The sequence below is a fragment of the Arvicola amphibius genome, chromosome 10 (genome assembly GCF_903992535.2).
Source record: "Arvicola amphibius chromosome 10, mArvAmp1.2, whole genome shotgun sequence".
In the NCBI taxonomy this organism is placed as follows: Eukaryota; Metazoa; Chordata; class Mammalia; order Rodentia; family Cricetidae; genus Arvicola; species Arvicola amphibius.
In genome coordinates this window covers 100,947,528-101,085,500 of record NC_052056.1, presented here as the reverse complement: position 1 = coordinate 101,085,500, position 137,973 = coordinate 100,947,528, and the positions used below count along the sequence as shown (strand labels likewise).

The window sequence follows — 137,973 nt, the reverse complement described above, 5'->3', positions numbered from 1 at the left end:
TGCCTCTAAGCGCCACAGCACACATGCGTGAGCACTCATAAATAAACGTGCACGTGCACACACCACACATTTGGACAGCTTACAGCCCACCATTGAAGAATGCCATGGCAGGAGCTCAAGGCAAGAACCCAAAGCAGAGACAGTACAGAGACAGTGCTTACTGGCTCACAGTCAGCTTCCCTACGCAGTCCATTCTTCCCTCGGCAAATGGACCGCCCACACTGATCCTCATCCATCAACTTGCATTAAGAAAATGCCTCAGAGACATGGCCACCATCCAATCTGATGGGAGCAGTCCATCATCCCCTCTTCCCAAGTGTTTCTAGCTTCTGTCAAGTGGACAAAAAGTAAGCCGAAAAGCTGGTAAAGTGCTCACCACGATAGCTTGAGGGACTGAGTTTAGTCTCTAGCGCCCGCATACAAATCTGGACATGGTGGTGTTTATAACTTGAGTTGGTGAGGTGGAGGCAGGCGGATCCCTGGAGTTCCCTGGCTAGCCATGCTAGCCTACTCAGGTGGACCCCAGTCAGTGGGAGGTCCTGGCTCAAGAAACAAGATGGACATCTCCTGAGAAGCAAGACTGAGGATTCACATCTGGCATACACACATGTGTCTGCACACTCAAGTGCACCCACACACCGTAACTTACACACACACACACACACACACACCATTCACTATTTTCTTTGTGAACAATTAGGTTTACCAATTATAAATCTAAATTTTAAAATATTTATTTATTTATTTGCTTATTTATTTAATTTTGAGACAAGGGTCTCATTATGTAGCTCTGACTGTTCTGGAACTTACCATGTAGACCAGGCTGGCCTCAAACTTAGGGAGATCCATTTGCCTCTGCCGCTGTGCTGAGAGCAAAGGTGCACACCACAGCCTGGTTAAGATTTATTTTTTTTTAAAATTATGTGTGTGTGTGTGTGTGTGTGTGTGTGTGTGTCCACGTGAATGCAACATCTGCAGAAGCTGGAAGGCTTTGAATTCCCTGGGGCTAGAGTTACAGGCAGTCATGAATCGTTCAATCTGGGTGTTGGGAATGGAACTTGGGACCTCTGGAAGAGCACTAAGTACTCCTAGCCACTGAGCCATCTCTCCATCCCCTTTTGTCACTGTTGAGATGGGGTCTTATACAGTAACCCATGCTTGCCTAGAACTCAACTACATATCCCGGGCTCTCCTTCACTCACAGCCATCCTCCTGCCTCTGTCTCCTGAGAGCTGGCACTTCAGACATGAGCCACCTCTGTACCTCATGTGTTCATGACATGAGCATTTGCTGAGTGTGCCCGGCACGGTTGTAATCTCAGCAATCTCAGAAGTAGAGGCGGGAAAGTAGTGTGTGTCATACCAGTCTGGGCTTATAGCAAGAACCAGAACCTGGGCCAACCAATCCAAACCAACACAGAACAAAACGATTGCTTGCCTGTGCCTGTGGCCGTCAGGCTCTGTCCTGGCTGCTGGGCTCCAGGGCCAAGACAATTTCCTGCCCTCCCACAGTTCGCATCAGCGTTTATGTTTGACTAACAGAGCTGAGAAGTGTGGTGGAGTGGGCGCAGGGAGGGGTGGGTGCGGCAGAGCATGGACTGTGGTGTCTTCATGGGCTACAGGGAGAGGTGAGGAAAGGTAGAAGTGGTATACAGTAGGTGCCGACTAGTGGCAGACCGGTTTAGAGGGCCACTGGCCATGCCAGTGGAGCTGTCATTTCAGCACTGGTCATAGTGGGCCTCACCTCCCTCCTTCCTGTCCTCTCTGTTTCCAGGGTAGGGTCTCGTTATGTAGCTCAAGCTGCCTTTCAGCTCACCACGTAGCCCAGGCCAACCTCAACTTCATGATCCTCCTGCTTCAGCTTCTGGAAGGCTGTGATGACCTACACCACTGTGCCTAGTCGTTCTCCCTTTTTTGTTGGTGTGTGTGTGTGTGTGTGTGTGTGTGTGTGTGTATGTGTGTGTGTATCTGTACACATATGTGGAGGCCAGAGGTGTGTGTGTGTGTGTGTGTATGGGTATGTACATGTATGTGGAGGCCAGAGGTGTGTGTGGGGGGGTATATACATGTATGTGGAGGCCAGAGGTGTGTGTGGGGGGGTATAGACATGTATGTGGAAGCCAGAGGTGAACTTGTGATGTCATTCCTCACCTTTATTTTGTAACAGACTCTCTCACTGGCTCAGAACATGCCACATAGACCAGACTGGCTGGCCAGCGAGCCCCAAGGGTCTGCCTGTTCTCGCCTCTTCGATGCTGAGAACACAGGTGTACACCACCACCCTTGGCTTTTCTTTACATAGGTCCAGAGAACTGAACTCAGGGCCCTGCGTTTGAAAGGCAAGCACTTCGCCAATCCATCTCCCAGCCCTCTTTTTAAAAGCATTTTTAAGTTATGCATGTGTTTGTGTATGTTCATGTGTGGGTAGTGTATGTGAGTGCTGGTGCTTATGAAGGCCAGGGGTATCAGAAGCTCTGGAGCTGGAGTTATGGATGGTTGTGAACCAGCTGATATGGGTACTGAGACACAAACGCAGTCTTAACCACTGAGCAAGCCAACCCCATTTTATCATCTATCTATCTATCTATCTATCTATCTATCTATCTATCTATCTATCTATCTATTTGGGGGGGGAGGGTTTCTCTGTGTAGCCCTGGCTGTTCTAGAACTTGATTTGTAGACCAGGCTGGCCTCGAACTCACAGAGATCTGCCTGCCTCTGCCTCCCGAGTGCTGGGGTTAAATGTGTGCCTCCACCACCCGGCCTCGTTTTTATCTTTTGACTGTAGCCCAGGTTGTCTTGAACTCACTTTTAAGCCAGGGTGGTCCTGACTTTTTTTCTGAGACAGGTCACTGGCCTCGTGTTTGGACAGGATGTCATGATGGTTGGAGCATGTGGAGGAGAGCTAGTCACAGGAAGTAGACAGAGACAGGAAGTGACCAGGAATAATATCCTCTGAAGGACCCACTCCCAGTGACCTACTTTTCCGCAGATATATCCCACCTCCAAAACTGTCCATCATCTCTCAGAATAGCAAGCCATCTGGAGACAACACATTCAACACATGAGCTTGTGGGGACAAATCATACTCAATTCATAACAGAGTTCGTATAATGCAATATTATCTTTAAATTGTCTCAGGCTGTTTGGGCAGCTATTCCAAAATGCCAAAGACTGAACAACTAATGAACATCTGTTTCTAGAATTTCTTCTCTGGGGAAATGGGAGTAGTGCCCACCCCTCCTCATAAGGTCCCAGTGACAAGCCAAAGTCTGAATCCATGAGTTCTCTCTGGAGAAATCTATGAGTTTATTGGGTTTGCTTACAGTACATGGCTAAGGTTGCTTACAGGAATGTGGGGTGGGTACCCCAAAGCACCGACATCAGACAATCTTTGCCAATACGGATGGTGGCTTTTTCTTGCCTGTACAAATGAGTTCCTTCAGCTAACCTCCCAGCAGGTGTACCCCAGCAACTCTAGGACACAGAAGCCACTTGTAATTAGGAAAGAATGGCATCCGAATGGCTATGAGGAGCAGCTGGAAGCTCAGGTGAGTGTCCAGTGATCCCTTGATGAGGGGATGCCAATCATGATGAACTGGTGCAGCGGGCACAGCTCATCCGATGAAGGTAGTGGCTGCTTGCTTGAGGACCAAGTTTTATAACAGAAATTGAGATCATAGATGGTGTCACACACTTGTAACATCAGCACTCGGGATACGACACAGGAGTTTGTATCCTGAGGTGGATCAGGAGTTCAAGGTCATTCTTGGCTATGTAGATTCAAAACCAATTTGGGCTATGTTGGACCCTGTCTCAAATACCAAAGTGAAAATCAGCCACAATCCGAATCAATCAGAAATTGCCTCAAAGTGCCAGAAACTTTGAATTTGAGATCAGACTTACAGCATGGTCTGTGTTTCCCAGATTTCCGATGTCCAAATAGTTCTTGTACCCTCACATAGTACCAAGGCTGGAGAGAACTGGTATCCTCTGAGGAGAGCATGAATTCCATTGATGAGGCTCACACTCCTGACTTCATTGTCTCAGAACCCTTTCTCCTGATGCAATCTTATCCAGCTTGTACGGTATGAATTTGGCAAGGGGGCTGGCTCACGATGCTGGGGCTCACCAGATTTTACAATTTGACTCAAAGGCCATCCTTCCAGCTGTCTCTTCCAGGAGGGTTGGTTGGACCCAGGGTCTTGTCTATGAGCAGGCATTGATAGCCCATTGGCCTCTGTTTGCTCAGAACTCTTCCTCAATGCCCCTCCCTGCAGGATATTTGGGGAGCATTCAGTTGCTTTGTAAGAGGTCTCCTCATTTGGAATTTTGGAATAATGGGGTTGTTTCTCTGGATTTCTGGATTCCAACAAGGCTGCTCGCTTGCTCTCTCTCTCTCTCTCTCTCTCTCTCTCTCTCTCTCTCTCTCTCTCTCTCTCTCTCTCTTTCTCTATTCATGTGTGCATGAGTGTGCACCAGCCTGAGGTCAGTGTTTTGTGTCTTCCTCAGTTGCTCTCTTACCTTATTTTTGAGGCAGCATCTCTCACTGAACTTGGAGCTCACTAATTTGACTGGACTGACTGTCTCTATGCCCTTTTCCCCCAACCGAGCTAGGGTTACAAATACACCCTGCCTCACTCAGTTTTTTCATGGGTGTTAGGAGATTTAAACTCAGATATTCATGCTTGTGTGACAAACACTTGCCATCTGAGCCATCTTTCTAGTCCATATTTTTCAGACAGAGATTCATGAGGCCCAGGTTGGTTTTGAAATCTCAATGTAGTTCAGGCTGATCTTGACTCTGTTTCTCCTGCTTTCATTCCTGGAGTGCTGGGATTATAGGTATGTGCTACTATATCCAGCTATTATCTATCTATCTATCTATCTATCTATCTATCTATCTATCTATCTATCTATCTATCATCTGCCTGCCTGGTCTTCTGATCTTCTGAAGTCTGGGTTTACCAGTTGAGGCTGGTCTTAACTTAGAGCTACCAGCATGCCTGGGTTTATTCTTTGCTATGTAGCCCAGGCTGGTCTCAAACACTATTTAGCTGATAATGGCTGCTGATACTTCTTGGTCTTCAGAGTGGTAAGATTATAGGCGGGCATCCTGACACCCAACTTCTTACTTTTAATGAATTCATATTTAATTAACTATGTGGCTGGTGGCTCCATAGCAGCGCAGATGTACCACCCGGGGCGTAATGATATTCACAATTGACATTTTTGAAAAGAAAAGTGGAGTGCATGATGCATTTCATGCACAGCTCAACAGGAGACAAGACACTGATGCTTCCAACTACATTACATTGATCGTTGGAGATAATGGTCAGCTCTTTTTGAGTATCCTGTTGCCTAGCAACCTCACATCCACTGGTCCCTCTGGCCATTAGTTATCAAGATCAGAATCAATTCTGTCAGTCATTAGGGTGCTGCAGTTTCCTGGTTACCTCTTCCAGTATTTTCTCTTAATAAAGAGAACCCTGCCTGCTTCCCCAGCTGTTACTTCCCTTACCTTTCATTGAGTATTTCAAAGTGGTTGGATCCAAGAAAAAGCCAAGACTGTGTTTCGAAGAAAGATCTCAGAGGACAACAAATCGATTCGAATGCATTTGGAGCATGGATATCCTTAGATGTAGGGATGCTACAGCTCTGTGAACCCCTGGGAGGGAGGGAGGGAGGGAGGGAGGGAGGGAGGGAGGGAGGGAGAGAGAGAGAGAGAGAGAGAGAGAGAGAGAGAGAGAGAGAGAGAGAGAACACAATTTGCTCCAGAATGTGTGAGTCTCCCAGGGAATCTATTTGTGGGTACCTTACTTGAGAGCCAATTCCTGGATTCTGTGTGTGTGTGTGGTGGGGGGAGGATGAAATTGGACTGAAAACAAGCTGTTCCATGTATCAGAAAAAATTGTATTATTTTGTGTGTGTGTGTGTGTGTGCATGTATGTAGAGGTGCAGCACATGTGTGTAGCGCCAAGGGATAACTGTCCAGAGTTGGCTCTTGCCTTCCACCATGTCGGTCCCAGGATTGAACTAAAGAAGTTAGATTTGGAGGGAAGTTCTGTTACCTACTGAGCCATGTTACTGACCTCTGTATTTTTGTTATTTGACACAGGGTCTCACTACGTAGTTTAGGCTGGCCTCAAACTAGTGATCTTCCTGCATCAGCCTCTTGAGTGCTGCAATCACAGGCATGTGTCATTGCATGTTAACTAACCTTCCTCCCTCCCTTCCTCTTTTCCTCCCTCCCTCCCTCTCTCCTTCTTTTCTTCTAGACAAGATCTCACGTATCCCAACCAGCCTCAAACTAGCTATGTAGCTGAGGATAACCTTGAACTCCCGATCCTCCTGCTGTTACCTTCCTAGTGCTAGAGTTACATGCGTGCTCCACCACGCCTGATTTTATGTAGTTGTGGTGGGCTCCAACCGTGACCCTCAAGCGTGTTTGGCAAGCACTACCCACTTAGCCTCGTCCCTGGCCTTTTGAGTATATGTCTTGTAAACCTCTCACGTGCATCTCAGGCTGACATGATAGCTTGGAGCTGTGGTTTGCGAATCTGTGCTGTGGCATGGTGTCAGGTTTTTCTTTGCTGGACTGAACTCTGCAGAGAGCTGGACTTGGGGTCTTCAGAGCAGAGCACAAAGGCCAACTGGTATGGACCCCCTCTTTGGAGCTGTGGGTGAGGCTGCTGGTGTGTATGGGCTAGGGAGCAGGACTAGCTCGGGACTTAAGCCTTCCCCTAAACGAAACTCCCCTGGGTGTACCATTAAATCAGCAGAGCTATGTTGGTGGTAGGGCACAATGCTTGCTGATTGCTAGTGTGTGGGGCGAGAGTGAACATACTGTCCTGTGTGCACCTCTATGTTTCTGTCTGTAGAATGATAGCGCCAGATTATCCTCCCAGTGGAGGAACTGCCTGTGACATGTTCCTGAAGAAGCTCAGCAGTGGGATTCCCACACTTAGTACTGGAGCTTGAACTCAGGGTCTCCTGCAGGCTAGACAAGTACCCACTGCTAATTCATGCCTCTAACCCCTCACTGGGGGATTCTAGGCAGGTGCTCTAACACTGAGCAACACCCCAGCCCCTCACTGGGGGACTCTAGGCAGGTGCTCAACCACTGAGCCACACCCCAGCCCCTCACTGGGGGATTTTAGGCAGGTGCTCTACCACTGAGCAACACCCCAGTCCCTCACTGGGGGATTCTAGGCAAGTGCTCAACCACTGAGCCACACCCCAGCCCCTCACTGGGGGATTCTAGGCAGGGGCTCTACCACTGAGCCACACCCCAGCCCCTCACTGGGGGATTTTAGGCAGGTGCTCTACCACTGAGTCATACCCCAGCCCCTCACTGGGGAATCTAGGCAGGTGCTCTACCACTGAGTCATACCCCAGCCCCTCACTGGGGGATTCTAGGCAGGGGCTCTACCACTGAGCAACACCCCAGTCCCTCATTGGGGGATTCTAGGCAGGTGCTCAACCACTGAGCCACACCCCAGCCCCTCACTGGGGGATTCTAGGCAGGTCCTTTCTCACTGAGCTGTACCCCCTGTCCTTTTTACTTTTTATTTTTAGACAGGGTCTCATTACGTTCTCCAAGCTGATCTTAAACTCCCTCTGCAGCTCAGGCAGGCCTGGAACTTGCTATCCTTCTGCCTCAGCCTCCCAAGTAGTTGGGGTGACAGGCCTGCAGCCCTAGGCTTGGCTTGCCTGGCAATTTTGATGCCATGAGGAGTCTCAGGTGGCACAAGCCCAAGGTCTGTTTCCCAGAGAGCTTGCCAGGTCACTGTGAGCCTTGTGGGAGGAGCCCTGAATATATATGAATGGACACAAAGAAACTGCCCGGGGCTCTAAAGAGCGGGAGCACCGCCTCCCAGGGCCCCACTTGTTCCTGGCTGTCCTTGGCCTCTGTGGGACCGACAGACAGAACTCCCTTTGTCCAGGAGTCTGGGCAAACCTCTTTAGTCTCTTGTCCAAGGGACTCAGGGTCGCCACTGGCAGGCACCAGCCCAGCGGGGGAGGGGCAATGACTGGAGCAACTTTCTCCTTCTCTCCAGGGACCTCCACACCCTAGTGACAGGCTGGGGAGAGAGAGAGAGATAGAGAGATGATGAGAGAGATGAGAGGAGAGAGAGGAGAGAGAGGAGAGAGAGAGAGAGAGAGAGAGAGAGAGAGAGAGAGAGAGAGAGGCCGAGGCAGCGTCTTCCAGTCCCCCTCAGCCTCCTCTTTCCATCAGTTCTGACCCCATTCGGCTTGGTTAGGTTCTCACTTTTGTCTGCGGACGCCAATTTTCTGCTGTTGACACCGGGATAGAAGGCAGGCCATTCCGTCTCGCACACTGCTCACCGTATTTCCATGTCCAGCCCTGATTCCTTCCAGATGTGGCCTGGCAGGTCCCTGTGTGGAGTTCCCATCTTTCACTCCCCTGCTCCCGTGGATGGGCATCCAGGGGGGTTCTGACAGTGATTTTAGCCAGTGCTAAGCCCACCCAGCAGAAAATAAAACAGACTGGGCCTTTGTTTTTAAAAGTTATTTATGTACCCCTTGTGAGTGTGTGTGTGTGTGTGTGTGTGTGTGTGTGTGTGTGTGTTTAAAACACTGCCACTGGAAGTGAGACATTTTCTTTCAGAGCAATGGAGCTCATACAGCTAACAAATGGAGGTCAAAGGACAACTTGTGGGGTCCAGTTCTCCCCTTCTATTATGTGGGTCCTGGGGAACTGAACTCAGGGTCCTTTATCTTTCTGACTTTTAGCCACCCCACCCCCTCCCAACATGTATATTTTTTTTCTATCTGGTCTTGAGCACTGATTTAAAACCTGTATTTTAGTAATTAAAATGTGTCTGGCTTATTAGATTTTTTCTTTTTCTCTTTTTTTTCTTGTTGTTTTGAGACAGGGTTTCTCTGTGTAACAGCTCTGGCTGTCCTGGAACTCACTATATAGACCTCGAACTCACAGAGATCCCCCTGCCTCTTCTTTCTGAGTGCTGGGGTTAGAAGCGTGCACCATCACTGCCCAGCTAGCGTCTATTTTTCAATCTCATTAAAGTGCCATACGTGTAGCTCTGAGGTAGTTAGCGTGATGGTCTACCCGAAGTACCACCATCAATCATTATCAATTAACCAAATGAATCAATCATTCAATAAGGTTGGGGTGTGGCTCTGTTGGTAGAGTGTTTGCCTAACATGTCAAAAACCCTGGAATCCATGTGCAGCGCTACGTTAACCAGGTGTGGGTGGCACATGCCCAGCATCCCAACTTGGGCAGCAGATGTAAGGATTGCTGTGATTTCAAGGCCAGCCTGGGCTATCCCTAAAAGCTAGTGTATCTCTGGTCCTCTTTGTATCTCGTCTTTTCCCAGTGTAGCTGGCAGTAAGGTCTGGCTGGCTTTCCCTCATAGTTCCTGCTTTTCCAGGTCAGCAAAAGACTTAAAGACTTTTCCACTTAAAGACTGTGTGACTAGCCAGGCGTGGTGGCGAACATCTGTCATCCTAGCACTGGGGAGGTGGAAGCGGGAGGCCTGAGCATCCATGGCTAGCCTGGGCTATGTAGTGATATCCTATTTAAAAACAAAACATCTAGATTGTGGTTCCACTTGTCCTTACCTTGATGAATTGATTTCTCAGATGTGTCTGTAAAGATGTCACCTCCACGGTTGGGACTGGGGAGTTTGTCATCTTGTAACGTGCTAGCCATGCAAGCACGAGGACCTGAGTTCCGGCACCTGAAGCCAGGTTCAGTAGTGTGTGTGTTAGAATTCCAGTGTTGGGCAGGTGGAGAATTCTGGGACTCCCTAGTCAGCCAGCCTAGACTACTGGAGGAGTTTCACGATAATGAGAGACCCTATCTCATAAACCAGGGGGGCCTGGGAGATGGCCAGAGGACAAAGGGGTTGTTGTGGTAGCACAAGAAGCTGAGGGCAGAGTACCTCAATCCAGGGAGAGCTGGACACACTTGTGTGTATCTGTAATCTTAGTGCTTCCGTGGCAACGAGGGAGGCCTAGAGAATCCCTGGAAGCTTCCAGACCAGCTACCATAGCTAACACTGTCTCAAACAATGAAGAGAACCTGTCTCAAGCAATGTGGAAGGCGAGAACCAGTGATGGAGGCTATCTACATACACCCACACACCCACACGCCCATCCACACGCGCACACACACATGCAAATGTAATGATTTTTTTAAAGAAGCAGTTGGGGCACACTGTTTGCTCGGTCACCTTCTGCGATCTGCTTGGTGATGGGGAGATGGAGTCCTGGATAGTTTGGAAGTCTCTGTGCATAGAGGAATTACAAATGGTCCAGAGTCAGTAGGGCCATTCCCATAGGTTTCTCAGATGCACTGTTTTGCAACAATCCTTGCCCTGCTCTAGTATATTGCTCTGACTTTGCCTACACCTCGACACTTCACCTTTAAATGTGCCAACCTACTTTCTCCCATATACCCAGAACACTCTTCTCACTCCCCAAACCAAACTTTTGTTCAATCCTGGGATTGGGATTCCAATCCCCCGGGTTACTCACCATGTCACTCCGCCTTTCAAATAAATCTTAAGATCAAGCTGTCATTGTGGATCTGGCTACTGTGATACAAATGTGTATTTGTGTATTCCATTTTCTTTTTTTTTCTTTTTTTCTTTTCTTTTCTTTCTTTCTTTTTTTTTTTTTTTTTTTTTTTTTTTTTTTTGGTTTTTCGAGACAGGGTTTCTCTGTAGCTTTGGAGCCTGTCCTGGAACTAGCTCTTGTAGACCAGGCTGGTCTCGAACTCACAGAGATCCGCCTGCCTCTGCCTCCCGAGTGCTGGGATTAAAGGCGTGCGCCACCACCGCCCGGCGTGTATTCCATTTTCTATGTGGCTTTTTGAGTTGGTTTCTTTCATTGAGCGTAGCTTTTTGGGGGGAGAGCTGGAGATTGAACTCAGGACCTTGTGAACTCAGGAGGTACTCAGTAGAGTGCGCCTGCTGTCCTAACATAGTGTTTTTAGGTTCCCTTGAGCTATAGACTATGACAGTCCATACTTCCCTTTCTTTTTATTTTATTTATTGCATTTGTTTGTATGTGGGGTACACACCTGCCATGGAACCTGTGTGGCAGTTAGAGGACCCCTTGTGGGTGTTGGTTCTCTGCATCTACTATGTGGGACCCAGGAATCAGCTCAAGTCATCAGGTTTGGTAGCAAATGTTTGTTTGCACCTCAGCAGCAGCCCGCCTCTGCTGCGGAAGCGGCTATATCATCCCCGCGGCAGCAGCCCGCCTCTGCTACGGAAGCAGTGATGTCATCACCGCGGCAGCTGCCCGCCTCCGCTGCAGAAGCAGTGACGTCATCACTGCGGCAGCTGCCCGCCTCCGCTGCAGAAGCAGCTATGTCATCCCCGTGGCAGCAGCCTGTCTCTGCGCCGAAGCAGTTACGTCATCACCTGTTGCCAGGTGTCTTTCCACATGAGCTGTGTAACATGTGCACCCCTTCCAGGCACAGCTCCCTCTCTCTCTCTGTTGCCTCTCGTCTTCCTCTTGTCTTTTCCTTGTTTTCTCTGTTTGTCTGTCTGTCTGTCTGTCTGTCTGCCTGCCTGCCTGCCTCTCTCGTGTCCCCACTCTAACACGGTCTTTAACTCTTTCGTTCTCCTCCTTCCCCTTCCCCAATAAACCTCTTTCACTAACTCTGTTGCTCGTGGTATGTTTGCTTAGTGGTATAATTGGGGCAGGGCCTTCCGAGAGGTACCCATCTTGCCTTTCTTTCTTTTTTTCTTTTTTCTTTTTCTTTTCTTGTTTTTTTGAGACAGGGTTTCTCTGTGACTTTGGAGCTTGTCCTGGAACTAGCTCTGTAGACCAGGCTGGTCTCGAACTCACAAAGATCCGCCTGCCTCTGCCTCCTGAGTGCTGGGATTAAAGGCGTGTGCCACCACTGCCTGTTTTTTTTTTACCCTTACAGTGAGTGTCTTTACTCGCTGAGCCACCTCCCCGGCCCCTCTCATGTACACACTCTCCTGTGTCCATGCAGTGGACTATACATGTGACCATAAGCTGACAGAGAGTGACTGCAGGTGTCTTCCTCAGGGGCCCTCCCTCTTCCTTTTCTGATTGTCTCACATTGAACCAGGAGCTCACCGAGTCCGCTAGACTGGCTGGCTAGGAAGGACCTTCAGCATTCTGTACTCAGCTGCTAGTGTCTGGCCTTGGATTCTGGCTCAGTTTGGGAGTCTGCCAAGGGGCTGCAGCCACATGGCCATCAGGGCTTCAAGGCTGGCCACAGAATGGGAAGTCTGTTCTTCAGAGATGGGAGAGAAGGGCTCAGCCTCCGCCTTTACTTTATCACAGGCCTGCTAAGAGTGCTGGAAATTTTAGCTATCTTTCTTGGTTTGTTAGTTTCAAACAAGGGCTTCGTTATGTAGCCCAGGTTGGCCTTGAATTCCTACATCTGCTGCCTCTGCCTGCTCAGTGCTTGGACTAGTGCACTCAGCTTCCTGACGTCTTGGGGTTGCTGCTTTGATGGTCAGTTTAGTTTGGAAGCAGCTATTTCTGATATAGTTTGTCTGTTAACATCAGAACTCTGGGGCTGGGGTGGAGAGTGACTTGGGAGGTCAAGTGTCTGCTGCACAAACACAAGGACCTGCATTCAGATCCCCAACACTGCTGGGCATGACAGTGTATGTTTGTAACCCCAGTCCTGGGGCGGCCAAGACTGGTGGATCCCTAGAGCTCACTGGTAACACCGAAGCCAAATCTGTGAGCTTCAGGTTCAGTGAGAGACCCTGAGATCTCAGAAGAGAAAGGTGAAGAGATTGAGGAAAACACCCAGTGTCAATCTCTGGCGTCCACGGGCACTCAGCACACATGGGTTCTCTCTCTCTCTCTCTCTCTCTCTCTCTCTCTCGCACACACACATGCACACACACACGCCCACACACATGCACGCATACACAAACACTCATGTGTGCGATGCCCTGATTATTTCACACACACACACACACACACACACACACACACACTGCCCTGATCTTCTCACACACACACACGCACGCACGCACACACACGCACGCACACACACACATGCACGCATACACACACACGCATACAGACATGCACGCATACACAAACACTCATGTGTGCAATGCCCTGATTATTTCACACACACACACTGCCCTGATCTTCTCACACACACACGCACGCACGCACACACACGCACACACACACACAAACACTCGTGTGTGCGATGCCCTGATTATTTCACACACACACACTGCCCTGATCTTCTCACATACACATACACGTGCATGCGCGCAAACACCACACCACACACACACACACACACACACACACACACACACCACTGCAAAGGAAGGGGGCTGGGGAGTGTCCTGTGCGGGAGCCCTTGCCTGGTGTCGTGGCTTCTTTTCCTGTTGTTGTGACTAAGCATCCCGACAAGGACAGCATAAGGGAGGAAGGATTTATTCCAGCTCAAATTCAAGGGTCCTGCCTGCCCATCATGACAGGCAGGTCAAGGCAGCAGGGCTTGAGGCAGCTGATCAGCCATACCCACGATCAGGACAATGGAGAGAGACCAATGTTTGCTGCTGCTTACTTAGCCCCGCCCCACTTTGAGACAGGTTCTCACTCTATCTGACTGAGCTGAAATTCTCTGCGTAGCCTAGGCTGGCCCCCAACTCCCAGAGAAGTGCTCCTCTGCCTGCAGGAGGGTTGGGAGTAAAGGCATAGCCTCTTTCTCCATTTATTCAGTCTAGGATCCCATCCAGGGATTGGGTACCACCCACATTGGGTGGGTCTTCCCCCCTCAGTTAATAAAGTCAAGATGATGCCCACAAGTATTGCTGGAGGTCCTACTCTCGGGTGATACTAGACTCTGTCAATTCGTCAGTTACCACTAATCATTGCGCCTAGCACACACAAGGCCTTGGGGTCCTGCTCCAGCACTGAAAAAAAAATAAAAGGAATTACACAGAAATAAAAAGGAACGGGGCCGAGGAGATGGCTCAGTTGGCAGGTCCAGTGACAACTGTGGACTGGCGTCCAGTTCTCAGCACCCACATCCAAACTGGGGGTGAGATCAACTTCTCCATACATGTGCGGACACGCACACAAAGCGAGTAAACAAAGCACCTCCTAACAAAGCAGCCACAGCATGCTGAGCCAATGGAACGACTTGGCAGTGAAAGGAGCTTATTGAGCATGGCTGCCTGAGTTTGAGCCCTGACACCTGCAAGATGTCAGGAAGGAGAGAACCAACTCTGTTGTTTGCTGACCTTCACACAGACACCTTGATTCCAAGTCTCTCTCTCTAAAAATAAGGAAAGAGTATATAACAACACAGGTGAAGCTCAATTGTGTTATAATAAATGTTAAAACCTGACTTAAAGGCTGTGCATTGGGGTAAAAGAGAAAAAACATTTGAGGAATGACTAAAATGATCTTTAACAAGGATTGTTTTTTCACTGTTGGGGATAGAAACCAGGGCCTTGTACATACTAGGCATGTGGTCTCCTGCTAAACCACACCTCCAGAACCTCATTGGGCGGGGGGCGGGGGGGGTTTCCAGGCGGGTGCTCTATTGCCGACCCCACCCGCACCGCTCACTGGGGGTTCCAGGCAAGTGCTTTATTGCTGACCCCACCTGCACCCCTTCACTGGGTAGGGGTGGGGGTTTCAGGCAGTGCTTTATTGTTGACCCCACCCGCACCCCCTCACTGGGGGTTCCAGGCAGGCTCTCTATTGCTGACCTCACCCTCACCCCTCACTGGGGGTTCCAGGCAAGTGCAGTACCACGGAGCTGCATCCTCAGCCCTAAGGTTTCCTTCCGCACGGTCCATTTCTCTTTCGCAGGCACAATTCCTCTCTGGCTCATTTGCATAGACTGTTTGCTATTCCAAGCACAACTCCCTTCCACCTAAGGACGCGCTTTGTACTGACTCACCCATTGTTTTTCTGAAACAGGGTCTCACATAGCTCAGGTTAGCCACAAATTCACTGTGTAGCTCAGGCTGCCCTTAACGTCCTGATCCTGACCTGGGGTTACGGGCATGCATTGTTATACCCAGCTGCATTATTTTCATGTGACGTGACTCCACAATCAAAACAATCTTTTCAAACTCCCAAAACCATGTTACAAAATAGGGAGACATTTTTATGTATACAAATGAGAACCCAAAAAATGAATTTGTTGTCCTTTAAAATGCCCGTCTAGGGCTTTTTGAAGAAAAACACCGGGTCACAAGGAGTTAAGAGAAAAGTCCATGAGGTCTGTGGGGTGGTGGGAATGGCTTCCTGGACTCTCGCCAAGGCGTGCTCCCCCCACCTTCAAGCCTTTCTTTTTTCCCTCTTCATCACCCTCCATTCAATAGCTGCAGCCTACAGGAGAGACAAGGGGAGTTTTGTAGAAGACAGAAATAAATAAATAACGGCCTGCCCCAGGTCGCCACGGCAACCATGACATCACCCTGGACCCACATGGCCGGCACCATGGGTGGCTTGCCTGGAGTTAAAGCCTGAGGAGAGGATAGGGTGGCTCCTGGTGACAGGTGCAGGACCTCTTCCCTGCAGAGGGTGATAAGCTTGCCCACCTGTGGGTCTCTTTATCAGCTGTCTACCCACCTTCAGACCAGCTGGTGGCAGCATCAATTGTCATTGCTTCTTGGGGGTTTTGATAGAGCTAATTAATGCACCATCTGCAGCAGGGGCCAGTGTCCTGTGTCTGCGGGAATGGAGTAGCTGACACTCAGGACTTGGGCACACAGTTATTCTTGCAGTTCTTGGAGGGCTGACTTCCAGGGATTGAGGTGTGGTCAGGCTTATTCTTTCTAGTTCTGAGGTCTCCTCTTCTAGGTTCTGGGACCTTTTGGTGACTTGGAGACATGTTATTCCCATCTCGGCCTCTGTGACATGAGGCCATTTCTTCCCTGCAGTTGTCTTATATGACATTCTTTTCTATATTGTTCTTGGCCTTCTGAAAAATTTTATTGGTGGTATTAGGGCTTGAACCTAGGGTCTTGCATATGCTGAGCCATGCTCCTACCCCTCTGTGGGGGATTCTAGGCAGGTGCTCTACCACTGAGCCACACCCCAGCCCCTCACTGAGGGATTCTAGGCTAAGGCTCTACCACTGAGCCACACCCCAGCCCCTCACTGGGGGATTCTAGGCTAAGGCTCTACCACTGACCCACACCCCAGCCCCTCACTGGGGGATTCTAGGCAGGGGCTCTACCACTGAGCCACACCCCAGCCCCTCACTGGGGGATTCTAGGCAGGGGCTCTACCACTGAGCCACATCCCAGCCCCTCACTGAGGGATTCTAGGCTAGGGCTCTACCACTGAGCCACACCCCAGCCCCTCACTGGGGGATTCTAGGCAGGGGCTCTACCACTGAGCCACACCCCAGCCCCTCACTGGGAGATTCTAGGCAGGGGCTCTACCACTGAGCCACATCCCAGCCCCTCACTGAGGGATTCTAGGCTAGGGCTCTACCACTGAGCAACACCCCAGCCCCTCACTGGGGGATTCTAGGCAGGGGCTCTACCACTGAGCCACACCCCAGCCCCTCACTGGGAGATTCTAGGCAGGGGCTCTACCACTGAGCCACATCCCAGCCCCTCACTGAGGGATTCTAGGCTAGGGCTCTACCGCTGAGCCACACCCCAGCCCCTCACTGGGGGATTCTAGGCAGGGGTTCTACTGCTGAGCCACACCCCAGCCCCTCACTGGGGGATTCTAGGCTAAGGCTCTACCACTGAGCCACATCCCAGCCCCTCACTGAGGGATTCTAGGCTAGGGCTCTACCACTGAGCCACACCCCAGCCCCTCACTGGGGGATTCTAGGCAGGTGCTCCACCACTGAGCCACACCTTAGTCCCTCACTGGGGGATTCTAGATAGCAGCTCTCCCACTGAACCACATTTCCAAGCCTGTTTGTGCTTTGAATTAAGACCCCACTAAGTTGCCCAGAGCTAGCTTCAGCCTCACTTTATGTCACCAGCAGCTCTCAAACTTGTGACCCTCCTATCTCTAAGTAGCTTGGATCATAATAGGCCTGCACCATCAACATCGGATGCATGTTTGGTTTTCTTTCCTTCTTTTTAATTTAATTTAATCTTTTACGTGTATGAGTATTTTGTCTGCATGTGTATGTCTCAGATCTGTTGGATCTGGAGTTATAGACAGCTGTGAGCTGTCACATGGGTGCCAGGAATTGAACTCGAGTCATTTGCAAGAACAGCCAGTGCTCTTAACCGCTGAGCTAACTCTCCAGCCCCCGCATGTCTGGCTTGCAATCTGCCCCTGCCAAGGCACCCAGATCCTGGCATGGGAAACACTGGGAGTTGGTTGTTATGGCCCAGAAGCCCTGGGACTTTCAGCCTGGCATCTTAGTTTTCTCACCTGTCTGATGAGCTCAGCGCTGCCCTGTCCATGCGACAGTGGGATTGCGTGTCCAGGCCTGTGCAGTCAGGGGTGGATGCTATGGAAGAGCGGTGACCAGAGCAGTGGGTCACGGGAGCCGACGTGGTGTCTGGAGTCATCGAGGTGTCCTCGTAAATCAGACGCGGGAGCACCAGAATGGGCAGCCTCCCTCAGCCTTTGTCCCTGTCTTGCCACACCAGCATTGCAGAAGCTAGCCTACAGAAGGCAGCCAATAAAAGCTCTGTGGACTATAGTAGCAGAGACCAGGCTCGCAGAAAGTCCCCTGTCGAAAGCTCCAGCGTGTTTACCAGCCTGAATCCAGTATACAAGAATCTTCAATAAATGGCCCCCGACATGGAGACAGCGTAGAGAGGGAGCTCCACAAATCTCCATCTACTGTATCAGGAGAGTGCTGGCATACAGAAGATACAAAATCAGTGTTCCGGGGACCGCACCTTGATCTAGCAGGTACTCCGGAAACCTCAAAGAATCCTGATGCACAAAGGTCTTTGTTCTGAGCTCTCCATTTTGGGGGAATGCACAGTTGTCATTGAGGTTGTGTGTATGTGTGAACATGCATGGAGACCCCAAAGGAGGATCCTGGGTAGTTTTCTCTATCGGTCTCTACTTTGTTACCTCGAGATAGAGTGAAACCGGAAGCTCCGATATGATGGCCAGCAAGATGTCAGGATCTGTCTGTCTGTCCTCCCTCCGCCCCAGTGCTGGCATTATAGGAGTTATAACCACACCCAGCCTTTTTACATGAGTGCTTGGGATTCAAACTCAGCAAACACATTTCTGCCCTGAGCATTTCCTCAGCCTGTGGAACTGGGATCTTGGGGGAAAATGATCTTGATGTCTTTGGGTGGCATCTGCCTCCCCCTGGTGGAGGATGCTGGGCAAAGCTCCAGGGGAAACTTGAGAACGCGCATGCAGAGAACACTGCATAGCTTGCTGCTTCTGTTTCTTGGGCGGAGAGCCAGGCGTGCACAGGTGTTTCTATCTGTAGATCGGGGACACCTCTTCCTGGCCCCACTGACTCTCGGGTGTCAACCAGGCTAACTGAAGTGCTCTTCACTCTCACATCACGGTGGAGCCAGGCTCAGCAGCCAGCTGGGCTGGGACCAGGTTTTTTTTGCCACCTGGTGATGTCGCTTCTCTGCTCCAAACTGTGCTGTGTGAGACTAAGGTGAGGCAAAGACATTTTGAAGATTTCACACACCAACACACAATAAATGTTTGTTATTTTAAAATGTTTATTTATTTATGAGACAGGGTCTCAATAGGTAGCCCTGGCTGTTCTGAGACACCCTGTGTAGACCAGGCTGGCCCTGAAGGCACAGAGATTTACCTACTTCTTACTCTTAAGAGCTGGGATTAGGGGGCTGGAGAGATGGCTCAGAGGTTAAGAGCACTGCCTGCTCTTCCAAAGGTCCTGAGTTCAATTCCCAGCAACCACATGGTGGCTCACAACCATCTGTAATGGGGTCTGGTGCTCTCTTCTGGCCTGCAAGTATACATGTAGACAGAATATTGTATCCATAATAAATAAATAAATAAATAAATATTTTTTAAAAAGAGCTGGGATTAAAGGCATGCAGCACAAATGTTTATTAGTGTGTGTGTGTGTGTGTGTGTGTGTAGTGTGTGTGTAGTGTGTGTGTGTGTGTGTGTGTGTGTAGTGTGTGTACCGCAGGTATCCAAAGAGGCCAAAGAGGCTAAGAGGACATCAGATCTCCTGGAACTGGCTCCAGGGTTTGTAGACTACATGATGTGGGGTGTTGGGATCTGAACTTGGGTCCTCTGTGAGAACAGTAAGAGCTCTTAACCCCTAACCCATCTCTAGCTCCAGGAGTTCTTGTTCTTAAGAGAAATTTAACTCTGAGAATATGGCTCAGTTGGTAGAGTGCTTTCACGGTTTGTGTGACACCCTGGGTTCCATCCCTAGTGCCGCAAGAGCCTGGCACCGTGGTGCACATCTGTAATCGCAGCACTGCAGGATCCTCCTGCCTCTACCCCACCCCCGATGCGGGACTTACACACGTGCACCGATTACACCAGCTTATGAGGTGCTGGGGGTGGTATTAAGAGCTTTGCACATGCTAGGAAAGCACTCAGCCAACTGAGTTGTATCCCCATCCCCAGTAAAAAAACATCACACTTAGGATCAGACATGAAACACTTGGCAGTAGATGTTTATTACGTAGGGCTGAGGAGATGGCTCACTAGGTAAAGCACCTGCTGCACAAGCATGAGGACCTGAGTTCAAATCCCAGAACTTATGTAAAAGGCAGGTTTATGCAATGACAGAACTTGCAGTGGGAAGTTGGCGTGTGGCTGAGATGGGCAGACGCCAAGGCTCACTGGCCAGCTAGCTCTGAAAAGGCGAGCTCTGGGTCCAGTGATTGACCCTGTCTGAGAAAAAGGAGAGGGGTACAACTGAGGCAGACATTTGATGTTGGTTACTGGCCTGTGTGTACGAATACAAAAGTAAGCACATATGTAAGCATCACACAAACACATACATGTAATCAAAAACCGTGAATACCCAGAAAAGGAGACAGAAGGAAGGATAGAGAAGGAGGGAAGTTGTGTGGGTGAGAATCTGGACTCTGGCTTCCTCATCTAGTCTTTCTGAAACTCTTTCTGCCTCTCATTGCAGGTTTATGAATGACCGAGTCCCAGCACACAAAAGGTACCAACCCACAGAGTATGAACACGCAGCCAACTGTGCCACCCACGCTGTGAGTTGCCTTATGGTGCACTGACATGGGGACCCTTCAGGGTAGGGTAAAGAAGGCACTCTTCTTCAGTCTATTGTGTGTATTATCTGTGTATAGGTAGGTGAGTGCAGGTGCCCACAGAGGCCAGCAGAGGGCATCAGATCCCCTAGAGCTGGAGTTGGGCAGGTATGAGCTGCTCAGCGTGGGTGCTGGGGCTGAACTCGGGTTCTCTAAAAGAGCATGGAAAGCTGGATGTAATCATTCAGCACTTTAGTCTCAGCGCTCCGGAGGCAGAGGCAGGAGGATCTCTGTGAGTTCAAGACCAGCCTCTACATAGCAAGCTCCAGGACAGCCGTGATGCAGGTGTGGAGAGCAGACGACAATTTCAGGTGCCAGTTCCCACCTCCCACTTTGTTTGAGATGCTCTCTGTTGGACAGGCGTAAATCAGGCTTGCTGGCCTGTGGGTCTCTGAGAATTCTTTTGTCTGACTGTAAAAATGCTGAGATTGTGTAGAAATGTCAGGAATACAGACGTGTCGTACCATGCGACCCAAACCACAGGAATCCAGGTTTAGAGCAGCGGGGTGTTGAAGAGGAGGACCAAGAATAAGAAGATAAAGAAGATAAAATGCTGAGATCCTCTCTCTCTCTCTCTCTCTCTCTCTCTCTCTCTCTCTCTCTCTCTCTCTCTCTCTCTCTCTCTTCCCCTGAGGCAGAGTTTCTCTGTGTAACAAATCTGGCTTAGATCAGGCTGTCCTCAAACTCAGAGATCCCCTGCCTCTGCCTCTTGAGGTCTGGGATTAAAGGTGTGCACTACCACCATATCTTACATAGTATTTGCAGAAGGAAATGGGACAGAGTCAACAGAGACTTATCACACAATGGGGCAAAGTCAGCAGGGAGCTGATCAAGCAATATTGCACAAAAGAGACACAAATTATCTCAAGTAGTCCCAGACTGAGCACACAGTGGCCTTGGGGATGATAAGAACAGCCCTTTCCGTGGGGGAAGAGTTAGATTCCCAGAATCTGAAACTGCAGCTCCCCCAAGACACGGCCCCCAGGCCATTACTGACTCTGCCAAGTATGTTCATGGTTTTAGACTGGGAGCTATGTTTCTTCTACACATATCAGTGCCTCAGGAAAGTCTGGCTTTGGCCTGGCTCCCGACAACCATGTCTGGCTTTATTTGGGTTCTCAGGATCAGAACTCCAGTCCTCACACTTGCATGGAAAGGGCCTTACCGTTGAGTCACTCACCCTGTCCATGATGCACAAGTTTTAATTTGTAATCTTAATTTTATGTCTATGGGTATTTTGCCTGGATGTATGTCTGTTCACAGTGTGCATGCGTGGTGTCCACAGAGGCCAGACGATGAGCTCAGATTCCCTAGAGCTGGAGTTACAGACAGCTGTGAACCACTATGTGGGTGCTGGGAATTGAACCTGGGTCCTCCGGAAAAACAGCCAGTGCTCTTAACTACTAAGTTGTCTCTTCAGCCTCCAATAGGTACAGTTTTTATGTCTTATGAATCAGTTAACATTTTTGAAAAATTAAAATGGACTCCGTTTCACTTCTTTAGTGGTGCTATTAGCCCACGGGTTGGTGGGCACCATCTTGGTATTGGGCAGCAGGATCTGGAGAAAAGGAGGGAGTCAGTGCAGAGATCTTGGGGCTCGGTACTCCCCTGGCATTGTTCAAAAGTCTGAGCCTGGCCAGCGAAGAGGGCTCAGTTAAATGCTTTCTACACAAGCATGGGGACCTGCGTTCAGTTCCCAAGGTCTACATGATAGACGAGAACTATCTATCTCTGATCTCCAATAGTGCACTCTTGCACACACACACACACACACACACACACACACACACACACACACACACATTAAAATGTTTCAAACAAACAAACAAACAGGGTAAACAGTGCCTCAGGAAGGATGCCTGAGGTTAACCTTTGACCTTCACACACATGTGCAGGAAAGTGTAACTCAGCGCCGTATTAAGTCATGTAAAAAGCCTGCTGTGCTCCACATCACACACTCCCCTCCTCCCCCCGTCCCACGCACAAAAGGGCTGGGCCTTGGGGGTGGGGAAATGGCTCAGCAGCTGAGAACATTCTCGCTGTTCTCGCAGAGGAGCTAAGTTTGTTTTGCAGCACCCATCCCAGCACCCGTGTCATGGGTGCCGTTTAAGACAGCCCGTGCCTTAAAATCATCTGGAGGGCCAGGCGGTGGTGGCGCACGCCTTTAATCCCAGCACTCGGGAGGCAGAGGCAGGCAGATCTCTGTGAGTTCGAGGCCAGCCTGGTCTACAAGAGCTAGTTCCAGGACAGGCTCTAAAAAAGCTGCAGAGAAACCCTGTCTTGAAAAACCAAAAAAAAAAAAATCATCTGGAGGTCTAGCTCAGCGGATTCAATGTCCTCTTCTGGCGTCTACTGACTCCTGCACTCGTGAATAACCCCCACCCCCACCACACACATATACCCAAACTTAAAATGCCTCTTTAGGAAATATATCTTTTTTTTTTTTTTTTTTTAAAGGCTGGCCCTGTTCTGTCTTCTCTCCCTCTAGTTCTGGATCATTCCCAGCATCCTCGGCAGCTCCAACCTCTACTTCCTGTCCGACGATGACTGGGAGACCATATCTGCTTGGATCTACGGCCTTGGCCTCTGTGGCCTCTTTGTGATATCTACCATTTTTCACACAGTCTCCTGGAAGAAGAGCCATCTCAGGTACCCTGTCCAACCTTTGGAAGGGCACATGGCCATACATTGTATATATACATGGACAGTCAGAGGCGAGCCAGTATTCACATTACTGGGTGTCAGGAGGTACCCCCACAAATCCCCAACAATGGCAGGCAGCCCGGACAACTGTTGCTCTGGTCCCTCACAGCTGGAGAGACTGAGGCTGGAGGGGGGTGTCTACAGGGTAGGGTGGGAATCTCAACTCTGCCTCTCAGTCTCTCCCACTGGGGAAGGCAAGGCTGTCCCCACATGTAACACCTGATTCTGTGTTAGTCTCGGTACAGTTCGCACGCCACTGTACCGTATGCAAGCCGGGCAAGGGCCTGGAGATCGAAAGAACACACAAGAGACCTGGGTCATTTGAAAGGAGATCAGCCAAAAGCCGTTTATTCAACCTTGGGGAAAATCCTTAAATACCTAGCTGCTGCACAAGGAATTTCCCCCCCCCACCTAGGAATTTGCCACACCCAAAATGGAGTAAACAGTGCCCTACAGCTAATCACCAGGTGGGGCAGAGGGAGCACAGGAACAAACGGGATGTTTTAGCTGGCTGACCAGAAAACTGTCCTCAAGATGAACCCCAGGAGCAGGGGTAGACCCGGGCCCTACACCCACGCAGTGAGGTGGGTGCTCCCATGCTCCCCTGCCACACAGGGGCTATGACCTGCCGCCTTCTCTATCTGCCCTAGGATGGTAGAACACTGCCTGCACATGGTCGACAGGATGGTCATTTACTTCTTCATTGCGGCCTCCTACGCTCCTTGGTGAGTGCTAGCACCCACCCACCCCCCACCCCGCCCTGCTGGCTTCCTTTTTTCCTGCTTGAATTTCTGCCCGCATTCCGGTGGGTAATCGGTGACCACACAGACAGCGGAGTAGGTGGAAAGACGTACTCGTCCTTTTTCTTGTGCCAAGAAATACCTACTTATTGCCAGCTTCTCGCGTATCCTTCAAGGGTTGCTGTAGGCAAAAAAGAGCAAGTGTGTACGTCTGTGTATGCAAATGCTTATGTATACATTAGCATGTATTAACATATATTTACAGATATAAATAGATGTCAATGGCTGTATAGATCTATTAACACACTTGCACATATATGCAGATATGCATGTGTTTTTTGTTTGGTTTTTATCATTTTTTTTTCGTGGTGGGGGAGAGAAAGAGAGGGAGAGAGAGATGGTCTCAGGTTACCTAGGCTAGCCTTGAATCCCCTATATAGCTGAAGGTGGCCTTGGATTCCTGATCCTTCTGCATCCACTTTTACAATGCTGAGGTCACAAGTGTGGAACACGGTGCCTTTTATGTGTGTATTGAAAGTATTACTTATTGCTGGGTGTGGTTGCACACACCTTTAGTCCCAGTACTTGGGAGGCAGAGACAGGTGGATCTCTGTGAGTTTGAGGTCAGCAGGGTTACATAGTGAGACCCTGTTTTTTAAAAAAAAATACTCATTTTAAGATATGTTTATCTTTTTTTTTCCCCTGTGATGCTGGGAATCAAATCAGTTCTCTGTCACAGAACCACACTGCCTCTCTCCGTTGCATACATGTATTGCACATTATAAAGTGTTTATTTAGACAAGTGTGTGGCATGTACTTGTTACCCCAGACTTTTGGAGGCCGAGGCAGAGTTTGAGGTCAGCCCTGGCTGTATAGTGAGGCCTTGTCTCGAAAACAAAATATAACCCAAAGCATCTATTTATAGTTTTACCTTCTGCCTGTTTTCCTTTCGTGTGCACACACGAGCGTGTGTGTGGTGTACATGTGTCTGTGAGTGTTTTATGTGTGTTGATTCAGGAATCATCCCCTCCTTCATTCTTCGCCTTGCTCATGAGGTGGGATCAGGAGTTTGGATGACCACGTTTCTTCCACACAGAAAGCAGAGAGCTACTGTGATGTGGGTGGAGCTTAGATTTTCTTTCACAAGTGCTAAGTAAACATTCTGTCTCCCACACCTCTGCTGAGATGGCGTCTTGCTATGTAGTGTTGGCAGGTCAGGAACATCTGTGAACAGATGCTCTGACTTCAGTCTCCTTGAGCTCGGACTTCAGGGCTAAGGGATCTGTTGCCCTCTTCTGGCCTCCACTGGCATCTGCACTCAGTGTACCCCCACCCCACCCCATATTAATTTAAACAATTTTTAAGAGTTTTCTCCTCTAAGGAATTCATCCCAGAGAAGAGTTGAAGGATCTGCACCACCAGTGTCTTACTGACTTTTCTAAATCTCTTGGGAAGGGGCTCAGGTCTCTCAGCATCTACATGGAATCCATCTTGGGTGCAGAGACTTTGATCTTGTTGCCTTGTCCCTGCCTCAGAATGTGATAAGGGAGAAAGCATTTAGTCCAGCTGGTGACTCAGGAATACAGCCCTGCGTGGCAGGAATTGAGGAAAACTGGTGGTATCCATACTGGAAGGGTCTCCCAACATCTGTGACCATAATTAAGGTCACCACGCACAACTATCCCCAGGGGCCCTTCTAGGTGATTCTGAGATCTCATCGAGTTGACAGTTAACATTAATCACCTCACTTGCTATTCTTTTTTAAAATGTATTTATTTTTATTTCATGTGCATTGGTGTTTTGCCTGCGTGACACACCTCACATGTCTGTTAGTGTGTCAGATCCTGGGAATTGGAGTCACAGACAGCTGTGAGCCACCATGTAGGTGCTGGGAACTGAACTCAGGTCCTCTAGAAGAGTAGACAGTGCTCATAACTGCTGAGCCATCTCTCCGGCCCTGCTATTCCTTTTGTGTTTATAAAGATTTATTATTTTTTATTTTAAATTTTATAGACTTTACTATGAAAACTTGCAAAAATAATCCCACATGCCAAAACTGGCCATATCCTAAGTCTGCACATCTTGATGACTTATACGGTTAGAGTAGCCATCTTGGAATGGAGGCTGTGGTGCTTCTCTTTGGAGTTTGCACTTTCATTATCAAATATATTTTTATGCATGTATCCGTCACCCAAAACAGAAAGTCCACGACTGGGTCAAAACCAGAAAAGCTATAGGCTCTCTCCTCTTTGCTAACCCGTCACCTGCACTCAGCTCCTTCTCTCCCCCATCTTCAGCCCTGTTCTCTTTTCAACACGCTATGCTGAACCCACATGTCCGTTTGTTTACAGACATACACATATACAGGTGTTTACTTATTTTAAATTATGTGTCTGTGTGAGATGTTGTGTGCATGTGTACCACATACGCATGGTTACTTGTGGAGGCCAGAAGAAAGTGTCGGGTCCCTTGGAACTGGAGTTACAGGTGGCTAATGTGGGTGCTGGGAACTGAGCCTGGGTTCTCTGCAAAAGCAACAAATCTCAGTGTCTCTGTCTCTCTTCCCCCCACCTCTGATGATGGGTCTCACTATGTAGCCCTGGATGGCTTGGAACTCACTATGCAGACCAGGCTGGATCCCATTCTTGTCTTCTTCCCCAGTGTTGGGACTAAAGGTGCATGCCGCCATGCCTGGCCCAGCAAATACTGGTAGCTCTCCAAACTCCAGATTGCTGTTCTTGACTAACCTCCCCCTTCCGATGTAGCTCCCGGGGATTCCCCATGTTGGTTCTGTCTATCCTCCCATTTTTAAAATGACCATGAATAGTGCCTTTAAGATGACTTAGCCAGGAGCAGGGGCGCATGTCTTTAATTTCAGCATCCGGGAGGCAGAGGAAAGTAGATTTCTGAGTTTGAGGCTAGCCTGGTCTACAGAGTGAGTTCCAGGGCAGCCAGGACTACATAGAAAGACCTTGTCTTAAACAAGCAAGCAAGCAAACAAACAAAAATTAAAACCCAAAATAGATGGCTTAGCAGATTGAAAAAGGTGCCTGCACACAGCCCTGACTTCTGTAGACAAACCTGAGTTCTCGCCTGGGAAGCCACATAGTAGAAGAGAACCAATCCTCAACCCTCTGACCTCCACACATACACTATGGCAAATGGGCACACACACACGCACGCACACGCACGCACACACATGCACAAAGTAAATGTTAAAAAATTAAAAACCTACAGATGTACTCAAAATATTATATAAAAGTACAAGAGTTGGGCGTGGTGGTATGTATTAGGGTTCTTTAGAGAAACAGAACCAGTAGAAGTTATGTATATTATAAAAGGGGCATACTTGTGTGTGTGTGGTGTGAACATGTGTACCTGCACTCATGTGAAGGACAGAGGTCATGTGAAGGTTAAGCATCTTCCTTGTTTGAACTCCACTTTACTTTTGGAGACTGAGCCACAGGGACCTTCCCGTCCCCGCCTCCCTGTCACTGGGGATTATGTGTCCTCATGCTTGAGTGACTAGCATTTTGCTGCCTCAGTCTTCCCAGCTGTGAGATTTGCTCTGGTCTGGGTCTTTTGTCACGTGTATAACTCAGACTGGCTTCCTGACTTCTGGGATGACAAGCATGTGCCACGGTTCCAATTTTGACAATTCAGTTTGCACAGCATTCTGTCCCTCCGAGTGAGAGGCAGCCACTGGGGACTGGGCTGCTCTGGGGTCAGCTTCCTGTGATAGGCTGGCCTTGGAGTGCTTGTCCTTGGTGGCCCCATCATGCTCTGCCCTTGGCTTTTTCTCTCCCAGGCTGAACCTCCGGGAGCTGGGCCCCTGGGCCTCCCACATGCGCTGGCTGGTCTGGATTATGGCCTCTGTTGGTACTATCTATGTCTTCTTCTTCCATGAACGGTAAGTCAGGGCTGGGGGATCTCATTTTGGGGAGGTGCCCCTTAATTTTTCAGTATCACCTGCTCAACAGCCTCAAGCAGGTGAAGCCCCAAGATGACACTCGAAATGTGAGGACACGGCTTTGCCTGCATCCTAACCTTTGAGTACCATGGTTGTATACCAGGCCCCATCCATCAGAGGGACAGATCTAAAGCAGTGTGTGTGTGTGTGTGTGTGTGTGTGTGTGTGTGTGTGTGTGCAAGTAGGGGTCAGAGTTTAATGCTGGCCACTGAGCCCTAGAGCCTCCTGTCTTTCACCCCCCCCCCCAGAAATGAGGTTACAGATATGTGTGAGCATGCCTGGCTTTTATGTGGGATGTGGGGCTTTGAACTCGGGTCCTCATGCTTGTGCAGAAAGCCCTTTACCAATGAAGCCATCTCCCCAGGCCTTGAGTGTCCCCCCCAAATATCATAGTAGGTGTTAGGAAGAGGGCTCTATTGGTGAAGTTCCTCTTGTTCAAGCATGAAGTATGGAATTCGATCCCCAGAACACACTTCAGTGGCTGGGCACAGTGATGTGCCCTTCATCCCACTGCTGAAGAGGCAGAGACAGGAGGATCCCTGCGACTTGCTGCTCAGCCAGTACTGGGTCCTGCCTGACATATTCGTCTGTGGGAATATGGGGGAAAGAGTGTGAATTAAGAAAGAGACAAGAGACAGCAGATGGAGTTGGGATAGCATCCAGTGGATACCGTGATTGGGCTCATGTTTATTTCTCATAGCCCTTATTTCTCCTGATCCATAAAGGAGGCAGAAGGCAAAAGACTTCTTCACCAAAATACAAAGAGTAAACAAAGTAATTACCTTTTGTTTTTGTTTTTTCAAGACAGGGTTTCCCTGTGAACAGCCCTAGATGTCCTGGAAACTAGCTCTTGTAGTCCAGGCTGGTCTTGAACTCACAGAGATTCTCCTACCTCCAGATACTCTGCCTCCAGAGTGCTGGGATTAAGGTGTGTACCACCACATCAAGTAACCACACCCTAGGTCAAAATCCTGTAGTAGCCACACCTTAGGTCAAACCTTCTGTCTCATATAACATTGAAGGAGCAAGAATGGGTCTGAACTCTCTGACATTAAGCCAGCCTACTCTACTTGGCAAGGTCCACATCAGTGAGAGACCCTTTCTTAAGGTGGACAGCACTTGAGGAATGACCCTTGGGGCTACTCTCTGACTTCCATACATATGTGCCCATGCTTCACAATATCTGCCCACATGTGAGCACACACATCAAAAAATTTCACTTCATTTGTGTGTGTCTGTGTGCATGTGTATGTATGCATGTGTGTAGTTGCCCAAGGAGGCCAGAAGAGGGCATCAGATCCCCTAGAGCTGGAGTTGTAGGTGGTTGTGAGCTGCCCATTGTGGGTGCTGAGATTTGAACTATATGGGCTCTTAACTGCTGAGCCATCCATCAGCACACTATCCTATCCAGATTCTTCCTTATGACATCATAGGTTACTTGACCCACTCAGTGAACTAGATCACCGGTCACCTGCCTTCCTAGACTGTATTATCAGATAATGGGGAAAAGCTTTAAGAGGTCATGTACCCTGAAACCTTTTCTTCTGTTATGGGACTGGACTGACAGTCATTAAGTGGGGAAGGAGAGAGAAACCAGGGAGGCAACAGAAAATAACAAATTCCTGCAAATGCAGAGCCCACAGGGCTCCAGGAGATAAACATTTCAGAATGGCATAGGGTTCGGTTCATCTAGCGATCAGCACAACTGAGAATGACTGTTTGGGTCCTGTGGGAGAAGATGCTGGGATTAATTAGTAATGTCTTCCGTAGGCCACATATTGACAGTACCCATGTGCATACTACGTTTAAATTTGCAACCCGTGTTCTACCTACAGTGAATACTGTAGAAGCTCAGAGTGGGCTCAGAGAAGAAAAGGGGCTTGTCATATGATTTGCCCAAGGTCACATGACTTCCATTACCTGCTGATTTTGCTGGGCAGAATATGAACCAAGGAGTTCCACACAGAGAAAGTTTCCTTTTCTCGCTGTGCTGGTCTTCAGCATCAGAAAGCGGGGTGCTCTGTCCCTCCTTGGAAGCTTGTCCTGAGATCACATGATCTGTCTCCCCAGGTACAAGCTTGTGGAGCTGCTCTGCTACGTGGTGATGGGCTTTTTCCCCGCCCTGGTCATCCTCTCCATGGTAAGTCCCACTTGCCCAGCAGGATTCCTCCGATCTGGAGGAATCACATGTGTGAGCTGGACCTGCCTCTTGAGACTGTCAATCAAGTCCCCTCCTCTGGAAGCAGGGGAAATGGGCTGAGTAGGTCTGTGTGCTTGCCTGACGGGACAGAGAACATGGAGAGCTCCCCTGGGAGCTGCAACATCCCTTCTGCCTAATTCTGAGGTCAGGTCTCCATATACCACGAAGGTGACTAGACAGTTAAGGCAAATCGCTGACCATAGTGCCCGGGACACGGTGCCTGCTAAGAAACATTGCATGTCTCGATGGCTGTGTGGTTAATATTCAGTGGCAATACTCTTGAGGACTGGGGAAAACGTTATTGTATGTCTGTGTGTGAGTGTGAGTGTGTGTGTGTGTGTGTGTGTGTGTGTGATGTCTTAGAGGTAGTCACAATACCACTCAAAATGCTTTAGATTAACTTTTTGTTGCTATGACCAAAAGCAACTTAGAGGGCCGGACTGGAGGGATGGTTTAGTGGTTAAGAGCACTTGTTGCTTTTGCAGAGGACCTGAGTTTGGTTCCTAGCACTTACATACGGTGGTTTACACTTTTAACTCCGGGTGATCTGACACCCTCTTCTGGCCTCTATGGACACCCACATACACATGATATATACACACAAATAAATAAACAACTTTTAAAAATAAAAAATAAATCTGAAGATAAAAAGCTGGGCATGATGCATGCACTTGTAATCCCGGCACTGGGAAGGATTTCTGAGCTTGTTGGCCAACCGGTGTAGCCTTACTGATGAGCTCCAGGCTAGTGAGAGACCCTGTCTCAGAAAAACAAGGTGGATGGTTGGGTGCTGGTGGTACATGTCTTTAATCCCAGAATTTGAGAGGCAGAGGCAGGTGGATCTCCGAGTTCGAGACTAACCTAGTCTACAGAGTGAGTTCCAGGACAGGTAGGGCTACACAGAGAAGCCCTGGCACCCCCCCCCCAAAAAAAAAACTAACCAAATCAAACCAAAACAAAGCAAACCAAAACCCAAGGTGAATAAATGGTGTCCTGAGGAGAAATGCCTGAGGTGGATTTCCATCCTTCATATGCGTGCACACATACCACACACACACACACACACACACACACACGCGCGCGCGCACACACACACACACACACACACACACACAGAGAGAGAGAGAGAGAGAGAGAGAGAGAGAGAGAGAGAGAGAGAGAGAGAGAGAGAGAACACATCCCCCCCCCACACACAGAGAGAACCCTCCTTGGGTTCACCAGAGTCTGCTCTAGCTTACCTGCAGGGCAGTGTGTGAGGGGTTATGGGCAGGGGCACGGATGACTTGGAAGCAGCCACACTGGAAGGTTTGCACTACCATGCATGATGACTCCTTGTAGCTATGGAGATGGAGTCCCCTCCCATAGCCCCTACCCATATCTTCCAGTCCTTCTCAAGAACCCCAAGGCCATGTGCAATTATGGATGAATTGGGAGGGATGGCTGATACTCAGGTGAGGCTTCCATGACCCTCCCTGCCCCCTCTTTCCAAGAGGGGTTGTCAGCATTCAACAAGCCCAGCTGTGACGATCTTGGCGAGCAGGCCCAGCTAAAACTCCTGGAGATGGCGGCAATTTGGCTTGGAGGACAGTTCTGTGCAACATCCTCCATCCAGGTCATGGCATCCCCTTCTGTTGTGTGTCTCCGTGGACTTGGCTACTTTGGGACAGTCACGTTTTGTGGTAGCTGTCCTTTTGTGCCTGGCTTATTTTACTTAGCATTGTGTCCTTGGAGCTCCTCCACACGGTGGCTTGTGTCACAATAGTCATCTTGTCTTTAAGGCAATGTAACAAGTAACATTCCATGGTATGGGTATACTAACCGACTCTGTGTGTGTGTGTGAGTGTGTGCATGTATGCCTGCATGTGCGCGTGCATGCGTGTGTGTATACTGACTGTGTGTATGCACGTGCATGTGCGCGTGTGTGTGCATGTGTGCTTGTGTGCGTGTGTGTGTGTGCGTGTGTGTGTGTGTGGGGGGTATGTGTGTGCAGCGATGGGAACTGAACCCAGGGCATTGCACATTCTAGGCCAGTACTCTACTATTCAGCCACACCTCCAGTTCTCTTCTCCCCCCCCCTCAGTATTTAGCTTATGTTCTCCTTGAACTTGCTATGCAGCCCTATAAACCAACCTTTTGGAGATTTTGGTTTTGCTTTGTAGAGGCAGAACCTTGGATTTCTAATCCTGCTATATTTGTCTTCTCCCAAGTGCTAGGCCTCTGAGGTTTGAGTTCGCTATCATTAACTGCAGATTTTGAAAGTTAATATGGAAAATTTGATGCCACAATATTGAAACTTCCTATGGGATTCAGGGCTTGTTCACCACGTGTATGTCTTTCCATGTGGGTGGCAGGGAATGATTAACTCTCCTTCTGACTTGTGTCTGATCATTTTCTTCCAACAGCCCAACACCGAGGGCATCTGGGAGCTGATGACAGGAGGGGTCTTCTACTGCTTGGGCATGGTCTTCTTCAAGAGTGACGGGAGGATTCCCTTTGCTCATGCCATCTGGCACCTCTTTGTGGCATTTGGTGCTGGTACCCACTACTATGCCATCTGGAGGTACCTCTACCTTCCCAGCACACTGCAGACCAAGGTGTCCAAATGAGGCAGCCCAGATTCCATGGGTCATTTAGACTTTGGAATCAAAGCATCATGGGAAGTGAACTGTGAACTCTAACCTAGAGCATAGTGCCAAGTTCTGCCTGCCTTTTCCTGGATGGAATTTTTTAAGGGTCTAAGGTCTCTTTCAGTGACAGCTGTACCACCTTTTGAGTCTCCAGCAAGGAAGAAAACATTTAGCCATCTCCATGGAGAAGAAATTAATTCAGTACTGTGTTTCTACTTTAGACAAATGATTTTTTAAAATATAACCAATATTAACATCTTCAGAAAAGGGCAAAATAGGGAATGACCCTCCAAGAGGTAATTTTTAAGGACCTGAGAACCTTCCTTTTTGCTGCAGGGGAAAGTCACCTAGCATTATAGATGGCAGATGGGGAATATCCCTGACCATTGCAGACATCAGCAATCAATTGCAGCATTTACATAGTGATAGAATTCAATATAGTGCCCCAAGCAGACATTACTAATTGATTCTGTGCTCATGATGGAACCTCTTGGCTGGCCTGGTGTTAAGAAACAAGATCACAGCAGAGTCATTAGAAGTCGCTATGTGGAGGAGCATGTTTATCTCTGGACACCATTACCTTCTTTTCCCTCCCGTCCACCTTCAAGGAAGTTCTTGGTGTGGGTTGTTTGGAGGCAGTGCGGGGAAACCAAGGCATCCGTTCTCAACAGCTGCTCACACTCTGCTCCACTATGGCTGGTCCTTGGTTCTGGAGGTGCTGAGGGCTGGGATGAGGATGCTGCTACTTGGCCATTTCTTCTCATCTCACAGAATCCAGAGAAACGATGGAACTGGGTTCACCAGAGGGCTTTTTCTTGGTGTCTGGAGATAGCTCTCGGAGGCCCTCCGGAATTGGGCCATCAGGCAGGGTCTTCGTCTGCCAGAATGAATGGAACGTTTGCATCCCCAACCTCTGAAGTGGCATGGAGAACATGGCTGCCAGGGGCCTGTCCTTAGCCACCTCTACTCCTGGGCTAGCCTTGTCATAAGATGCCACCTGGACACTGGCGGAGTGCTGGAGCTGCGGGTCTAGCTCCTGACCTGAACTGACACCTCAGACTCTCTGGAAGAGGTTACTGGAAATCCAGGGTCCCGTTCAATGACTGCCAGCCAGATGGATGTGGGCGAGGGTGGGCCAAGACAGGGTGCCTTATACTTTGTTCTAGCACATTCCTAGGTATTTCAGGGCTTCGGCACCTGGAATCCCATATGTCAAAGCCAGTATTAAATCAAGTTTATGCATTCTTCAGAAAGATGGTTTTGAAGCCAGTGAGCTTTAGAATTGGTTTTGTCTATCCTGGCCTGCCTGTGCATATGAGTGCTGTGTGCGTGTATGAAAGTGTGTGTGTGTGTGTGTGTGTGTGTGTATGCATGTATGAAAGTGTGTGTGTATATGAAAGTGTGTGTGAGTGCATATATGAAAGTGTGTGTGGGGGGGGGTGGGGAGAGAGAGGGAGAGAGAGAGACAGAGAGAGAGAGAGACAGAGAACAGGGCTTCCAGCTCCTGGAAACCGTCTTGGATAACCCTGTTCCATGGAAGGGTTCAGAGAAGAGGACCACGTTGGAGAGAGCTGACTGCAGCCTGGGACTGGGACCCTCACAACTGACCTTCCTCTGGGTCTGAGGCTGTGGGGGCAGGGCTTGGGCATCTGGAATGCTGTGCAGGAACTCCCAGGTGTGACCCTGTTCAGACCAAGAAAATCGTCTGTCACTAGGATGCTAATGGGGACCAAGGAGACTCCTAGGAACAGTGATGGATGCCTAGGACACTGACTTGGCACTTCAAAGTGACCACATGGCCCCTGCTGAGCTCTTGAGCTGAACAGCTGCTCCATCCCCTTGTGCCCTGGAGCTGAACATCTGATTTGAATTAGCCCCAGACAGCTACCCCACATGCTGTCTCTCTCCCAACCAACTCCTACACATCCTTCAAAGCCAAAATACACATTGAGAAGCTTGTAGGTTTTGTGTGACTTTGGAGCTACCCTCTGCACCCCTCATTCCCTGTGCTTATCTGGACCACAGCTCAGAGCCCTGTCTGTCACTCAGGTACTTAAGTTGCTCCTGAAGGGCAGGGCTGGCTTGCTAGGCTTATCATCAAAGCTGGCTTTCCCCATTGGTAAGGGTTTATGTCAATTCCCTGCTCTCTGTGGCAGGTGTCCCCAGCTATAATATTCTAGTGGGCTGGAAAGAGGCTCAGCAGTTAGAGCACTGGCTGCTCTTCAGAGGACTTAAGTTTGTTGCAAGAAGGGGCTGCTTGTTCGTCCCTGGCCACCGGCTAGCTTAGCCCCGAAATAACCACACAGAAACTGCATTAATTAAATCACTGCTTGGCCCATTAGCTCTAACTTCTTTTTCTTTTTCTTTTTTTTTTTTTTTTTTTTTTTTTTGGTTTTTCGAGACAGGGCTTCTCTGCAGTTTTAGAGCCTGTCCTGGAGCTAGCTCTTGTAGACCAGGCTGGTCTCGAACTCACAGAGATCTGCCTGCCTCTGCCTCCCAAGTGCTGGGATTAAAGGTGTGCACCACCACCGGCCTGGCTAGCTCTAACTTCTTATTGGCTAACTCTTACATTAATTTAACCCATTTCTATTAATCTGCATATCGCCACGTGGCAGTGGCTTACCAGGTAAAATTCCCAGCGTCTATCTCCAGCGGATCCATGGTGTCTTTCCGACTCTTTCCTTCTCCCAGCATTCTGTTCTGTCTGTCTCCCCCCCACCCCGCCTACCTAAGTTCTGCCCTATCAACAGGCCAAGGCAGTTTCTTTATTCATTAACCAAGAAAAGCAACACACAGAGGGGACTCCCACACCATGGGTTTGATTCCCAGCACCCACGCGGCAGTTTACAACCGTCTCTAATTCCCATTTCAGGGGATCTGATGCCCTCTTATGGCCTCTGCAGGTACCAGGCATACATATGATACACAGACATGCATGTAGGCAAAACACCCACACATCTAAAAATAAATAAACAAACAAACAAACAAACAAATAAATAAATAAATAAGGCTGCATGAAGAAAGGAATAGAATAATAGATATCTATTATAGCTAGTATAATGGGGGCTGGCGAGATGGCTCAGAAGGTAAAGGTGCTTGCTGCTAAGCCTGATGACCTGAGTTCAGTTCCCGAGGCCCATAGTAGGAGAGACTGGACTTCTGTAAGATGTCCTGTTTTACACACACACACACACACACACACACACACACACACACACACACACCACACACAAAGTAATTTAAAATGCACCACCAGCCCATGTCCTAATTAGTTACGCTAATGTCCGCCTAGAATATGAGCTCTGATAAAGACGACCCCTGTGCTGGAGGTCCAGCCCAAGGAATGGATCACTGATGGTGAAATCTCAACTATCGGTAACACTCGGGAGCATCCAAAACAAAGGAGCCTTGGTCACTCCTTCTTCCCTTGCTCCAACTCAAGACACACTGCCCATCATCTCACATCATTCAGGAAAGAGGGTCTCCCAGGATCCCACTCCACTCCAGCCCTGACTCCCGATGTCACCGGCTATCACCGGAGCAGCCGAGCAGGAAAAGATATCTCCATGGGTCGGTGCCTCCAGTTCTGCTGGACGATCACCCCTGGGTGATGTGTGGGGGCAGAGAGCATGCTGGAACTGAAGGTGCCAGCACTCTGCTATTGTCAGGCCCCCAAAGAGCCATGGAGACAGCAACATGGCTCCTAGCTGTGCACAGCTGGGAGAGCTTCCTTGGAGGGCTTGGTACAGGCCAGGGCTTGGGGGAGTTGAATCAGTCTCAGGCCAGAGCTAGAATGGAAGTGTGAACAGGGCTGGGGGACTCTCTTATGGGGAAACATGGGAGGGGAACCCTGGGTGGTAGAAAGAGGAAACAGTGCTGGGAACTGCAAGCAGCTCTGGGCCTCATTGTCCAAAGCTGCCTTGGCTGTGGCTTGGTCCTTGTGCAGCAACACAGTGCACTGAGTGAGCATAGGGGCTTGCGGGAAACCCTTGGCCCAGCCTTTGCGGCCTTCCCAATTCTGTGCTGTTCTCTGCTCCGTTCCCTATTCCTCTCCTTACCTTTTTCTTTCTTTCTTCTTTCTTTCTTTCTCTCTCTCTCTCTCTCTCTCTCTCTCTCTCTCTCTCTCTCTCTCTCTCTCTCTCCCTCCCTCCCTCCCTCCTTCCCTCCCTTCCTCCCCCACCTCCAATTTAGCGACAGGATTTCTCTGTGCAATAGCCCTTGCTGTCCTGGGACTCACTATGCAGAGGAGGCTGATCTAGAACTCACAGAGATCCACCTTCTGGTATTAAAGGGATGTACCACCACATCCAGCTTTTCCTTCTCTTCTTTTGAGACAGGGTCTCATGTAGCTGAGGCTGGTCTCACATAGCCAAGAGTAACCTTGAACTCCCAATCCTCTTGCCCCTATGTCCTGGGGCTGGGAGTATAAGGGTGCACTTCTGTGCCCAGTTTATGCAGCTCGGGGAGGTAACCCAGGGCTCCATGTGTGCCATGCAAGCACTCTTCCAGCTCAGGCGTATCTTCACTTCCCAGCTCTCTTTCCATCTAAATCTGCAAATGAACAGTGCAGGCTTCCCCAGAGCTCTGCCTGAGCCTAGCTATGGGGGAGCAGAGACGAGAGGGTCCCCGGGGCTCACTGGCCAGCCAGTCCGGCTGAACTGGTGAGCTCCAGGTTCAGTGAGAGACCTTCTCTCAAAGACAGAAAGAGGAAAGAAAGGTGGGGTCCTACAAGATAGATCAGCCTGTAAAGGCTCTTGATGCCAACGATGACCTGAGTTTGATCCCTAAAACCCACAGGTTGGAAAGAAAGAATCGATCGCTTTGCCCAAGATATCTGAGAATTGTCTCCCACCACCAGTATAAATAAAAATGTGATTAGAAAAGATATGTTTGGGATTGGCTGGAGAAGGTGCCTGACATTGACCTCTGTCTTGCCCTCACATGTGCGTGTTCAATCATACCTGCATACCTGTGTGCACGCATACACATGAACATACATACCCCCAAAATGAATAAATAAATATAATTTAAAAATAAGAACCGAAGATGTGGGTTTGGGCACAGGGAGGTATTTTACTCAGCAGACAGTTGGGGTCAGATCAGGTGTGCCACCGCCATTGGCTGTGGCAGTTTTTTCCTCACGAGTCTCTCCCCTCGTCCCAACAATTTTTTCTTTGTAGTTGGCTTCACGATGGGCTTTAAATCAGTTTTGGCCATCGTGCACTGTGTGCGCTTGCGCGTGTGTATGTGTGTGTCTATGTGTGTGTGTGTGTACGTGCATTGTGTGTGTGCCGTGACACACACGTGTGGGTAAGAGAACAACTTATGGGACTTTCTTCTCTCCTTCTACCCTGTGGACCCTGGGATTTTGAACTCAGATCACCAGGCCCTCTTCAGCCCGTCTCTGCTCTACTTTGAAGACTTGCCCTTTCTAACCACGTTCGCTTTCCATTGCTGTTACCAAACACCAGGCAAAGTCGAGTTAAAGGAGGTGAGATTTGTTTGCGCTCATGGTCTCAGAGGCATCAGTCCATGGTCACTCGGCCTCGCGGTCTGTGATGAGGCAGAGCATTGTGTGGGGGCGGGAGGGTAAGGGAGAGTGAGAGGGCGAGAGATTGAGAGAGATGCCAACCTATCATCCTCCCATTTCCCAGGACAACTCTTCCAACAGGCAGCGCCTGCCACCTAACATCCCATTCAACTGTGAACTGCAGGGAGGATGACTTCACTGATGACATCAGCACCCTCCTGCTCTATCACCTTTCAAGCCCCCCAACTCTAAACTCTCCTGGTCAGCATCACACAAGCCTTTGGTGGGGGGCACTACATACACAGACCGTGACACTGCAGTCACCTAAGAGAAAGCGTGTATTTGTACCTTTGCACCTGGCTCATGTCAACATATGTAACATGAGGGCCTGCTTGTTGAGGTTTCTGTCCTGCCCAGTTCCCACAGCCAGTAAATCCCAAAGAAATCACACAGAGGTCTACATAAGTTATAAAGTGATTAGGCCAGTTAGCTCAGGCTTCTTATTAACTCTTATAACTTATTATTATTAAATTATTATTATTCTAGTATATGTTATTCTAGTATATGTTAGCCACCTGGCTCGGTACCTTTTTCAGTGGGGCAGGTCACATCTTCCTTCTTCAGTATCTGGGCAGGACTCCGGGGAGGGGAGCTTCCCTCTTTCCAGAATACTCCTATTCTCCTTGACCTGCCTCTACTTCCTGTCTGGTTGTCCCACCTATACTTCCTGCCTGGCTACCGACCAATCAGCATTTATTTAAAATATAATTGACAGAATACAATTGTCCCGCACCAAACATAATACTTCCAAGGTTTATCTATGTTGCAGAATGTATCAGTACTTCTTTGCTACATTAAAAAAAGTAATGATGACCATTATTATTATTATTATGCATTTGTGAGCTCAGACGTGCGAATGGCCCAGAGTCTGTGAAGTCAGAGGACAAGTTGTGGGCGTCAGTTCTCACCTTCCACAGTGGGTTCTAGGATGGAATTTAGGTTACCAGGATGGTGTTTCGGGTGCTTTCGCTCTTCCAGTCATCTTGCCAGATCTTCGTTACTTTTTATGGATGGGTATTCACCAATCTCATCGTGTCTCCCCATTTGCTAACTGATAGACATCAGTCGTGTGAATATGTGGTAAATATAATAGGCCTTTTACTGTTGTAAACATCTGCACACACAGCTTTTGGATTCACTTTATTTTTTTCTTTCTCTGTGTGTGTTTATGTATGCGTCTATGTGTGTGTGTGTTCACACACACGCACGCAAGTGGGCACATGGGGCACATGTATCCCGATGCCCAAGGGGCCAGAAGATGGTGTCAGACTCCCTGAAGCTAAAGTTACAGGAGATTGTGAGGCCCTAGATGTGGGTCCTGGGAACCAAACTCAGGTCTTCTACAAGTGTTGTTAAGCGCTGAGACCCTGTATGCAAGGTTTTGTGTAGAACTGTGTCTCTGTATTTCCCAAGAGTTCCCTAGATCTTTGGGGAAAGCTGTTATTCTTTGAAAAACTATGGATTTTCTTAAGCCTCTGAATGATTACCAGTTGATTTCACTAGATCTAGACCCACCCAGGAGATAAGCCTCGGGATGTCTGTGAGGGCGTTGCTAGAATAGGTTAATGGGAATGGAGGCAATGCTGTCCCAGGGGCTGGGTCCTGGACTGACTGCAGAGGAGGAAGAGAGCTGAGCACCCGCATTCGCTGCTCTTTGCTTCCCTCATGGGAGCACAGTGTGACCAGCCGCCTCACTCCTGCCGCATGGGAACAGTGTGACCGGCTGCCTCACTCCTGCTTCCCGCATGGGAGCACAGTGTGACTGGCTGCCTCATTCCTGCTTCCCGCATGGGAGCACAGTGTGACCGGCCGCCTCACTCCTGCCACCGCATGGGAGCACAGTGTGACCGGCTGCCTCACTCCTGCCACCATGCCTTCCCTGTCATGATGGCTGCACCCTTGCACTGTGAGCGTATATGAACACTGCCTTTCTCAAGTTGTTTCTTCCAGGTGTATTGTCACAGCAATCAGACGAGAAACCAGTACACCGTGTCACCCTGTGTGTTCCCACCAGCAAAGGGTAAAGGTTCCAACTTCTCTGTATTGCCACCCACCTTCTACTCACATACATATGTATATATGTGTATTTATGTGTGTGTATTCATATGAGTGTGCATATATAATACACACAATATATATACTAGACAGGGTCTCACTGCATAACTCTGGATGGATGGGAACTCACTGTGTCAACCGGGCTGGCTTGAATTCACAGGTCCACCTGTCTCTGCTGGATTAAAGGTATACACTACCTTTAACCACATTATACACATTAGCTCAGCTAAAAGTACTTATTTGGTCTTTGACTAATCGATACATGTGTAGGGGGTATTTTGATGATATTCATCCCCATTTTCCTCTCTCTGGTCACTTAAGGTGCAGAGGGAATTTACCAGTGGCTGTGCTCTCCTTCCCTTACAGCTTCTCAGAGAGGGGTGTGACCTCGTGAGCTACTCCCCCGTCCATGCTGCAACATGGATGGGCCAATCCCATACCACATTTTTCTTTATTTTTTTTGAGACAGGGTTTCACTCTGTGGCCCAGGCTGAGTCAGTCCCTTCTTCAGCCTCTTGCATGCAGGTGTCATAGATTCGTATCGTCGGACCTGGCAGCAGATTCTTTACCCAAGTGCCAGTGGTACAATCTGACCTCCTACACATCTCCCATCTTTCAGGAGAAAATTGGGTTCCGCGTAAGAGAATTTCTGAGAATGAGAAGGCGGGCAGAGCAGATTTGAATCCAACCCCACCCAGTCTTAAGTCGAGCTTACCAGTCACAGATCACCTGCCAGCATGCAGGCAGTAACAGTTCTCTATTGTAGGCCTCTGAATGTTTGTTACACACCATTATTACAGCATTAGCTGGCAGTTGCACCAACGGTGTCTCGTTGTAGCCTAATGAACTCTTCACACCAGCATGGGTACATGTGCAGGGTGTATGTCTGTGTGAGTGCCCATGTGTGCACGCAAGGGACAGAGGAGAATGTTGGGTGTCTTGTTCTGTCACTCTTCATATTATTCCTTTGAGACAGGGTCTCTCGTGAGTCTGGAGCTAGGCTAGACGTCAACAAATCCTAGTGGTTCTTCTGGCTCTGGTCCCCACTTCGCTGGGGTTACAGGTGCATGTGTGTCCACACTTGGCTTTTTACATGGGTGATGGGGATTTGAACTCTGGCCCTCACACTTGTGCAGCCTTTGCCCGGCGAGCCACCACCTAGCCCCAGAGGTTGTCTTGCTCATCTTTGCAACCTGCTTACCCTATGGGCTGCTGGCGACAGGCAGCGCAGGGTTATTAGCTGAACATGCCTGCGGATACCTGCTCTTCATCACTACTGCTCTTTCCAGGAGCCGGTTCTCTTTGTTTCTGGAAAGTCCATCGTTTGGGGATACAGCCCAACCTGATGCCTACTTATCTCAGGGCTCAGTAAATCCTTTGCTTGACCGTTCCAGAGATCTGTCTCCATCTACTGGCCAAAGATGGCAGCTCAAAACTCGGTTTCCTCTGTGTATGTGTGTGCGCGCGCATGTATGTGTGCATGTGTACATATTCTTGGGTGAATGCATACGCATGTGCAGGTGTACAAGCACTCATTTGTGAGTGGAGGTCAGAGGTCAATACCAGATGTCTTCCTCAATCACTATCTTGTTTTTTAAATCTAAAAAAATTAAATTCTTAAAATCTTTTTATTTATCTGTTTTTGTTTTATTATTTATCCAGAACACAAATCCACTTTTATTAATTTATATTTCATTAGTTTAAGTTCTGGGAAGGGTACAATGTCCCATAGATGGTGTATCCACGACCTGTGCAAGAAGATTGCTTCAGAATTTGCATGAATTGTGCCACTATTTCCATGGGCCTGAGTGCCTTTCCCGGGATTGCTCTTGTTTTGTTTGTTTGACTTCAGAAGACACTGTGTTGCTGTTTTGCTTTATACACAGGGCAACTCTCCTGCCTACGTAGAATTCAGTTTCATCTTGGGCATAAACATCTTCAATTTTAAGAAGAGCGGTGTCCTCTCTTTGGTTTCTGGAGATTTTGTACCATAGCCTTCCAGACATATTTATCTTTTAGAAGTCCTGCTCCCAACAGGCTTCCGAAGGCTTCCACAGTCGCCAAGATGGCAGAAAGAGGAAGGAGAGGCCCTAAACTTTTACTTATTTTTTTTTGAGGCATGGTCTGAGTATGTGACCCAGGCTGACTCCCTTCTTCAGGGTCTGACTGTGTAGCCTAGAACCATCTGTGTAGACAAGGCTGGCCTCTGCCTCCTAAGTGCTGGGGTTAAAAGCGTGCGCCACCACATCTGACCTGCGTTACATTTTTTATTAAGCAAATTCCCTTACTCAAACTGTGTCCCATCTCCCCAGTGCCCTAATTCCTCCAGCGAGACACCACCTCCCCCTTTCAGCTACCTCCTGAGGATGCCATCATATTATGGTTCCATCAGGGGATGAATCCGTTGGGTGGGGAGATGGTTCAGTGGGGAAAGCACAGAACAAGCGTGAGGTACTGAATTGGAATGCCCCAGACCCATGTAAAAGCCGGACGCCCAGGACAAGTGTCTGTAATCCCAGCACTCCCATGGGAAGATGGGAGGTGAGGATGGCGGGGTTTCCAGGCCAGCTAGCCTGGAATACTTAGTGGAAAAACCACAGAGTAATTCTGTTTTAAATAAGATGGACAGCAAGGACCAAAACCTGGAGCTGTCCTGTGACCCCATAGACACATTGTGGCATACATGTGCCCACATTCGCATGTATGAATGTGCTAACATGCAAAACAAACAAACAGAAAGAAATGGTTAACTCACTGATTAAGTCAGCACCCTCAGGATCTAGTCAATTACCCAAAGCTCCGGATCTGACTATGGCTTGCACTGAGGACCAAGCCCTCTTTACATAATCCCTCTTGGTGGGATCCACCCATAATGGAATGGTTGTTAAACTTTATCCAGAATGCCAGGCGGTGGTGGCACATCCCTTTAATCCCAGCACTCAGGAGGCAGAGGCAGAGGCAGGGGGTCTCTAAATTTAAGACCAGCTTGGTCTACAGAGCGAGCTCCAGGACAGCTAGACAGATTATCAGTCAGGGCTGGTAACCAACCAATTTTACAGCATTGGGACTGGGACTGTGGGTAGAGGAAAATCCATTCCGGCAGTTCACAGACGTGTGTGCACTGGTGTTGGCTGTTGGTCGGTGCCTCTCTTTTCACACAGAGTTGCTTGCAGGTCTTTCCAAGATGCTGGTCAGCTTACCTCAGAGTAAGATCGAAGAGATGGCACGGGCAGATGCTACATCTTTCATTGTGTGAGTCTTACTATTCTAGTCATCCTGTTCAACAAGTGAGTCTGTGCAGTGATGTGGAAACCCGGAAATGTGGATCCCTGGCAGCCATCCTGGAGGTTAGCTATCACATAACACTCGATTATAGAATTTAAGGATAAATTAAAATTAGGCGATGAAAGCAGGTTTCATGGGATGGAAAATTCAGATGCTGATGTCCCAAATCCCAGAACCCCAGAATGTTACTGGACGTGGGGCCTCTAAAGAGGGGAGTTTTAGGTTTTGCATTGCGGTGACAGATACCTGACAGAAGCAACTTAAAAGAGGAAGACTGTCCTGGCTTACAATTTCAGAGATGTCAGTCCTTGGCCCCGTGGCTCCGTGTGTTTGTGCAGAACATTGTGGTGGTGGTGGTGCGCGAATGTGTCAGAGAGCTATTCAGCTCCTGGAAAATAGGAAGCAACCAGAAAATGGTCAGGGATGATAATCTCTCAAAAATCTGTCCCCATGACTGACTTCTTTTATCTGGACTCCACTCTTTAAAGTCTTTACAACCTTCAAAAACAACACTACCAGCAGGTGGCCAAGACTTTGAAATGTAAGCCTGGGGTAGGCATTTTACATCCGATCCACTATGAGCTACAAATTGCCAGACACTCAGACGATATGTAAACAAATAATCGTCGCTGCGTCCCAATAAAACTTTATTTACAAAAATGGTCCGGACCTGGTTCCCATGTTGCAGTGTGTGTATCTCTGCCAGAGATGGGTGTAGAAAGTCTGGAGATGGGTTTCGTTGCAGCGTGGGAAGTGGCAGAAAGAGCATCCAGGCCTGACTCCTCCCAAATCTGGTAACTGCCTTTTTGCCATGGTTTGTAGGCAATTATAGGGAAATATTCCAGTATGTTGTTTGGTTACAGCCTCTGAGGCTGGGGTGTGTGAGGAGGTTGGTGTGCATGATGCGGGGGGTCTCCTGTAAAGGTCGGTGGGGGTACAGTCAAGCCACCTGGTTTCTCTGTCTCTACATCTTGAGGGAAAGTTGAAAAGGAGGAACCTTCTAGGAGCTAGTGTAGGAATCCAGGCAGCTGGGCTGGGTAGAGCCCCTCAGCATATAGGGACGGGCAGAAGTGGTGGTCCATATATGTCTACCCACTTCGCTTCCCTCAAGCATGGGGTCACTACTCTACAGCAGCGGTTTTCAACCTGTGGCTCACGACCCCACAGGGGTTACACGCCAGATAGCCTGCATTATCAGATTTTTACATTATAATTCATAACAGTAGCAAAAGCACAGCAATGAAGTAATTTCACGGGTGGGGTCACCACAGCATGAGGAACTACTGTAAAGGGTCACAGCATTAGGAGGCTGAGAAGCACTGCTCTACAGTGCTGCACTATAAACTGTCAACAGAAAGGTGGACTCCTATGGCTAGGGAGTTTGAGATCAGAAACATATCAGGGCTAAGTCAAAACTAACAAGTTGTTAGGAAGGCATTTGGGTCAAAGTCCCCAAGCTGATTAGGTCCCCTTTTGCGTGGCTTTAAGCCAGTCTGCCATAATTTGACTTGCCTTTTAAAATTCTGGGTAAGGGCCTGGGGAGGTGGTTCAGTTGGTAGAGCATTTGCATTGCATACATGAGGTCCTGGGTTTAATCCCCAGCACTACACAAACTAGGCATGGTAGTGCAAGTCTGTAATCCCAACACAAGGAAGGCAGAGGCAATAGCAGCAGGGGGCAAGGCCAGACTTGATTACAAAAGTTTGAGGCCAGTCTGGGATATATGCGATCCTATCTAAAATATAAAACAAAATAAAATTCTACAAAGAATACATTGAAATTAAAGAAATGGGGTAAATATTGATAACATACAGTGTATATACGTATGCAATTATCAATCAATCAATAAAAATATATTAAACAAAACAAAATTCTGGTCTCCCTGTCCCCGGTCCATTTCATGCATGTTTGTAAATATCAAGGTTGTCCACCCTTGTCCATCCCTCCACTCTTGTCCGTCCATCCTTCCACACTTGTCCACTATCTGGAGTGGAGGTCTAACACCACGTAGCCTATTTGGCCATAGAGCACACATAAGACGGGTTGGCATAGGCCACGCCCCTTTTGGCTGAGGCCCCGCCTCTTGAGATACCACGTGCCCGTCGTAGGAGGCCACACCCACCCCAAAAGCCACACCTCTTAGGGAATCGCCCGCCCCTGCCGTTGGCTGCCAGAAGGGGACGCTAGCGCACAACCTATATTTTCCCGGGTCCAGGCCCGCCCCAGTACGTGTGACCCCGCCCACTCGAGGCTTCGTCTCTGCCCATTGGGCGCTGAGGTGTCAGGTTTCCGTTCACCTCGCCGGGCTCCCCGCCCTCACAGGCTCCCCCCCGGAGGCCCCGCCCCCTCGGAAGCCTCGCCCTGTCCGTTGAGCGGCCGGCAGGAGGCGCCTCGAGCCGGGTGCCAGCTCGGCTAACGGCGGGCGTGGGAGCCGCGCGCGGGGGACGCGGCTGACGGGCTGAGCTGAGGTGAGTGCGGGGCGCGAGAAGGAAGGTCGGGGGAGGCCGAGGATGGCCCAGGAGGTGCCTCTGGGCTCCGACGGGGACCCGCGGAGGGCGCGGAGACCGCGGGTTGAGACACGGGTGGCGGGGCACGCGCTGGGGCGGGGCCGTGCTGGTCACGGTCCCCGCGGCGAGTCCCGGCGCGAAAGAGGCAGGCTTGCTCGGTTGTCATGGAAACCGGCGAGCGCACGGGGCCTGGAGTGGCCCCGGGGGAGCTGCACCCGAAGGCCGGGTGGGCGCGGGTGGCGTGGCCCCGTGGGCTTCCAGGGCTTCTGTCATTCGTGGCGGAGGGACCCTATCAGGCCTCAGTTTACCTGGCGATGCCAAGGAGATGGAATCTAACCTGGGGCATCCCGAAAAAGCTCAAGGAGGGAATCCCACACTCTCCCACCAGGATGGTGGTGACACCCTCCGCCTACACCCGTCCCGCAGGAGTGTCGCCTCCCCACCCGTGTACCCGCGAGAGGCATTATTTCCCCAGCTATTTCTGTGCCATTTGCAGCCAGCCCCCCGACATGTACTGCGCCTGAGACAGATGCTGGGCTGGAGCTCTGAGGCCCTCAGAGGGATCTGGCTTCTGTCCCTGGGGAGCCCTGGGATGGGGGCCTGACAGGCTGCAGACCTGCTGGGCCAGCCTTTGTCGCCCGTTGAGTGTTTGGTTAATCTGAATTACCAAAAAGAATTTGATTACCGGTGTCTTGGTGCTGGGGCCACCTCTTGTGCATTCCAGAGAGGAGCCTGTCCCTAATTCCACTGGGAGAAGTCAATCCCCTTTTGCTAAGTGACTAGCGCCGAATGGAACCTGATTGAATTAAGCTTGCATTTAAAGCCTCCCTCCAGCTGGAGCCATAAAGATAGGATTTGTGGAAGAGGGGAGGAGGATAATGCACCAAAGTTGACTGTTCAATTTTTTCCCTCCTGTTGGAATGATAATGTGTTCCACATTGTCCTGTTGGAACAGACATGTCCCTCCACCCATGTCAGCCGCCACTGACCTCACTGCCTGCCTAGTCGCTGTGACTTAACCTTTTTTTCTTTTTCTTTTTTTTTTTTTTAAAGCAAAAATGGGACTCTTCTTGGAGAACAAGAAAAGAGGGAGTTTATGAGGCAGCCGCAGCAAGAGCCTTGCCTGTACTCTAACTCTCCGGGACCTGGGCTGTCCCCAAATGTTTGTGTGTCAGAGGCGAGAATTGGGCAGAAAGGGAAAAGACAGGTCATACTTCCAGAAAAACAGATCTGGTTACCCAGGGCGTGCTTTTCTCTGTAGGACTCTCCCTGGATTCCAAGTGGCCTTTTGAGAAACATTTTTGTCCTGTTTGGACAAACAGGCTGCACTCTTGACTCTGTGATTAGGAAGGGAAGTGGCCTGGGAGCAGGTGAGCACCCCCAGGGCCCACTCTCTTTAGTGGCTGTGGCGAGGATGGCCATAAAAGCAAGCTTTCTGGAAAATCTCAGAACATCTAAAGCTCAGCATTCACTGGGACTTTGAGGGGCTAGGAAGGGGGATGTTAGAGAGGAATGAGTCACCTCACCCAGTTTCTGCTGCCTCCTGCTCTTCACGATTTTCCAATCCATCTTAGACAGGAGGGAGGGGCACCTATAAAGGTCCAGTCTGCATCCAGTGCTCCTGAGGCTCGAGGAGGGGACCTAGTAGTTATGAACTTGTACTTTTCCCGTTTATTTCCTTTTTCTTTTTTTAATGTATGTATTTTGAGATAGGGTTATGTGTAGCCTTGGCTGGCCTCAAACTCTTTGAATAGCCAAGGATGACCTCCAACTTCTTAATTTTTTGCATTGATTTATTTATTATTTCTCTATGTGTGCATGTTTTAAATCTTTAAAAATTTTTAATATTTAAATTTAATCTCTGTGTGCATGCACATGCTCAGTTGGTGCTCAGAGGAGAACTTTGGGTGGGGGGGGGTGTCAGAGGACCACTTTTGTGAGTCCATTTTCTCCTTCCGGCATGTGAGATACAGGAATTGAACATCAGGCTTGACAGCAAGCTCCTTTGCCATCTTGAAGGCCCAATGACCTTGAACTTCTGATTGTTCTGTCTCTACCTCCTGAATGCTGGGACCACAGGCATGTGCCTCCATGCCTAGCTTACGCAGTGCTGGGAATGGAACCTAATGTTTAATGCATGTGAGGAACATCTCTGCCTCCGTTACCCCCCTTTGATAGGGTCTCTCAGCCCAGTTGGTCTGGAACTCATGCTGTATCCCAGGCCGGCTTTGCCATGCAGTCCTTCTGCCATAGCCTCCTGAGTGCGGGAGTTATCTGTGTGAGCCATAGCAGCTTCCATTCTCCTCCTCGCTCTTTCTCTCTTGGCATTGTTTCACGGAGCCCAGACTGGCCTGGGTAGCTGAGGATGACCTTGAGCTCTTGATCCCCGTGCCTCTTCCTCCAGACGACTGGGATTTCGGGTATGCACACCACCACGCCTAGTTAACATTTCTGTACTGTCAAAGCAGTCCAGTTAGATGTACAGTCAGGGTACAAGATGCCAGTTCATTTCTGCATTGGATCTGGGCCTTTAAACACTGGGGTTTACTTTGTGACTCTTCTTCTGCTTAAGGACAGTTTGACATTGTGGTCTCCAGAAGCCATGACTTCTAGGGCCACAAGCTGGGGCTGCAGTGTTGCCCACCTGGGTTAGACTTTAGACAAGGAGGCTCCTTTAGCACAGGCGTCCCCTGCACTCCATGGAAGTGGCAGGAGAGACCAAGTGTTGTGGAGGCCGTGTCATTTGAGAATGTGTGCTGGTCTAGAGGTTTCCAAGGAAGGGGTGTGTATACATGTAGAGGCCAGAGATCAGTCTTGGGAGTGTTCACCTTGTGTTTCTCAGACACTGTCTCTCACTGGCTTGGGACTCCATAAACTGGCCAGCCAGGGAATCCCAGATTCCTCTTGCCTTCATTCCCTGAGACCTGGTGCACATGCCATGATGCTGGGCTTTTCACACCGGTTCTGGGGACCAAACTCTAATACCATGTTTGTGTGCGAAGACACTGTGATGCATGCTTTTCAGAAAAATGTGGGGTGGGGAGGTGTGTACCAGTACCTACACAAGCAGAGGCTAGAGCAGCCGAAGCCGGGAGCTGTCGGGAACGACCTGTCTCTTCCCAGCACACAACCTCAGAAGACACGGCCTCCACATCACTTAATTCTCCCCTGCTGCTTCCATGAAACACAGGGGACATCTCTGCTGGAGGAGGCTCAGTGCCTAGAATCTATGTGTCACCCCGGTGCTGAGGTTATAGGCATATGTAGACATAACCAGCATTTTATGTAGGTGCTAAGTATTCGAACTCAGGTCCTTATGCTTACAGAGCCAGCACTCTTAAAACATTGAGCCATCTCTCCAGCTCCTTGAGAAGCTTTTGTTGTGGTTTAAGTGTTTAAGTGACAGTCCCATGCAGAGGAGCATAATCAGTTCTAGGCTTCTCGGGGTTGCCGAGGACACTTGTCTCAGGATTCCCGGGAAGAGACATAATACTTTGATCTCTCCATAACTTTCTTCACAGAGACCCAAAAGAACCTTTTGCATTTCAATTTTCTGGCCACTTTTCTCTAAACAGCAGCTATTTTTAGGCAAGTTCAAGTCTCCAGAGAGCTGGTACATCACTAAAGACTTTGTGGTGGGGAATGGGTTTTGGTGAAACTAGAGCCATCCTACAGGACAGTTGCTCGTTTTGGGAGCTCTGGCTTGAGTGTTAAAGCTCTCAGGAGGCTCTGGACGAGCTCAGACCCCTCGCATAATGCCCAGGCACCTAGGTCAACAGGCTGTGAAGGTTTGGTGGCATGCTTTTCCGACTTCACTTGTGTTGCTGCTGCTGGCGGTGGGAGGGGCCTCAGGAAAAGAGTAGGAAGAAATCTGATTCTCAGTGTCAGCTGGAGGTCTGGCCAGTTGCACCGTTTGGCTCCCGGTGGGGTCTTTGCTTTGAAACAGGATCTTGCTGTGTTTGTAGCTCAGGTTGGCCTCCAAAGCAAGATTCTCCCGCCTCAGCCTCCTCTTGAGTTGCTGGGATTGCAAGATTACTGGTATTCACGGTCACACCTGGCTTTCTGAGGGTTTGTTTGGCCTTGAAGTTTTGTTTGTTTATTTTTGTTTGTTTGAGACTGGAACGTTTGTGTCCCACACTGGACTGCAGCTTTCTGTAGCAAGAATAATAAAAACTCATCCAACATCTGTCTCTGGGTTTTTATTATTTGTGCTACAGTTTTCTATGTAGTTGAGGTTGACCTTAAACTCCTGGTCTTTGTGCCTTCATCTCCCAACTGATGTAATTGTAGATGTGGACACACATCTGCTTGACCCAAGTCTTTTAAAAACAAACAAACCTTTTTTTTTTTTTTTTTTTTTTTTTGTTTATGGAGACAGGGTTTCTCAGTGGCTTTGGAGCCTGTCCTGGAACTAGCTCTTGTAGACCAGGCTGGTCTTGAACTCACAGAAATTCACCTGCCTCTGCCTCCCAGCTGCTGGAATTAAAGGCATGTACCACCATTTCCCGGCCAAACAAATTTGTTTTTAATCATTGAATCATCTCTCCAGCCCCAAGAATCTTTTTAAAATTATTTTACATTTATTGCATGTGTGCACACACCACGACACATATGTAGAGATTGGAACACGGGTTTTTTTTTTCTTTCTTTTAGTTGGTTATCCCCTTCTTGCTTGTGGTTGGTGTGTCAGTCTGAGGTCATTAGGTTTGACGGCAGTCCTGTTAGCCTCCTGAGAGTCTTTTGAAGAGTTCCGTGGGTGGTTCTGAAGCCTTAGCTGCCACTAACTCCGGCCCATAAAAATGTGGGTGAGTGGAGGTTGGGGACTTTAGCGGAGCTGATAAGCTGGAGTCACAGAGGCAGGTCGCTTTCTCTGGGTCCTGAGTCATTAGCGGGTGTGTCCAATCTTTTGACATTGCAACGTGATATCTACAAAGCTGACACTTGAGCACGGTGCAAAATAAAACCACCAAAAAGTCTCATGTTGTAAATACATTTACAGTTTTGTGTTGTGTGTCATTCATAGCTATCATTGACTGCATACAGCCCCAGGGTTGCAGGTTGGGCACACTTGTTTAGAGGCTTCTCGAAAACACTCCTCCCTTGGCTCACCAGTCTGTCTCCCTTTGTTTGCAGTGGAGGAGTGAGGTCTGGTCATCAAGAGATGAATGCATGCAGCTTTTCTCCCTCATCCTTACTGGTGGCAAAGCCTCCAGTCCTCGTTTCCTTCTCTAGGCTCTCCAGACCTTAAGACTGTTTTGAGGGTGATGGGTAATTCCTTCTCTAACCCCCATAGGACATTAGAGGCTTTAGGTTTAGGATTCTGCTACACACAGGCTCTTTCTGCTCCCTTGGAGCTCCTAGGGAGCCAGCCTCTTTCTGAAGAGGGCCCGGTGGCCGAACATGGTGGGTGGAATGCATGCATTCCTAGGATGCTTCCACTGGTTCTGTAGGCGATCTTTGTGTTGTTCCTTGTGGCCTAGTGGCCTCGTGGACATGCCAAGCATCAGTTCTAGGGAAGTATCTCTTTAGTTGGGACTAACCTCCTCTGCCAGGGATCCCTTCCAGTCAGGACCAGTTGTGTCTGCCAGGTCATGGGGAGCAGCTTTCTCTTGGGGTTTGTGTTTCTAGTGTCTGGTGACTTGTTACCCGTGTGTGTGTGTGTGTGTGAGAGAGAGAGAGAGAGAGAGAGAGAGAGAGAGAGAGAGAGAGAGCGCCTGTGCCCATATGGAAGCCAGAGAAGAGCATCAGGTGTCTGTCCTACTCTGTCATTCTCAGCCTTACCTTATTCTTTGGAGACAGGATTTCTCTGAGCCTGGAGCTCGATTGGCAGCTAGCAAGCCCCAGTAATACTCCTGTCTCTGTCCCACAAATTGCTGGGGTTATAGGTGCATGCATAGCCATGCCCAGCGTTTGACATGGGTACTGGAGATTTGAACTCAGGTCTTCATGCTTGCACAGCAGGTGCCCTTACCCACTCAGCCATCTCCCCAGTCCCAAGGCTTGTGATGTGATGTGTGTGTGTGTGTGTGTCTGTCTGTCTGTCTGTCTGTAGCTGTGGCCATTTCCCCAACTCTGCTTGTGTTTGGGATGACCTTCATCTTTTGTATAGACTGGCATAGAAGAATTGAGTTCACAGCCAAGATGAATATGGCTTGTTTCTTTCTGTTACTTGTTTGTTGTTTGTTGTTTTTCTGGCCGTGATATCGTTAGATGGTGAGCATATTCCCCAGGACAGAGAAGCAGCCCTGCTGAGACTGTGCTGTCACTTGTCCACTTGCAGTAGCTGTTCCCTGTGCCCAAACTTCTCAGAAGTCACAGAGCCCTAAGGCGATTATGACTTACTGTGACTTCTTTGTTTTCCTTCATAGTGACTTTTCCTGAAGGCACTGCAGTCTATTCTATCAGAACCGCTTTGCCCCTTGCTCCTCATAGGCTCTGACTTGTCAGCCCCACTGCTGGGTGTCTGGCTCCAGGTGGTATGGATGCCAGGATGGCCCAGGACCTTTCCCTCTGCTAGGATGGATTTGTGTCTCTTTTGTTCTTGATGCCTCTGATACCTGGCCCTAACCTGTATCACTTTGTCCTCCCAGGCGCCGGCCTTCCCCCACCCATTGGCTGAAAGCCTCAGTGGTTATTCATGAAGACGCACCCACCATGTTTTATGGGACTCAGTTCATCATGTCTCCTCCCACCAAAAGTAAGCTGAAGCGACAGAGCCAACTGCTGTCCACTATGCTGTCCCGGACACTCAGCTACAAGTATCGTGACCTGGACCCCACCTTCAGCAGCCTGGGCGCCAGTGATGATCCTGCGGAACTCTCCACTCAGCTCTCAGCCCCGGGGGTCTTGAAGGTGTTTGGAGACAGTGTCTGTACAGGCACCCACTACAAGAGTGTTCTGGCCACTGGCACCTCCAGCGCCCAGGAGCTGGTGAAAGAGGCTCTGGAGCGATATGCCCTGGACCCTGAGTGTGCTGGCCAGTATGTACTATGTGATGTTGTGGGCCAGGCTGGGGATTCTGGACAGAGGTGGCAGGCCCAGTGCTTCCGAGTGTTTGGGGACAATGAGAAGCCCCTCTTGATCCAGGAGTTATGGAAGCCCCGAGAAGGCCTGTCCCGGAGGTTTGAGCTGAGGAAGAGGTCAGATGTTGAAGAGCTGGCAGCCAGGGATGTGGATACCACTACGGCAGGTGAGGGGAGGGCGGGGAGGGATGGCTTGGGGGGGACAGACAGAGGACAGAAGAACACGGGGAAGGATGGCTTGGGGGGGACAGACAGAGGGGACAGAAGAACACGGGGAAGGATGGCTTGGAGGGGACAGACAGAGGGGACAGAAGAACACAGGGAGGGATGGCTTGGGGGGGACAGACAGAGGACAGAAGAAAATGGGGAAGGATGGCTTGGGGGGGGACAGACAGAGGACAGAAGAACACGGGGAAGGTGGGTTTGGTTTTGCGGTGGCCAGTGTGGCTGTGGTGAGTCACTGATGTCTTTAGAAGTCTGAATAACCTTATTGGATAAGTGCATTGACTATGGGACACTTGTTGGCCCATTTTCAGTGGCTTCTGCTACCTTCTATAGTGCTGTAGGCCAAATCAAGCTCATTAGTCCCAGAGACCCATGTGTTCCTGGTTGTTGGCCTGCACAGATATCCCTCTTCAATATGTCAGGAATCTTTGAGTGGCTGCATAGAAAGACAGTGGAGGATCCTTCACAGACCCTCATGACATTGCTGAGCCAAGAGGACTCCAGTGACAAGTGGCTGCATGAGGCTATGTAGAAGGTGCCTTGGATAGTCTGGAGATGGTTGGTTGTCACATTTCTTGTGGACTTTAGAAGTAGGGCAGCTTGGCTTGCTTTTGGCCTCAAGGATGTGGTTGGTGACTTGGAGCCCATTGGTTTATTATTCAATTCGTGGAAAGAAATTAGTCATTTTGCCAGAATTTATTTTTTCTAATATCCAAGATTAGATTTTAGTTGACCTTTTGCAAAAAAACATTAATTTTATGTGTATGAATGTGTACCCTGTGAGTGCCTGGGAGTTATGGGTGGTCATTAGCCACTGTGTAGGAGATGGGACTCAAACCCAGGGCCTCTACAAGAGCAACAAGTATTCTTAACTGCTGAGCCATCTCCCCTACACAAACGTTCTTTAAAGTTGTAGGTCTCATGATGACAGCTGCTGCTTTTTTTAAATTTTCATTTGTTTCTGTTTTAAAAATGTGAGTGCCTGTTTGTGTCAGGGGAAGTGAAAGTAGACATCGGTGTGGAAGTCAGAGGTCAAACTGTGGGAGTTGGCTCTTCTACCTTGTGGGTCCCAGGACTCGAACTCAGGTGGTCAGGCTTGGTGACAAGTGCTTTTACCCACTAAGCCATCTCACTGGCCCTGAGTGTGTGTGTGTTTGTGTGGTACGTGGATGCACACGTTATGGTACACTCAGGAAACAGCTTTGTGGAGTTAGTTCCCTCTTCCCACAATGGGTTCTAGGATTCCAACTCTGGCTTGTTAGATTTATGCAGCAAGTGCCGTTACTCAGTGGGCCATCTTGCTGGCCCCATACATCATTTCAGAGACCTCCCATAACCAAGTATGGTGGAAATGTGCACACGCACAGGACCTTGATATTAGTATGCAGAGCATCACTTTGTTTTGTGTTTGCTTGTGTAATATGTATGTGGTGCATGTGTAGGTTTGTGTACCTGTGTGTGAACACAGAGGCCATAGGAGGACTTCGGATATCCTGCCCTATATCATTCTCCTCTTATTTCTTTAAGACAGAGTCTTGCACTGAGCCTGGAGCTAGGTTTGTGGCCAGAAAGCCCCAGTGGTCCTCCTCTGTGTGACACTCACAATAATGGGGTTATAGGCAGAAGGCCACAGCTAGCATTTTATGTGATGCAGAGGATTTGAACTCACATCCTCATGTTTGCATAGAAACCATTCTTACTCACTGAGCCATCTCCTCACCCCCCAGAGCAACATTTTGGACATTGTTTTGCTCAGAGCAAGCCTGATGAGACCATGAGAAGGCTGCTGCTGGTGCTCTGTGCCCAGGTCCGTGTGTCTGGGTGATATGGATGCTGGCTGCTGTGGGCGCAGCGTGTGGAACTGTGTTCTGTCCACCTCATTCAGCACTACACACACATGAGGCCAGGCCAGAGGAAGTTCTGCAGCTCACAGCCTCGCTCCCTTGGTGGCTATAAAAACCTTTCCAATAAAGAGTCCATTCTTCATTAGCCAGGCTGAGTGACCCACTTGTTGGGATGTAGGGGGTCATGTTACCGCCCAAGCAGGTCCAGCCAAAGAGATGACTCTCCTGGCTGCCATCCTTCTCTGGGTGTGACCAAGGTGCCCTGTGGCCAGGGCAAGGGCTATGAGGATTGTGCTGGGTTTGTTGTCACAGGCATACCCATGCCACTCCTCCTCCCACCTTTCTTTTCGGCAGTCCTGGGGATTGAACCTAGGACTTCACCCCATGTTAGCCAAGCACTCTAGCACTCAACTACAGCCTCAGTCTTTGCCCATGCTTCTTACCTGGCATGACAGCACACCGTAGAGCCTCTGCTTAGAGCCAAGTAGTGGGCTTAGGCCTAGGGAGATGCACAGGGAAGAGTAGGCCCAGCAGACACACAGGTAACATAGCAGCACAGTGACGTGACGACAGAGAGACCTGTCTGCGTCTGCCTCCTGAGTGCTAGGATTAAAGAAAGGCATTTGTCATGCAGCCAGGCTCAGCCCCATTCTTGTTCCCACAGTAGAAGCTGCTGTGGCCTTTTAGGAGCTTCTTTCAGGCTTAAGCATTAGAAGCTCCAGGATGGCAGATCCTGAAGCCAAGTGGTACTGGGAGCGGGAACTGAGGCTCCAGCTGGCAGTTCACCTGCTTCTTGTGAATCATTGGGGTGCTTGCAGTGCACCCATGGGAATGCCCTTTGTTGTGTTTGGGTTCTGTTTTCCATAAACATTGCTTTTTTTGTGCTGTGACTTCCTGATTTTCCAGCTTATCAAAATACGGCTGTCTTGTTTGAGAGGGAGGTGGAGGTGGAGCTCCGGGCTGGAGGGCAGCTCTTGGTTGTTTCCCAGGGGCTGGAATTTAGGTCTTGTGCCATGAGGAGAGGGCTCTGTGTCCTGTCGGTGAGATAAAGATGACAATCACTTATATGCACTATGGGGAGGGTGATGGCAGGGCCATGTGGTTTTTGTCAGCACCTTAGGAAGCATGAGGGATAAGGCTTGCTTATGGTCATGGGAAGATCAAGTGTGTGAGGTCAGAGGGACAGGACTGTTTGGGGCTGCGTGTGTGTGTGTGTGTGTGTGTGTGTGTGTGTGTGTAAGTAAGTGTAGTATTGGAGATGAAACTAGGGGCTTGCACATGCTAGGCTGGTCTCTACCAATGAGCCACACCCCAGCCCCTCACTGGGGGATTCTAGGCAGGTGCTCTACCACTGAGCCATACCCCAGCTCCTCACTGAGGGATTCTAGGCAGGTGCTCTACCACTGAGCCACACCCCAGTCCTTCACTGGGGGATTCTAGGCAGGGGCTCTACCACTGAGCCACACCCCAGCTCCTCACTGGAGGATTCTAGGCAAGGTCTCTACCACTGAGCCACACCTCAGCCCCTCACTGGGGGATTCTAGGCAGGGGCTCTACTACTGAGTCACACTCCAGCCCCTCACTGGTGGATTCTAGGCAGGAGCTCTACCACTGAGCTACACCCTAGCCCCTCACTGGGGAATTCTAGGCAGGGGCTCTACCACTGAGCCACACCCCAGCTCCTCACTGGGGGATTCTAGGCAGGGGCTCTACCACTGAGCCATACCCCAGCACCTCACTGGGGGATTCTAGGCAGGGGCTCTACCACTGAGCCACACCCCTAGTGCTCTACCACCAGCTATATTGCTGCTCCTTAATCTTTTTTTTTTTAAAGATTTTTTCAAAATTTGTATATGTGGATGAATGCATGCACACACAGAGGCCAGAAGAGCGGGTTGGATTCCTTGGAGCTGGAGTTACAGGTGGTTATGAGCTGCCTGATACAGGAGCTAGAAACTGAACTTGGGTCCTCTGGAAGTACAGCAAATTCTCTTAACCGTGGAGCTTTCTCTCTAGCCCTCCATTTCCTTTTATATTTTATTTTGAGACCGGGTCTCATTAGTTTTCCCAAGCTGGCCTTGCTCTCACTATATAGTCTGTGCTGGCCTCAAACTTGTGATTCCCTACCTCAGCCTCCTGAGTAGCTGGGATAGCAGCTCTGTGTCATCAGCTTGTGGCTGTTTCCCCTTCTCTCCTTCAATCCTTGTGGAGAGTGTAGTTAGCTCTGATTTTCCCATCCTCAACTTCCTGGACGTCTTTGAGTGAAGGAAGGCCTTGCTGTGGCAGGTGTCTTGGGTACACTGGTGTATGGAGCAGCTTCCCTGGCACCCAGGTTGTCGCCCTGCATTGTAATAGTAATGTCTCCAGATATTGCCACGCGTCCAATGGTAGGCAGACCTGCCCTCTATTGGGAGTCCCCTTGAGACAGTAATGCCTGGAGTCAGCTCAGATAAGCAACTTTTGTCCACACCCAAGCCTCTTACCCTGGAGGCCAAGCACATAGGTTGGAGCCCACCTTCAGCCGTCAGGCTTGCTGTTTGTGACACAGGCTGCTTTGATGGTTGGAGGCCTTGGAAACTCAGTGTTTTGAGGATGGGGATGGTGTGGAACTACTGTTTGTCCTGGACCTCTTCCTGCCCAGCCTTAGATGTGTTTCCTTCTCGGGGTAGGATGCCTTTATTTTGCTTTGGCTGTCTTCTCCATAAAAAGGCAAGCACAGAGGGAACATTGATATTTGAGGCCAGAGACACCGTGATGGCAGACACTGGACTAGTGACCAAAGAGCTGTCCATTAATGTCTGCTGTGGCACCTGGCATTTATTGTCAGTGAAATGTGTAGGAGTTTGGGGAGATGGCTCAGCCAGTAAAGCACTTGCTTGCAAACATCAGGATACAGCTAGATCCCCAGCAGCTATGGAAAAAGTTGCACATAGTGGCATGTGCTGCAATTCCAGTGCTGGAAGACGGAGACAGGAGGACACTAGCGAGCCAGTCCAGGTGAAGCAGTTAGTTCCAGGTTCAGTAAGAAACTAGAGTACAACTGAAGATAGCAGATGTCAAACTCTTGACTTCCACATACTCACACAGATACTTGAACACACACACACATGTATGCATGCACACACACATTGGAGGAGAGAGGTCCTGGGGAGCTCAGCTTTAATGTGTACCCAAGATTCTAGGTTGGGCATTTTCTGGTGGAGAATGGGGAGTTAAGACATAGTCTACTCAGCTCAGTGTGGCCAAGACACAAGACACTCGCCTCTTGGAGGTGGTCAAGGTTGTCACGAATGCTTGGCTCTGAGTCTGTATTCTGTCATGAACTTTGTCACCTAAGGACAGGCAGGAGCTTGGGAACTTCCAGGAACATGCCACAATGAAGCCACTGCTTCTTCGTAAGCCAGTTGTGTCCTGTGTATTCTGTCCTCAAGAATTACTTTCTGTGGTAATTTGCTCTTGGAATATTTTTCTTCTGTTTTTTTAAATGTTTTAATTTTTATTTTTTAATAATATTAATGGTGTTTTGCCTGCTAGTATGTCAGTGTGAGGGTGTTGGATATTCTGGAACTGGAGTTACAGACAGTAGTGAGTTGCCATATAGATGCTGGGAATTGAACCTGGGCCTCTGGAAGAGCAGCCAGTGCTCTTAACCCCTGAGTCATCTCTCCAGCCCCCTTCTTCTGTTCTTAATTAGATATTTTTTTTGAGACAGGGTCTCATGTAATCCAGCTGTCTTTAAATTCACTGTGTTGCAGAGGGTGATCCTGAACTCCTGATCTTATTGCCTCCACCTTCCTAGTGTGCAGATGAGAGGAACACAACTCACAGCTTGAATCTGATTTTTGAATAATTTCTGACTTTGGGAGAAGGTGGGGAGTAGCACAGTTGCTGTTTCTCTTTTCATCTGGGAATTGCTGCCTCTCTACCAAGTCTTATTTGTTTTGCAGTAGATGCTTGGTGGTAGGCTCATTGCAGGAAAAATTTATTTCATGTGGTTTGATGAAAACCAAAACAATCAGAGCTTTTCTTCAGCAGTCTGAAATTACCAAAAGCATCAACTTACAAAGGCACAGGGGGCAGGGGAGGGGCATCTCATCACACGCATGAGCCACTGCCAGAGATGTGTAGTCTGTACCAGGAGTGAAAGGCGCCACTGATGTAACATGTTTAAAAGACATGAAGGGTGATTCAGGAGCTGGAGGGCATTTTAGATGTTAAATAATAGGCATAAGGGCAATTTTCTTTGCTTTAAAAATTTTAAATTGCATTTATATATTTGGGGGGTGCACACTATGACACAAATTTGTAGATCAAAGGACAATTTGTAGGAGTTGGTACTCCACTTCCACCATGTAATTCTGGGGATCAAACTCAGGCTTGGCAGCAAGAACCTTTATTTACCTACTGAGCCATTTCCAAAGATAAAGTATTGGGGATAGATATTGCAGTGGGTCTGTATGTGTCACAGTGAGTCATGTGCATGTTCAAGGTGACAAAGAAGGGAGCTTTTAATGAGAAAGCATGCTTTCAAAAGCTGTACGAAGTTATCTGAAACGATCACCCTCCACTGCAACAGGCTGGTGGCCATCCAAGGGAAGATGCAGATGTCCTTGAGACGTTTTTAATGGATGAGGTAGGGACAGCCTTTTGGAAGGCTGTTGTTCTGACAGAGTCTCCTGGATGGTTTTGTTATAACACACGCGTATGCGTACATGCGTGTGTGCGCACGCGCACGTGTGTGATATCCTCTCTCCTAACATTACAACTTTATTATTGTTAAGGTTTGACACAAGTGGCTCTATTGTTTTTGTTCTGGTTTTTCAAGACAGGGTTTCTCTGTGAATCTCTGGCTGTCCTGGAACTTACTGTGTAGTTCTGGCTGCCTTGAACTTAGAGATTCACCTGCCTCTGCCTCCCCAGTGCTGGAATTAAAGGCATGCACCACCACCCAGTGAACCAAGCAACTCTTAACATAGATTTTCCAGAGCCCCTTGTCTGTTTCAGTGACAGTATGTAAAATTTTGGGAGGGATGTTTTTAAAAGTCCATTAGTCAGCAGTTGTGTAGCCAGTGTAATAAAAAGACGCGTTTTGTGAACTCACAGTCTCACACAGGCTGGATGGGAACTTTACCAGTCAGCTATTACTAGCCTAAGCTAGTCATGAGCTGGCTAAAAAATCTTTTTAAAAAATTTATTTTATGTGTTTGCTTGCGTGAAAAAAATTATTTTATCTGTTTTACATGCGTGCCAGGTACCTTCAGAGTCCAGAAGAGGGCATCAGCTGCCCTGCGACTGGAATTACAGACTCTTGTCAGCTGCTTTATGGGTGCTGGAAATTAACTGGGGTCTCTGGAAGAGCAGCCAGAGCTCTTAGTCACAGAGCCATCTCTCTGGCTCCAGTGAATATTTTTAAAAATCTTTTCCTACTGCACAAAAATTCAGCCTTTTAAGTGTTTATTTTTTTGTGTGTACATGTGGTGTGTATATATGTTCACATGTGAGTGCATCCATGCTTATGGGTGTGTATGCATGTGGACGCATGACTCTGGGTCTCTTCTTAATTCTCTCTTTTAGTGAGGCAAAGCCTTCTACTATGTACACTGCTCACCAATTCCAGCTAGTCTTGTTAGCGAACTTGTTCCTGAGATCCCTTGTCTCAATCTTCTGAGTGCCGGGATCACAGGAGGTTGCTGTGCTTGCCTGGATTTTGTGCATGAGTTCTGAGGTCCAAATTCTTTTATGTCCTGAGCCATCTCCCCAGCTGTCTTGAAGCTGTCCTAAGAACAATGCTGTGAATTTGGTAATAGAAGCAGAGACCCCCCACACTTCCCATTAATTGTTTGAAGCATTCCTAATAGTAATACCCTTTTAGTTATGTTACTCCATCAGAATCATGTTAACATCCATTAGTTTCCATGGACTGTTGGTTCAATGATTTTTTTTCTGATGTGCTCAAATTGTGTTAGGTATGCTTGGTACCCCAGGTCTGCCTCTAGCAACAGAAGAAACTGAACCATCAAATACTTCGGCTTCCCAGGCACTGTAGTAGAACACAAAGAGGTTGTGAAGTTGGAGATAGTTTGCAGCCTGCCACATATAATCTAAAAAGTAACTGTTAATTTTCCTAAAGCAATAAGATCAAAGTCAAGGCTCATGCAGCACTGACAGGATGGTAATTCTGGATATTGATCTGCAGGTGACTTGGATGAGAAGGCTGTTTCACTCTTGTTTATTTACTAGCAAATACTGAGTAGCTCCCGTGTGTTAGGCACTTGAGGTGGCGATGCATGTAGAGCAGTTGACAAGCAAACGGATCTGGTTCTTAGCTGAGAATCTAGCAACAATAATGCTGAAGCTAAAAGCTCTCAGAGAGCTGGAGAGGTGACTTGAGTTAAGAGAGCTTGCTACACAGTCATGAGGATCTTAGTTTTGATCCCAGAATAAAAGCTGAACTTGATCTTGTGCATGTCTGTAAATCCAGTGTTGTAGGGGATGGAGACACTCCAGAGGGTTGCTGGGGAATGCTGACTACCAGCCTAGTGGAAAACTCTGAGTTTCAGGTTTGGAGAAAGACTATGACTCAAAAGAATTAGGCGATGCCTCCATTCCCACAAGGGCACGCCACACATGTATACAAGGGTATGCAACCCCCCCCCACAAATCTATCAGGAACCATAACTATAAATTGTTTGCAGGCTAGGGGTGCAGTTCAGTGGTAAGATATCTGCCTAGAATGTGTATGGACCTTGGCTCAACCCCCAGGACAGAAAAATTTTAGAAAGCCTGTATGATTTAGTTATGGGTTTAGAAAATTCTCTCCAGGGAGGCGAACTTTAAGCCAGCTTTTGTCAAAGATGTTAACACACTCACCAGGTGAAGAGCAGTAGGCAGTTGGTGAGGCAGGAAGAGCATTCTGGGCAAAGGAACTGTTGTTCAAAGACGCAGGGACAAGAGGAAACAGGTAGCAAGGCTGGACAGGTGGCGTCTGAAAACTGGCAGTGCCAGAGAGTTACTTTGTGCTTTCAATAAAATAGGAGGCCACCAAGGCAGGTATAAGACCATGCTGGCTCCTGGGGCCAGGAAAATTTGAGAAGGTCAGTAATGAGTTGACTGGAGAAGTATCACAAGAGCCAGTGGTGGCTTAGACTCCAGTTACAAGGTGGAGAGAAGTGGATTGAGTCCAAGTGTTTCCTGCAAGTAGAATCATGAGTATTGGTAAGGGAATTGGAGGTTGAAAATGAGAAAGAAGGAGGTGCCAAGAATTAAACCCTGGATTCAGTGTAGATGGAAGTGCCATTTTCTAAACAGACTACAGAGAGAAACGCTTATGGGGGAAGAGTAACCATTCTTATTTATTTATGACACATGTGTAGAGGTCAGAGGACAACTTTAGGAATCAGTTCTCAATGCACTCTGGGTTTGGGGATATCACTTAGGTCCTGGACCTTGTGCAGCAAATGCTTTTAAACCCCTGTTCTCTTTAAAAGGCAAAGTTTGAGAGATTCAAAAGGTGGCAGCAAAGCTGGAGTTACATGGTGTGGCCCTGATGCTTAGGAGAGAGAATCTGATTATAAAAAAGATCATTTGTAAGTCGTATATTTGTTTATAGGTAGGTCTCATAGCCCAGGCTGACCTGAAATTTACTGTGTAGTCCAGGCTGGTTTCAATCCCATGATCCTGTTTCAGCCTCTCTAATGCCCAGATTACATGAATAAGCCACCATGACTGGCTGGTGATATGAAAGCTGTGGAAATTGATAGAACATGTGGGTAGTGGTTGTTTATACAGTGAGGAGGGGATGAGGGTTTATGCAGATCCTGAAGGACCTCCACTATTCAGAGGTCAGGTAATGGAGGAGAAGCCAGCAAGGTAAACTGAGAAAGGTAGAAAGAAAATGTTCAGAGATGCACAGACAATAGGAACTGGTATGGTGTTGTGTTGGTATCGAGGAGCAAACAGGAGGTTTCTGTGGGTCAGACACAATGAAGATTATTGGGTTCATTGAATTGGGCAGCATGAAAGTAACCAAAGATTAGATTAATTTTGGAAAATATATGAAGGAGCTAGAAGTGACTGGGCAGTGGTGGTGCACACCTTTAATCCCAGCACTCAGGAGGCAGAGGCAGGCGGATTTCTGCGAGCCCAGCCTGGCCTACAGAGCAGTTTCCAGGACAACCAGGGCTACACAGAGAAACCCTGTCTCAACCCCCACCCCAAAGAATCTAGAAATGATGAATGAACATTATAAATTATAGGTTAGTACCCCACCCCAAATAAAAGACATTTCTGAGGGTGAAGAAAAGAGGATCAGTCATGGGATCTTTTGTGTCCATGTGTGTTATTAAATATGCACATATATGTGAATGAGTGAGTGTGTGTAAGCTAGGGCACAACCTCACCTGTTGTTCCTCAGGGACTGTTCATCTCATTGGTCTACAGCTCACCAAGCAGGCTCTAGTCTTCCAATGCAGGGGTCTGCCCTGCAGTGTACCACCTTTTCTATAGGTTCCAGGGATTGAGCTCGTGCCCCCATGCTTTTGCAGAAACACTTTACTGACTGGCTTTTCCCCTAGACAAAGCACAGCATCTTAAATGATTATGAAACTCTAATTTCCTTGGGAGACATTTGTCAGTTTGGACAACTAAGAAACTTAAGCTTGGGGCTGGAGCAGTGGCTCGTGGTTAACAGCACATGGTATTCTTCCAGAGGGTCAGAGTTTGAGTCCGGGCACCCATGTCAGCTGCCTGTGATGCAGCTGCTGAGGATGCTCAGGAGCATTGCTGTCGGATACTAACGCTTCCTTGGCTTCCTTGCCGAAATCTCGGTGGAGACCTCCAATTGCACCGCACCCCTGTGTCTGCGTTCGATGTGAGTTTCGGGCAAGGGGCAGGAGGTTAAAATACACAAACACAGAGACAGACAGACAGTGACACGGATCATCCTTGAATTCTCCAAGAATGCCCCCTTTATTGTGTTCAGGGGCAGATTATATAGAGATAGCCACGCCACAGCCAAACCCACCAGAAACCACTCTCCTGCCATCAGGAACTCCTGAAGGTCTCGTACTCAGAGCAGCTGTAGGCACTCGGATCAGGGATTACAAGAAATTCAGGATCTCCCCCCTAAATTTTTTATAAAACAGTGTCTGATCTTAAGTATTCGGGGGGGATGAGGGGTCAGTATCTCCAGGTAACATGTACTTCGGGCACTGCTGTGGCATCCGCCAGGCTAGGCACCGACTGGGCTGAGGCAATGTGCCTTCCACCACAGCCACCTAGCAAAGCTTTGCTCCAGCTGCCTTCTAGCCCCAGCTGCATTTGTTCTGGGTCCAAACTGGTGCATGAAGTGGAGCGGAACTCAGGGAAGCAGGCTTTCTGCTCTGCAATCACTGAAGGGGCCCCACTTAGGGAATTTGGGCGTTGTCAATCTGTCTGGCTACTTCCTGCTGAGAGGGGACACTGCATTCTTAGGGGTATTTACTGCAGTTTACTGCCATTTTCCAGTAGCGATCGGCTTCTGCGCCCTGAGGCCCGCACTGGAAGCGCTAGCATTCTTGCCTAGTCGGTCCTCGAGGCAGGTCCCGGGGTTTGCATGCATCACAGCCCCTCAGCGCCTATCGCCTGGAGTTGCTTGGCCTTGGTAAAGGCCGCTCACACTCCACTGCAACATTTCAGGAGGTCTCGGGGATTCAAACCACATGAATTTCGAATAAATCCTTAGGCTCTCATCGTCTGTGGAGACAAAAATAGAACCTCTTTTCCAAAGCATCAAATTCTTAAGCCCATATTTCAAAGTCAAAATACCTTTCTTAGCAGTTCCTAGAATCAAATGTCTTTCTCCAGTCCAGAACACAAAAGACAACACAATCAACATATCATACATCTGTACACATTTATCTTTTAAGCTATATACTTCTTCCTATCTTTTCCCTATACATAAGTCCCCTCCGGCCGAGAACAACCCTGTTTGTTTACCCCTCTTTCTCGGTTGACTTCCACTTGCTGTCAAACCGAGCGAAGGACGTCAGGATTAACACATATACCCCAATCTACCCTCACCTTCTGAGGGCAACCTCTCAGCATTCCCTAGTTCCCGATATCTCGGCTGAGACCGCCAATTGCCGTGCACCGTGCCCCCGTGTCTGTGCTCTATGCGCTGGTACCCAGTTCGCCAGATTCGGGCAAGAGGCAGGAGATTAAAATACAGACAGACAGAGAGACAGCGACACGGGTCATCCTTGAATTCCCCAAGAATGCCCCCTTTATTGTGTTCAGGGGCAGATTATATAGAGATAGCCACGCCACAGCCAAACCCACCAGAAACCACTCTTCTGCCATCAGGAACTCCTGAAGGTCTCGTGCTCAGGAACAGCTGTAGGCACTCAGATCAGGGGATTACAAGAAATTCAGGATCTGGGGTCTCACTGCTTCCAACACTTCCTCACCGTATCTGAAGAAGCAGTAGAAAGAAAACCTGAAAACACATTATCACCTCCAAAAACAGAGATCAGTTTTGAAAAGAACAAGATAATTGTGCTGGTTAGCTTTAACTGTCAGCTTGGCATAACCTAGAATCAACTAGCGAGAAAGTCCCCTTCTGAAAAGAGTGCAGTTATATCAGTTTCAGTTCTGTGAATGCAGGTGTGTGCGGGGCGCAGAGGGCAGAGGTCCTGGATCATTGTGGTTTTGAGCTGGAAACCAGCCTCAGACCCTGGGAGAGCAGCACAGCAGCCGCCCTCCTCCTCCTTGGGAAGAAAGTCTGAATGAGGAACTTTCTTGACTGGGTTGCCTTGTGGGTGTGCTTGTAGGGGGCTGTCTTGACCATTCATTGACTCAGGAAGACCCAGCCCATTGTGGGCATTACCATCCCTAAGCAAGGGGCCCTGAACTGTATAAATAGGAGGAAGATGGATGACAGTGGCAAGCATGGGCACACTCATTCTCACTGTTCTTCTTCTTCTTCTTCTTCTTTTTTTTTTTTTTCTTTTTTTTTTTTTGTTTTTCGAGACAGGGTTTCTCTGTGGCTTTGAAGCCTGTCCTGGAACTAGCTCTTGTAGACCAGGCTGGTCTCGAACTCACAGAGATCCGCCTGCCTCTGCCTCCCGAGTGCTGGGATTAAAGGCGTGCGCCACCATCGCCCGGCTCATTCTCACTGTTCTTGACTGGGAATGGAGAGTGGCTAGTGTTGAAGGTTTTCTCACCTTCCCTGTAACTGACTGTAACCTGGAACTGTAAACCAAATGAACCCCTTTACCTCTAAGTTGTTTTATTGGGGTGGGGTTGGGTCAGTAACAAGAGTGAAACTGGAACAATAATGCTTGTAGTAACAAAAGGTAAGTATTTGTAAAATAATACTTCAGCTGGGGCTCCAGCTTAGCAGTAGAGTGCAAGGCCCCAGGTTTCATCCCCAGTACCTCAAGAATAAATGAAGGGCACGTTAGTGGTGCTTAAACTGCAGACTGCATACACCTGAAGTGAGAATGGACAAGTGGCAGAGCTAGCATCACCCGGCACAAGCACAGATCCGGAGTACAGGGAGAATGGGGAGGTTTATCGTGTATCTAAATGATGAGGACCAAGAGAATGTCGGGAAGAACATATTCCAAGCAGAGGCGTGGGAATCTTCTAGAAGCCATGAAATGAAAAGGACTTATACTCTGATGCAGGAATTCCAGCGCGCCCTTATAAGATCTGAAGGTTTACTTTGCACACACAGCAGTTTCCGAACTGCAGGACAGTAAGGCTGGAGATTTGGGTGTGACAGAAGACGAAAGGGCCATAGTTGGGCTTGATAGGAATTTTAAGCAGGCGCCAAGGAAACCAGAAATCGGCGCAGCAGTAACACCAGGGCCTGGTGGGAGCGCCACTGCTACTGTGGGTCTAGCTGGAGCATCCTTTGGAACCTGCATGAGGATACAGGATCATGCAATTTTTCCTAAAACATGGTTTCTCACCACCGGGCGGGACTAGGCGTGCGTGGCTCTTCCCGAAGCCCCCTCCAGCGCGAGAATTCCCTCCAATCTCGAGAGAGCAGCAGCGGCAGCGGCCGGTGCGCGTGCGTGCTCCGGCGGTTCTGGAACGCGACCGCTGAGGAGCCCGGCGCCATGTTGGCCCGGAGGGGTACCAGGGGAAGCGCTTGAGGCGGCGGGCTCGGAGCGGAGCGGGGGCCGACAGGGCCGGCCGGCAGGAGCCCGCCCCTCGCGCCTTCGGATCATGAGCCGAGCAGAGGCCATCGAGGTCGCGGTGGCGGGGCAGGTGCCCTGGCGGCGCGGGAGCTAGAGATGATGCCATTTACGGTGACCACCCAAGGAGCACAACAGCCGGCTCCCGCCCCGAAGCAGTACGGCATATCGTCCCCCATCAGCCTGGCCGCCCCCAAGGACACAGACCTCGAACTCACCCAGAAGCTGATCGAGACCCTCCAGCCCTTCGGGGTGTTTGAAGAGGAAGAGGAACTGCAGCGCAGGATTTTAATTTTGCAGAAATTAAATAATCTGGTGAAGGAATGGATCCGAGAAATCAGTGAAAGCAGGAATCTTCCACAAGCTGTAATTGAGAATGTTGGGGGGAAAATTTTTACGTTTGGTTCTTACCGACTAGGAGTACACACGAAAGGTGCCGATATCGATGCATTGTGCGTTGCACCAAGACATGTGGATCGAAATGACTTTTTCACCTCCTTCTATGACAAATTGAAACTACAGGAAGAAGTAAAAGACTTAAGAGCTGTTGAAGAGGCCTTTGTGCCGGTTATCAAACTGTGTTTTGATGGAATAGAGATTGATATTTTGTTCGCAAGATTAGCATTGCAGACTATTCCGGAAGATTTGGACCTACGAGATGATAGTCTGCTTAAAAATTTAGATATTAGGTGCATAAGAAGCCTTAATGGTTGCCGGGTAACTGATGAAATTTTACATCTAGTACCAAACATTGACAGCTTCAGGTTAACACTGAGAGCCATCAAATTATGGGCCAAATGCCACAATATCTATTCCAATATTTTGGGTTTTCTTGGAGGTGTTTCCTGGGCTATGCTAGTAGCAAGAACTTGCCAGCTTTATCCAAATGCAATAGCATCCACTCTAGTACGTAAATTTTTCTTGGTGTTTTCTGAGTGGGAATGGCCAAATCCAGTGTTGTTAAAAGAACCAGAAGAACGAAATCTTAACTTGCCTGTGTGGGACCCAAGAGTGAATCCCAGTGACAGGTACCATCTTATGCCTATAATTACACCAGCATACCCACAACAAAACTCCACATACAATGTGTCTGTTTCAACTCGGATGGTCATGATTGAGGAGTTTAAGCAAGGGCTTGCTATCACACATGAAATTTTGCTTAATAAAGCAGAATGGTCCAAACTTTTTGAAGCTCCAAGCTTTTTTCAAAAATACAAGCATTATATTGTACTTCTGGCAAGCGCACCAACAGAAAAACAACATTTAGAGTGGGTGGGCTTGGTGGAATCAAAGATCCGAATCCTGGTAGGGAGTCTGGAAAAGAATGAATTCATTACTCTGGCACATGTGAATCCCCAGTCATTCCCAGCACCAAAAGAAAATGTTGACAAGGAAGAATTTCGTACCATGTGGGTGATTGGGTTAGTGTTGAAGAAGCCAGAAAATTCTGAAATTCTCAGTATTGATCTCACCTATGATATTCAGTCTTTCACAGATACAGTTTACAGACAAGCAATAAATAGCAAGATGTTTGAGATGGATATGAAAATTGCTGCAATGCATTTAAGAAGAAAGGAACTTCATCAGCTACTTCCGAATCATGTTCTTCAGAAAAAGGAAACACATTTAACAGAAAGTGTAAGATTGACAGCTGGGAGTGACAGCAGCCTTCTCTTGTCTGTGGACAGTGAAAACGGCATATCTGCACCTTCACCTACTGGCACTATGAAGACAGGCCCACTGACTGGAAACCCTCAGGGCAGACACAGTCCTGTTCTGGCTGTTATGACAGCGTCAGTGACCAACATACAGTTTCCTGAAGTTTCCTTGCAGCATGTGAGTCCCATTGAAAGCTCGGGAATTGCCCTGGGCGAAAGCATTCCTCCAATTCCCTCACCGCCTACCATTTCTCCACCACCTAAGCCTACAATGACCAGAGTGGTTTCTTCAACACATCTGGTAAACCATCCGTCTAGACCTTCAGGAAATACAGCAACGAACATACCCAATCCTATACTGGGAATCTAGAAGACATTCTCACCCGATAAGAAGAAAGGAACAAGAAACCCAACAGAAGGGAAGGAACCAGATAGACAAGTGCAGCTCAGACACTATTCAGACAGCAGCTTCTCTGTTGGCCTCTCAGGAACCACCTGGGAACAGATAAGCCCAATATCCCTGTTTTTCCTAGAGATCCTATTCCTTTTATTGAGAGTTCAATAAAACAGATCAAATGGATAGAAACTGCCTCAAAGGCCCTTACACAAATTCTTGCAAATTCATCTTGTTGCTTTCAGATGTTAAAGGAAAATGAGGGAACCAGTCTAGATGTGACTCAAAATAGATTCATACTCAGTTGGTAACTTTCTTTCCTGGCCTCATCTTGAATCGAATTCCAGATTAGCATTCAAAACCAGAAGTACTTTTACACATGCCTCAGATTGTCAACATGTCACTAGCAGTTCTAATTTCAAAGGACTGCTATTCAAAAAGAGGAAAATCCCTTCCAGCTGTATTCATTTCTATCCATGACTGACATTAGTATTGGATTTATGTTTGGTCCAACATAAACTATCAGAACCCCTCATTTTAGTGATGCACTTTATGGTAATTTTTCCATTAGGAGTAGAACTAATTTTTGACTTTCCATTTTGATGAATTTTCATGTTTTTTCCTCCCTGAAAAGGTTTCTTTACTAATCTTAAAATTGCATGCTGTTTTTGTAGTAATATATCTCAGTTCTCAGGAGGTGGCTGCACCTTTAAAATGGAATGTCAACTCCTTGGGCATTTATTTGACAACAAAACCATAATTACTAAGTATTTGGTTTCTGTGAGACATGATCAAGAAATGGTATATGAGTTTTATCTAGAATTTTTGGGAGAATGTGTAATCAGGGATGAGGTATTTCCTCAGTTCCACATTCTTTTGTCCTTAATCATTTGTCCTCAAACAAAAAACCTTTTGCCTTCATCCTCTTATTTTTGCAATAAGCATGTATGCATGTTGTATCTTAAAAATCCAGAATATTAATAACCAAACCATGATGTGAATCCAAAAGTTCTGTGACCGTATGGCACAAAACACCAGATTCTGAATCCATGGCTTATATCTCAGGAAAACTTGGGTCAGTGTTTTGTCTGAAACATACTGTTGATCGCTGTTTCTTGATCACCAGAGATGTGAGATTTTTTGTATCACAGAATATCTGCACTGGAAGAAAACTGGTTTCCAGTTTTAAATATGTAGGCAAAAAGGCATTTTTACTCCAAGAACCTTAAGCTATGTTTTATTTCTTAATGCAGTACCAGAATTTATCAGATTGTGTGTGTACAGTCATACAGAATAATTTTCACAAAGCACTCGACACCTAGTCAGCTTTCTACTCTTTCCAAATATTAGGAATACACAAAGTTAAAAGGCTGATTCTCAATAAAGCAACAGAATCCCCATAAGTAGGAACCATGAGGACCAATGGCTATTGTTGAGTGATAGCTTAATCTTCTTAATCTAGACACAGCAAACAGATTCTCCAGGCAGCCGGATTTGTCCCTTCCCATCCCTCTAAGACTTTGTTCTTTTCTGTTCTGCCCATTTTATCCCATGTCAAACCAAAATTGTTTACCCTACCTTTGTCTTTCTAGAAAAATTTTCAGTGTTGAATATAGTCTTTTTCCTTTTAAGCTATGCAGTGATTGAGACCTTCTGATACCTTGACTACCAAATCTCTTTCACACCTTCGCCCTGTGCAAGTTCACCTTGCCCTCCCACCAGTACAATAAGGCAGGTGGAAAGCACATGGCGTCAGCATTTCAGATAGCCACGCCATGGTGTCTGGTTGAGACTGCCAGGCACAAATTTAGTCTCCTCAATTTGTTTACACATTGGAAAATTTGTTTATTAAATGTTTTGTGTAACTATCTCTCTTTTTTAAAACCAAGCTGGAAACTTGGGACTTTCAAAGTCTAGTTTTTATTACGTGAATACCAGACTATTTTTTCATGTGATGTGCGTAGTGTCTCCTGCCTGGAGTTTGCTGTTACGTGGTATCTGTACTCCTTGTATTTTCGAGCACTATTTTGAAAGCAGATAATGTATTTCTCCATTACAAACACAATAAAAATAAATGCCAAACAACCTGGAACTATAACACTGGCCAAATGTTTAAGTCTGATGTAAGAATTCAGATGTTCTTCTTTATTTTTATTTTTGCTTTTTTTTTTTAGGTCTGGGGATGGAACCCAAGGCCATGAATGCACAAGGCTAGTGCTCCACCATTGAGCTGTGTCCCCGGGCCCAGAACTTCTTCACTGTTCTGAAAGAGGTGGTGGGGCTGGTGACTTTTCCGACTTTATGGAGAGCTCAGGGTATCGTCCCTGTGGAGGACACGCAAAGGGTTCAAATGTCAACTCAGGAAAAACTTTCACAGGGAAGACGGGAAGCGAGGCATGGTGGTAATGCCTGTAAGTGCAGTGCCATGGCTGTAAGTCCAGCCCTTGGCGAATGAGGAAGATGATGACTGGAGCTTGGGAGTTGGTGACCCGTCTGCTTATTGAGACCTGAAGGAGTATGATGAGGGTGGGGATAGACCGCATAAGTGGATGTTGTCATAGAGAAGGAGCCACAGCTGCGTAAGTGAAGATTGTCAGCGTGGAGGAGAGGAGTATCTAGGAAGAGAGGAGTATCTAGGAGGAGGAGGAGCTGCAGCCAAATGGAGATGATCTTAAGTATGGGGCGGGGGCACCGCTGCTGAGGTTGAAGAACTGTACTCAGAATATGAGGACATGAAAATTCAAACATGAAATGCAAGTGAGAAGAAACTGGCATGGTGACAGGGACAGGAGGGCCCCAAAATAATGTTGGAAGAGACCGTGATAGGAAAGCAGGGTGCTTTATGACATGCTTTCCCCAGATTTCTTAGCTCCAAAGGAAAATAGCAAACAAAACTTAACAGATTTCAAAGTATGCCATTATTGCACAACATTTAAAATCAGTGTTTAATTAACACCAAGCCTGTGGGCAGCCTAGTGTCATGGCTGCTGAACTTTTCCGAGGAAGGGCTGGCCAGTGAATAGTTCCAGCTTTGGGAAGCCGTATGGTCTCTGTCACAACTGCTTAACTGCCCTGCAGAGCGAAGAGACCGCTAACAGCAGCAGATGGCTTGGGCTGGATTTATCACTGTCCCCATCCCCAGCAAGTTCATCACGATAATCCAATGGACATTTATCATAGATCCCTCTTATTCAACAGCTGGCCAGTGCACACCATCCTCAGGTAACTACTGGGCATGTGAAAAGTCCGTGATAAGTCAGAAAGTAAGAGTCAACCTACTTCTAAGTATTAACATATGACTGCGGTATAAGTTAGAAATCAGTAATTAGTCAGGGTTGGCAAGATGGCTCAGAAGGTAAAGGCACTTGCTGTCAAAGCCTGATGATTCTTGTTCGATCCCTGGAATCTACTGTGGAGGCAGAGAACAGATTCCCTCTATATCTGTGTTCTAATGGGTACAAGTGTACCCACATTCACACACATACATCTCTCTCTCCACCTACCCCAGATACACACAGAAATAAGAAAAAAATTTAAAGCCATGTGTGGTGATGTATGCCTCTGATCCCCGCACTCAAGGTGGAGATAGGAAGATCCAGAGTTCGAGGCCAGCCTGGGCTACAGCCTGAGCTCTTCTCAATAAACAGCTACAATAGACAATAGCATGGGCATTTCGCTGAAGGCCCAAACATGAAGTTCTACTTTTTTTTTTTACTCTCAGAGATCTCTGCATCACAATGTGGGTGCTGATATGCTTCATCTGGGTGATTGATCATTTCCCCGAGGACTCTACACACTCTTGTTATCAGCAGTAAAAAACGGTACTTTCCTTTAAATGGCATAGTATCAGAAAAGTCCAAGACTTGTCTGATAGTAACCAAGAGACAAGTGCACTCTTGATAGGTGATAGCCAAGTTAGAAACAGTGCGCAGAACAGTCAGTGGGGAAGGACTAGGGAGTAAGAATCTAAATATATGACATCAAACAAGTCATGGCTTCATGCACTCCTATGAAGATAAAGATGGATGGTCATGCTGAGAAAGAAAGCAAATCCTCCCAAAATATGTAAAGTGTGGTGTGATTTATGTAAGGTTTAAATACGGTGTAAAGCAGAAGAACTCAGAGTTTCACTGTGTAACATGACTGGTGCCTTGGTTCTTACCCGGAATCCCAACACTCAGGAAGCTGAAGCAAAAGATCCCAAAAGATTCCAAGCCCAAATCCAGCCTGGGCAATTTTAGCAAGCTGCAGGGCAGCCTGGACACCTTAGCTAGACCCTGTCTCAAAACAGACCAAAGATCAAAAGCCATTGTAGTCATTTCTTTCTGTGCTGTGATAAAATACCTTACAAAGCAATCCAAGGGAGAAAAGGGATATTTTGGCTTCCGGTTCAAAAGGAAGGCACGGAGGCAGGAGCAGGAGACAGACAAGCACACTTCATCGGCAGAAAATAGAGACCTGTGAATGTAAACTGCTACTTGGCTCCCTTTCTCCATGTCTACAGTCCAAGATCTCAGCCAGGGAATGGTGCCACCCACAGTGGGCCGGTCTTCCTACCTCGCTTAACATAAGATCAGGGGCCCATCTCCCAGGTGATTTCTGGATTCTGTTAAGTCGACACACAGTGACCATCACAGGGATTAGTGCAATTAAAAATGTCAGTACGACTTCAGCTGGTTGCCTTTTGAGAAGAGGGGTGGGAGAGTAGCAGACCGCAGGGGTCATGTTTACGGTGGGTGGTAGGTGCAACAGGGTTTTGTTTTGTTTTTTTAATCTCAGGAAGTTGCGAACACCCCCTTGTGTGTAGAATGTTTTGTGGTTAGAAATGCAATTTTTTTTTATATTTATTTATTTATTATGTATACAATATTCTGTCTGTGTGTATGCCTGCAGGCCAGAAGATGGCACCAGACACCATTACAGATGGTTGTGAGCCACCATGTGGTTGCTGGGAATTGAACTCAGGACCTTTGGAGGAGCAGACAATTCTCTTAACCTCTGAGCCATCTCTCCAGCCCAGAAATGCAATTCTTGAAGGTGCTGCTTTGCAGGCCCTTTGGAGATGAGCTAAGAGGAGCGGCTGGCCAGGGAATCAATCACTGGAGTTGATAACGGGTCTGGATCTCTTCACATACTGGGTGCTACATTCAGGACTGTTCGGCTGGATCTTCCAGCCCCCAGAGCCCTGGGCTGTTCCAGCTGTGGACCCACATCTCTGGTTCACGCCTTTCCTCTTCAGGTTGCTAAGGGCAGGGTGATTTGGGGAAAGGCCAGAGATCTCCATGTATTAGCTACTTTCATGTTGATGTGATCAGAGGCAAGTGGTAGCTTCAGGGGCTGGAGAGGTGGCTCATGGTTAAGAATGCCTCCTGCTCCTCTGGAGGGGAGTTCTATTCCCAGCACCCACACTGACTGAATCACAACTGACTGTAAATCCAGATCCAGGGGATCCCATGCCTCCTCCTGACCTCCTGGGGTACCTACACAGGTGTTCACAGATAGACACATACATAAATAGCAACAACAACAAAAACAGCTCAGTTAAACTCTGTCTCGAAAAACCAAAAAAAAAAAAAACCCAGCTTTTAGACATTTTTAAAAACAAGTAACTTGGAGGATTTCCTCTTGCTTAGGGTTCAGGGCATACAAGTCTGTCGTAGCTGGTAGTGCATGGTGGCAGAGTGACTCATGGTTTGTGTGGCAAGTGCCTTTACCCACTGAAAAGTCTCACTACCCCACTTTATCCACTTTTATACAGTCCAGGATCCCCCAAGTGGGAAAAAGTGCCACTCAGAGTGAGCAGGTCTTGCCACCTTTGTGAATGCCGTCAAGAGCCTCCCCCATACCAGCACCCTAGCTATGGTCAGAGGGGATTCTGGATTGTGTCAAGCCGACAAAACTAACAGCCAGAGCAATTTAAGGAAGAGTTTATTTGGGGTCTCAAGTGCAGGGACAGTCCATTATGGCAGGGCCGTTACGGCAATGAGAGAAGACCTAACTGTGGCAGCTGGAATAGGAGGCAGCTGCTCACCTTGTATCGGTCAGGAAGCAGAGAGAGATGAATGTCGGCGCTCAGCTTGCTCTCTCCTTTTTTCCCCAGCCCTGGAGTAGTGTTGCCTTTACCCTCAGTTAAACATGTCGGAGATCTCCCTCACAGACTCAGAAGTGGCTCCGAATCCAGCTGCAGTGGAGCTTAGCCATCACTCTCTCCACTCGGGTGTCCTCCCCTCCTCCCTCAGCATATCCCAGCAAGAGCGTCCCTCATTCTTCATCAATTGAAACTTGCACATGGCCAGCCTGTCTGCAGTAGGCACAGGAAAATGGTGTCCCCAGGGGTGCAGGGGTTGTAGTGTAAGGAATGAGTGCTGAAAGGCATGACACCTTCTCTGTCACAACACACAAAAGTTTGAAGTCCAAGAGCCCTTCTAAATACAGCTTTCCCAAGGGCCCAGCATCTTCAGGCCTGTAGGGCCACCGTATTAATTGCCCTGCATTATCAGAGTATTCAGCTTGCTTTCTGTTTTTGAGAGGCTCATCTAGGGCTTGGGGAGGGGTTCAGTGTGTAGTGCTTGCTGTGCAGACCCCTAGCACCCATGTAGAAGCTATGTATTGGCAACACGTGTCTAGAATTCCAGCGTTCAGGCGGATCCCTAGGGCTAACTGGCTAGCTAACTGAATTAGTGAGCTCCGGATTTAGCAAAAACCCATGTTTCAGAAAATAAAAAGAGCAACTGTGGAGGATACTGATAATTGACCTCTGGCCTTCACTTGCACACGCAGGCTCATGTGTTTGCTTGTGGCAGTTATCACCCGGGTAATTTCTCTTTGAGTGAATCTAGTGTGAACTGACTAGCATTTATTATTCTGTGTGTGACGTGGCACATGTGCAGGTCAGGACAGCTCTAGCCGGTTCTCTCCTTTCGCTCTGTGGGTTCAGAAGACTGAATTCAGGTCAGCAGGCTCGACAGCAGGTCTCTTACCTGCTAACCCATCCCAGCAGTCCATCAGATGTATTTATAATGGAAGAACTCTCTTTTGCCCTACGACTGACCACAATCATGAAATGACTTCATCTTCTCAGGTCTCTCTTATACTCAAGGGTGGAGTCATTGGGTGACCACAATCCAACGCGGGACCCCAGTGATCCAGACCTGTGTTCCACATGCAAGATGCACCCACCCTACCTCAAGGTCATCCAGTGCCGTCAGTTTAAGTCCTAAATCTCACCATCTTAATCAGTTAAATGAGGTGTGGCTGAGGGCTCTGGGTAAAATCCATAAAGCGCAGTTCTTCGTTTTTTTGAGACAGGGTCTCTGTAGCTCTGGATGCCCTGGAACTCAATATGTAGTCCAGGCTGTCCTCCAACTCACAGAGATCCTCCTGTCTCTACCTCCTGAGTGCTGGGATTAAAGGTGTGCACCCACACGTTCGGCCCTTGAAGTGAAATTCTTAGGGAGTGCAGCAAATTCTCCAGCCACTTTGACACAGTTTTTTACCCCTTGTGGACCTTCGAAATTCAAACTGCCTGCCCAGCACCCCCAGCCTGCAGTGCAACAGACAGGCACAAGTGACTGTCAGCAAGGGCCAAGTGGGAGGTAGAACAGGGTCACGGGTCCCATGTGATTTTCAAATCCAGCTAGACAGACTCCAGTCATGGTTCTTGTGTGAAGTTTCCAGGACTGGGGATAACCTCTTGACCCTGCCCCCTGCACCCCTCATGACAGCCACCTGCTGGGTCCTCCATTCTATTCTGGGACACCCATCCTTTTTGGTGACAGCATATTTGTCAACCAGGATCCTGTCAGGTTCTGTTTATTGCATACCCTCTGACCTGTTCAGTCCTGGCAATCTCCACTGATAGTTTTCTCAAGAGCCATGGGATTTCCTGGGAATTCACTGCACTACACAAACGCCACACCCACACACATTTCTGAGCTCATTCCTTCTGTGTTTAGCCTCTACAAGCAAACAGTGCTCTTAAGTTTCTCTGGTCTGAGAAAATCCGTGGGAACCCCTCCATCCCTTAAAAGAGTCTCCTGTGAGGTTGAGTACTCTGAAGCGCTTTATTTTTTTAAGATTTATTTATTCTTATTTTATATCTATAGATGTTTTGCCTGCATGTTCATGCACTACATGAGTGTCTGGTGCCCACTGAGACTGGAGGGGGTGTCATATCCCCTAGAACTGGAGGTACAGGCAGTTGGAATCATTTGATGTTGGGTACTGGGCACTGAGCTCAGGTCCTCTGCAAGAGCAGCCAGTGTTCTTAACTGGTGAGCTGTCTTCAGCTCTGGCCCAGAACTGGGAAATGTTTATTTACTCGTTTTTTCTGTGTTGGATGGAGGTGGAACGTAGGGCCTTTGTGCCTGCTCCAGCACTGACATTCATCCCTATCCATGCCTTTGGCCTTTTTATGTCTCTCCAGTTTCATTACAGGCATGTCCACACCCTCACTGGACGTCTCTGTGCCATATTGGTTATTTATTTATTTATTTATTTTGTTTTGTTTTTCGAGACAGGGTTTCCCTTCTGTGCCATATTGGGACAGTCTTTTTCTGATTTAGTCTTCTTCTTCTTCTTCTTCTTCTTCTTCTTCTTCTTCTTCTTCTTCTTCTGCTTCTGCTTCTGCTTCTGCTTCTGCTTCTGCTTCTGCTTCCTCCTCCTCCTCCTCCTCCTCCTCCTCCTCCTCCTCCTCTTCCTCTTCTTCCTCTTCCTCCTCCTTTTCCTCTTCCTCCTCCCCCCTTTTTTGTTGTTTTTTGAGACAGGGTTTTTGTAGCTTTGGAGCCTGTCCTGGAACTAGCTCTGTAGACCAGGCTGGTCTCGAACTTACAGAGATCCGCCTGCCTCTGCCTCCTAAGTGCTGGGATTGAAGGCATGCACCACCACCACCTGGTAGTTTCTTCTTTTCTTCTGTAAGCAGCAGGGCAGAAACCTGGTAGCACCTTTCACACTGTGCCTAGAAAGTTCCTCAGCTGTGCACTTGGTTCACCACTAACAAATCCACTTTCCACCCACAGGCTCCTTTCCCTCTCTCTTCTTCTGCCTCTTCCCCTCCCCTTCCTCTTCTCCTTTTTCCCCTTCTCACCCTTCACTTTCCTTTTCTTAGTCCCTCTCCTTCCTTTTGTCCCTTCCCCTGCCTCTTCCCCTCCCCCTTCCCCCTCCCTTTCTCATTTCCTCCTTCTCTGTCTCCCTTTCTCTTACTGTTTTTTCCTTTGGCTGCAGGGGATTAAACCTAGAGCCTCACACACTCTATCTGCCCCAAGCTGTGCTCCAGCCCTCAGGACTCAGTTCAGTGAGCCCCCAGCCTGGGCCTGTGAAGGACTTCCTTCCTGCAATTTCTGTCCCACCCCATCAACCCCCACCCCCAGCCTTTACTGGCAGCATTGTTGGTCTCCATTTCTGAGGTCTGCTTGCTTTTCCCATTCTCAGAGCTACCAGCAAGATCTCCACTGACTGCCTGTCGGGTAGGACGGGCCTTTCCTTTCCCGCTCCTCAAGCTTCTAGCCTCCACCCGACTTCCAGCACCCTCCTGCATGCAGGGTACTTGTTACAGCTGCACATGGTTTCTGCATACTAACATGTCTGTAATCATTCTTGATGGTGAAAACACCAGCTTGAGACTACATGTTCTTCCCTTGGTGGGGTCGGGGCACAGGCTCACCCCTGCCCCACCCAGGTCACACAGGGCCAGGTCAGTACAGGTGTTGGTGGGGGACTTAACTTTCCTGCTGTTTGGAGGCCTATGTCCATCTCTACTCATGGACTCTCTACATCCTCTCTCTCTCTGTCCTTCTCTCCACCTTCCTTATGGAGCTCCCCGACTTCTCCCCTGTGACCTGCTGAAGAAATCCCCGCAGATAAGAAGGAACACTTGTGACAAGGACCAGACTGTAGTCCACATTTTAAGATCCACAGATAAGTGACCTTGATTTATTAGCAAAGCCTCCTCCTGTGTTCCACGACCCATGAGTGACCTCAGCAGGGACATAGACCCTCTGAGGATGCTGCCGAGTGAGATCCCGCCCCCCCCCCCCCGCCTCACACACACACCTCACACACACACCTCACATGCCACATGTGGCTCTTTCTGTTGTTGTTATTGTTCAGAACCAACTGGGGCAGCATAGTGAGTTCTAAACCAGTCTGTGTTACAGAGCGAGGGAGTGAGAATAGAAGGAAATCTACTAAAATCTAAATATGGATTCACACATGGGTTCACACATGGGTTTTACTCTGTGTTAGATAGTTTTGAGCTTACACAAACTGGTATATAGTAGTCAAATATGTTTGGAGTCCAAAGTCTGTGTGTGTGTGAGAGAGAGAGAGAGCTCCCAGGGCTTGCAGTTGCTCTGCCACAGAACACAAGCCAGCCTTTAACTCAGTGGGTGCTCAACTAGTGAGCCACGCCCACATCACCCTCCCTGGGAGAGTCTAGACAGGAGCTTCACCACTGAGCTCTTCCCATCACAGAGGCCCAGTGCCATCCTCCATGAAGTGCCGACTTTCTGTGTTCCCCGGATCCCTTGAGCTTTCCTGTGCCGGCTGTAGGCACAGGTTCTGGGAATGAGCAGCTGGAACCCCTGCTTGTCTTCCTCGGCCTCACATGACTGCTGTGTTGCAGACCTGTCTCAGGACGGACACCAGGGGAGCTGTAGCGTCACAGCTGCTGCCTAGCTTAAGGTGAACATGGGTGCTTCCTAGTTTCAGAGGCAGGAGAGTGTACCTGGGAACCAAAGTAGATCCTGCCAGCGCGAGCACTCACGGTGTCTCTCAGTATGTTGACAAGCATGTCCTCCTCATAAAGCCTGTCACCTCCAGTCAGATGTGCAGAGTTAAAGGAGTGCTTTCTCACTGCTGCTTAAGACCAGGGAGAAACAGAATCCTGGCTCCCTGTCAACCTTCTCTTCTTCCCAGTTTGCCCTTCCCTGTGTCCATGACATTCGACTGTGAGCTAGGTGCGTGTGTGCACATGTGCATGTGTGTGCATGTGTGTGTTTGGGTGTGCATGCTTGGGTGTACATGTGGAGGTCAGAGGACAGCCTCAAGTGTTGTTCCTCAGGTGCCCCTGCCTTTTTTGTTGGTTTGTTCTGAGACAGGGTCTCTCGCTGGCCTATACCTTACCAACTGGCAGTGAGCCCAGAAGCTCCCTCTGCCTGTCTCCGCCTTCCCAGTGTTGGGATTGTAAGCACTCACTTCCTTGGCCAGCACTTCGTATTTGAGTTCTGGAAATTGAACTCAGCTCCTGTTCTTTCAGGCAAGCCCTTTGCCACCTGAGCTGTTTCCTCAGTCCCCAGTACACCTTCTAAAACTAGTGTAGTCCTGCCCCCTCTTGAGTTTTAAAACTTCAGACATATCTAGTGATATGAGCCGTTTGCACCTCCCCATCTGGTTATTTCTCCCTGCTCAGTGTCTCATGACTTGAATTCAATTGAAAGTCAAGGTTTTAGGGGTGGGGGATGTCTTTCAGTTGGTAGAGTGGTTTGCTCATCACGGAGGAAGCCCCGAGTTAGATTCCATCATTTGTGTGTGTTGGCAAAAGCCTGTGAACCCAGCACTTGGAAGGGAGGGGCAGGAGGATCAGGGTTCAAGGCCAGCCCCGTACACAGTAAGGTCAAGGCCGTTATACTCTCAAAGAGGGCAGGGCTGAGGCACGTCTTGAGTTTAGGTCAGCCTGGGCTGCATAGTGAGACCCTGCCTCAAAATAATAAGCACATCAGGGCTTTTGTTTGTATTTAATTGTTTATATACTGAAGATTGGAATATGCCAGGTGTGGTGGTCTGAATGAAAACGGCCCCATAGTTCATATACTTATATGTTTCATTCCCAGTTGGTAGGCTGTTGAGGAAGAATTAGGAAATGTAGCCTTTTTGAAGGAGGTGTGCCACTGGGGTGGGCTTTGAGTTTCAAAAGCTCATGCCAGGTGTCTTGTTCTCTCTGCCTCCTGCCTGCACATCAGGATGTAAGCTTTCAGCTACTGCTCCAGCACCATGCACCCTCTGAAAGCATAAGCCAGCTCCTAGCTAAATGCTTCCTTGGTCATGGTGTCTCTTCACACCATGAAGAGTAACAGTAACATAAAACAGTAACTAAGGCACCAAGGTTGATGTTTTTCTATTGTCTGAACTTTAATTTTCTTTGTAATTGATGATGATTATTTTGGCCTCTCAGCTTTTTCTTGGCACTTAGCACCAAGGAGAGCCTAATTCATTAATTAGTTAATTAATTAATTGAAACAGGGTCTTACTCTGCAGCCAAGGCTAGCCTCAAACTCATGATATTCCTCCCGCTTCAGCCTTCCAAGTGCTTGGATTACATGCATGAGTTGCACCATGCCTGGCAAATTGCTTGTCAGTAAATCAGTGTTCTCTCTCTCTCTCTGTTCTTTCTTCCTCTCTTTCTCCAAATTGTTCAGATACATTATCTTCTTTCTTTTAGATTTAATGTGTGTGTGTGTGTGTGTGTGTGTTGTACCATATATTTGCAGGTGCTCAAGAAGGCCAGAGATGTCAGAAGGAGTTAGAGTTTTACATGACTATAAGACATGTAGAACTGAACTCAAGAACAAGTGCTTTTAACCATTGGATCATCTCTGCAACTCCTGACACTGTGTGTGTGTGTGTGTGTGTGTGTGTTTTCTGGCTGTTCTGGAGCTATACATAGAACAGATTGGTCTTGAACTCACAGAGACCTTCCTGCCTCTGCCTCCAGAGTTCTGGCATCTCTGTAGCTCCTACACTGAGTATTTCATCAGTTGCAGCTTCTTGCAGCCTGTGTTCCTTGTTTCTGTCAGGCTGGGTCTGCCTTAGCAAAATGATACCTGCCGTGTTTTAAAAGCTTTTATGATGTGATATGTCCTCAGCTCACAAGGTATCTTTTACACCCTTAAGTCGCCTGTATTTAGTATCTAATTAAAAGGCATTTCGAGCACCTTCATAGCCTTCTGCAGTCACCACCACAATCAGTAGCTGTTACTCGGCTGATGGTAGAGGCCTTTTCTACCTGGAGAGGAACTGAGTAGATGAGGAGAAGCTCTTTGAGTGTTGGCAGTGCCAGGCCTTGGAGACCCCAAGGTCCGGCTCACAGCTGCAAGCCTTGAGAGCTAGGCCTGTTCTCAAGTTTCCTAATGCTCCGACCCTTTAATGCAGTTCCTATGTTGTGGTGACCCCCAAACCATAGAATTACTTTGTTGCTACTCATAACTCTTAATTTTGCTACTGTTATGAGTAATCATGTAAATATTTTTCAGAGATAGAGGTTTGACAGGGATGGTGACCGACAGGTTGAGAATCACTGCTCAGGATAGAGTATCAGAAGCCCAGACACTCCTGAACTTCCAGCATTAGCAATGAGCAGCAGAGGGCAACATCAGCTCGTCTCAGTTACTGAATGGGTCTTGGGTGCTGGGACCTCAGTCCTCGATAAGGCTGATGGTACAACTTTAAAGCCTAGAGTGGCAGAGACCTTTGGGTCTTTGTCTTGGTGGCTTCCAGGAACTCTACAGTTACCAAGGCCTGCTATTTCTCACCTACCACCATGCCTGGCTTTTTTTTTTTTTTTAATGTTGATTCTGGGGATGGAGCTCTGGGATCAAAACCATGTCTTCATGTTTGCACAGCAGACCTGGAAATTAACTTCCTTCTGGACATTTTATATACATCATATGACACTATATGTGATTTTTTTTGCATCTGACTTTTTTCACTCAGCTAACACACACACACACACACACACACACACATATGTGTATAGTTACATTTATTTACTTATGTGTGTATGTGCTACAGAGTGCATGCGAAGCTCAGAAGACAACCTGCAGGAATCTTTCTCTCCTTCCACTAGTCTGATCCTAGGGATCAAATTTAGGTCATTGGGCTTGGCAGTAAAGATCCCTACCCACTGAGCCACCTCACTGGTATTTTTGAGGCTTATCCATGTGCAAAAGGCACCATATTTGATTTCTTTTCATTGCTAGTAGTAGTCTATCATATGGATGTAGAGTTCTTTCTTTGCTATTCACTAGTTGGTGGCCATTTGGTTAAAGAAGGATGCTTAAAAGAAATTCCACAGGCTGGAGAGATGGCTTAGTGGTTAAGAGCACTTGTCTGTTCTTCCAGAGGTCCTGAGTTCAAGTCCCAGCAACCACATGGTGGCTCACAACCATCTGGTGATGAATGAGATCTGGTGCCCTCTTCTGGCCTTACACATTCATGCAGACAGAACACTGTATTCATAATAAATAAATACATCTTAAAAAAAAAGAAATCCCACACTAGCTCAGAACTGAGAATAATAGAGGGTTATTTATTTAGGAGTAGACCCACAAATCACAATCCTCTGCTGGAATGGAGAATAGCAACCAAATCCCACAGCCAGAAAAGAGGCCGGATGCGTGTTTTACATCGGCATAAATATATAAGAGGCCATGCCCAAGTGGGCAGGTAACTTAAAAGCTACTGGCGGTAGAAATTCCTACAGAATTTGGATTATTCCACCTTTTTCCTTTCACATGTGTGCTTTTGTGTTGTGTGTGCCTGTGTGTACGGGTGTGTATGGAGAGATGGTTTAGTGATTCAGAATGGCTATCACTCATGCAGGAGGTCTGGGTTCTATATCCAGCACCCACAAGTGGCTCTCAACCATCTGTAACTCCAGTTTGAGGGGATCCAATAACTTCTTCTGACCTCCAGGCAAACACTCATGCACACTAACTAACTAAATCTCTAATGAAAGAGAGGAAGGGGTGAGGATGGAGAGGTGCTCAGCCATAAAGAGCATTTTCTGCATTCTAGAATAAGCACTTTGAGCCACTAAACCATCTTTCTAGCCCCTCAGGATAAGTTTTCTGTACAGTTTTCACCTACGGGTTAATCCAGTCCTCAAACGCTGTTGTGCTGGTTAGTTTGTCAACTTGGCACAACCTAGAGTCACCAGGGGGGAGAAAGTCTCAATGAGGGATTAGGTTGGCTTGTAGGAGGTTGTCTTTAATTACCTTAATTGATGTGAAACCCAGCCCACTGTGGGTGGCACCATTCCCTAGGCAGTGAGTCCTGAGCTGTCTGTGTTAAGAGCAGAGGAAACACCTGGCGGTGATGGTGGCTGTGCACGCCTTTAATCCCAGCACTTGGAAGGCAGAGGCAGATGATCTCTTGAGTTTGAGGACAGCCTGCATTGCCAGATATGTGAGCAAATTGTGTAAAGATATATTCCTGTGTTACTTTGCCTGCCTGAGGCACCTGATTGATTTAATAAAGAGCTGAATGATCAGTAGTTATGCAGGTGAGGGTAGGTAGGACTTTGGGGAGAGAGAGGAACTAGGGATGGATCTAGGCTCCAGGGAGATGCCAGCAAGATACAGAAGGAGTTGACATACAGAATTGAGGAGAGGTTAAATGCCATGTGGCAGAAGGTAGATTAATAGAAACAGGTATAAGAGCTAGTTGGGGAAAGCCTAAGCTAAAGGCCAAGCTTTCATAGTTAATAATAAGTCTCTGTGTCGTTATCTGTGTTCCCCAAAAAAATCCAACAACAAGCCTAGCAGAATGAGTTCCAGAACAGCCAGAACTATGTTGTCAGACCGTGTTTCAAAAAAACAAATTTAAACTGCATTTATTACCTAGAGAGAGGCTAATCATGTATTAAGGAGGTTCTTATCATTATTCCTAAATAATTCTTTAAAAAAAAAAAAAAAAACAGAAGTGTTCCTGGTTTTGCTTTGAGACCGTCTCACTCCCGTACTGACCCTGAGCTCACAAGTAGCTGAGGATGACCTTAAACTTCTGGCCCTACTTCTACCTCCTCAGGACTGGGACTACAGCTGTAGATCACTACACCCAGTGTATGCTGTACTGGGGATGGAACCTGTGCTTCCTGCATGCTAGGCAAGTTCTCTACCAATGGAGTCACATCCCCTGTTCATTCTTTTTTTTTTTTTTTAATAAAGATGTGTTTGGCCTTGAACTCACAGAGACCCATCTGCCTTTGCTCCCTTCCCCAAGTTATGGAATTAAAAGTGTGTATCGCTACACGTGGTTTTCACTTTTTTTTTTTTTTTTAAGACAAGAGTCTTGCTGTGTGGCCCACACTGGCCTTGAACTCAGTCTCTCCGCATCACCACTTGTGTCTGGAAAGGAGTTTAGTTTGTATTTTAAATGATGTTTGCATCAAGGATTGCTTGCTCTTAGTGACAGAGCTCCACGATTTTGCTGTCTTAGAAAAGGGTATCCCAGCGACAGGGAGACTCCTCACAGATGACTCAGACCCAGGGATCCATAGCAGCTGTGGCTTACTGAAGTGTGTCCCCAGCTGGCACAGCCGCCCTTTATAAAATAGACTGTTCCCTCACGTTAGAAAAACCCCAGCACCAGCGTGGTAGCCTCATCTGAGTTCAGGGCGTTACGGAGGGAATAGTGACGGACTTCCTGGTTGTGCTGTTTCTAACCATGCAGCCAGGGAAGGATGGGCAAACAGGATCAACGGACAGACCACAGAATGACATGTTGAGGGAAGCAAGTGACGTTCAGGAAGAGCTGTGTTGTGCTTTCCAGGGCGGTCGTTCTGATGACAGTGACCAGCTCTTGTTAGTGCTGACCCACCCCTGCTCCCCACATCTCTACTGAGAGAGACACATTAGCCAGCAGCTTCTGTGGAAGGGAAGACGGCCAGGCAGCCATAGGATGGATGGTCCAGAGGAGGCCAGGAGAAGCGCTCCTGGGGTCTTTCCTTGGGGGTACTCTGGTGTCACATCGCTGTCCCAGCTGTACTTGGCACCCTTCTGTTTCATCCAGAGTTCCGGTGTCAAAGGCACTGTTTCCTCCCACTCCTGGCTGCTTGATCAGGTGTTTCCTCTGGGAGACCTGCAGAGCTATGTGGGTAGATGTCCCCTGGACGTTTTGCTCATGGACACACGACCTTATGGAACACTGGGTCCTGTTCATCTTGCTCCTGGATCTGGGAAGTCATAGATTAGCAAATGCCAGGTTGGGGGCAAGGAGGGTCTCTAAGCATGTCCTTGTGTGGAAAAAAAAAACAAGGTTTCTGAGTACCCTGAAGGGGAACACACCAAGAGCCTGAGCATTTATCAGGTAGAACAGTGGAAGTATCTTTGTGGAACAGCAGAGGTCTCTGAACTTGAGGGAGAAAGTCCCTTTGTGTGTGAGATAGAATCTCACTGTGGCCCTGTTTAACCTGGAACACTCTATGTACACCAGGCTAACCTTGAACCCTTAGGGATCTGCTTGCCTCTGCTTCCTGAGTGCTGGGATTAAAGACATGTGCTACCACACCCATCTGAAAAATATCTTTACATTTATTCGAAGTTATTTATTTACTTACCTACTTGTTTGTTTGTGTGTGTGTTTGTGTTTGCACGTGTACGCGCGTGTACATTCCCACTCAGGCACCTGCATGGCAACATGTAGAGGTAAAAGGACAGCTTGTGAGAGTGTGTTCTTTCTTCCCACCTTGTGGGTCCTGGGGAGCAAACTCAGATAGTTAGGCTTGGTGTGGCAATTGTGTTTACCCGCCAACCCATCTATCTCCCTGGCCCAAGCTCATGCTTTGAACACTTGTTTCCAAAGGTGGCTCTGTTTTCAACACTGTGGAAGCTTTAGGAGGCAGTGCTCTGCTGGAGGAAGGCCAGTAGGGGCAGGCCTTTGGAGTTAGACCCGCCCCCAGCTCTGGCCTGTTCTCTCTGCTTTCTGCTCCTCAGCCTCGTGAACTGCTTCTGCTCCCTATCCCCACCACCAAGGACGGAGCTGCTCATGTATTGTGCTCCACCCATCATTGACTTCCCAACCACAGTGTATTGCAGACCTCAGTCAGATGTGGCAGTGACTGATACCCCAGGTTTCCCTGAGATCTACTGAGTCAGGGCCTCTGATTGCTGTGAACTCAGCCATACCAGAGCAGAGGTGTGGTCCTCAGGAGATGAGAGCCTTGGCCAGACATCACTGCGACAGAAGAGGGGAACAGGTGTCTGTATTCCTTTGTCTCCATCCTCTTTGACACATGGCAAGGCCTGGCATGGTTACCTGGAACGAGTAGTTTTCCATTCAGAATTGCCCTCCTGTGAAAGGCCATTTGACTTACCTAGAGTGAGGATGTGGACGGTGGTGGCTTCCTCTGAGGCATTTCTCATTGTTTCTCTCACATTGGCAAAGTCCCCTGGTTGGCTGTAGGTGGCACCTGGAGTGACCTTGTTTTTGGCCAAGACTCCAGCTGTGTATGGCCCTAGAACATATGCCCATTTGGCTGCCAACTCCCAGAGCTCCTCCTAGGTCATGTGACACCAGTTCTGAACCCCTCTCCAGCTTCAGGGTGTGTCCAGCCATGATGCCCAGCAATGCTGTCTGTTGCTTCAGGATTGACTTGTGAGATATACTAGCCTGCTGGCCGCTGCTGGCCTTCAGCCCAGAGGCCACATGGGGAGGTCACTGGTCAGGGGTGTACTTTGAGTTGATGTGTAAGTGCTGAAGTTCATGGGCCCACCCAGGGGTGCTGTGACCACAGCTGTTTCTAAGAATTCAAGGAATCACAGGTCCTCAGAACTAGTCTCCCTGACCCTATGATTTGGGCCCTTGTCTCCTGTGCACTTGTCTGGAGGAGGGAAAAATAAAGTCCCTTACAAGTGAGGGACCTTTAGAACAGTAAGATTCCATGATGCCCATTTGAAGAAAGGCCTTTAAGAGTAAAGAAACTCAACCAGGCATGACGCACGGGCCTGTCATTCCAGTCTTCAGGAGACTGAGGCAGGAAAATGATGAGTTCCGGTCTGGCCTGATCTGTGTAATAAGACCCTATCTCAGAAAACCAAAAACTAAAAAGAAACGCATAGGGAATTAGGTAAATTTACTGACACCTTGGTATCTGCCACATTTGTTTAGAATTGTTAAAGATGAAATAAGAAAGCCATGCAGAGAGGTATGGGTTTGTAATTCTGGTGCTAGGGAGGCAGTCAGGGAATCTTATAACTGTCCTCAAAGTAAGATAGGGGCAGAGGAGATGTTCCAGCATGAGGACCTAAATTCAATCCCTGGGATCCCTATTGGAAAAAAAGAACAGTTATGGAGGCATGTGTAGTGATGGGGCAAGCAGGCCTGCGTTTTGTCCCGCCCGGCTTCCGCATGGCTAGTTTAGCCCCAGAAACAATAACACAGAAACTGTATTCATTTAAACACTTCCAGGCCCATTAGTTCTAACCTCTTATTGGCTAGCTCTTACATCTTAATTAACCCATTTCTAATAATCTGTATATCACCACGTGACTGTGGCTTACCGGGATGTGTCTAACCTACATCCATCTCGGAGAGGAGAGCCATGGCGTCTGCCTGACTCTGCTTTCTTTCTCCCAGCATCCTGTTAGGTCTACTCCGCCTGTCTAAGCTGCTGTCCTATCAAAAGGCCAAGGCAGTTTCTTTATTTGACCAATGAAAGCAACACATAGAAAGAAGACCCTCCTACATCAGGCATGTGCCTGTCATCCCAGTGCTGGGAAGGCAGAAATAGGAGGATCCCATCACTTGCCGGCCAGACTGCCTACCCTGTTTGGCAAGTTACAAGCCTGAGAAGTTCTGTCTAAAAGCAAGCAAGCAAGCAAACAAACCAACCAACCCCCACCCCCACCCCCAAAACTAACAAGGTAGGACCAGTGAGATGCTCAGTGGGTTAAGGTGCTCATTACCATGCCTGATGATCTGAGTTGGATCTCTGGGGCCCACATGAAGAAGGAGAGAACTTACTTCACAAAGCCAAAGTATTGATCTCCATGTTCGTGTGCATGTACACATGCATACACATGTACACATCACACCACCAAAATACATAAACAAGTAAATAAATAAAAATGATACGGACACCCTGTCTCTTCAAAAAACAAACAAAACAAAACAAAACAAAGCATGTGTCTTATCACATTACACAAGGCTTCCTGTGAAATCCAACATGCCCATTACAGCATTCATTTCAATCCCACCCATGAGCTGTGAGTCCCCTGGGGCCTTTCCTGTATTAAATGATGACCTGTGTGCATTTCTTCACAAAGCAGGAACCATATCTGGTTCACAGGACTTGCAAACTGCAAGCCCGTAGTATTGAGCAACACTGCGTCTCTCCTGCCAGATGCTCTTTCCACTATACCCTGGAGCGTCATCTGCAGCGTCTGCACACTGAGTCCGAGCTCCCTTTGGGAGGGCTGGTGCAGAGTGCATGTCCTTGTCCCATAGCAGACGGAGGAGGAGGGAGGCATGAGATTGCTGCTGCAGCTGTGAGCTGCTAGCTTTGCTGGTCTCCATGGTGTAAGCTGCTGATGGCTGCTGCACCGCCTTACCTGTCCAGGCTCCTGCATGCTTCCTGGTGAACCTGGGCACACATCCAACCACTGCCACCCAGAACGAAAGCCTGGCCCGTCATTCCTAGTCCCAGGCTGGAAGCTCATTGAGCCTAGTGGGAACTAAGGAAGGGGACCTGGGAAGCTGGGGGCAGGGAGCAGGGAGTTCGCTGCTTTGGTACTGATCTTGACAGACAGGTTAGACAGGTGAGGGCTAGGAGGGGCACATCTGAGAGGGTAATGCTCTTTTCTCAAAACGACCGGATTTCTGTCAGCTGTTAGTGTCTCTTGTGGGACAGCCTGACATGAACCTCAGGGCCTTCTGAGAGCCCTGGGAAACTAAAGGGGAGAGGCCACCTTTAGCTTAGCTGCTTTCTGCAATGCCAGAACTTCTGGAATGTCCCCAGGGAATTGCATCCTCTGCCACCACTCAGCCCTGGATTTGGGGAACGCTTTGTGGGGAGCATCATTTTGGACCGTATTTTCTTCTTTTAGATCTGGTTCAATGATTCTTCAGTGAGGACAAACTGAGCATCTGGCATTCTTTACAGATTGGGGGCAGGGTGAGGCAAGGCAAGACCTGGCAGGGGTGGGGCTTCAGCCCCACCTGCTGGGCACCTGTCTCTTGCTGGGCTGGCCAGCTGGGCTCTGCAGCGGGTGGAGCAGCCTCATAGCCTGGCGCTGCGGCTGGCCAGCCTCCATCCTGCAGCCCTGGCCCCCTGCGGGCTGCAGATGCGCAGGCAGCCTTCTGGAAGGAAGGGCAGAGCTCAGAGCTCCACCACCAGCTCCCGGTAAGGTGTGCATCACAGCCGTTCCCGGGCCCCCTTCTAGCTTTTGTCTGGTTTTGTTTGTAATGGCTGGAAGAAAGGATGCTTCAGATAGGGACAAAGCTGCATAGAGGGGACTCAGCAGAGGGCTCAGGGAAGAAAGCGCCAGGATCAGCTGGGAACAGAGAACTGGGTCCCCAGGGTTCCATCCATCCTGCTGGGAGCTTTCCCAGCAGTGGTACTTTAGAGAACATTTCCTGTATTTGAAAGCAGGAGGTTTTTTAAGTGCTTTATGGAGTGTAATGCTATTTCCCAGCAGCATGTGCCTATGAATGTCTGTATGTGTACAGAGCTGGGAGCACATATACATGTGATTATGTTTTTATACCTTTGTCTTGCACATGAGAGTGTGAAGTTCAGGGTTTTTGTATGTGTGTTTGTAGCTGCATGAATATATGTATTTTATGGTGCTTGTGGTTATATTTGTTTATTCATGTGTGTTTGTGTGTGCATATATATTTGTGTACAATTTTACATGCACTTATTTGTGTATGTGTATTTATACATTTATGTGCATATGTATATTTGGATGAATGTATATTTGCATTCTCTTGTGCCCAAATGTGTGTTCATATGTATGCACCAACTCTGGCCTGTCAGGTCATGTGGCCTCCGGAAGGTGGCAGCCATGCTGTGACAGAAGCAGACCAGCAGGTGACTGGCAGCTTGACCAGTTCTACCTTGGAAAGTGACCGACTGGTTTCATCACTTCTAGCCAGAATACCCTATCCCCAAAGAGTTTACCCTGACCCACATATGAGCTTGGAAGGACCGGGCAGGTGTGTCAGGGACAAGGCCCTGTGGTGGTGACATGTGATCTGGGATGAGCAATGCTGTGTTGGGGGACTTGTTTTGTAGGTTTGGTGATGGGGGCCATAGTACAGGCTGAGGTATGTGATGGTCGCCTCTGAGCCACAAAGTGTGGAAAACTGGCCTTCCTGCTCTGAGACTGCCTGTTGGGGCAGGCCTTCCTGGGACTTCTGCATCATCAAGGTGATGCCTAAACTTTCAAAGGACGTGGGCATTGGCCAGAGACCTTAGACCATCTCCAAACCCTTTGTGACAGAGCAATGACAGGTGTCCAAGTGACTCAGTGAAATTCATAGTCTGGACAATCTGAGAATGAGTCGTGCTGAGATCTCTGACCACTTTGCCTCCACTCTTTCTGTTCCAGGGATAAATGCCCAAGCCCGGAGGCTACAGCGTATCCGCGCCAAGGGAACACCAGCCCTCACTTCTGAGGCCACCCAACACTCCCCACCGACCCAACTGCGCCGTACAGTTAGCGAGACCAGCCTGAGTCCAGGACCCACACTAGCTGACACGGCCCAGAGTCCGGAGGAGCCCACCCCTGATACCATGCGGTACTCACTGTACCAATGCCCGCACCTGCTGCTGTTACAGGGCTACAGTCAGCAGCATGTGAGCCTCTCCTAGTTCCCAGTACCACTGCCCCTTAGAGCCCAAGGACTTGCAGGTCAGGCCTCACTCTACCTCAACAGAGGCAGATGTGGGATCTCTCCTCTGGCTGGGAGGATGCTGTGGAGATGGGAGGTGGGGTGCAAGGCCGCTTGCTGCCTGTGTCCTCTGTCCAGGCCCCAGCAGGGAACAGCCACACAAGGGTGCTCACTGAACTCATCCCACATTGGGTCTCTGTGCTAGACCACTTTCCAACTTCTGTCTCAGGCCTTTGGGACAGGGATATGTGGTGTGGTGTGTATGTGTACATGCATGTGTGTGTGTGTGTGTGTGTGAGAGAGAGAGAGAGAGAGAGAGAGAGGGAGGGAGGAAGGGAGGGAGGGAGGGAGGGAGGTAGAGAGAGAAAGGCGGAGGTGGGCCTGTCCTTGGCCAGGTGACAGTGGGAACTGTGACTTGGTAATTGTGCTGTCCTAGCTGCCTGTTCTCATCCCCCTCCTCTCCCTCCCCCCTTTTTTGAAACAATGTCTTTCTATGTAGCCCAGGCTGGTATGAAACTCACTGTCACCCAAGCAGGCCTTGAATGTGATCCTTCTGCTTCAGCTTCCTTCCCAAATGCAGAGATGATTGGCCTGTGCCAGCAGACCCAGTTCCCAGAGCCATGTCTTTATCTGACTCCCAGGGAGCCAGCTTTGGTGACATGCTGTCGTCACTTGCCCTTTCCTTCAGTTCTCTGTACTTTTCACAGCACTCTGGGTTCCTGGGCTCAGTCTCAAGAGATGCCCCATGCTGAGCTGAGAACCGAGGTGCAGGGTCTACTACAATGCTTTCTTTTGGGGTGACTTGGGGAGTTTGCAGCCCTCAGCTTGCAGCTGTCAGCCCTTGTCTCTTGATGGGTCTCTTTTGTGTAGAGAAGCCATGTCTGCTGGGATAGGCTGGGGTGGTCAGGGAAGGCTTGCCAAGGTGACAGGTTACTGGTGACTTGGGGTGGGTGGCAGGCTATGAGGAGTCCTGGGAACAGAACCTAGGAAGATGTGGCTGCCGGAACAGGGATACTGCTGTGCTGGTGCTGCCATGACTAATGTCATACCTGTCCTAAGTCATCTATCTGCTCTTTAGGATAGCCTGGTGTATGTGCTCAGCCGGGAGCGGCACACAGTGGGCCAGCGCACACCCTCCAGCAAACCCAGCATCAGCCTGTCTGCCCCAGACATCCTGCCTCTGCACTGCACAATTCGCCGTCACCAGTCCGCAGAAGGTGGACAGGCAGGGGCCAGGCTGGTGCTGGAGCCCATCGCCGGGGCGTCGGTTTCGGTCAACTTCTCCGAAGTGGGAAGGAGTCCTGTGGTGCTACAACACGGCGACCTGCTCTCCCTGGGTCTCTACTACCTGCTGCTGTTCAAGGACCCTGGGCAGGCCCAGCCGCTGCCTGCCTGTGCCATTGCCCGCCTTGGGGCCGCACCACAGAGCTGTAGGATGTGTGGCGCGGTACTCAGATCCCGTGGGGTCCCTTCCTTGCCTCCTGTTGTGGTCCGGCGGCGGTCACTGCTCCTGGAGTTTGAGCCCGACATGGAGGACACGCTGCTGCAGAGGATCATGACGCTGATTGAGCCTGGTGGTGATGACTACAAGCTGACACCTGCCTTCCTCCTCTGCCTCTGCATCCAGCACTCTGCCACTCGTTTCCAGCCCGGAACCTTCAGGCATCTCCTGCTCAAGATCTCCAAGATGGTCCGAGACACCGTCTGGGTGCGTGGGGGTGATGGCTTGTGTCTTGACTGGCTACTAGATGGCTGGGCTCCGCCTGCCACTACTCTGATGTCGCCACAGTGATGTCAGACTGGGAAAGGGCTGGCCTGTCCATCTACACCTCCATACTGGGCAGGCCACCAGGCTGGGCATTGTAGGCCTCAGTGTAGAATTTTGCCTTCAGAGTGAGTCTGAGTCTGAGCCCTGCCAGACCACTGTCCACAGGCTCAGTGCTTCGTGTTTTCCACCAGGTCAGTTTGGTGATGAGGCGGACAGTCAGCTGTCGGCAGATTCCCTCCAGGTCAGGGCCTTTCAACCTGGGCCAGTAGACTAGGGGCGGGGCAGGGGGCCGTGCAGAATTCCACTGTGGAGCCAGTCCTGTATATCTCATGGGGTACTTAGCAGTATCCATGGCCTCTCCCGCTGCAAACGGTTCCCTCCATGCCCGCCTCCCCGACTCTTCATTAAAGCCCAGCAGTGCCACCTGTTGGGCGGGTCAAGTAAAAGCACTGGAACAGGCTGCTTGGTGCGGTCCAAGGTATCAGCAGCTTTGCAGGCTCCTGCCCTAAGGTGACCTGACTTCCAGGGACCAAACGTGTCTCTGTTGCTCACGGTTGTTAGAGGCTTTCACGAATCTTGACTTTGCTTGTCCAGGAGCATCTCTGTAGTCTCGGGACTCAGGGCTAGAGAGGTGTGGATCTAGGGGTCAGTCTAGTTAAGACAGCCTCAGCCTCAGCCTCAGCCTCAGCCTCAGTGAGAGTTCTGTCTCTAGGTAAATAAGTAAATAAGATAGAGCATCATGGAGGAACACACACACACACACACACACACACACACACACACGAGAATACACTGTAACATAACAGGAAACATGACTAGACAGTTCATTTTGTTTATAGAGTGTTTGTCCCATCGCTCCTAGTAGTTAAATGGCTGGTTGGGTGAAATGGAGACTGCTCTGTTTCTGTCACAAGAGGTGTGTGGGTCACGTGCAGGAATGGGGGGTGGTGGCAGAATTGGTGGGAAAGGCTTATAGAGTGGAAAAAGCTCAGCTAGCGAGTCCCAGTGTCTCCGGCCGCCTGCCGAGTTTTTCAAGGAGACAGAGTGATGTGTTTTGAGGAGTGGCTTCTCTTTCCGTGTGTGTGTGTGTGTGTGTGTGTGTGTGTGTGTGTGTGTGTGTGTGTGTATGGGTATGGGTGCCTGTTCCATGGTGCAGGTCTGAAGGTCAGAGGGTCAGAGGACAACCCATGAAATCAGTTTTCCCTTTCTATCTTTTCAGTAGAGTTTGTTGAGGAGAATTAAGTTTATGAAACCACTAGGTAGGGGTTAATATTTGTTATGAGACGAATTCCTCTCATTAAAGAATGGAAGTATAGGGCTTTTATGTAATACAGTTTTTAGAAATAGGGGCCCTAGGGTTGGAGAGATGGCTTAGCACTTAAGAGCACTTGCTGCTCCTGCAGAGGACCCACATCAGACAGTTCACAACTGCCTGTAAATTCAGTTTCTGGAGATCTGATGACCTCTCACTGCCTCCAAGGGCATTACACACATGTGGTGCACATACATGCAGATAAGCAGATGCACACACACAGAGAGACTTAAGAATAATTAAAGATTAAAATGAAATAGGTTCATACGTAGTGGCGCACACCTTTAATTCAAGCATTTGGGAGGCAGAGGCAGGTAGATCTCTGTGAGTTCAAGGCCAGCCTGGTCTACATAGTGAGTTCTAGGGCAGCCAGGGATACATAGAGAGACCTGGTCTCAAAAAGAAAGAAAGAAAAGAAACAAGAAATAGGGGTCCTTAATCTAGAAAATAAGAACTACCTTAAATTTTTAAAAAAGTTATTGTTGTTAGCTTATGTGCTTATTTGAGACAGTCTCCCAGCCCAGGCTGGCCTTGAACTCTTCCTTCTTCTGCCCCATCTCCCAGATGGAGTGCTCAGTTTGCAGGTGTGTGTTTCTCTGCCCGCTCCTGCCTCTGGTAATATCTTCAGTGCTGGGAAAGCTGAAGTCATCACCTGCTCAAGCCTGCATCATTGCCAGATTTGAGGGTTCTGTAGGGAAACCCCCACTACCAGGTCTGGCTGCCATAGCTCAGAAAAGTGGTTCTGCTAGTCCTTTTAACATTAAATAAACTCAGAAAGATGTTCCAGGGTGTAGTGGCTCCTGATCCCATAAGGCAGCCCTTAACCACCATGGTTGCTGTAGTCAAGAGTACCACCTCACAGCGGGGCATGTGCAGCCCACCTGCAGCTCTAAGATCCCTGCAGCACATCCTCCCCTTCTTCGCCTTTGTGTGGGTTCTGGAGATAGAACTCAGGGACTGTGTGGCAAGCGCGTGTCCCACTGAGCCGTCCCGCAGACTCGGAATGATGTGTATCTGATTATATCCCTGTGCTATCCTGTTGTTCTCACATTTGATTTTTGTCTTACTTTTTTCCTTTATAGGAGAAAACCAAAGAGCTAGCGGAAAAGCAGGCACAACTGTAAGTGTGACCTAGTTATCGTCCCCTCCCTTGCAACATCGAGTTTCCTGCAGGCTCCTTGGACTGAACTCCAAACTTCAGCCACTCAGCCACTGCCCTCCCATTCCTTTCCCCTAACCACCCTGGGAAGCTGTGAGGAAAATTTCCTAGGTACGCTTGGTGGTGCAGGCACGTAACACCTGTGCTGTTTAGGAGCTGAGGCAGGAGGATTGCAAGCTCAAGGCTTGCCTGGGCTACATAGTGAGTACAAGCCAAGCTTGGGCAGCTAAGACCCTGTCTCAAATTATGAAGTAAAAACAGGGCTGGGGACATAGCGGTAGAGCTTCTGCCTTAGGATCTCCTGTTGAGGGCTTGGGTTGTAGCTAAGCGGTAGAGAACTTGCCTAGAATCCCACGGTGAGTTGGAAAAGTGACTTAGCATAGATAACCTGCCTAGCACTGAGGAAGACCGGGGTTCAGTCATCAGTACTAAAACAACAGCAAACACTCCACCAAAGGTGTACCTGCTGCTCAGTGGTAGAACAGTTGCCTAGCAACACACACACAAGCACACTAAATTACCCAGATCATCTTTAACACAGAGAGGAGTCTTCCCACAACTGACTCCCTAAAGCACCCTAGCCCAGCGTCCATGAAAAGCACATCTGGACACTTGCAGCACTGGTGGACCTGGTGGATCATTCTGGATAATCTGCCATCAGCATACTGGCACTGAGGTCTGTAGCACCTTCCCTGCTGGCATTGAAGCCTTCATGAGATGCCCTCTCTGGAAGAATTGTCAGGGTAGCAGTGGCATGTCTGCATAGTGTATACAACGAGGGAGTCTGGAAACTTCAGCCTTGGCTCTTCCAGCATGCTAGTACTGAAAATAATGCCCAGGGCTGGGGAGATGTCTTAGTGGGTAGAGTGCTTGCTTGGCATGCAGGAAACCATGGGTTCCATCTTCAGCACCCCCATAAACCAGGGGTGGAGGTGTTCACTTGTAATCACGGCACTCAGACGTAAAGGCGGGAAAATCAAAAGTTCAAGGTCACCGTTGGGGCATAGTGAATTTAAGGTCAGCCTGAGATACATGAGGCCCTGCATTTAAAAGAAAAAGGCCCCAGATGGTATCTGTGACATGTATAAGTGTTTGCACACATGACTGTAGCCTGTGAAGCCATGTTCTCATGCTAATGCTCAGGCTGTGCTGAAAAGATGGTCTCAGAACTCAGGGAGGGGACTGTAATTGGGAGGCCAAGGGCTCCCCCTGCTGGTATCATGTTCCTATTTTCAGAATCAGAGGCATGCCGTTGTTAATGGGTGTCTCAGGGTTGTCCAAAGACCTCTTTGTACAGTAGGATCAAAGGACGTACAGAGGGAGGACAGATGACCGGGTCCTGCCATTCTCAATGACCACCAGATGGAGATGAGCTCAGGCTACCTTCCGTTCTTGTCAATGCCACAAGCCAGAGCCAGATAAGGCCACTGACTGGGAGTGGGAGTCCGGACCCCAGGAGTCTGCAGCTGCATGGGGAGACCAAGTGCTGCTTCCTGGCCTGTCGGGGCTCTATGCAAACTAGCTGGAGGCAGCACTGATTCCAAAGGATGATTGACAGCACAGCACGGTAGGGCTCAGAAGAGTCACAGGGGTATTGGTCCTGTTCAGTTGGGGTGAAGGGCTTTGTCTCGGGACAGCCAGGCTTGAGGAGACTGAGGCGGTGTGGATGTGATGGCAAACTGCTGAACACTCCTGCTGCAGCCAGGAGTGCAGGTCAGACTAGAACCTTCCATCCCGGGGCCTATCTGCATGGGTGGCCTAGGGCCTTGGCTTGACTGGGCTGAAAGAAGTGTAGCATGGGGTGGACCCTGCTTCCCCGCTGACAGGAAGAGCTTTGCTGTTTCTGCTGTATTTCCAGAAATTCAGTCCCCCAGGCATGCTCATGGCTTTCTTTTCAAATTCCTTTTTTTTTTTTTTTTTTTGAAAATACTGAATCACTACAAGAACACAGCGGTGTGAACACGGCAGTCAGTCCCATGAACTCACGTCTGGGCTTAGCCTGGCCACAGGCTGCCAGATCTCTGTCTCTCTCCTGTGTCTGAGAATTAGCGTTCCTCTGCTCTATGGACATGGGGTCTGCTTCCCAGCTCTCCTCACCTGGAACTGCCCTCTTCTGGACCAAGCCCTTCACGTGACTGTGACAGAATTGTAGACAGAGCAGCCTAAGGGAGGGAAAGTGCCTTTGGCTCGTGGTTTCATTGGCTTCCACTGAGGGCTGGCCCTGCACCCTGACGCTGTGGTGAAGCCGTGTCCTAGCAGCAGGGAGAGGAGGAACAGCCGCTCACCTTGGGGCAGCCAGGAAGCAGGGGAGAGAAGTGCCTGTGCTGCCAGGCTTCCTCCTCCCCTCCCACTTTGTTCTGTCCGGGTCCCCAGCCTGTGGAGTGGTGACACCCACATTCAGGGAGGGCCTCTATCCCATTTCATTGATCCCAGCCCTTGGATTTCTGAGTTAGGAGCTCACTGTTCAGCACAGGCTAATTTGGAACTCATCGTCTAGCCCAGAACTCAAGAGTATCCTAGCTCTGCCTCCTAAGTGCTGGGATCATAGGTGTGTGTCACCACGCCTGACTCTACCCAACCTGCTTATCTGTGTTAAAGGATTCTTGTTGTTTCTGTGTACTGTGCCAAGCGTCCTTTTAAAAATACACTTTCCTTTGTAATTGGGTTTTAGAAACTCCTCTTGTGGTTTCAGAGTTCCTCTAAAACATTACCATCTTAGGTAGGGACATGAACCAAGCTGGTCAAGTACTTGCCTGAAGCATGAGAACTTGAGGTCAGAGTTTGATGCACAGAACTCGCTGAAACAAACAAACAAACAAACAACAACAAAAAGCCGAACATGGGCGCATGCTTGTAGTCCCAGCACTGGACATGGAGAAGCAGGCCAGTCAGCCAGCCTCCTCAGTGAGCCTTGGATCAACGAGAGATCCCTTCTCTAAAACAAAATGGGCAGTGCTTCCAAGGAACAGTCCCGCAGATGTATCTCTGAAACACACACACACACACACCATACTCATATCCCACACATAACACACACATACACACCACAAACACCCTACACACCCACATGCCATACTCATATCCCATACATAACACACACATAAACACCACAGGCACACTACACACCCCCACGCCATACTCATAGCCCACACGACACACCCACATACATGCTACACCGCAAACACACTACACACCCCCACGCCATACTCATAGCCCACACATAACACACACACACATACACACCACACCACAAACACACTACACACCCCCATGCCATACTCGTATCCCATACATAACATACACACACACCCCACAACACAAACACTACATACCCCCACGCCATACTCATATTCCACACAACACACATCACACCACAAACACACTAAATACTCCCACACCATACTCATATCACGCGCACACGTGCACAGAAGAGCAGATGGACACATTTTCTGATCCCAAGTCCAAGAGGTGGGTCACCACACAGCTGCAGACAGTCACCCCAGGATGACATCAGCCAGGGAGAGAAACAGTCCCTGCTGAGGGAGGGGAATCAGAAATAATGATTAGAGGGAAAAACACAAACACTGGTAAAAGAAAGAACAAGGCTAAGTCAAGATAAACACAGATTAGAAATGCAAATCACAGCACAAGGTGGCTTGGGAAATAATAGGGCCAGGACTGGAGCAAAACAAGTAAGAAAGTGAGAGGCAGGGAGGCCAAGGCAGAGAAAGACATGTTAGTATTTGTCAGTGGGGAAGCTGGGGGAGTGTGGGGTGTGGGAGTTGTGGAGGGGTGGGGTATGTGGGAGGTGTAGGGTGTATGTGGTGTGTGGGAAGTGAGGGGGCGTATGTGAGCATGTGTATGTTGTTTGTGATGTACATGTGTGTTGGGGGTGGGGTGCATGCACCTGCAGAGGCCAAAGGAGGCCATGTCCTTCTCTAGCACTCTGCCTTATTCCCTTGAGATAGTGTCTTTCGCTGAGCCTGGAACTCACTAATGTGTTTAGGCTGCTGGCCAGCAAGAGCTCCCAGGATCCTTTGTGCTTAGAGAAGCCGCCTTGCGTTGTGTTGTTGCTGCCTGGGCTCTCTAGGCAGTAAGATGTATGTGGGTCTACTTAGCAGTGTGGGGCTGCCCACCCATTTGAGTCCCTGGGGGAAATTGAGGAAGGCAGTGAATTTTGAAAACCAAATGGAGTTGGGGTCTGGAGAGTCCAATGAATGCTCTTCTGACTGTGTGCAGCTCTTGTACATGCCGGTGTCTAAGTCGGGTGGGTGGGGAACCAGCAGGCCCTCCATATTGGGCAGGCTACGCTGGGAGGCCGTGACTGCTTAGTAGCTAACACAGGAGAGATGGTCACCAGCCGCTTCATCCCCCACCCAGGCGCAGGACAGAGAGGTCACCGTTGTTTGTGGACTAAAGTGAAATTAATGGCTGGGTAGAGCCTGGGACAGCAGGACAAAGGCCAGACCCTCCCTTGTGACTCCCTCACATCACCCCATTTAGGCCCCAGATGTTTCCATGGGCGTGGCCCTTTCCTCAGAGCTCCAGGCATGTAGAAACATCAAATGCCAGGCGCTTGTGACTCCACAGTTGTCAACTTTGATCTTCTCCAGGCACAGGCTGGGTTAGGAAGCCCCGTGTCTGCTCCTAGGCCTACATATCTGGATGTCCTGTGATAGGTGGAAAGGCAGCCCCTCAGAATTCCCCCAGTGAGGGACACTGAGGCCACCAGGGAGAGATTCTTGGACTTTTCCTCATATGAGACCAGCCCAAGGCAGATCTTGGGGTGATCCTTCTGAGGAAGTATGCATGACTGTAGAGGCACATACCAAGTGGGGTGTTCAGCAAATGTGGGCAGATCTTGGGGTGATCCTTCTAATGGTGTGTGCATGGCTGCAGACACACATACCTAGGTGGGATGGTCAGCAGATAAGGCTGTAGTGGCTTACGGGAGAATCTACCATCCTAAGCCTTAGGGACCCAGGGCGGTGCATTGAGGAGGAAAGGAATTGTGCAGGGCATGGTAGTGCCAGCATTTGGAAAGCTGAAGCAGGAAGTTCACTGGTTCAAGGCCAGCCTAGACTACATGGCAAAATTCTGTCTAAATCAATAAATAAAAGTAATGCATGCATGTTGAAATTTTAGTGAATTGTGAGGGCCCTAAAGGTAGCCCCAAACTCACAGGGGTCCCAAGAGTCTGGTTAGGACAATAAAAAGTAGGTGCAAGTCACACTGAAGGAGTGATACCCACAGACCTCTTGGGACTGGTGTGTGACACTGAGCAGGGGAGATGGTTTGAGGTGCTCCAGTTGTGAGAGCCAGTAAAGGTCAGGAAGGACATCAAGGGAAACAGGTGTCAGTCATTGCCACTGCCCTCTGAAATGGGGACGCTTAGCTGGAAAGCGGCAAGCCTGAGATGAGTGGACCTTGTCTCTGGCTAGCTATAGGAGGGGTTTGAGCTGCCCCCGTAACTCGCCAGGGTGCCAGATACCTGGTAGCCCCTTGACCAGTGCCTGGTTCTGTTTTCATTAACCAGAGTAACAATGCCCCCATGTGGGTAGCACACCAAACTGCAGAAGGGAGTGTAGGAGCTAGAAATATCCTTCTCCCCTTACAGACCTCGGAAGGTGACCTCCAGTGACTGTCCACACTGGGATTTCCTCACGGTTACCTCCAAGTCTGAGGAACATGCTTTGCTTTCCACCTGATTTCTCTTCTCATGGTGCTATGGATTGAACCCAGGGCCTTGCACACGCTAGACCATGTTCTACCAGGGAGCTATTCTCAGGCCCTCACTGATGGTTGGCAAGTGTTTACTGCTGAGCCATACCCCCACTGGAGGATTCCAGGCAGATGCTCTACCACTGAGCCACACCCTACTCCCCTCCCTGGGGGATTCTAGGCAGGGGCTTTACCATTGAGCCACACCCCACTCCCCTCACTGGGGGTTCTAGGCGGGTGCTCTACCACTGAGCTCCATCCTCACCACTGATTGCTGCCTCTTGAGTCATCAGCTTCTCACATTCTTGATGCCAGTCTCTTATTAGGTTGTATCTAACTAATCTCAGTTCAGTCAGCCTTGTCCTCTGAGAATTCCCTTATTAAGTAATCAGTTTAAACTATTTCTTTGTCTAATAGCACACTTATACTCAGGTTTCTTGCCCCAAAAGCCATGGATAGTGAGCCTCCACACATACCCCATGTGTGTGTCTTTGTGTATGTGTGCCGTAGTGTTCCCAGCTACTACTCCATCTGCTTCCAGAAGAAGACCTGTGGAGACAGCATTTTAGCCAGAGTCCTCTCCTTGTGCCCGGGATACCGTCAGGCCTTCCATTAGATTTTGGAGCCTTCAATAGGCTCATGACTTTGGGGAAGTTGACAGAAGTACTTGCTTCTGCTAGTATCCCATGGGCATGACTGTCCCCATTCAGACAGAACTGCAGACTCAGCTCCTCATCTGCACCCAGAGTAATCCGTTAGTCTTTCTGTCTTGGTAGCCAGGAACCCATCTCCTGGGCCAGCTTCCCCATGGCCGACCTGGTTCCCGACCTTCAGCACATCCTGTTTTGGATGTCAAACTCCATCGAACTCCTGTACTTCATCCAGCAGAAATGTCCGCTGTACATGCAGAACATGGAGGAGGAGCTGGATGTCACAGGTATGGCCCCTGCAGTGCGCCATGAGGGCGGGCACAGCGGTAACTTTATGTACATGTGCCTGTACAGTGTGGAGCTTTCACGGTCCCTAGGCCAGTCGTTTAGGGATCACAGATGAGGCCAGCATCGGTGATTTAGACTGATCTGATGTTCCTAGGGCCTGCTGTATGACACTTCGCTAGTCTGTGTTGTCTGTATGTTCTGTTCTGTTTGTGAAAGGCTGACCGTGTGCACAGACCACTTGGAGGGGACACATGAACATACAGTTAACCAAATGAGGGCTTTAATCCAGAAAGGAAGAATGCCGCCAATCATAGCTTAAGATGGTAGGGCGCATCAATTTCAGAGATGGAAAATATGGGCAGTGTGCCTTAAATTAGCATTTCCAAATACTCAAATTCCCAAAATACTCGAGGAGAGGTGGTTCTGCTGAGGGGCTTGGGGGTGGGGTGTGGTGGAGTGTGGTGAGGGCTCTGTAAAGATAACGTTGTGAGCTGTGCTGGGAAGTGGCTCGGTTGGTGAAGTGCTAGTTGTACAAACAGAAGGACCTGAGTGCTGTCTCTAGCTTTCAGGTGAAAAGCCAGGGGTGACGGTGTGGACTTGTTGTCCCCACGCTCATAATCCTGGAGGATAGGAGGCTCCCTGGGACTCACTGGCTAGCCTGCCTGGCCAAAACAGTGAGCCCCCGACCCCAGGGGGAGACCCTGTCTGAGATACCCCCAAGGAATGACACTGGACGTTGTTTTCTGGTCTGCAGATGTGTGTATATGCAAGTGTGCATGCACATGAACACAGATGCGTGTGCATGGATGGATACAAACACACAAAATTGCTCAGAAAAAAGGAGGGTAGCTCAGTTAGTAAAGTTCTTACCATGGAAACAGGAGGATCTGAATCACTCCCTCCCAACACACACACACACAGTGGCACATGCTTGTAATCCCAGTGCTGGGGCGGGGGTGGAGACAGGATCCCTGGGGCTCATTCCAAGTTCTAGGCCAAAAGAGAGATCCTGTCTCAGAAAACAGGGTAGATAGTTCCTGAGGAAAGGCACCTGAGGATGACCTCTGGCCTCCATATGTACTGGCACATTACAACTACACATGAACCCCTCTCCTTGTACACACACACACACACACACACACACGTACACACATGCACACGTACACACACGCACATGTACACACATGCACACCAGACAGATAAATAAAAGGTGGTGGTGTGAGGCCAGGCCTTGATGCCCTAGGCAATTTCACTGATGACTCTATGCCTGGGAGGTTCTGACAGAGCCAGGAGCTCATGACAGCTGTGGTGGTTCCCATGTCCTGACCATGCACCTGGGGACCTGGGACCAGAGCTTTGCTCTGCTGTGGCATCAAAGCCACTCTCTCTCTCCTTGTGTCAGTGTGGACCTTGGACTGTGTAGGTCTAGACCCCTGCCACTGTGGGTCCAAGCTGTAGTGGAGGTGGTGCTCACTGCGTCTGTGGAGTGACCCCATACCCCTTTTGTGCTTGCCTGTAGAAGGTGAGGCCGGGTATCCTCATTGCCTGAAGGACATCTGCTCCTGGGGCCCCTGTGGCTTTATGCCCTTGGTTCTCCTCCTCGCAGTGTCCGCCTGGGATGTCTCAGGTCCACACCTGGAGCGTACTGTGTACTGTTGCCTGTTTGCCTCTCCTGTCAGCCTGCTCTTTGCCCTTGCACCCTGGAGTGAGGTGGATCTGGATCTTCAGATGGATAACCCAGCAGCCCTCTAGGCCTGGGATGGAGTGTGCAGCAATTTGGGTTCTTCCCTTTTTGTAGTGTATTGTTGTTGTTTTGGTTTGGTGTTTTGAGACAGTCTCATTGTAACCCTGGCTGCCCTGGAACTTGCTGTGTAGATCAGCTGACCTCAAATTCACAGAGGTCTGTTGGCCTCTGCCTTCTGGGTGCTAAGAGGTTTCTATTTTCCTGAGAGATTCTTCTGACTCCACAGCCATGTGACAGCTTCCCAAGGGGCTGCCGTGCAAGCCTTCTAACCTGTGTCATTAAACAGTTGATGCTCAGGGATGGGTTGGGCTCGCTGCAGTGGAATAGCCAGCTCTGGTGGAAAACACAGCATGGAGACTTGGGTCTCTTAACCCAGACACTCAGAGGAGACTGAGGCAGGATAGTTGTAGGCTCAAGGCTAATCTGGGCTACAGAGTGAGTTCATGGACGTGCTGGGTACCTTGTCTTAAAAGAAAGGAGCCCAGTGATAGAAGCCTGCATGGCCTGGAAAGAAGAGAAGGGAAGAAGTAGAGAGGATGGAAGGAAGGACAGACTTCTGTGCTCTGTCTCAGGGACATGAGAGCATCTGAACGCATGTGTCTGGTCTCCTCCGACTGCCCCGTGTGACTGGCTAAGCCAGTTTGGGATCGCTGTACCTTGAAAGCCAGATTGGGAGTGTTGGTGTGCCAGGCAGAGCCCTCAGTGGGGAGCTAGACAGCTGGGGGAGTCCTGGCTGCTACTGACTGGGTGGGTCCACATGTGCAGGCTGTGCTGGTGACCCCTCCTTGTGACCCCTTTCCCTGCAGGCTCCAAGGAATCCCTGTTTTCCTGCACACTGACGGCCAGCGAGGAGGCCATGGCGGCCCTGGAGGAGGTGGTGCTCTATGCTTTCCAGCAGTGTGTGTATTACCTCTCCAAGGTGGGTGTGGCCACCTGGCTTCCCAGGGCCTTGGGGTAGGAGGGAAGGGACTGCCAGCTTCAGCAGGGAGGAAGCAACCACTGGTTCCACTCTGGCCCTGGCTGTGCCCCTTTGTTCAGCCCTTCCTCATACGAGGAGTGCCACCACAGTACAGCCTGTGGTCACGGTCATGGAGCCTTTTACAGCACTGCTAAGTGACTGCCATGTCCAGCCTGTTTGCACCTGCAGCTCCTGTCCTTGCTTCTGTTAGTCCCAGAGGCGGCTCCTACTGGGTCTCATTCTAACAGATTGCCTAAGACAGGAACAGAAGCTTGTTAGGTTGGGGACTCCTGGGTCAGTCCCAGCATCCCTGTAAGTGGCTCTTGGGGTTCTCTCTCTCTTGGCAGTGCCTGTATGTCTGCCTTCCGGCCCTCTTGGAATGCCCTCCGTTTCAGACAGAGCGCAGGGGGAGCTGGCGCTCAGGCCCTGCTCTGCCTGAGGAGCTCCGGCGCGTTGTGTCCGTGTTCCAGGCCACCTCAGACCTCCTGCAGCAGCAGCAGATGCACCCTGAGGTGGCCTCCCAGATGCTAGCTTACCTCTTCTTCTTCTCTGGCACGCTGCTCCTCAATCAGGTGCTGGACAAGGGTGAGTGATGCTTGGGGCCGGGGCCTGGGATCCTTTGGAAAAGCTAATTGTGCGCCAAGGGTGCTGTGGCTGGATGCTAGAGCTGTGCTTGTGGGAAGAAGGCTCAAGACCCAGGGTGAACAAGGGCTCGGAGCACGCCTTGTATGCTGCTCCAGTACCCGCCACCAGCCTGCAGAGGGGCCAGACTAAGACAGCGTTACAGGATCACACTGACACTGGCCCTTGGCCCTTGGCCCTTGGCCCTTGGCTCTGCCTTACTGAGTTGCTGTTTCTCCATTACCTGCTGGAACTCTGGGTATCTAACAGAGTACAGCCACATACACAGGATGATGTAGGGTAGGAGAGGTAGGGGTGGTGGCTGTCACAGCACCTCTTGCCTCGTGCCCTGCCTCCTCCATCTGCTTCCACCTCTGCCCCGGAGAGGGCATGGCTAGTTGGCATTGCCTTGGAAACTGAGATAGGTGTTGAGGTGGCCTGGAAAGGGAGAGTGTGCTTTGGGGACCCTGGTGTGTGGGCCTCATCCTTTCTTCACTCTCCAGGGCCCTCTCTGAGTTGCTTCCATTGGCCCAGGGGTGTCCAGGCCTGTGCTCGCCTGCAGCAGTTCCTGGAGTGGGCCAGAAGCGCTGGCCTCGGAGCGCCCGCCGAGCGTTTCTTTCGGAAGCTCTCCTGCACCCTGCATTTGCTGGCCACTCCCAGTGCTCAGCTGGTACAGGTAGGAGGGCACTAAGGGACAAGTGCAAAGGAGGGCATGTGACCCTAGGGTCACTGGCTTACAAACCAACTTAAGGTGGACTGGGCCCTACACCCGGAAAACCTCACATGTTCCTTAGGTAATCCACGGAGTTGCTTAGTTTCTCAACTGTCCCCATCCACACCACTCTGAGTAATCTTATAGGTGCCCATGGGCAGTCCCTGGACCCTGTATTGGTCACTCTGTGTAGCAAAGGGCACTCTGAAAGTGTGACCAAGATGAAGGATCTGAAGAGAAGGACATGATCTATGTGCCCCACTGGTCCCCGGCTAATCAGACAGGTTCATAGAGTGGGTCAGACATTTGGGTAGGAAGAGAGTGAGGGCTCAGCTCACAGTGGCTGCTGTCAAGAACCTGCAAGTTGATAGCTTCTGGAAGATGGGACAGCCCATCCAGCCCAGAAACACAGCCTCATTCCCATCCCCATGAGGAACTGAACTCGCCACAGATGTGAGAAAGTAGGTCTTCCCCTAGAGCAATGGCTCTCAACGTTCCCAATGCTGTGACCCTTTAATGCAGTTCCTTATGGTGTGGCGACCCCCAGACATAAAATTATTTTCATTGCTGTTTTATAACTGTAGTGTTATGCTACTGTTATGAATCATAATGTAAATATTTTTGGAGATAGAGGTTTGCCAAAGGGGTCATGACCTACAGGTTGAGAACCACTGCCCTAGACCACCCAGTCAGTCCTGTGGGTCGTTCCCTTGCGTCACTCTGTCCTCGAGTTCATGATCTACCACCACAGCGAGAGGAAACCAGGTCTCACCCTGCTCCTCCACATGAGGCACCTTCTTCCTCAGAGCCTTTGTCCTGATGGCTGATGGAAACTTTGCAATGGTCTCTTCTCGTGTGTGGACGCTGATCTGGTTCTGAGATGGTGAACAGATGGGGTGGAGCAGTCCAACATTAAATCTGCCCTCTGTGGTCCAGGGACATGTGTTCAAAGCTCACTGGGTGCCATGGCTACGGTGTCAGCCCCACACAAAGGCATGCTTGGGACAGCCAGCTGGTCAAAAAGAGTAGTCCCACCAGGTATGGTGGCTCATGCCTGTGATCCCAGCACTCTAGAAGCAGAAGCAGGAGGATTGTTGAAAGTTTGAGGCTAGCCTGGACTACACAGTGAGTTCCAGGCCAGCCTGAAGTACATGTGGAGAGCTTATCTTTTTAAAAAAAAAGTTAAAAAAAAGAAAGGCTATTCTTTTTGCAGACTCACGCCCGCATCTCTGTCCCACTGACACTGATGACAGTGGCGCTCTTTCCCGTTGAGACTCTGGTGTCACCCTCAACTGCACTGCAGCTGACTGAGTGGTCAGCACTGTGCCCCAGGCCCTTCTGTGGAACGCAAAGCTGAGGTCACGCAGCGAGCATACGTGGAGTCGTGATTCCAGACATGGCCCCTTGTGTTCTTTGTCCACTCCGCAAGCATTTAAAATGTCCTCTGCTAGGAACTGTGGTTTTTAAGTAACATTTCTTTGCTTATTTGTGTGTGTGCATGCACACTCATACATAGTTCAGGGCACAGCTTCCTAGCTGTCTGTTCTCTACTGCTACCACGGAGTCCTTGGGATGGAACTCAGGCCCACAAACACTAGCAAGAGCCTTTTTACCTGCTGAGACATTTACCAGGCCCAGGGGAAATGCGCTCTACATGAAGTTCACAATGTTGGTTATGAAAACTGGTTTAATTTTTTCACTACAAAGTGAAAAATTTACCATAGAAAACTCAGGTGTCTAGACATGTCTGGCAGCTAGAACGTGAATTTAGTTTGCTTCCTCCCAAATATCACTGTCTTAATTAGGGTTACTATTGCTGTGATAAACACCATGACCAAAACAACCTGGGGAGGACAGGGTTTATCTGGCTTACACTTCAGCATTGCTGTTCATCATTGGAGGAAGTCAGGACAGGAACTCAAACAGGGACAAAACCTGGAGTCAGAAGCTGATAGAGCGGTGCTGTTTACTGGCTCACTTCCCTTCACTTGCTCAGCCTGCTTCTTAAAGAGCCCACGATCACCAGCCTGAGGACAGTACCACCTACCATGGGCTGGACCCTCCCGCATCAATCACTAGTTAAGAAAATGCTTTATAATTGGATCTAACAGAGGCATTTTCTCAATTGAGGTTCTCTCCTTTCAGATATTCTGACATAAACTAGCCAGTAAAACCACTGACTTAGTCAGGGTTCCTGCTACTGTGAAGAACGACCATGATCACGGCAACTCTTATAGAGGAAGACATTTTAATCGGGAATGGTTTACAGTTGCAGAGGTTTATAGTTCATTATCATTATGGTGGCATGCCAGCAGACATGGTGCTGTAGAAGGAACTGAGAGTTCTGCATCCAGATTGGCAGGTAGCAGGAAGAGAATGCTCCACTGGGCCTGACTTGAACATCTGAGACCTTAAAGCCTTCCCCCATATATTCAGTTCCTCCAACAACAGCTTATCTACTCCAATAAGGCTAATAATGCCATTCCCCATGAGCCTATGGGGGCATTTTCTTTCAAACCATCGCAATCACTAAGCTTTTTTTTATTTTCTTTAGCAGTACTAGAGATGGAACCCAGGACCCTGTGCATGCTGGACAAGGGTTAACCACTGAATCATGCCCTCAGCGCCTCAATAGGGGATCCTAGGCAGATGCTCTACCACTGAGCCACACCCCAGCCCCTCACTGGGGGATTCTAGGCAGGGGCTCTACCACTGAGCCACACCCAGCCCCTCAATGGGGGATCCTAGGCAGGTGCTCTACCACTGAGCTACACCTCAGCCCCTCACTGGGGGATTCTAGGCAGGGGCTCTACCACTGAGCCACACACAGCCCCTCACTGGGGGATTCTAGGGAGGGCTCTACCACTGAGCCACACCCAGCCCCTCACTGGGGGATTCTAGGCAGGGGCTCTACCACTGAGCCATGCCTCCAGCCCGCAAAGAGATTTTGGTAAGTACAGCCCTTAGATGAAGTGGCCTGGGGTGAACCTACCCTTTTTCAGAGAGCAGCTTGTATAACCTGAAGAAATTCAAAGTCATTTAGTTGAAGATCTAGAAAACCACTGGAGGGACCTGGAGGGACAGGGGAATAGATCTGTGGTATGGAGCCATAAAGAGTTGGATGGGAGGTCTGCGCTCTGGACTCACACATGTGGACACACACCACTAAAGATCATCTACTAATAAAGGAAGACAATGGTCTGGGCTGCAGTTCAGTGGTAAAGCTTGCGTAGTTCATGCAAGACCTGGGCCTTTGTTCGAGGTCCTTGATCATCAGCTGCTTTGTGTAGACAAAGTGTGTCGTGCTCATTCTGCATGTGAGAGTCTGCAGAGCTGGGAGCTGAGTAAGCCTTGGGAACAAGCACCCCGGCTGACCTTTGTCTTCTATTGAGCTGGAACAGAGTTCATGCTTTGGGCTCCTGGGACTCAGCTCATAAGGAGCCCTCAGTGGTGGTTCGAGAGGCCTCTGGGTGGTCACTGTTTATTGTGTTGGCTCCAGACTGTTCTTGAGGCTGGTCACAAGGGTATTTCTTTGAGAAAAGCTGAATTGTGCATTTCAGATTTGTTCAACTTGTGTGTGTGTGTAGGTCACAGGACAGCCAGCCTTGAATATCATTCCTCAGGTGCATTTTTCACCTTTTGTTTGAGACAGGGTGTCTCCTTGGCCTAGCACTTGGCCAGGTAGGCTAGGCTAACTGGCTAGTGAGCTCCAGTGATCTGCCTCGTCACCCCAAAATCTGGGACTCTGTGCACCACATCTAACTTTCCATGGGTTCTGCTGCTCCAACTCAGGTCCTCATGCTTGAGGGGCAAACACTTGAGCTGGGAGCGGGGGCATCTCCCCATTCCAAGGCCTGTGCAATGTCTGAGTAGGGCTACATGCAGAAAGGAAGCAGCTCTGACCCCTGGACTCTCAGCTGCTCCTGTCTGCATGGCTAGATGCTTATCCATCCCACATGGAGTCCTGGAGCCACATGAGACCTGGAGGCCCACTGTGAAGACAGCTAGTCCAGGCACCTGTTGGAACCTCCGTGGGGTGGAGGGTGGTGGGCTGTGACAGGGAGGGCTGGCTGTGACAGGTGACAGGGAGGGCGGGCTGTGACAGGGAGGGTGGGCTGTGACGGAGGGTGGGCTGTGACAAGTGACAGGCTTGTTCTGCCAAGAGCCGGCAGCAGGTATCTTAGTCTTGCTCTCCACACAAGAGTCTGGAGTCCGTCCATATTCTTCATGGTCCTTGCTTCTGAACCCTCTAAAAAGAAAACATCCTTAGCCTGAGGGCTTTATTCAAATAGGCCTCAGACTAGCCAGCAAAAAGCAACTGCAAAGGAAAAAAGATTATTTTTATCCTCGTGAGAGGAAGGGAAGAAATAGTGTTCATAAATAATAATGTGTCTGTAAATAAGGTAGCATGGAGATTTCTTGGGCCAGGCACAGTGACACACACTTTGTAATTCCTGTACTCTGGAGGCTGAGGTGGGAAGGTCATGAGTTCAAGGTCAGCCTTAGCTTCACAGAGGGACCTTGTCCTTTTAAAACTGTTTAGTAAAGACTCCTTTTTTTCTTTTCCGTATGTGTGTCTATATAGGTGAATGAGTGCATGCCGTATGTGCAGGTTCCCACAGAGGAGGGTGCTGGTCCCCTGGAACTGGCATTACTGCTGGTTGTTAGTCATCTGATGTGGGTACTGGGAACAACTTGGATTCTCTGGAAGAGCAGCAAGCACAATTAACTGCCGAGACATCTCTCCCAGCCCATTAATTTTTCTTAAATTATATTAATTTACTTACTTGTTTATTTATTGTGTGTGAGTATGTGTATAGCAAGCATGCATTTGGAGGTCAGAGGACAACTTGCAGGAATTGGTTCTCTCCCTCCACCCTGTGGATCTTGGAGCTTCCACTCAGGGCTTCGGGTGACAGGCATCTTTACTGGCTGAGCCATTAGCTGGTTTAGGACCCTGTCTGAATAAACAAAACCAAGCAAGAATGCTTGTAAGTTAAAACTACAGGAGCAAGCGAGCTGGGCGATAGCTCAGCCTGTTAAGCGCCCAGCGCTGGCGAAAGCGAGGTCCCGAGTTTGAACCCCGGGTTCGTGTGATTTAGCTGGGCGGTGGTGGCACACACCTTTAATCCCAGCACTCGGGAGGCAGAGGCAGGCGGATCTCTGTGAGTTTGAGACCAGCCTGGTCTACAAGAGCTAGCTCCAGGACAGGCTCTAAAGCTGCAGAGAAACCCTGTCTCGAAAAACAAAAACAAAAACAAAACAACAACAACAACAACAACAAAAAAACTACAGGAGCAGAAGCGAAAAGGCCCAGTGGCAGGGTAGGAAGTTAAGAGCGAAGGAAATCTTCACAAAGTGGCTGCCCAAATACCAGAGAGCAGACCCAGAGGGAGAAGCAGGGAAGATGTGATTCATGGCTGGTTCCTCCCTGACAACCTGGGGACAAACCACCAAAGTGGGAGGAAGACATCAAAAAGAAACAACCCTTCCCCCTGTGAGTCTTGGGCTTGAGGGGTGTGTGGAGGGGCTCCCAGCAAGAGTGTGGCCCTGGGGTCAGCTCCTGTCCCTCCTCCAACAGCTCTGTGGCTCTGGCTGTCCCTGGGGCATAGCCTTTGGATGGCCACAGCCCAGGCCTGTGACTGTTGGCAGGAAAATCAAGCCATGGCAAGAGAGGAAGAAAAGACTGGAAAACTAAAGCCCGAGCAGCAGACTGAGGCAGAGAGAGTGGTGGTGGGGGTCTCAGGCTGACTCTACCCTGACCCCAAGGGACCACCCAGAACTTTGGCACCATGAGCCACCTCCCCCTCCCCCGGAGCAGAATAATACAAGATGATAGGACTCTGAGAAGGGAAACTTTTTGTTTTTTATTTTTATTTTTTATTTTTATTTATTTATTTTGAGACAGGGTTTCTCTGTGTAGCCCTGGCTGTCCTGGAACTCATTATGTAGACCAGCTTGCCTTGAACTCAGAGGTCCTCCTGCCCCTGCCTCCTGAGTGCTGGGATTAATGGTGTGTGCCACCACCCCTCCTGGGCTGGGAGACTTCTTGAGAGCCACCTGGCAGTCTGAAGTCCGCCTCTACATTCTGCAGCCCAAGACGCCTGGCCTGGGATTCAGGGCTAGCTGTGCCACCTGTGAGAGAGGAGGAACTGTCAGAGCAAGGTTGTGGCCCACAGGGCCTTTGTCATGAGGCCATAGAGGACTTGTGCCACTGTAGAAAAAAAAAGGGGTGAGCACCAGGCTGGAGAAGGAGAAAGGAGGGTGACCAGGGAGCCAGGGGACTGCCAGGTGGCCGGCCTGGCTTTTGTTAGAGGACCACCAGGGCTTAACACATTTCTGGTTTGGTTTAGTTATTGTTAGCCTCGACGGGATTCAGACTTCTTATGTAGCCTAGGCTAGGCTTGAACTCCTGACACTCCCATTGTCACCTCCTGAGAGCACTGGATTACAAGTGGGCACCACTATACCTGGCTGTCCCTTTGTTTTGTTTTGAGAGCGGTCCCTACCCTGAGCTCGGTCAGCTCTCCCAGCGCCTCAATGACGCTGTTTCTCCTTTACACGGGGTCGACATGCTTCCTTCCCGCTCCCTCACTCCCTTCTATCCATTCTCCTGAGTTTCTTGAGCCAGGGTCTTACTTTGTAGCCAGGCCAGGCTCTCCACTGTGGATGAGGTGGCCTGTGCGGTGTCTTCTGCTCCATCCTCTCACTGACCTCCCTGCTGTCTGCATTGCCTCCCCCTCGCCTCTGGAATGAAAAGACCAGGGGGAGGGGCTAGAGCCCTGCCAGAGGAGGAACTCCTGTGGGCAAGGGACTGCCTCTTGCACCTGGAGGTCTTTGACCAGAGCTCCTTGTCCCCAGATGAGCTGGGCCACCCTACGGGCCACATTCCCTGCCCTGAGCCCTGCTCAGCTGCACCGGCTACTGACTCAGTACCAGCTGGCCTCTGCCATGGGCCCTATGAGCGCCTGGGAGCCAGGAGCCCAAGACAGCCCTGAAGCCTTCCAGTCAGGTGAGCCTTCCCAGCGGCCAAGCCTTGGCCTGCCGTGGTGGTGGGGGGACAACTCCCAAGCTCAGGAAGCACGGAGCAGCCCACTGAGGTGGGGACGCAAGAGCACCTACAACATGGCACCTCCACCCAGGGTCCTACTGTGCCCCCATCTCAGAGTCAACGTCCCTTTGCTTCTAGGGCTTAGGACTGGGGCCCAGCTGGCACCCAGCTGGTCAGGAAATGAGCAGCAGGGTGGGGTTTCAAAACCTTCTGCAGACATTCCTCAGCTCTGAGTACACACGCTGTTCACACATGTATACAGCGGAGGTATATACATGTATGTGTGTACACATTTCACTTTGTAAGTTACACACATCTTCCTTCGTAAGTGTGCATTCACAGTGTACCAACACAAAGAAAAGTGCAGGCTGGCCAATGGTAGGCTCTGGTGTGCAAAAGGGCTTCCCACCGTCTTCCTGTCACCTGCCACCACTGGCTGGCCTGGGCCCAGAGGATGCCTCCCAGTTTACTAACTGGTATTAGAACACTCCCCCAACACGATGCACCAGACTCTACTGGGAGCTCAGAGCTGGCATCACAGAAAGGTTCCTGCCTCCATCCCCATCCAGGGCCTGCACATACTAACATGCCAGTGTCCATAGTATGTGTCCTAGGGATACATGGGTGCGTGGGGGTGGTCTGCTCAGTCTAGACTGCCTAGTCAGGATCCTGCTGAGTTCTTGCTGTCTTACGGCCTCAGTGGGTGGGTGAGGACCTAAGATGGGGGAGGGAGGGAGGAAGGGAGGGTCAGGAGAGGGAAGGCCAGGTCCCAGCATCTGCATTTGCTCCACTGCAGAGGATGTCTTGGAGTCCTATGAAAACCCGCCACCCATCGTTCTGCCAAGCCAGGGCTTCCAGGTGGACCTGGAGGCCGAGAGCCTGGAGGACAGCACCTACCAGCACCTGCTCTACATCCGCCACTTCCTGTGGGGACTGCGGGGCCAAGGCAGCCCTGACGGTGGGCCTGCCCAGCCCGAGGGCATCGAGGTAGAGTGGGGCAGAGATGTTGGTGAGAAGGGACTGGGTCACTCAGAGCAACCTGAGACTTGCAGCTGTGAGCCGAAGTGAGGCAGCCCTCCGTTGGCTGTCAGCAGAAGCAGGTACAGTTGTCTAGAGTGGGCTGGGGGATGCAGCAGGTTGACCGTGAGATCTCAGGGCTCTGTTTGAGGGCAAGGTTTGCAAACGTCTTCACCCACTCTTCTTGCCTGGCATATCCTCTGGGGTGGCTTGTCTGTGTCTCTTTTCTTCACAGCGAGGCACCTTGGGTGCCTGTCTTGCCCCCTTCTCTGGGGTTCACCTTTTGCCCACCTCTCTTCCCAGGGCCTGTACCACACCATTCCTGAAGGGCATCCAGAAGGCCATGGCTGCCCGCTGGCTAACAGGGACTCAGGCAGAGGCGCTGTCGAAACTGCCCCTGCCCATTCTCTTCCTGTCACTGGAGCTCCCTGGGCACAGGGCCCCCCTGGAAGACAGACTACCCGAGGGGACCGCAGGGGCTCCCAGGCTGGCTCTCTGCACACTGACTCCTCCTGCCTGCTCACTCCTCCCAGCACACCGCTGGGCCTGGAGCCTGGAGGCCCCACCTGGCCAGAGACTAGTGGCCACCGTGGAAAAGCACTCCTCGAGGGGCAGAGGAATGGACCAGGTGGCCCTCCTGGTGTGGTTCTAGAAGGTGAGGCCTGGCCTGCTCGGGACAGGGTAGCAAACCCTACTTGGGGCTCCTGTGAGAGTTAGTGCAGATCAACAAACTCCTTAGTGCCTGGTGAGGGACAGTCTGGGCAGGTGCATGTGTGCACTTAGGATTGAGCACATACCAATGTGCATGTGTGCACAGCGGGGCCCACCTGGCCCTGGGAAGACTCTTACCATTGTGTCCTTGGTTCTTCGTCAAGTCTGAAGACTCTCGCAGTGGGCGCTCGATGGAGCAGGACAAGGCCAGCTGCCTGCTCAGGTTCTGGGGCTGGGGCTCAGAACTGTTAGGTCAGGCCCTATCCTGAGATCCCCACTCAGATACAAGCTCTGTTGATAGAGAGGAACAGGGCCTCAGGGTGCCCAGTTAGTCTGTGTCCTGAAGCAGGGTCTGGATGCAGTGGGGGCCTCGGAGGATAGACTTCTAGTTGCATCCTGGTGAAGAGATGGAAGTGGGTAAAACGGTGAAGAGGCGGCAGGAGGCCGGGCTGCCCACGTGCATTGGGTTCATGACCTCAGGAACACGCTCTGTTGAGCCGGCCTGTCCCTTCTCTGCGCTTGCTGTTGTGTTTGTCCAGCTGGTATCCTCCGTGGGCTCCAGCAGCACTTGCTGTGCTCTGGCGTGTGGGACATCTCTGCCCTCCCAGAGGTCCTCTGTGTCCTGACTCAGGAGTGAGTGCTGGCCTCCAAGCCCACTGACTCCTTATCTCCCCCCTCTGCCCACCCAGGAGACACTGCTCAGGCTGCTGCTGAAGCTCCTGCTGAGGCCTCCAGCCCCAGCTCCAGCGCCGAGGACTTCTGCTACGTTTTCATGGTGGAGCTCGAGCGAGGCCCCTCGGGGCTGGGGATGGGCCTGATTGATGGGATGGTGAGGAGCACTCCCCCTACAGTCTGACCATAGTCAGGGCCAGTGAGAAATGCCTGTTCTGTGTCATGGGCCTGCCTTTGGGGCCCAGTGCTTCTCTGTGGGGCACACAGGGACCATGATTTGTGACCAGGCTATCTCCAGGCATGTTCACAGGGAGGGGTGTGCGGTACAGGGTCTGTGCTGGAGAAAGCATGTGTCAGCACCAGAGGCATTCTGAGACCCCTGCTTCTTCCCAGCACACACCTCTGGGGGCCCCGGGACTCTACATACAGACCCTACTTCCCGGGAGCCCTGCAGCATCTGACGGGCGGTTGTCACTGGGAGACCGGATCCTGGAAGTGAATGGCAGCAGCCTGATGGGTGTCAGCTACATGAGGTACGTGCTATGCCTGGCTGCAACACAGGACTAGCAGAGTGTGTGTGTGTGTGTGTGTGTGTGTGTGTGTGTGTGTAGGGGTGCACCTGCAAGCCAGTCCTGCATTCTGACGCAGGGAGAGGCAGAGACCACGGCTCTACCTCTCGATTTCAGGGCGGTAGATCTGATTCGACATGGAGGCAAGAAGATGCGATTTCTGGTGGCCAAGTCTGATGTGGAAACAGCCAAGAAAATCCGCTTTCGCAAGCCCCCTTCCTGATAGACCAAAGGACCTTTGCCCCCGCACCTGCTTCCTGATTCCTCACCAGGTGCCATCGACACTTGCCCACTGCCCACCCCCAAGCCCAACACTCCCCAGTCCAGCCAGTCCTGGGTTTTAAAGTTGACTGAGTTCCTATGTTGTGGCCTCACGTTGAGGACACCTGTTGATAGTGTTGTACATCTTAGTGTATATTTATTTATATGACAGATGACACTAAGTTGTGACATTTCCTACAGAGCTTTTATGTTTAAAGACTTTAATAGAGAATTGAGATTCAATAAACTATGTTTCGTATTCTTACAGTGGGGATGCAGGATCTGCACTGTGGTACAGGACACACGGGCAACACTGAGGGAAGTCAGTGGTTCTTGTGACCAACCTTTCTTGCCCAGCCAACATAGGAGAAGCCTTGAGTGGGCCTAATAGAGGTTGTGATGGATATAGTTCCCCACTGCTTCTGGTTCTGGGGATTAGACCCAGGGCTCTGTTGGTGTGTTAGGTAGGTACTCTACCACTGAACCACACCTCAGCCCCTCACTGGGGGATTCTAGGCAGGTGCTCTACCACTGAACCACATCCCAGCCCCTCACTGGGGGATTCTAGGCAGGTGCTCTACCACTGAGTCACACCCTAGCCCCTCACTGGGGGATTCTAGGCAGGGGCTCTACCACTGAACCACACCCCAGACCCTCACTGGGGATTCTAGGCAGGGGCTCTACCATTGAACCACACCCCATCCCCTCATTGGGGGATTCTAGGCAGGTGCTCTACCACTGAGCCGCACCCCAGCCCCTCACTGGGGGATTCTAGGCAGGTGCTCTACCACTGAGTTGCACCCCAGCCCCTCACTGGGGTATTCTAGGCAGGTGCTGTACCACTGAGCCTCACCCTGGCCCCTCACTGGGGGATTCTAGCTACCCCTGAGCTACAACCCTCAGCCCCTCTTTTTATACTTTGTTTTGCAACACTCTTACTGAGTTGCCCGGGTTGCCCTTGCTCCATAACCCAAGCACTGTGAATTGTCTACCGTCCTGCTTCAGCCTCCTCAACAACTGGAATTACAGACCTGCTCTCCTGACCTAGGCTATGAATGGGATTGACTGACCACCCTCTAACCCAGGATTTGCAGCCAGAACACAAGAAACAAGCCAGTGTGGTGCAGTCTTTTGGTCCTTTGAGACTGCCTGGGCTGGTGTAGAACTTACTATGGAGGAGGTAGTTCAGGGTGGCTCCCAGCCCACTGCAGTCTTGCTTCAGCCACCAAGCAGCAGGATCCCCATGCCTGTCTCCATTATTTTAAATCACATTGCTTAGTATCTCTCCAAAGAAAGGGATCTGGAGGCCTGGAGAAGGCTAGATGATTGAGCCAACCTATCCTTGGGCCCGCTCTTCTTGCCCAGGTGACCTCCACTGGTCCCCACTTGTCACTGATCACCAAGGCAGGATGTTGAACTCTGAGCAGCTGGAGCCCAGGACTTTCTTCCCCAGCTCACGCCCCTTTACACTGTTGGGAAGCCAACCAGGGTCTGGGCATACTGTGTTGGCAGCTGGTATCTGCTCACACTGGGTGTCAACAAACTTGGCCTCACTGGACATCTTCAGCGGGGTCAGTAGCTCTATCCATGTCTTCAGTGTGCAAAAAGCTAGCGGAAGAACGTAGCCAGGTCCTCATCTTTTAAGAGTTTGGGGAGTGTGTGTGTGTGTGTGTGCATGTGTGGGCGTGCACATGCACAGCACCTGTGTTAAGGTAAGGGGACAACCTGAGAAACAGTCCTCATCGTCCCCTTGTTTCAGACAGGGTCTCTTTGTTTGCTGCTGTATGCACCAGGCTGGTTGACCCGAGAGCCTCCAGGATTCTCTCTCCTCCCATCTAGCTGTAGGAGCATGAGCTACAGTAGCTGGCTTTGTGTAGGTTCTGGGGATTCACACTGGGGCCCACATGCTTGTGTTGCAGCTCTCTCCAGCCCAGGCCCTCGTATTTTTACCAGGAATAGAGAGACTTGGGGATGGGCCCAGCCAGCTACAAACACCCCTCTCACGGAAGGGATCTTTGTGGAGGGCAGCCCATGTAGCAGGGTCCTCCGTTGGCCCTGTTACTTGCTCCAATGCTTCTCCATGCTGCCTCTCTCCTGATTGCCACGAAGAGCTGCAGTGCATCTGCTGCAGGGCCTTCCTACTGCTGCTATCGCTGCATGTTTCCACCCTGCTTGGGCAGGCAGCCATAACTCGATGATGCCCAAGATGCTGGATAAAGTGTATTTCAAAAAAAAATCTTACGTTTTTATTGATTTATTTTATATGCATGGGATGAAGTGCGCATACATGCATGGTGTGATGTGGTGGTCAGAGGACAACTATGGGAAGTCGGTTCTCGCCACCACGTAGGTCCCGGGACTTCAACTCAGGTCAGCAGGCTCAGCACAGGAGCCTTTACCTGCTGAGTCGTCATCTTTCTGGCCCCCAAATCTTTTTATTCAAGATTTTTAAAAAATTATGTATGTGGGGACTGGAGAGATGGCTCAGAGGTTAAGAGCACTGCCTGCTCTTCTAAAGGTCCTGAATTCAATTCCCAGCAACCACATGGTGGCTCACAATCTTCTGTAATGAGATCTGATGCCCTCTTCTGGCCTGCAGGCATACACACAGACAGAATATTGTATACATAATAAATAAATAAGTAAATATAAAGAATTATGTGTGTGCTTGCATGCATTTCTGTGTACCATGCACATTTAGGAGCCCTTTGAGACTAGAAGAAGGTGCCAGATTCATAACTGGAATTCCATGTAGTTGTGAGTTGCCATGTGGGTGCTGGGAACCAAACCCAGGTCCCTGCAAGAGCAATAAGCACTCGAACCATTGAGGATGAAGAACACCAAGGACACAGCAGGACTGACACATTCACTCAGAGACTGGAAGCATGTATAGGGCCTGCACAGATCCAAACCAGACAGGGCTATCTCCAATTAACAACCATCCACAAAAGAAAAATTACCTTCTCCAACAAAGTTTCATTGGGTATACAACCCACACCTCAGATGGCAAACACAAACTCACAGGTACTTTAAGATTTTTTTGTCTCATATTGCTTTCTTTGGTTTCCTCCCCTTACTGGTGTGTGGGGGTGTGCACACATGCATATTTCTCTTGGCCTTTTGGTCTTTTATCTTTTTTTCTCTTTTTGTTTTTTTTTTCTGAGACAGGGTCCTCTGGGCTGTCCTGGAACTCTTTGTAGACCAGTCTATCCTAGAACTCACAGAGATCCACCTGCCTTTGCCTCCCGAGCGCTGGGATTAAAGGGTGTGCACCACCACTACCTGGCTCTGTTTGGTTTCTTAAGGGAGAGAGAAAGAAGATGTGGACTTAGAAAGGTAGGGAGGTGAGGAGATAAGGGAGGGGAAACTGATCAGAATAAATTGAATGAAAATAATTATTTCCAATTAAAAACTATTTTTACCAAAGGTGGTTTTATGAGACAGCTCAGCAGGGAAGAGTACTTGCTGCAAGCCCGACAACATGAGAACAATCTGTAGGCCAGAACTGACTCAGAAGCCGTCCTCTGACTGCCACACATGCTCTGCGACAGTTTAAATTAGGTGGAGAGCGAGAGCAACCGAGGCAAACACCCTACATGCTCATGCCTGTGCGTGCATGTGTGCACGTACACACACGTGCACAATCATCACACACACAAGACTTATATGTCTAGTCAGGTATTCATGTGAAACAAAGATCACAACAGTGCTAGAAAGCAGGTATGACTGTGAAAGCTTCACAGGCCCCATGAGAGCCTGGGAGCTAGGCGCCCAGGCCAGTCCTGTCCTCTAGCCAGGTTAAGGTGGGAAAAGCCACTGAGCACGTGTGACCCTCACCCCAAGCAGCTTGCCTCTCTGAGGGTAGCCAGGGCAGCCCCTGCCATCTATCTGAGTGGGCACTTAGCTTTGGCTGGTGCTCACCAGGAAGAAGGCAGTGTTTTCATACGCCTCTGCTCTTATTCACGCTGGCAAGGCTTTATTTACTCTATGTGCAATGGAGTCAGCCGAATTTCACTCATGACTATGAAGGATACCAGTGTTCAGAGCTGGAGAGATGGTTTGGTGGTTAAGAGCACTGGCTGTCTGCTCTTCCACAGGACATGTGTTCCATTTCCAGCACTCACATGGTGCCTTACAACTCTGTAACCAGTTATGGGGGTCTGGTGCTTTGACCTCTGCATGCAATGCATGCATATGGTGCACTGACATACATGCAGGCAAAATCACCTGTGTTCCTGACTGAAGAGCATGGCAAATATCACTGTTTCCTCTGCTCCTGCTCTAGGGGTGGCTGCCCTCACAGGCAACAGGTGGCACCAAACAGACACTGTGGGTCACTCTCTGGGCACATCGGCCCAAGCCCAGTTCAGGGAGGAGCTTTGGTCAGGCACAGCAGGTCTAGTGACAACAAGCAGAGGTTTCCCTGAACCTTATATCCAGGTTCCACACGGGCTGCAGTATCCCTGTGGCCTGGATAGGAGCACCCCATGTTGTCACAGACCTCAGCTGCCATCTTAAGCCTTACTTTTTTTAGAGAGCTCTGACCCAACACAGGGAGAGCATAATGCAAAGCCCAGATGCAGAAAGCGAAGGGTGGGGCTGTGGGTAGGGTCAAAGGCTTGCCCAGTGATAGACTAAAAGCAACAGCGCCTCCTAGTGGCCATGTACTGACAGTACCTGAGCACTTCCAGCTATGATGTTCTCTAGAGCAGCCCAATCCAGGGCTCAGGGAAACTGCATAAGGACCCGGCAGCCCTGAGCACCAGCATGAAACCTGGGCACTTCTGCACAGGACTGCGGGAGCACATAGGAGCCCTCCGTGCCTCCCCACATCCTTCAATTACGAAGCAGCATAAATAGGCAACAGCGACTGCAGGTGTACCTTGGAGACATAGCATCCTCACGAGTACCCGGATTTATTTGGCTTTTAAAATGTCTTGTGTGCGCAAGACGACATAACAAACACATCTTCTGGGAGTTGGTTCTTGTTCTCCCGCTGCTCTGCATACCCCAGGCTAGTAGGCCTGTGAGCTTTGGACTGATGCAGTCTCTGTAGGTGTGCACACACCAGGCACCTGGCTCTCCACCTGGGATCCAGGGGTTAAACGTGGGTACCAGGCTTCTATGACAAAGCCTTTAATGTGCTGAGTCGTCTTCCAGGCCCAATTTCTTCTGTAGTCCAGGCAGCCCTCCAAGTTACTGCATACCCAGGGGTGAGCTTGAACTTCTGACCCCGCTGCCTCCACCTCCGAAGTGCTGGGACTGCAGGTGTGCACCACAATGCTTGGGTCACGCTGGACTTTGTGCCCGGAGGACACACTCCAGTGGATGAACTACAGCTGCATCTCCTGGTCTTGTCACTTCTGTCACATTAAAGACACCAGAGCTAAACATGAGGACCAGGGATTTCCTGCAAGAGAACCAGCCACTTCCCTCCACACAGGACAGGATGGGAAGGGCCCAGGCTCCAGGCCATGCTCAAGCTCTGATTATCTCCCAGTCTGAGGACAGCAGAGAGATCTTGGCTGTACACAGCACTGAAAGGTTTATTTGGGGAAAGGCAAGATGGTTCAGTAGGCAAAGTGCTTGTCACCGAGCCTCACAACCAGCCAGGACCCACACGAAGGAGAGACTGAGTCACCAAAGCTGTCTCCTGATATCCACATGTGTGTTGTGTGCATAGCACCTACACATAAGCTTTAAAATTCTTTATGTGTGTGTGAGAGTGAGTGTTTTGGCTTCTCTGTGTAGCCCTGGTTGACCTCAGCTCCAGAGTGCTGGGATAGAAGGCGTGTGCCACCCCTGCCCAGCATAAGCAGTTTTATGAAGCTTATTATTGATCCTGCACTGCTCCCGCCCCAACTCTAGAAATGAGGTAACAGTGGTGAGTAGCCAGGCTGTTTCTGTTCAGCCTAGGAAAAAGCGCTAAGCCATCTATCACATGCTCAACGCTGAGTGTGACCAGCCACAGGGACAAGGCTGGATGATGCATCCCCAGGAACCAGTGACCCCATCTTCAGGGCCATGTCCACCTTCCTCCCCACTCTCCTCCAGTCGCCCCAGCTTGCAGCTCAACTCTAATATCAGGTTGGCCGCCCGGGCTCTTAAACTGTAGTTCAAGTGGTGACTGTCCCTTCTTCAACCCGGCAAGAGGCCAGTCTCCTTCTCCACCAGCCGGCTGACGGTGCGCAGGGCCAGAGGCAGGGCTGTGTTGGTGTCTCGGTGGTAGCGAGGCTGGCACACGCCTGCAGTGGGTGTGAACACAAACTGGGCCACACTGGGCATCTTCAGTAGAGTCAGTAGCTCTGTGGCCCGGGTACGAATGGCTTCTGCATCCTCCTCACTGTGCACGGAGCTGGTGGCTGGGTTCTGGGCCAGGGTCCGAATTTTTGACAGGAACAGTGACACCCTGGGGAAGAGAAGGACTCAGCTATTTAGCTGCCAAGGACCAGTCCCCTAGTGCACCCACATGGCTGCCCTCATGGGCTCCTACTCTGTGCCCCCAGCTAGATACCTTGGGATCAGGTCTTGGCTACGGGAGGCCAGCTTGGTCAGCGTGGTCATGAGTACAGTGACCACCTGTGGGGGACAGCAGGGCAGGTCGGCCGAGGGGCGGGACTGGGTGACTTCAAACAGCAGTGCCTCCAGGGCTTCAAAGAACTTGTTGATCTGCTCCACTGTGCATCTCTTGTCACAGGTCACCGACAGGTACTCACCAATGGCCCATACCTACGCCCAGAACAGAGGCTTAGCACACAACAGGGCTTCCTGCCCGATGGTGGGAGGGTGGGTGTGTGCTTACCACACAGGTAAACATGCTGGCTCGGATGCAGATGCTGCTCACGCTCCCCACAAATTCCAGAAGCTCTCGTGACAGCTCCACCACCAACGATGGCTTCAGCTTGCATAGCACCAGAAGCTGGGAGCTCAGCACCCTGCCAGGAGAATGAAAACCCTGTGAGGCTGTGTGCTCAGGGCATATCTGACCCCAGCCTATCTGATGGGAAAGAGCCAGAAGCACCTGTCACCTGTTGAGTCACTCTACTGTGGACACGACTGTTTCACATCCAGGCTACTTGAGAGAGTGAGGTAGGAGGAATGCTGTGAGTTCTAGGACAGCCTGCACTGGAGTGAGCCCTGTCCTAAAACTGAGGAGAGCCCCTGCCTAGAATCCCCCAGTGAGGGGTTGGGGTGTGGCTCAGTGGTAGAGCCCCTGCCTAGAATCCCCCAGTGAGGGGCTGGGGTGTGACTCAGAGGTAGAGCCCCTGCCTAGAATCCCCCAGTGAGGGGCTGAGGTGTGGCTCAGTGGTAGAGTACTTATCTAGGATTAAGGTGGCCTTAGGTTTAATTCCCAGAATGGGTGCATATCTACATAAGAATAAATGATTTAAAGCAGTGTTTCTCAACCTGTGGGTCTGTCCTATTAGAAATCCTGCATATTAGAAATCCTGCATATCAGATATTTACATTAGGATACATAAGAATAGCAAAATTACAGTTATGTAGTAGCAATGAAAAAATAATTTTATGGTTGGGAGGTCACCATAATATGAGGAAATGTCACAGCATTAGGAAGGTTGAGAACCACTGCCCTAAAGGAAAAGGACCTTGGTGGACAGGAATCTCTGCAATAGAGACATGAGTCTACCATTCAAAGGACACAAAGAGTCTCAGAGAAGGACAGACACCAGAATGTCCTGAATGGGAGCCAAGCTGCACCTGGGAGAGGAACTGGCAAGACAGGAGAGTGCTCAGACCTTTAGCTGTGCGCAGGACAGGGGTGCAGAGGTGTGTGTGCCACAGCACTGGTGACCCTGCCTACCTGTGCACACTGGCCTCATACTGAGGGACCGGATAGAGAGAGTCACTTCTGTCTAGGAGCAGCAGCGCCAGCTGGTTGATCAGGGCCCCATCAGCAAACTGGGATCAAGAACAAGAGACAGGTTCAGCCCTGGGCAGTGGCGCTGTTATCTTCTACCCCCATGGAGGAGTGAGGCCACCAAGGGGAGCATGACTTGGGGTGAATCTCCTCACTCACTGCCTACCTTCCCCAGCACCTGAAAACCAGGGGGAGGACCCAGAAACCCCAGCCCCCCGGCCCTGCTACTGGGCTGCATCTTTCCCTTAGGACCTGCTCTGCAGGGCATGGTGGTGCCACCGTTAGGCCCAGTACTTGGGAGACAGAGGCAGGAGGATCTGAGTCTGTGCCGCTCTCGTTCACACGGTGAGCACCAGGCCAGCCGTTTATACAGAGAGGCAGCGTCTCAAATATGAAAACAGAAACAGAAACAAAAAAAAAAATCTAAGCCTGTTCCCCGAGGCTAAGATTCTATTTTGTCTGAGTGACCTCAAAGGGCCCACTTGGTTACTAGCCTCCCTCAAAGGGTTCTGGGGGCTTCCACTCATCCAACCTGTGAACAAGCAGTCAGGAGGAAAGCACTGGGCTATGGGAGCTCAGGGGCCTGGGCGCATGCTGTTCTGGCTCTAGCATGCGCTGCCAGCCTGCCCCATCCTGAGGGCTGAAGGGTAAGTAGCCCTTTCCTGTCTCTCTTACTGAGACCCATGGAGGATGCTGCAAGACAAACCACCCGTGGGGTCAAGGCCAGTGCACCACACTCTGGCCTGGGTCCTCCTGACTATATGAGGACTATAGGGGAAGAGACCTGGGCAGCGAGCTCACCTGGGTCACGGCTGAGAAGAAGGCCTGAAGCAGGATGGGCACCGCCTCCGAACACTGGGTTACCCGGGCACAGCTGGCCATGGGCTTCAGCAGCTGGTGAAGCGATGTCAGTCTGGGGACAGACACAGTGGGGCTACTGAAGGCCTAACCACTTTCCTTCTGAGTGACCCCCACAACAGTCAGAAGCAAGGACACTGTGGCCAGCCACTGGTAGTCACGGCTCACGTGTTCCACAGGGCTCAAGCAGGCCAGGAGATGCCAAGGCTCCCAGGACAGCAGAACCAGGGACACAGCAGCAAGGGCCTGCAGGCCATTCCTGGTCCTTTCACTCCCCAGAATATGCTAGGCCTTAGTTTCCCCCTTGTAAAGTGGACTGTCCACAGCACCAGTGGAGGGCTGGGTCGATGGGTGGAGCCCGGGCTGAGTAAGAACACAGCGTGCTCTCTGGCAGAGTCCTACATCATGTTCGGTGATTGGCCCAGGTTTCCCACCTCTCTGTGGAGCCGCTGGCCTTGGTACGAAGCAGGTGACGGAAGAGTCCCTGGAAATGTGGGTCCCGGAAGGCCTCCAGGCAGTTGGGAATCCTGAGGGAGACATCCCAAAGCGGCCTTTCCGATGGGGTCTGTGAGGACCTGAGAGGACAGAGGCTCAGCTGGGACGCTACTCTCAGCACAAGTCAACCACCTGCTGGAGCTCGTAGAGTTGGGAAGCACTCTGGGCCGGAAAACATGGGAGACTCCCTTGCTGAGCGTGAGTGCACTGAGGAGCGCTGGGGCTCAGGAGCTGCTCGGGGTGGGCGGCAAAGCGAGCAGAGATGCACTGTCTGTGGTCTGGAGCCTTGCAGGGGCCCTGGTGCAGGGGCTGGGAGCGTGAAGAGAGCAGAGCGAGGAGAGCACATCTGGTGCCTGGCTGCACGGGAGTGGACAGGGCAGACGGGGCAGAGTGGGCCCACCTGAGCTGCAGGTCCAGGGCAGCAGTCAGGCAGGGCAGGTCAAGCAGTGCGTGCAACATCTCCAGGGCGGTGCCAGCATCCACCAGAGCCGGCAGGAGGACCACGAACTCGGCTGTGAGGGGAGGGCTGTTCCAAGCCAGGAACTGTGGAGGAGGAAGAGACACAGTGGCTCAGACAGGGCGGGAGGACGCTAGCTGGCCATGGCCTCCTCCAGTGGCCTCCTACTGCCCACTCACACAAAGACACTCCATTCAGACAGGGGTAGCTGGACCCAGCCCTCCCTGTCCTCCCTATCTTTGGCTATGTTTTGAGGGTCTCACTTACTGCTATTGAAGTGAGCATGTGCACACGTACACACAAGTGGAAGCCATCGTGCAGGAGTGGGGGTCTCTCACTTAACCACATGGGTCCCAGGGAGGGAACCCCGACTGTCAGCAGTAAGTGCCTTTACCAGCTGAAGCCGTCTCTGGTCATACTTGCTATTCTGTCTTTTGCAGCCAATTTTGTGGCAGCAATGTCAGCAGCCATTTCTGAATTACTCCTGTTTTCTTTAGAAAAAGGACTGAGTTTTGGGGCAGGGAGACAGCTCAGTCAGGAAAGTGCTTGTTGCACAAACACGAAGACCTGCACAATGTGGGGAATAGCAATGTGCACCCAAAATCCCTGGGGAGGCAGTCAGTACAGTTACTGGGGCCAGCTGGGCATTTAGCCTGCTCACACCGGTGAGCTCCCAGTAAAGCGAGAGATTCTGTCTCAAAAAGAAGGGGTGGCAGTGAGTGCGGCAGGGCAGAGAGATGATGTACTTGGTAAAATACAAGGCTTTAAGTCCAAATCCCCTGAACCCATGTATAGTTGGGCTGGGCAGCACACACTCTAACTCCAGCGCTCCTACGTTGAGGAGGCGGACACAGGAGAATTCCAGGAAGATCACCAGCTGGCTAGTGTGTGCAGTGATTAGCAGCTGGAGACCCAACCTCAAACAACCAGGTGGAGGGTAAGGACGTAAGGATCACAACACCTGAGTTTGTGTTTTGATCTCCACACATGTATCTAGACTTATATACATGGAATACATGAATGTGCGCGCGCGCGCGCACACACACACACACACACAGGACTGGGTCTATAAATGGTTCTAACAGGTAGACTGTGAAGTACAGGTTAAAGACACATGATGGGCTGGGGAGATGGTGCAGTCAGGAAAGCACTTGCTGTGCACACACAGGAACCTTGGTTTTATCCCCCAGAACCTGAATAAAATTTCCAGGCATGGTGGCATATGCCCTGCACTGGGGAAGTAGAGACAGGGTAGCCTACTTGGAGAGGCCCCACTGTTTGAGGAACACCACCTAAGGTTGACCTCTGACCTCTACAAGCACATGCATATCCCCCGCTCCCATAGATCCATCCCAGGCTCACACTGATGAACTGAATGCACAATGCGCCTGCTAGAGTACTGTCGTGGATCAAGTAGGCACGACTGCACGCACCTGCAATTCAGCACGCAGGAAGCTCGGCTTCCAGGAGCAGAGGGATCTCAAAACTGAAGCTGGCCAGCTCCAAGTCAGCCATCCATCTCTTGTCTATGCACGACTTTGTTCTTTAGATATTGTTTTAGGTGTATGCATGGATTGCCTGCATATATGTTGGGTACTGTGTGCATAAAGTGCCTGAAGACACAGCAGAGGACACTGGGTCCCGCGGAATTAGTTACATACAGATGGTTGTGAGCCACCATGTGCTGGGAACTGAAACTGGGTCCTTGCAAGAGCAGCCACTGCTGTTAACCACTAAGCCATCTCTCCAGGCCCTAGGTTTTTCTTTGTGCTGTTTGTTTTTAAGACAAGGTGCCCCGCCGGGCGGTGGTGGCGCACGCCTTTAATCCCAGCACTCGGGAGGCAGAGGCAGACGGATCTCTGTGAGTTTGAGGCCAGCCTGGTCTACAAGAGCTAGTTCCAGGACAGGCTCCAAAGCCACAGAGAAACTCTGTCTCGAAAAACCAAAAAAAAAAAAAAAAAAAAAAAGACAAGGTGTCCTGATGAGGCCCTGGTTGTCCTGGAACTTGCTTATGTAGACCAGACTGGCCTTGAACTTTTAGAGATCCTCTTGCCTCTGACTCCTGAGAGCTAGGATTGGTGCCGACACATCCGCCTTTGTTTGCTTTTTGAGACAGGGCGTCACATAGCCCAGGCTGTAACTGAAGCAGGCCTTGAACTCTTACTTCTGTGATCCCCTTGTCTCAGCCTCCCTTGTGCTGGGATTACATGTGTGAAGTACCATGTCTGGTTCCCATGAGACTGTCTGAGACGATGCTGTTTGTATATTATATGGAGACCCTAGTCCTAACACCTCACCCTGCATCCCAAACGGAGATCAACTGAAAAGGACGGAAGGCCTGGGCCCAGCCCCAAAGATGTCTACACTTGCCTTGAACAGACTAGGGAAGCTCAACCTGAGGAGGCTGAGGAAGTGGGGGTCGAACTGGGCCAGGTTGCGCGTGCAGAAGTGTGTGACTTCGAAGGCCAGGGTTGGGCTGTAGAAGCGCTCGGAAGGGAGCCTGCTGAGCAGGTGCTGGTAGATGGCTTCTGCATCCACGGTGGCCGCCTCCCCTGAAACACACCAGAGGCCGCCAGGGCATCAGGCTATGCAGCCGCAGCACCTGCAGTAACTTGGGGTGAGTTCTGCTTTAGCCAGAATTCAGTGTGGCCAAGCCATGGGGCTGCATATGTCTCCAGAACACCAAGAGCCTCCTGTAGATGGCGCCGCCTCCCTGAGACCACCGAGCAAAACCCACGGGGACACTGTCAGGAAGTCAGTAGGCCTCGACTTCTGACTTTTGTGGACCCATGGTAGAGCAGAGGCCTGTGCTTGGCCCAGAACTGTAATCTCAGCCACTCAGGAGGCTGAAGCAGAAGAATCCCAAGTTTAAGACCAGCCTGGGAAACTTTGTGAGACCCTATTCCAAAATAAAGAGAGGCTAGGTGTGGTGGCACACCCTTCTAAATCCAGCACTTGGGAGACAGAGGCAAGTGAACCTCCATGAGCTCCAGGTCAGCTGGAGCTACACACGAGGGTCTGCTTTAAAACAAGAAAGAAAAACCACACCAACCAAGTAAAAACAAAATGAAGCAATCAAAATAAAAAGAGGACTGGGGATTAAACTTGGTAGTAGACCCCTGCCTAGAATTCCCCAGTGAGGGGCTGGGGTGTAGCTCAGTGGTAGAGCACCTTGTCTAGCATGTGAAGGGCCTGGGCTCCATGCCCAGACTGCCAATAAACCAACAAAACTGTAAGTGTGACAGCCTCTGAGCGCCTGGAAGAAACTTCCCATGCACCCAGACTCACCATGGTTCAGGAAGAACTGGGCAAGGGGCACCAGTGCCCGCTCGCTGCCAGGATCTTCACCTAGCCTCCTATGCAGAGCCTTCAGGCAGGAGAGGGTGCGGTAAAGGAAGGAGGGGTCCTGCCGGCACAGCACGTCCAGCACCAACACAGCTTCTACCAGGCACTGCGGGGACACCGAGTTGTGTCAGAGGGTCAGGCAGCACCTGCCCCAGCACCCTGCAGGCTACTTACAGCTTTCTGTAGGTCGGAGTCCCCCTTCCTCAAGGCTCCTGGAACAAAGAAAGTTGACTTGTCTCAAAACAGCCTCATAACGACAGCCTGTGTCCTACAAGTTTGAGGCCAGGACAATGAGCAGTCATGTGACAAGACAGGGGGCAGGGACTAGTGCCCATAAGGTGCGGACAACATGGGTGGACCTTGGATGCCAGAGGCGAGGTGCGAGGTACACAGGTAAGGCCTGTCCTCAGACACAAGGAGGCTCCAGATCCCACAGTGATCTGAGACCCATGGCTCTTCTTTTCAAGATTTTATTTTCAATTTCATTTCTTGTGAATGGGTGTTTCTTCTACATGTTATATATGTACACCATATGCTTGTTTGGTGTCTGAGGAGGCCAGAAGAGGGCATCAGATCCTCTGTAACTGTAGTTACTGTGGGAAACCATGTGGGTACTTGGAACCAAAACCAGGTCCTCTGCAAGAGTAGCCAAGTGCTCTTAACTGCTGAGCCACCTCTCCGCCTTTGTTCCAGGGTCAGTTCTTTTAAAGCAGACACTCAGCCAGGTTGGCTGCTTTGACCCCACCCTGCAGGGAAATGTGTTGGTAGCCTGGGGACTCACTCCGGTTACTCTGTTCCAATAGGCGCTGGCAGTACTCAAAGGCCACTTCTCTCAGCCTCTCCCGAGGGGGCAGCAACCGGCTGGCAGTAGAGGCAGCAGAGAGCACAGACAGGGTGGAGCCCTCCAGCTCTGACCTGTCATCTGTAGGAGAAAAGAACCCCTGGTACCCATGTGGACAGGCAGGCTGGGCAGACGGCGTGCTCCAGCAGCTTCCTAGAGTGCTCAAGGTTGCCCAAGTCATCGAGTATGAAGCTGTTGTCACCAGGGCTAGATGCACAAATTTGTCTGGGCTACTGGTTGTTTTTTTCTGTTTGTTTTTCTATATAAAAGCAGGGTCTTGCTACATAGCTGAGGCTGGTCTCAAACTTATAATCCTCCTGCCTCAGAGTCCCAGGTGCTGGCATGATAGGTATGGATCCCTACACTTGGTTTAATTTTGTGTTTTTGAGACGAGGTCTCAAGACAGCCTGGGTTGTAACCCAGGCTGGCTTCAAACTATGTAGCTGAGGCTGGCCTTGAATTCCCTAATTCTTCTGCCTCTACCTCCCAAGGGCTGGGCTTGTGGGCACACACCACCACGAGCAGCTCAATCTGACTGTCTATAAACCAAGTCTGCATCTGGGACAAGATCAGATAGGCCTGTGAACAGCTGCCTTGGACGATCCATCTGGCTCCCTGGGACACCTCATGCACACATCAGTATGCTTATAAAGGCACTGGGCTGTGTTCTCGGCTCCTCCTGGGGTCAGTGGCCCTCTGCTGCTGGCCTCCAAACTCAGCACACTCCTTGCTTGGCCCACAGACACCTGTGGTTTTCGTCTTGCCCACACCTTACCCGCACCCAAGCCAGAGTGTTTGGGCTACCCCTCGGTGCTCTCTGTCCTACCCCGGGCACACCTGCATCTGGACTGCCTGGGTCCTCAGGGCCACTGTGGAGCAGCCATTTCCGAAGCATGGAGAAGGCCTGCACGTTCAGCCACTGGTCTTCTGTGAAGTGCTGGCCCGTGGAGAGGACCGTGAAGAAGTCAGAAGCCACTGCTCCATCCACCTCTGTGATGGGACCTGGCTGTGGGAGGAAGGACAGGGCTGGGGAGAAGCCTGGTGGGCTCATAAAGCACTCAGGAGTACAGAAATCAGGTACAGGAGGCTGTGAGCTCCACCATGGCCCAGGGACCTGCATTTCCTGCCCTCTCCGGCTACAGCCTTGTAGAAAGCATCCACACTCCTAGATCCAGGCATGCCTGCCCCAAGATCTAAAGAGGCGGTAAGGCTCCAGCTCAGATGTGTGTCTTGCATCCTTTGTAGGCACTGAGCAGTGGACTTTCCCCACTCCACGGTAGAGAGCAATGAGAAACCTTACTGGAACCAAGGGGAAGGACAAGCAGCATCCATAGGAGCCTGCCTGGTGAGACTGACTCACTGTGTGTGATGTCAGTGCATGGGAGAGAGGGAACGAGCACTATCAGAGACAGTAGCACTGCTTTGTTTTTGCACACCAGTGCGTTTTCAAACTTGCTATGCAGCTGAGGATGACTGAAATACTGATTCTTGTTCCCGCCTCCTCGGTTCTGGGGCTGCAGGTGTGCACCACACGCGTTTATATGGTTCCGGGGCTGCAGGTGTGCACCACACGTTTATGTGGTTCTGGGGCTGCAGGTGTGAACCACCATGTTTATGTGGTTCTAGGGCTGCGGCTGTGCATCCCACGCGTTTATGTGGTTTTGGGACTGCGGGTGTGCACCACCACGTGTTTATGTGGTTCTGGGGCTTGAACCTAAGGTTAAACACACGCTAGGCAAATGCTCTACCAACTGGGCCTCAACCCCAGCCTGTGGCAGAGCTTTTGTGATTTCAGCTCCCTGGGACCCCAAAGCAGCCGGGACTCACCTGCCGGGTCCTGGGTGTAGAGAAGAAGCCGCCTGAGTATGGAAGACCTTGCTGGATGCTGGCATAGCGCAGCCAGTCCACTAGCCTTCTGCTGAGCAGGTTAGTCTGGTCTGTGGGGACAGGAGGAGGTGCAGTGAGGGAAAGTTAAGTCTCAAGATTCCCAGGTGATGCCGAATCTGCTCTAGAGAAAATGGGGCTCAACAGAACCCCATACCATGGGTTCACCCTGGGAAGCTATGCAGGATTCTCTGACAGCTCTAACCTCCTTCCACCACACCCTAGACTACAGTTGCTGTGGGAAAAGAGCCACGAAGGCCTTTGGGGAAGAAGTGTCCAGTACCTTCCACGAGGGTGCCTGGGGCCAGGCCAATGATCTTGGACAGGACGGGGAGGAGGAGCCTGACGCTGGGCCCTTCGGGCTGCCGGTTCTCAAGGATCTTGAAGATGCGCTGGCTTAGACATCTGATCTCTCCTTTTCTGTCTCCCTTCAAAGTAGGACAGGGAGCTGAAGACATGAATGTCTCAGCAGCATAAGGAGCTGAGTTCGATCCCTGGAAAGCATACTGCAGCTGCTCTTACATATGCTCAGAACATCACACTGGCAGATCCGGCCCTGGAGTCCGACTGAGCTATCAACAGAGACTCGGAGCGTGTGCATGGGGGGGGGGGGCTATGCACACTTGAGACTCATCAGACCATCCAAGGGGATGGACTCTGGACAGAGTGGGTCTCTGCAGCACTGGATACACTGAGGGACAAACCAGTTTGCTGTATTCCTGTGATCCCAGAACCACAAGAAACAGATGCCACCCCCTCCCCCCACTCCCAATGGTGGCAACTGTGTTACCTGGGCTAAGACTACAGAGGCCACAAGACTTAGCTGCCGGGTGCTTTGGGTGTGATCACAGGACAGGGCCAGGTCATCAAAAGGTGACATCTCTCTCAAGATAGCGGAACAGAGGACCTGAAGCTGCTCAGGATTTGTGGGCAAACAGAGGGTGTTCTGCAAAAGGTCCATACACAGCTTCTCCAGCCTGGAGGGCGAGACCCCGCCAGATGACAGGTCAGGCCTGTGGCACGTACTCTGACACCCCAGGGGAGATCACTGGACCCTGTCTGCTGGATGAACAGGGTTTTCCCAGCAGTGCTGTCCACTCACCGTCGGGGATACTTGGTGGCTGAGACGATGAGGAAGAGCCTCTGCAGGGCATCCACAGCAGCTGGCCCTGGAGGTTCCTGCAGCAGCTTAGTGATCCGGGTGCAGAATCGCTGCAGCTCCTCATCCTGTATCTCCCTAAGGAAGAGGACCACGGTGCTGCCCTGAGTCACAGGCACGTCCCCCACGGGGACTATCCCTAGTCAGCACAGAGAAAGCAGGCTCACAGTGCCTGGGAGGGGTGGAGTGCAGACAGGTTCCTCCCCTGGAACTGAGATGCAGCAACCCCAGTTTCCTAGTGACACCCTTTACTAAAGGCGATGCAGCCAACCTTGCTCTGCTGTTCCAATGGCAAAAAAAAAAAAAAAAAAAAACCCACACTATTTTAAGGTTTTATTTTTCCCCTCTGTTTTGAGACAGGGCCTCACTTTGTAGCTCAGGCTAGCCTGGAGTCTGCAGCAATCCTCCTGCCTCTGCTTCCAAGTGCTGACATTTCAAGAGTGAGCCAACACACTCAGTAAAAGGTTTTATGAGTCTTTCAAAAGTCAGGAATTTTTAGTCCAAGTTGCCTCTTCCTCTACCCAGAGAGCCTTGCTATACAGCCCAGGTTGAACTTACTACATAGCCCAGACTCAACCTCTTCATCCTCCTTCCTCGTCCTTCCAAGACCTACAGGTGTGCACGACCACACCCTGCTTTCCCCAGCCCCTGCCTTTATTGGCAGTGATGGAGTCTGAAGCCAGGGCCCTACACTTAATAAGGAAGCAGCCACTCTACCTCTGAGTGCCATTGCCAACACCCCCAAGTTGCCCTTCAAACATGCTTCAGTGAACCTCCCACTTTTGAGAAGGGGATGTAAAAGCTTCTATATTGAAGAGCTAAGATTACAGCAGCGTATAAGATGAGCCTGGTATGTCATTGGCTTCAATTGAACATGCCGAGACCAAACTAAATATCAGAGCAGAACTCAGTTTCCCAGCTTCTATTCTAAGCTTAACAGCAAGGAAAAGAGGGCTGGGACCGCAGCCCGGCAGAAGGGCGCTTGCTTAGATGTGTGCAGCCCTGGATTCCATCCCCAGCACCACGATGAAGGAACTGCCTGGTGCAGGTGGTACACACCTTTAATCCCAGCACTTGGAAGGCGGATCTCTGTTGCATTTGAGGTCAGTTTGGTCTACAAAGCAAGTTCCTGGGCCACACAGTGAGGCTCTGTCTCAACTGTTCCTCCCCACCCCCACAAAAAATCTGCATGAGGGGCCTGTGGGTGCTAAGGAGGGCCCCCAACATCCTAAACCATGGCTGAAAGCCCTACTGTAGTCTCCAGATGGGGCTGACAGTTTGCACGCTGCCCAATTTTGGACCTGTCTGTCAAGGACTTGAATTTGGTTCCTGGGAAATAAAAAGAAAACAGCCTCCTCTCAGCAGTTACTGCACGTCTTTGACGGCTGTAGGATGACCTCCAGTAACCTTCCCACCACCCTAGCCTACTTGGTTTTTTCCATGATCCACTCAGTCACACTAAGGTTCCTACAGAAGAGGCTGGGTGAGGAAGGGGAGCCACGAACTGGCCTAACGACAGAGGACGAAATGACCGGAAGAGAGATACCCTGCATCGAGTGGGTACAGCTTCAGCAGTTTTAAAACACTGACCCAATTCACCCACAGCTCCCCACTGCTCCTGGGGACCCCTCCCAGGACAAAATGAATTTCAATGAGTCGCTTTTCATCACCTGCCCCAGGACCCGGAGCAGAATCTGAGTGGGAAACGTTATTTTTGTGCTGGCATGAGGCGGTCACACGCTGACCAACACTTAAGTCCCCATGTAACAAACACTCTGTTTAAATCGGAGACTATCCAGCCTACTGAAGGAGAGCGGTGGGCCTGTGGGCGGATCGTGTGGCTCGGTCACCGCTTAGTCCTAATGGATCTTAGAGAATCATCTTAAGAGTTTTTTTGGTTTTGCTTTTTTAAAAAATTTGTTACATTCATTTATTTATGTGCAGCTCGGGGTGCTCGAGTGGAGATCAGAAGACAACTTGAAGGAATTGATTTTCTCCTTCCTCCACGTGGATTCCCGGGGTCTAGCCGAGGCTGTCAGGCTTGGCTGCAAGGGCGTTTACCCATCTGAGTTCTGTCCTGTTCGCAGGCTCCAGACTTTAACGCTTGTTCAGGCTCTTGTTCTCTGGGATTCCTGAGACCTTATCCATCCTAATCTTTCCCCACAAGTGGCCCAGCTCACAGTCCAGATTTGCCCCTTTGCTTTTTAAGTTTACCAAATGCATCAGGTCTGGGTTTCTGATACTCATTTCCTCCGATTGATCGAGTGCCATCAAGTCTTGGACCGGCTAGTTGGGAAGGATGGCGCAACCTAGGCGCTCAATGCAGGACCAGCATAGCCTGGCATCAGACACGATGGGTCTTAGCTGGGTCGTGCACCTCACACTTCACGCAGGCCGTCCCGGGCGCCACACGAGAACCCGAGCAGAGCAGCGGAACCACCGCCTCCCCGCTCCTCCCTGGCTTTGTCTCACGCCCCGTGTCCCCGGCCCTAGATCCGCAGACCTGGCCTGGTGCAGCAGACTCTCCGCGCCCGCCGAGAACATCCTGCCCGCAGGTCGGAGGCCAACCGCGACCAAAGCGTTTTCGCGGACTTCCGGGTTACATCACATGATGGGTCATGTGATCAAACTGCGTGCGTGCGTCTGCTTCTCTCGCCCCTCCCTCGCCCGGCTGCGTCACGTGGGCGAACCTGGAACGCGAGCGGCCAACTTCCGGTGCCACATCACGTGAGAGGACCCTGCTGGCGTCATGTGGGCGGGGCGGATGCCACGGGCCAATGAGTTGCAGCGCGGAAGCCCTTCCGGGCCAGCTCCGGGGCATCTGTCCACGTCACCGTCAGCCACAGAACCCTACAACCATGGTTCTTGGAGCCCAGAGCTCTTGGCCCCGGAAGAGCTCCTTTTGATCCCGGAACTGCTAGTGGTAGGTTCGGGACCTGGAGAGAAGACTAGGCACATAGCGTCTGACTAGAATCCCCCAGTGAGGGGCTGGGGGCGTGACTTGGTGCTAGAGCACTTTCTGACCTGAGTGAGGTCCTGGGCTCCATCCTTTCAGCAAGACAAACCTGTGTGCCAGGGGTTCATCATTTTCCCTTTATCTACACATGCATGCACACCCAGTGAACATTACCATGGATAATATTTGACCTGCTTCTTAAAATCTGTAGCAGGTTATTTGAAAATCTTATTAATGGAAAGTAGTTGAAGTAAAAAATAGTATATACACACACACACGCACACACATATCTATTAGGGCTGGAGAAATGGCTCAGTCGGTATATTGCTTGCTATGTAAACATGAGGACTACAGCTTGAGTTCCCAACATCACAAAAACATCTAGGTACTTTACATACACAAGCATACACACACATGCACGCACTTTAAGTCACTCGTGTGACACACACATTTTTTTTATGACTTCTGTCAGAGGCACTCTGCTACAAAAACACCCAGTGTCTTGCTAGCTGGGGTTCTGGGATCAGGAGGCTTTGGCATCTCGCACTCATTTGTGTTGGGAGGTAGGTACCTGTTTCACGTGTAGACAAAGGAAGCTGATGGTAGACGGAGGAACTGTCATGGTGGGAACTTGGACCCATGTCTGTCTGTCTCTTGCCAGTGCCTAGTGCCTATGACCTAGAATAAGCAAGATGTCAGAGAGAAAGGGGCAGGAGCGGAGGCGGCTCAGTCCTTGCGAGTGTGAGAACCTGAGCTCCATCCCACGGTGGCCGTGGGAAAGTAAAGCACACACTTGTGATCCTGGCAATGGGGAAGTGGAGGCAGGAGGAGCTCTGGGTTTTGCTGGGTGGCCAGTTAGCTTACTTGGCAAGTCCCAGGCCAGTGAGAGACCCTGTCTCAAAAGACAAGGTGGAGCAGGGAAGATGACTCAGTGCATGAAAGTGACTGCCACACAAGTGACAAGCTGAGTGTGGGTCCCCAGAACCCACATAAAAGCTACAGGATAACTTTTTAATGCTATGTAAATAGTGTAAGCATTTGTGATCCCAACACACCTACAGCAGCAGAT

The 137,973-nt window shown here is 49.9% G+C and overlaps 3 protein-coding genes across 6 annotated transcripts; 2 read left to right on the top strand and 1 right to left on the bottom strand.

Annotated features, from left to right (window-relative positions):
- Positions 1-51,474: 51,474 nt before the first annotated feature.
- Radil (Rap associating with DIL domain) lies at positions 51,475-117,223 on the top strand. The gene is made up of 15 exons (XM_038345722.1): positions 51,475-51,497; positions 52,474-53,072; positions 91,534-91,781; positions 92,895-93,524; positions 95,979-96,016; positions 102,553-102,713; positions 105,265-105,377; positions 105,764-106,001; positions 106,541-106,713; positions 113,611-113,761; positions 114,597-114,787; positions 115,121-115,472; positions 116,218-116,357; positions 116,594-116,733; positions 116,887-117,223. Exons 1-15 carry the CDS (start codon positions 51,475-51,477, stop codon positions 116,990-116,992), a joined length of 3,303 nt encoding a protein of 1,100 aa, XP_038201650.1. The 3' UTR covers positions 116,993-117,223.
- Papolb (poly(A) polymerase beta) lies at positions 67,256-69,184 on the top strand. Its single transcript, XM_038345723.1, has one exon. It carries the CDS (start codon positions 67,256-67,258, stop codon positions 69,182-69,184), a length of 1,929 nt encoding a protein of 642 aa, XP_038201651.1.
- A 4,686-nt stretch (positions 117,224-121,909) lies between the features above and the next one.
- Positions 121,910-136,550, bottom strand: Ap5z1 (adaptor related protein complex 5 subunit zeta 1). 4 transcript variants are annotated; one of them, XM_038346203.1, is made up of 18 exons: positions 136,452-136,530; positions 136,163-136,286; positions 133,892-134,026; positions 133,580-133,766; positions 133,073-133,217; positions 132,733-132,842; positions 131,743-131,911; positions 130,846-130,986; positions 130,239-130,276; positions 130,008-130,170; positions 129,090-129,271; positions 126,663-126,805; positions 126,202-126,342; positions 125,711-125,822; positions 124,853-124,950; positions 123,833-123,965; positions 123,545-123,759; positions 121,910-123,439 (listed from the first exon to the last, which is right to left on the bottom strand). In XM_038346203.1, exons 4-18 carry the CDS (start codon positions 133,748-133,750, stop codon positions 123,169-123,171), a joined length of 2,232 nt encoding a protein of 743 aa, XP_038202131.1. In that variant the 5' UTR covers positions 133,751-133,766; positions 133,892-134,026; positions 136,163-136,286; positions 136,452-136,530; the 3' UTR covers positions 121,910-123,168. The 4 variants fall into 4 exon arrangements, with proteins under 4 accessions (XP_038202131.1, XP_038202128.1, XP_038202130.1 ...); XM_038346200.1 differs by lacking the exon at positions 136,163-136,286 and having other exon boundaries at positions 136,452-136,550; XM_038346202.1 differs by lacking the exon at positions 136,452-136,530 and having other exon boundaries at positions 136,163-136,435.
- Positions 136,551-137,973: the final 1,423 nt, after the last annotated feature.

Excerpts from the sequence above, each read along its gene's own strand:
- Radil (XM_038345722.1), top strand. The coding sequence starts at position 51,475 with ATGGGGAGCAGCTTTCTCTTGGG. Across the intron at positions 51,498-52,473 it reads GGGAGCAGCTTTCTCTTGGG|GCGCCGGCCTTCCCCCACCC; the intron begins GTTTGTGTTTCT and ends TTGTCCTCCCAG. Across the intron at positions 115,473-116,217 it reads TCCTGGTGTGGTTCTAGAAG|GAGACACTGCTCAGGCTGCT; the intron begins GTGAGGCCTGGC and ends CTGCCCACCCAG.
- Papolb (XM_038345723.1), top strand. The coding sequence starts at position 67,256 with ATGATGCCATTTACGGTGACCACCCAAGGAGCACAACAGCCGGCTCCC.
- Ap5z1 (XM_038346200.1), bottom strand. The coding sequence starts at position 136,492 with ATGTTCTCGGCGGGCGCGGAGAGTCTGCTGCACCAGGCCAG. Across the intron at positions 125,823-126,201 it reads GCCAGCGGCTCCACAGAGAG|ACTGACATCGCTTCACCAGC; the intron begins GTGGGAAACCTG and ends GTCTGTCCCCAG. Across the intron at positions 124,951-125,710 it reads TCTTCTCAGCCGTGACCCAG|TTTGCTGATGGGGCCCTGAT; the intron begins GTGAGCTCGCTG and ends TCTTGATCCCAG.